At 46.2% G+C, this 143,057-nt stretch overlaps 1 protein-coding gene and 1 long non-coding RNA gene across 11 annotated transcripts; both read left to right on the top strand.

Annotated features, from left to right (window-relative positions):
• The first annotated feature begins 40,311 nt into the window (after nt 1-40,311).
• Nucleotides 40,312-55,298, top strand: LOC120750648 (uncharacterized). Of its 2 annotated transcripts, none has more exons than XR_005700090.2 (4): nt 40,312-40,397; nt 40,511-40,587; nt 43,016-43,156; nt 54,998-55,298. It is a non-coding gene; the product is annotated as an uncharacterized LOC120750648 (long non-coding RNA). The 2 variants fall into 2 exon arrangements; XR_005700089.2 differs by lacking the exon at nt 54,998-55,298 and adding an exon at nt 43,850-45,270.
• Nucleotides 55,299-57,015: 1,717 nt separating this feature from the next.
• On the top strand, nt 57,016-125,030 carry BMP2 (bone morphogenetic protein 2). Of its 9 annotated transcripts, none has more exons than XM_040060189.2 (5): nt 57,016-57,513; nt 60,056-60,483; nt 61,273-61,631; nt 63,989-64,226; nt 124,679-125,030. In XM_040060189.2, the coding sequence occupies exons 3-5, from the start codon at nt 61,280-61,282 to the stop codon at nt 124,755-124,757; spliced, it is 669 nt and encodes a 222-aa protein (XP_039916123.1). In that variant the 5' UTR covers nt 57,016-57,513; nt 60,056-60,483; nt 61,273-61,279; the 3' UTR covers nt 124,758-125,030. The 9 variants fall into 9 exon arrangements, with proteins under 9 accessions (XP_039916123.1, XP_039916124.1, XP_039916125.1 ...); XM_040060190.2 differs by lacking the exon at nt 124,679-125,030 and adding an exon at nt 77,572-77,769; XM_040060191.2 differs by lacking the exon at nt 124,679-125,030 and adding an exon at nt 68,128-68,462 and having other exon boundaries at nt 57,017-57,513.
• Nucleotides 125,031-143,057: the final 18,027 nt, after the last annotated feature.

Genomic DNA, 143,057 nt, shown 5'->3' with positions numbered 1-143,057 from the left:
CATGGAGAAGTCTGAAGCAGTGTGCTGGGTTGGGCGTCTCTTTTAAAAGATTTTGCATGTCTCTGGTGTTCAAGAACTTGCTTCCTACAATAAGATGTTTTAAACAGTTTTACCTGAGAAACAAATACTTTGCAGATCTAAAGCAAGAGTCACTTGACCTTAGAAACCTTAAACATAACCCTTCAGGAAGACCTTGTGTGTCGCTGCAGGAGTTGCTGTGGTTTCGATGCCCCAGCCTGTCACTGAGAATGCCCTTATCTCTTGGTAGTGATGCACCTCAGCAAGGCATCTTGTCCCAGGAAGTGTCTCTCTTCCTTTTTCAGTTGCAGCACCCTATTGTTTCTTGTTCTAGCAAGGAGTGTTTCATAGCCAATGTGTCTCCTTCCCATTCTTCCTCCCCTTTGTCATTCCCTGGGGCTTAACCAGCCCGGCTGATAAACGTTCATCAGCATGCTGTGGATTACCTCATCTGAAGATAAGAACTCAATACACAATTACAATTCTATTTCCAAATAACAGTTGGCCAGGCTGTAATGTCTTTCCTCTTCCTAGGAGAAGAATATTTGATCTGAGCTCCAGAGTGAAGTCCAATGGATTTTCATTCATTCTTATTTTTTTCAGTACTTCCCTTCTTTAATTTTCATCTAGTTTTTATGGATATATTCCAAAGATTGCTGTCCCACATCTGAAAATCTTTGAATAAAAAGTGTGTTCTCCAAGATCCCGAGATGAATGATATCCATTTCTCCCAAATGTTAGCAATGTTACTAAGGCTGCTTTGTCTCCGCATGTATTAACAGGACTGCCTTAGAGATGCCTTTACCATGTGGGAAAACACAATTCAAAAATCCCTTCCTCTTTTTTTTTGATGTATGTTTTATCCAAATTTCTTTTGTAAGGAGGTTGCAGTAAGAATCAAAAGCAAGAACTGTTACAAAGGGGAATTTCAACATCTGAAATAGTGTTTAATTTTTTAATTCAAAGACGCTTTTTGATCCACAATCACAGTGTTTAGTTTGGGATTTTCATTGAAACTGAGCTTTCAATGAAAAGTCCTGATTTTTGCTGACAGTTGAATTGTGTTGGTTGAAGACGCCAAATTCCTTCAACAGAAGTCTTGCCCGATTCTAATCAGCAGTGCTGGAAAAAACTGCCTGATCCTGCAGAAATCCCCTTCAATCATTGGAAAGACATAATGAGCTCTAGACTTACTTCCCTCCGTGTAATCCTGGCCCACACTGCTGCTGCTCTCCCAAATCATCCTGTTGACACCAAGCCCTCCTCAATGTGGGGCTGAAATTGCCAGTGCAAGATAATGTGTTTGTACCAGCAGTGTCTGCAGGCTTGGGGTTCATTTCCAGGGAAACATCTCAGGCCAACTGAGAAACATTTCACTAATCCTAAATCCAGTTCCTTGCAGGAGAGAGCTGTAGTGTGGTAGGACCCATTTTGAACCTGTTTGCCCACTGAAATGCTGCTCTCCACTCTACTGGATCCAGCTGACCCCTTTGGAGAAACACGTGTGATGGACGCTGGTCCTCTCCCTTGTTCTCAGCCCTGCATTTAGAAGGGTTGTCCATGTAAATAGCAACATGTTTCTAATGGGCTGTTAATTTTAGGGTTCCTGGCTAATTGCCAGGTAGACACTTGATTGACTTTACAGTGTAAAATACACCCCACTTCAGTCTCTATCATGGCCAACTACTCCTGCTAACCCAAAGCATTAAGAAGCCATGAGTCAACCTTCTCAAATCACACCACTGCTTGAAAATTATGAGATTTTGTAAACCTTTTGGGAGGTTTATTTGACTGGGAAACATGACTTTGTTCATGTTTCTATACTTCATTATCTGCAGCTGAGGGAATTAGAATTTGATTACTTTCTTTTTTTTTTCTAATAGCAGCTCTGATCATTGCCCCCAGTATTGTCACATGTATCAGTATTCAAGGGTCTTCACAAAAGGTCTTAAAAATAAGATTGGCAGAGAGCCTTCTGCCTCCTGGCCTATCAATTTTAAGTCCCAAACTTGAGCATAACTTACTGAAAATTTTAAAGACAAGCATTTGGGATAATTCGGAAGATACTTGATCCAGGCATTTCCAGGTTATGGGACTGACAATTCATTATAGGTTCATTCATTCTTAGGTTCATATGGCATGAGATGACATTTCCAAAAGGATGTCTGGTTAGTCCTGCTCTCATGTAATATTCCAAACTCTTGGAATTTGGATTTTGGTGGGCACTGGGTGAGGAATAGCATGTGGTGACATCCATAGGAGAGAGCACCCTGTGGTATAATAGGCACTACCATGTCCCTTCTTAAAGGGATTTTTGCTTTCCTCCCGGGGTCTTTTATCCATGTAGATATTCCTGAAGGGTTCTGCTTGAAAGGCAGTTTTTATAGTAGGGAGGTATAATGCAGGGTGGTATGGAAGGCCACGTCATTATTTTCCCTTTTTGTTGCTGGCTATTTAAATAAAAGGGATTTCCTTTTCAGAAATTATCATTGTTTGATAGTTATGAAAAGCTGAATAGTGCTGGGATGAGTCTCCTCTTCAGTCCCTGCTCTCTCCGTTGTGCACCTCTGCAGACACCAACCAAATAAGGCTGCAGGGTCTCTTTCCAGTTTGAAGAAGGTGAAGGAGAAAGTACTTTATTCCTGCTGTCTGTGACTTCTTGGTAAAATGCCAGTTTTTGAAGAGTCCCAGACCTGCTCTGGGAACTCCTCTGGTAACCAAAGATGTAGAAGTGGTTTCTCTTGTATTCCAGGACTCTCCGGGTGTGTGCAAAGTATAAAACAGGCAGTGATGCTGACAAGATATTCCTGCCAGCTCCTGTCCTTTCATCTGCAGCTGGTAAGGAACCTCCTTTGTTAAGTTTTTTTACTAGGAGAAAGTAAGTCTCTCCCAAGGATCAGTGCCACCACAGGGAAAGGAAATGGCTCATTAAATGGGACATCTCACATCTCCATCTCTTTCATCCCCTACCAGAAGCTCTGCTTCAGCACCCAAAGTATCCCCTAATGCAGCATGTACTGTCTTGTACAGGGCTTCCCTAGATACTGTAACATGCAAGAGAAGCTTCAAGGTCTGTAGACCGAAGTCAAGATTACATTTGGGGGTGGATTTCATACCCCAAACCCTCTGTGCTTGTGTGTAAAGAGTCCCTGACATTTTGGTATCAATGATTTCTGGTGGAAAGTACAGTAGGAATGCTTTTTTTCAAGCCAACCCTTGATAAAAACTCTGCAATTCTATCAACATTAATTGCATGTCTAAAGACAAAACAACAAATTGTTTCTTTGGTCTTTCTTATTTGGGTTTTACTTTTTCCTTTTGTAAAAAAAAAAAAAAAAAATTATCAGCAAGACATTACTGCATTTGAAAACACAGGAAATGTTTTTGTTTCTTTAAACCTTTTGGTAGAAAATATCTCTCACTTTCCTTCTAGTTGTGATCAGTGTCTCATCTGCACTTGTCAGATGTTACCAGATCTAATCTGAGCAGGCACAAGGAGATGCTTGAAGCTGTCACAACGGCAGATATATCTGAAAAGCATTCCCTGAACAAACTCCGTGCAAGTTGGTGATGGGGGAAGGGAAAGTAAAACTTAATTTTAAGCTGCTTGGGAGAGGCACTGTCATTATGTGCTGTATGCATTAAATGCAAACACAGAACAGGTTCAGGTCTGTGGCTGCTGCTCTTAGGTGTGACAGCAGTACAAATGAAATAATAAGATCAGGTAATCTCAGCTGGTCATTAACCTTGCAGTAAATGCCTGTTTCATTTGCCAGGTAGGAGCACTCAGGGACCTCAGCTAAAATTGGCACCTCATTGTGCTAAGCACACACAGACACCTAATTAAAGACAGTCCTTTTCAATGTTTTTGGTGTAGATGGGCAAGACAGACAAAGGATAGGAGCATAATCATCCCTGTTCCACAGACAGGGAGCTGAGGAACTTCGGTGTCCCAGTGACCCTGCCATGCGTTTGCTGTGCTATCCTGGAGAATTGCTGTGGCCAGCAGGGTCTTACAGCTCTGCTCTGTGCTTTAGCCACAAGCCCCTTCTTCCCCTGCAGAAGGATGCACCGAGTTTCTTCTTGTTTAAATAGAAACCTCCATTTACGTGTTCCTTGTTCCTCTTTTAAAAAAAGCTCCCTGACCGTTTTGGTTTCTCTCATCCTCTCGGTGTGTTAGTCATCATTTAAAATACACACAATGATTAAAATGAGTCTGATCATGTTCTAGTACAATATTTCAGGGTGGCTACTTGGTGTGACTTGCATGAGGACATGAAATGCCAGAAGGACCAGTGCAATCAACAGCAAACCTCTGTGCCAGAATGAGTGGGTGGGGTCATGTGCCATATACAAGGGATTCATAAATGTTTACTATAATTTGCTGCCTGATTATATTTGACCTCTGTGGGTTGGCACATGTACTGATTTATTGCATCCATGCTATCTTAATTTCTAAGGACACGGCTGACAGCTTTTTGAAATTAAAAGTGACTTATTTTCCTCAATTACTTAAGTGTGGAGGCTCAGGTACATAGGCAGCTGTATTTTTCTATCAAGAGAATATATGATTTGTACAGCCAGTTACACTTGTTTGTGGTTCCCTGGACTCTGGGTATGTGCAGAGGCAGGCATTCGGAGCTGGCTCATAGGGATATGTTTACCAAGACTTAGCAAACTTTTCCTTCTCCCACCGCTGGTCCTGCTTACAAAATACTGCTCTTCCGAGTCTCAGCTGGAATTGGAAGGCAAAATGAGGAAAGTCTCTCAAAGATTGCTCCCAGTGTTTTTCTAGCCCAGCTGGATGCAGGTATTATTGGAGACCTCATGAGAAGGATTATTCCAACAAAATTTTCACCCTGGCCCCATGGACTAAGGGATACAAACAACTTTTAAATAAGTATCCAAACTTACACTGGCTTAGCCAAAGTGAGACACTGAAGCTTTTGAGGCAGCCCTGCTGACACGTTCATTGTTGGACCATTTTGAATGTGTGACACCAAGCAGTTATGTAGCAGATCAGCAGGGATTCATTGGATTTAAGTTCTTCGTAGTTCTTATGTTGATAATGCCTCTGAATAACCAGGTCAGATATTAGGAAATCTGGTTTTCTGTCAGCTATAGCTCTGTCTTTTGCAAATTTGGGGAAAGATAATGAGAAGCTGTTTGTGATTTTAAGTTCTCTGTCTGGAACTTGAGACTTCATTAAAGCCTCCACCTTTCAGAGGCCCTCTCAGAGTAGCCTGTAAAACTGAAGAGTCCAAATTGTTCTTACTTTGCTCTTAGTTTCTGTTGCCCTTCTGTGTGCAGAAAAGGTACCTAACTGTATCTGTGGATCTGAATTTGCAGGTGCTCTAGCAGTGCTAGAGCACAGTTACAGACTTAGGGACTTACAGTGTTTAATTCTTATTTCACTTTAGTTGTGCTCATACGTGACTCAGCTGCTGCTGGTGGCATTTGTCTTCACATCAGGTAGCAGCACAATGCAGTGATTTTCAGCATCTGATCCCAAAAATCCTCTGCAGGATCCAAGACAAGTGAAATATTCACATCTCTTCTGAAAGTGGAAACAAGTTGTAAACTCTGAACTGGTATAAGAAAGGTGGTAATTAATTTTCTTTAAATCTCCATGATAGCTCCCTTCATGCTCATCCCAGGATTTGAAATACATATTGAGAACAGCAACTTCATACAGATGTATGTTTCTCCCTTTAATAGATCACTTGTTGAGAAAGCAGCTGAAATAAATCCAGGCTATTCCAGTCCTAAGTCTGCCTTCCTTTCCAGAGCATAAGGAGGAAAGGGATAGACTAAATTATCACTGTGTGTGGGAGCTGTTATCAAATCCACGCTGCTATAGGACAAACCAGGCTGGCTGTGGGCAGGCAGGACCCCTCAGTCCAGCCTTCCAGCCCCCCTTGCTGCTCAGGCCACTCATGCTACTCCTGAGAGTGCAGCACAGAGAGGGGAATGGTCCCCTGCTCACCCACTGTGCCCCTACAGTGCAACTGGAGGTGTGATTGCAGTGCAGATAACCAAATAACTCCCAGCTTTAATCTTCCCTGGGTTTGGGGCAGGCTGGACAAGCCTGCCTGGGATGCCACCTACATATTCAACAGCTGGTGCCTGAACTGGGTGTTCTCCACTGCTTAAGGTACCCAAAGGAGCGGGATTGAAGCTGGTCAGTGTGTTGCTGACGAGCCTTTGACTGCAAGGCTGCTGCAAATTAAGGTGTTGGAAGTACTCTGTCCCAAATTGCTATGGAGATGCTCCTACTTCTGTCCAAATCTCAAGTCCCATTGCTGTCAATGCTGTCAGCCCTGAAGGACTTGCAAGTTGGAATGTGCAGGACATCTCTCTGAACAGGCAGAGCTGGATCTGACAGGGGAATGACTGAAGAAGGCCAAAATGATCTGGAAACAGACCAAATTGCCAATCCAGATCCACAATAACAAGAAGAAGTCATTTTCCCTAGATCAGGATCTGCTTATAGATCTGTGTAACAAAAGGATATTAAATACATAAGACCTGATCATGGAGGAGAGAAAAGCAGGGGAGATGCACAAAAAGCACAGGAAACTTGAGACAACAAGGGAGAGAAAACTGAAGGTGTTAGGATGTAAACACGGATGATGCATACTCAGGTACGCCTGGCACAAGGAGCTGTGTCTGGGACTGTACAGTACCAGAGGAAGAAGGGAAGTATAAGGAGCACAAAGCTTTCAAACAAGCCCCTGCAACAAGTCAGAACTAACCTCTGGAGTGAGATTGGAGGGAAATCAGCTTTGTAGATACCCAGAGAGCCAGTTAGTCAAAAGTTGTGTAATTAAACCCCGAGTCCAATGGCAGCAGAGTCCTGCATGAAATCATGATTCTACTGAAATCAGTGGCAAAAATCCCAGTGATGTCAGTGCAGCAGCTCCTGGCATTTCCCCATAGCAATCTCTGCTGCTTCTGCTCATGGGCTCCAGGACTGTATGTGATGCCATGTCCGCGTGAAGAGCAAAGGGCAGTAATAGATGTGCACCAACAGCACTTTTCCAGAATGTGGCTCTTTGATTAAGTGTGTTTTTTGGAAAAGTTTTCTTTGGGAAGTGCCACTGTCACATCAAAATATGTGAAATCTTGGAGAACACTAACTTTTTAGCTGAAGAAGGTGTCCATCCTGGAAAATACCATTCATCCCACCAAGAACCTGATGGGACACCAAAGACACCATCTTGAGTCCCAGTATTCAGGGATTGGCTGGAATACTGCAGCGATGTCAAATTTCACAGCACAAACCCTCGTTCTGTTTTGTGAGCAAGGAAGAAGCTGAGCTTGGAGGCCTGCTTGGACGAAACCCTGTTTGTCCAGCCGCTGCATAGGAAAAACCAGCTTCATCCCAGGATAAGCCAGCATCTTGCCGCCTCTCAGAAGGTGTATTGTCACCTCTCCAAGGGTAACAGCACCTCGGGCTGAGTCCCTGGATGCAGGAATTGGACCGGGACCCACTGTGGCAGTCAGTAGAGGGGGGCAGAGAGCCGCACATAGAGCGGAGCCTGCGCTGGGCTTTGCAGCTTTGGGAGCAAATGCGTGAGAAGTGGCGTTTTGTGGTGCGCTTTTACAGTGCGCTGGAGTGCTGGTCAGCGAGCAGAGACCCTGCGGGCTTGGATGGATGGAGAATAATAGTTCAACAAAGGAGCATTGTTGGATAAATCTTACTTAAAATGCAAGCTGGTTTTGCAAACCAAATTCAAAGCCATGACAGGCGAGACTTCATTTTATCTGCTGCTAAAAGGAAGATGCTTAAGGGCCTGTCTCTAAAGGGAAAATAAATGCTCATTTAATTGCATCTTTTCTGGTGAAGGGAGAATTCATTATTATTACTATTTATTATTATTATTATTATTATTGTTAGACATATTAGAAAGAGCTGTGTGCTGTAATATCCTTCACTGCAACCACATTGATTAGCACTAACTGAGAATGCAGTGTAATAGCAACACGAGGCACACAGGACTCGTTTGGCCTGTCCTGGTTGTTCCTTAATTACGCATGTATAAAATAAGAGGTACAGCACCTGTGGAGATTCCCAGCACCTCCTGCTATGCTGAGGCAGGGGCTGCACTGCATGAGAGCAGTAACCAAATCCTGTGAGTGTGTTTACATTTTGAACTTACCAAATCTTCCCAAGTGGAATGCAGGGTCCGGTTTCAGCCAAGGAACTGTTAGCAGTGAGTGAGAGTTAATGGATCAATCTGCTGTCTCTTGTCAGTGCTTTTACTGTTGACTTCTGGAATGTGTTTGATGAAAAGAAAGCAACTTCTTGAGACAGAAGATACAGATGTAGCATGTTAAGGTTGAGACCTACACGAACAATAAAGCAATGTTATCAGCGCTTCGCTTCCCCCGTGCTGCTTGCCAAAACTGACAATAGAATAGCAGCAAAGCATTTCTTTTTTTAACTACCGTAACTGTTTGCTAACCATTTGCTCTGATTCTCTTTGCAGACACGGTCAGATGTTGTGCTGGTGTTATAAGTGAAAGGTGCCTGATATTTTATCTGGGACCATGTTCCACAGCCCCTTGCTGCCTTTCTGTAGCCAGTGGAAGCTGAACTAAAATGGAATTTGTAGGATTGTTCAAATGAACCAAAACTCTTGGCCTCCTGTGCTCTGTGTGCTGCCCACCAGAGAATGCCCATGCACCATGTGAACCTTATGGGATGACCCCTGTGTCCCAGCGAGGCAGGCTGTGACCCAAATTGCAGTGTGATTTTGGGGCATATGGGTTGCACCCACCCAGCAGAATGGAGTGTCGTGTGGAGGGACCCACACAGCTCCTGGGAATGCTGTGGTGGGAGCTGTCCACAATCAGATTACATTCCACTCTCCAACATCAGGATATCGCTCCTCTCCCGGAGCCAGGGTGTTCGGAGTCAGCTCTGATGTGCCTGCTCAGCACTATGGATACCCCCGTGCTGTGTAGACATAACCATAGAGGCTAAAGCCCAGATCCATGGAGGTATTTAGGCTTTTAACTCTCACTGAAATGAGCAGGAGTTAAAAGCCTAAATACCTTTGGGGATTTGGGCCTAAGTGGCTTACAGAAAGCCTGTGGCACAGCGGAGGCTCAGAGATTTTGACTCAGAGGCCAGTGCCTCCGATATGAAATCATTCTTCCTCTCTACATCTGGTAGCAGTTTGCATTTCACATTTCCCAGCTCAGGCCATCAAAAATATGCCCATGCTTAGGACAGGAGGTGAAGAATAATTTAGGTAATTGAAACTACAGCAGGAATGTGGTTCTGTCAGAGGGTTGTTGCCTGACCTGGAATTTAACCAGACAAGTAGGGATTGGGGAAACTGCATGCCAGCTCCCGCCTTTCAGGTGCATGGAAGGCAGTCAGTTTCTCTGGAAGAAGGGCTATAAATAATTGAGCTTATGTGTCTGTTGAAAAGGAAGCCATATTGCTGGGAATGAAAGCAGGAGACATGCCAAACACTTGCCTTGTTATCCACATGACTGTTTATCAGTTATAACTAGAGCTGAGCCAGTAATTCTTAATGGGTAATTCATATGATGAATATCTCCCCCTTACACTATGTGTGAATAGTGTATGAACCAGCCATTACTTTCAAATATTTATTTACTAGTCACAATTATTTGTTTAATACTGTGAATAATTCATGGTTTGTGTAATGTTTTCAGGCAGTTCTCTGAAAGTAGCCAATACCCAGGCTATTTTCATTGGACAGGGAAGTAAATGTCTCCTTTTTCTGATTACGCCAGTGTTAACTGAGGATAACTTGAAGTCAAAAGGCTGGATCCCTCACTGATGTAATTTGGCATAGCTCCATTTTTTTTTCCCATTGATTTCAAATGAGCAGTGTTAATTCACACCAACTTACTTGAAGGCCCTGAAAAGAAGAATTGTATGAAGGAAGAATGACTCCCACACCATATTGTCTGAGGACTGGCTAAATGTACTGCATTTCACAGTCACATCTTTTCATTAACATTCTCATATGTATAAATTCAAAATTCACATTTAAAAATATAATTTTGTATTAATATCTCAGTTGCCTAGTACTGAGTAGCTTTGCAGTGAATTATGCTTGTGTGATTGTACTCACAAAGTGATGATTTTTGCAGAAATAGTCCAAGTTGAGTTTTTATTTGCAGGGCAGGGGGAAAATTGTTTTGAGGACAAATCTGTGGCTTGTGTTGAGGTTAACCTGAAAAACTTCCTTGTTCAGTGTGCAGGACTTTTCAGTTCCAGTATTACTTTTACCATTACAAAATCTTCCCTTATATAAGTCTCACTGACGTCAGTGGAGCTTTGCCACTTGTATTTGCCTTATCAGATTTCCAATCCTTAAAGCTATTTTAGAAGACATTTTTAACCACCTTCTCAGTGGTACCCAGCTAATGATGGGAAAAGTAGAGCAAGGGATTGTGATTGTGTCTCTCTGATTCTTGCACCAGTTGCCGGTGGTCTCCAAGGGGTGTCTGCCACATATGGAATACTTTGTGCCTTGTTTGTCTCTTATATCTGTCCCTTTCTGTTCCACTTCCCTCCATTACAAAAGCAAATTATATGTAGTGATACCACAAGAGAACCAGGTTGGGAATTAAAGGCTTGGTCCCTAAAAGCTGATTTGTAGGTAGTTTCTGTTTCTAGATTTCCAGCACAGCAGACTTGCACTCAACGCTGCTGCAAATTACCCAGCTAAATCTCGAAATGCCTGTGTTTTTCTTTGGCATTTCTTATCTAGCTGTACGGAAATTGTAAATGCTGCCACTCAGATTGTCACCATGATGTGGCCCTGGTCTTGGCTGCAGGATCCTTGTGTTCACAGCAAAGGGATTGTTAACAGCACTTCACAGGGAGAAGTCCTGTGCTTTTCTTTCTTCTCTTTCATTCTTGCTCTTCACTATTTCCTCTCCACTGATGCTATGGCCCCTAGAAGTGCAAAAGCATAAAGAAAAAAAAACACATTTCAGAAAGATCTGTTGCTTTTCTTGCTGGAGTACTGCAACTTATTTGAGTGTTAAAGAATCTACTCAGACTAAATGTCCAGGTGCACATCATTGCTCACTACATGTAATTTACTAATGAGTGGATCCAGACTAACAAACTGAGGATCCAGCATGCCCTCTGGCTGACTATAAAAATGAGGAAAGATAATGAAGTGGTGTGAATCAGGGCCTTTCTTTAGCAGCGAGGCATGAAAAAACTGGAACAAAACAGCTTTTGCTGTTAGGTACCAAACAAAATCTCAGCATTTCTGTACCCAAGCAGAGGGGCAAATCCCTTTCACAAACCTTGAAAAACCTACATGGCCGGCTCTTTAATATTTTTCATGTCCCAGGTTTCACATTTCTGGATGTCTACATTGTGAAATTTGTCTACGTTTGGGTTTTGACCATAAAAAGGTAAGGGTGATTCTCAGGGAGGCACAGCTCCTGACCTTTCTTTAATTACAAGCAAATGCAGGGGTTGATGGATATTGCCGTACTGTTGGTCTCCTCTGTTGAGTGAACATTAGTGAATGGCCTTCTGAAAAACACTGGGGTCTTTGTACCGCAGCCTGCAGCTCACCAGGAACACACCTGACTACACCAAGCTCTTTTTAAGCAGAGCCCTGCACAGTGTCAAAGGAAAATGTTTTATTGTAAGTGTAGGGAAGAGCAGATGCATAGAAGAAAGGTCAAAGACTAAGAGAATCAATTGACCGGCTGAAACAGAGCATCTTTGGGGATTCTTAGCAGAAAACCTCTTTGTCTTCCAACCGCTGTGATGGTGCAACCTTCAGTCAGAAAGGACTGCTGTGACCTGAAAGATGTACTTTTTGTATCAAGTCCTTCCAGCCAGCTCAAAGACAGTAGTTCTTCTGCCCTGTGCTGTCATTGCAGCTGTGTCCTGGGCTGTGAGCCCTGCAAACACTTGGTTTTCCTTTTGTGTTTGCTCTTGTATGACTCCCTCTTCTGAGACACAGTCCTCAGAGCTGCAGGATTGTCAGATTGTCCCTGCTGGCACAGGCAGTGCCAGAGCCAGAGAGCTCACGCAGGCCACGCAGAGGAGCTGGCTGCCCACGTGGTGGTGCAGCCACACTGTGAGCCCCTGGCTGGGGACACTGTGTCCACCCCTGTAGAGCTGCAGCAGGGTCCTGTCACGTTGGGCTATTTCAGCAGGATAGACACTTGTCCATGCCCCATAGAGATGCCTCTAAGGGGGACGTTTGCATTAGAATTTCATTTGAGATAACTCTGTGCTTCTAAAATGTCTCCCAGAAACACCCCCTGAACTGCACATTTATGTCACAGAGCACTCATGGAGAACATCAACAGGATTCCTCTGGGATGGCTTCAGGGCTGCACCCAGCCTGGACCAGTTCGTGCTGGTTGCTGATGCCATTAGGCTGCAGCTCTGAAGGAAAGCAGGGAATGGAAATGCCTGGTGTGGTTGTTAGGTCCTTGGCACGGACCGTTTATCTCTGTGCATCCGTGTTCCTCTTGTTTTGCACTGCTTGCTGTTACAGATGTGGTCAGAGATGCTGCAAGTCCCGCCCAAGCACACTGACCTTCCTTCCCCTCCCCTGGGCTGTGCTGTTCATTACTGACATGTATGTAAGGCTCTGGGAAATCAGGTTTCCTTTGGTGAGCCTCTCCATGTGCTTGCAGTGATTTCTTTATGCCCACACCTTGGTGAATAGGGACCGGCAGGTCAGATAAGGCAGCTGCAAAGCTCTGGGGTGTGTAAAGGGCAAAGGGTGAATTTGCTTCTGTCCCCTTGTGTAGTATCAGATCACATCTCATGATACTCCCCTTCCCCTTACTTGCACTCACATAATTACCAGCCCTTGCTCTTTCGTGCTGCCTCTGGAGGCTGGCACTGTTGGAGCATGTAGTGCTTCCCTATGGACCCTCTGGCGCAAAGATAGGAAGAAACACTGAAATTAAATGTAGGTGGGGCAGCAATGATAATTATGTTGGATCATAACTTCCACTGATCTAATTAATGCCACCTAAGTTGTGGCTTGTGCAACTGCTTTGATTTATTGGTGATATCCACTGTTGGCAGAGTGATGTTTTTGCAGAGGGCCCATGGCTCTGATACGCAGAGTGATAGAAGTTGGATTTCATGAACATCGTGTGGTACAGTTACAGTTGGAAAGGTGCCTGTTTGTGATGCTCTTTAGAGGCACTGGAAATCTGGGATCCAGATAGGATTAATCAAATAGACTGTCTGGCCCAATTAATTTGCTTCCAGCCCAAATCCCTCACACCGCTCTTAAAGTGGCGTTTTCCTGCTGAATGTTGCAGAACAAGCTCTAGGTGTTTCCAGCATTAAGTGACAGTAAAAGATGACTCTCACCTAAGTTCCAGTTTATGTATTTGTTTTATTGCTCAGGATATGTCTGGATTTTACAGCTGAGTATGTCAGGAATTTAGTTACAAGTCAAAACCGCTTTATAATGCGTGGCTATAAAGATCAAAGGTTGCAAAACCAACCTTGGAGAGCCAGGTCCTGCTCTTCCAGGGCTCATCAATCATGACTTAGTTCTGGCCCATCTCACATGATCTTACACGGTGTACTGTCATTTGGACAGATGTTTATCCGTAGCACTAGACCAGAGACTCCAATGACTCTTAGGCTAAGCATTGCCATTGGTTCCTGACAGCACTTTCCTGCTTTTTATTTACCTTGTAGCTCTTTTTCCTCCTCTGATTTTTTTCTTTATCTCAAAGTTGATAATTTTCAGTATATGCTTCTGCTAGTGGCCCACTAGGAATTCTCAGTTCTTCCAGCTGGGAAAAAATCAAGACCAATATAAGATCAAGATAAAGATCTTGTCCCCTCTGGCTGTTTGCTGAAGACCATTACATTTGTACTTACTGAAGTTCAGTGACACTGTGCCAACCCTTGAAGCCAAAATAACGCAGGAGAAACCAAAATAAAGGTTTTATCAGTGAGTTTGACCATAGTCTCCTATCAGACAGGTCACTAAGGGAAGAGTGAACCAGACTTTTTCTGCACCACTGCTGTCAGCCTGTGTTGGGGCACTGGACAAGTCACATTAGTTTTGGTTTCCCATCTTCACTTTCCTTTCTGTTGTGAAGCCCTTGAGTAAGGGCCAGTCCTTTCTTTATATATTGAGGTGTCCACAGTCTTAGAAGGCTCCTTTCTCTGTAGTAGAGAAATTATCTTTGTGCAATTTATCATCCCAGTGTTGCCTGGGAAAACTGGAACGCTTATTCTAAGTTTTTCTATGAAAGATTCCTCGGTGGGAGATATAGAAAAAACTGGTAGGCACTGGGATCACTGGCCATTCTGGGTTTTAGATCTTCCTAAGTTAATTTATCCCCAAGATATGAATTCTGTCAAAAACTTCAAGAAAAATACTTTTGTCTCAAATAATACATATTGTGCTATCTGAACCAAAAAAAAAATTAATTTGTTATTTTTAAAAACAATTTAGCAGCTTCTTAGGTGAAAAAAATGAAGAATTTTTCCAGTGATAGCTCAATTAAATATTTCAATAAAAATTAGCATCTGTATATTAGTTCTAACATTCAGACATAACAGCTGTTAACTTTGGGTTTTAGTTCTGCCTGCTTAGGTGAGAGAATTTGAGAAAGTCAATGGGATAAAATGTACTTTAGTATTTTTGAGACCTTAAAGTTTTCCCTGCTTCTGCTCCTGAATGAACTTTTTTGTGGAACCCCAAAGAGTCTGTTGAGTATATAGTCAGTTGTCATTTAAGTCATAGGGTTAGAAATGAGAATCAATCCAAGTCTCAGTTCAAATACCTCGTTTGTTTCCTTTCTGAAGTGGCTGCTTCTACAGACCCAGCCCAGTTTTCTCACCCCATACTGCTTATTGCTCCCAACGATTGCTGGGAAGAATAATGAGGAATGTAATTTGCTTGTTATTGTGGCTGTCACTGTCATGGCTGGAGGGTCAGAGTCCCATTTGACAGTGAAAAGCCAGATTTTAAGAAGCGATTGTTGAATCTAGGGTGGTGTGGTTTTTTTTTTTTTTTTTTTTTTTTTTTTTTTTTTTTTTTTCTGTTTTGTTTTTGTTTGTTTGGGGGTTTTTTTGGTGGGTTTTTGTTTGTTTGTTTGTTTGTCTGTTTGTTTGGTTGGTTGGTTTTTTTACTGTTCTGTCTTGGGATATGTGAGAAAAGCTTACAGGATTGAGCCTTAATTTTTGAAGGTGCCTGAGAAAAGAGTCTCAGGCAGAACTGCTTCCTGTTCTTCTTTGTGCCTTTGACGGTGCAAAAAAGTTGCATCAAAAGGGAAAGCAGCAAAAAAAAAAAACAACAAAACAAAACCCAAAGCAAAACAGGGAGCCACAGTTGCATTATCATTCCGAACAGGCATTTTTATGTAAATGTATGTAACAGTGAAAATAAAGCTCATGTTCTGTTGCCTTTGACTTTTGTAACTGCTGGGGTGTGACAGGATTCAAACTTTTCATGGCATGCCAAAAATATTTCTTAACATAAAGGTACTTTGCCTAGCTAATGTAATTATGTCCATTACTCTCAGGGATTCCGTGTTGTCCTGGACTTTGTCTTATTCCCATATTTACTGCTAGGAGGAGACGGAGCCAGGGCTGATACCAGCGTTCTGGTGTTTCTGGCTGCTGCTCTTCACCCCTGGAGAGCCTGCCAGAGGTTTCCCGGGGAAGGAGTACAAGAATCTGTCTTGCTCGAGGATTGGGAATGACAGGAGGTCCTGGGGTGGGGTAGAGCTGGAGGTAGAGGGAGGACTTGGGTTGGTGGCTGCTGCAGACCTGAGGCAGAGGCTGGGCAAATCATGCTGGATGGATCCCCTATGGGCTCACGAGCTGTATTTCCAGCTGGAAGGATCCCTGGGGATGAACTGAGTCAGCACTGACTTAGGCTTGGGGTCTGGCTTGTGTAGGTTTGTGCACGTCCTCAGGAATAAAGTCATGGCAGGGTCTGGAATTGGTGAGGGGATAAACCTACATTTGGCAGCAGTGGGACCTTCTGCTTGGATATTCACCTAAGGCCGGTTGGGATTCCAGTCAGAATTTGCCTGCTTGGCTGCTTTTGTTGAGGATTAGGTTGTGTAGCATTGGATGGGAATTTCAAAGACATGCAGCAAAAAGTCCTTCAACCTCCAAGAGGGCAAAGTTTCTCCCCGTTGGTGCTCATCACTTCTGAGGGAGCCATTTTTCCATCCTCTCGAGGCAGAGCCCGGAAGTTTGGGTCACACATCCCCCGTGAGCACAGGACCACGTGGATGTACCGCTCCCTGCCCGCCTGGGCAGGGGTACGGGCAGCTGCAGAGACCCAGAGCCTTGAGTTGATTTGATCTGTACCTGCCTCTGTAACTACGCCTGGCTTCCTCTGACCCAAATTACCTAACTCAGCTGGAATTTCCTTCCTCATATTCCTGCCCTTACATCTCTGCACTCACCTGCTGTATTTAACAGGCTGCAGTAGGGGGGTGGGGAAAATGTGCTGAGCCCACCTCTGCCCTTCTCCCCGCCTGGCTTGGAGACACACTGTGTAAATGGAATTTTTAACATCAAAAGTTTCAATTACAGCAGGAAATGTCAGGCCGACAGAGTGCGACTGTTCCAGGTTTCCCATAAGGAATACTCCCGCCCCTACTATTTACCCATATGGAAAAAACAACCTCCGATGGTATTTTTTTAAGTTCTCAGGTAAACGGAGCTGAATGGTATCATCACATACACGGCAGGCTTTCTGCAGGAGATGAAAAAGTGTAAATCATAGCACAGGGTCCAGAGCCTTTACAGTGCCTTTTTCATGGAAGAAAATCCTGGGATACAGGCTAAATGGGATGGCGGCTGTTTGAGAGACAGCTTAACCCCCAGCAAGTCAACAGTCTCAGGGAAAGAGGAGCAGCATGGAAACATTGATCTTGCAGCAGGAGATCCTATGGAAGGCAGCAAACCTCATGCTGGAGAAGGTGGGTTATGGGAGAGCCTTCCAGGAGACATGGGGTCAGTGCGATGACCTGCAGAGCTGTGTACCTTCCAGAAGGGCCTGGCTCTGCCGCCTTGGTGCTGTCTCAGGAAAAAAGGTCTCCTATTCATCTTTTCTTCCAGAGGCTGAACAAATCTAATTTTCTCAGCCCCTCCTTTGTGAGCTCCAAGTCCTGATCATCTTGTTTGCTTTCTCCTTAAGAAAATGTATCTGCAACATGTTTTGTGGGTCACTAGACTCAGCTTTTATTGGAAGAAATGTGAGGCTTTTACTGTGGCCTCAGAGACCCCCACTGGTCTTGGCCTTGCTCTGTAACACAGAAAATGCACTGCTGAGATGCACTGAGGAGATCCTCCTCACTCCCTCACTCCTGCAGGAGCTCCATCATTTGCCTCCAGCAGGAACAGGTCATGCTTTTAATGACAGTGTTCGACCCGTGGGATCATCTTGGACATACTGGTTCCCGGAATCGCAACTAGGGCTTCCAAAAAAGCCTGGAGAGCTTCAGTGGTCAAATTAAATCAGTGAATGTAGTAAGGAGTTTGGCACTTAGGTCACCTGGCTCTTCAGGCTAATTCAGTTTATCCAAAAGCAGGCTCAGTCAGAGTATTGTCCAGCAGAAAAGTTGTTGCTGTTGAGTGCTCAGAAGGGTTTAGGATTTTCAAATGACTCAGCAAACTGTTTCCCCATGGGAAGTGTCTGTCTTCATGTGTGCTGAGGGCTCAGATTGCTGCTCATCCACAGGAGGGAGATTTTGTGCGAGGTGGGTTGGTAATGTCATGTGAAACCTCCTTGTGCTTCTCCACAGGACAGCACAAAATCAGCACAGTACAATGTGTTGTGTGGATGTGAGGCTACAGTGCTTCTGGTTGGGGCAAGTGGGAACACCAAGCATTTAATTTGGTAGAAAATGGTGAGGTTTCAAATGTGCTTTAATTTGATAGGAAGATGAAATGTTTCTTGAAATGAAAATTAAATGGATGGAGAACATTTTTAAAAAACAGCCTTTAGATTGTTGGTTAAGGAATTCACCCAGGCAGGGGGAACTGAGCACTGAACTTGCTGCCCTTGATCAAACAGAGCAGGAATTTTACCCTGCATCCTGTGAGTGAGCCTGGGTGGTAGTGAAGAGAGCTCTGTCCTCAGCAGGACTCAGGGGTTTTTGGGATGGGTTGCAGCGCTGCTTTGGGGGATGAAAAGAGAACAGAGCTATGTGTCAGATCCAGCCATGGGTTCCTCCATCCTTGGCAACTTAGCTCAGCTCTGGCCCACGTGGGAAGACCCTCTAATAAACAGAGGAGCAGGAAGAAGGACGTGGGATAGGGTGGGAGAAGGCATCCTCTGAAATCTTTATCTCCAAATAGAAGTTTAATAGATGTCAAGGGTGCTTGTTTGTCTTTTCTTTTTTGAAGAAGCTTATTAGCTATGGGGAAAAAATGTAGAGCTGTTCCCCATGGTGTAAATCTGTAGAGATTTAAACTGATGGAAGAAATTTGCAGCTTGTGTAAACAGGCATGGCTCTGTGGAGTCACAACAAATTATATCAGCTGAGGATAGAGCCCATCATTTTTAATAGTTTTGTTCTTCCACATAAGAGAAGGCAAAGAAATGGGGGATGTAAGGGAGAAAATGAAGGAAAAAACACAGCATGGGATTTACAAACTCTTGGCCATCACTTTTCTCAGCCTCTGCATGGAAAACATCTGCATGTCACAGAGCACTTTGATATCTGCCTTACAAATCTGGGCTCTCCTGCCCTCTGAATGGCACATTCACAGGGCACTGCTTCCCTGATGGCAGCTGCCCTCGCTGGGAACAGGTGAGCTGAGTACTGCTGAGAGCAGCTGAACATACACCACCTGCTGATCCCAGTGAGTTCATTCTGCTGGTCTGTAAATATAAAATATGGAAAGTGTCACAATCGTTGTTCCTTTGGAGATATTAATGTTTAGAAGCTGCCTCTAATGACTGATGTACAGTATAGAATGTGATCTTTCCATGGAAAGTTGATGGCTACTACAAGATAAGCCTTGTGTGGGTGAAATAAATAACATCTTTCTCTTAGAGCTAATGCAGGATGTTTGGTCGTGTATTGGAGCTGTGCAGCTTTCTAATCTCACAGATCTGCTGGGTGAAACACTGAGCAGGACTGCAGGAGACCAACAGAGATGTTTGCAAATATCCCAGTTGGGCTTTATGTCTCTCCCTGTAGGAACCTGGCTGACCAGTTCTGTGCCAAGTCTTTGTGCTGGAGCATCACCTGCTGTGCACATGGTGGTCTTCATGATCTTGTTGCTTTTGGAGGTGCAGGTTCCCTGTCCTAGGCTCAGTCATAAAATGCAGCTCAGAACAAGACAAAACAGGAGGGCAGGAACTAAAGGATGCACACAAGAACATTCACGTGTGCAAAACAACTGCGCTTTTCCTTTGTTGCAACCACACAGCATCTGAGCAACACACCTGGGATGGAATTCCTTGGGATGTAGGTGGACAGAGACAGCTGATGAGAAGCTAAATGGCCTTCGCAGCTGCCTGGGAGTGATACTGATCTCATCCTAAGGGCGGCATCTGCTGTGGGCCAGGTGATTTTCTGACCAGAAGTGCCTACTCACTCCATTAACTCTGGCAGGAGGTGAATGTGGCTGAGCAGGTGTAGATACCAGATTGTTGGGATTTGGGTTAGAAAAATACCCCATCCTTTGCTGTAAGGCAAGTGGTGGTGAGGCTGGCTCCTAGGGAACAACAGCAGGTCACTGAGCAAAGGGTCAGCCAGACAAACCTGCCTGAAGGCCTCTGACCTCGCTTCAGCCCAGCAAGAAACAGAGTGCTGCCTTTGGAAAACTGGCCCTGAAATAATCAGTTATCTTTCACCAGCTGCCAAGCCAGGCAAGGTGTGACTTTGTTTCTGGGTTGTCTTTGGAGACAGTCGTGTTGGAAAAAGCAAAGACAGCATTTTGTGTAGCAGGAAGTGGCCAGCACTGGACAGTTTGTGAAAAATCCTGTTTTCTGAGCCTGGCCAAACCCAGTCTCTCCAGTGGAGCAAACTCAGCGATGACATCAGTGATGATGTACATTAGATGTCAGTAAAACAACTGAGCACTTTGGATTGACTTGCCCTTGGAAAAAGAATGTTCCATTTTGATCTGACCCACAGATCCTTTGCCCTCAATGTGTGGGTCTGTGCACCTTGATTCTTCCACATGCAGACATCAGTGGAAACTCCACAGTGGGACACAAGCAATACACGTGGTGATGAGATGCATCATAGAGATAAGGGCTCTGGACACCTGGGGAGGAAAATTCTCCATCCTGTTCCTAGCCCACTGTTTAATTTTGTGTTACATAGCAGGAGAGGATGGTTCTGTGATTTATCCTCCTCTGAGATCACTGAGTCCTATGGTGATACTTGCCATACCAATATGAGTCATTTATGGAGTTCAATTAGTAATTTATGAAACAAATTAGCATGATATTAAAGCCCTAATACCGTAATGTACTTCTGAAGTGATCTGATGAAGGGCTTGCAATGCAAATTCTTGTATCTGATAATAATAAAGCGAACTGAATCATTCAAAAGAAAATATTCATTCTGGGATTACCATCCTCTGTCAGGAATGGGGCACTGGAGCAGGACTAGCACTGCACAGTGCCAGGGAGCAAAGGAGAAGGGTTTTTTTATGGGAATGGCAATAACTTGTAGGTTGCCTTAGGGATCTAGGAGTTGAGGACTCTTTCTGGGTACCTGTGAAATCCTGCAGAAGTCTTAAGGCTGCAGTTGGGCCAGAGGCCCCAGAGCTCATCACTGCAGCTGGGTTGGCTTTAAATTCCAGATTTTGGGTGCCAGGTGCACTTATATCATCACACAAAGGAATGCCCATGTTGTTCAGTGGACATACCCACTGCTCTTGGTGAACACTCCCACTACAAGCCCTCCTCAGACTGAGTTTGGAGAGGACAATGAATATATAGGAGAGGAAGAGAGAAGAGAGGCGCAGTTGATGCCCCAGTACATGTGGCCAAACTTTCCTTCCTCCAGGTTGCCTGACTTAGTTATGAGCCGGGTGTGCATTCCAGCTGGAGATAGACCACCAAAAAGGTCCCATGCTCATCTCTTTCTTCATGCAATGTTGAGACTTATGGCCCGAGCAGCAGCCAAGCTAGCAGCCAGAAATATGGACAAAAGGCAGGTAAATCACGGGGCTGGGCACACTTGAACTGTATCCCACTCGCTACACAGTGATGTGGAAATAGCCTTGGATTATATTTTAAAACTATTTAGCCCTGACCCACATGGCAGTGAAGTCAATGCGATGTTGTCAGTGACTAAAATGGGCTCTGGAACAGGCCTGCAATGTTACCAGTGCCTTCAAATGCTTCCTTCACCTGTAGGATGAAAGTCCTTCCCCCGAGTCAATGGGCCTCCTTACTTCTCCCTCCCCTCTCAGTTTCCATGGGCCCCTAGCATGGGAAACAGCCTTATTCATCTTTGTATTTCCATGTCTCTGAATCAGGCAGGTTCTGGGTATATTCCACATAGAAGCCTGTTATCTTTTCAAATGGCAAAAAAGAGGGGATTTTTCCATAGTCACATAGTTTTTCCACAGAAATGTATTCATGAGAGTTAAACTTGCCCAAACTATGTTAATGTATGTGGTTGGCTTCTGTGCCAATTTTCATTGTGAATAAGACGCAAAATAAAAGGGCTCTTGTGTCTCCCTTTCCTCCTCCTTGAATCCCTCCCATAATTTTTGAGTTCATAAGCCCATTTTGTATGTGAATCAGATCAGGAGAGGAAAGGCAGGGGGATTACTTTTCCTTTTAAACTGTGCCTTTGCTTTAAGCTACTGATAGACACATGGAAGTTATGACTGAAACAAGGGGTTGATACAATGGGGCTGGATCTTAGAGTTGGTGTAAATTGGGATAACTCCATTTATCCTTGAGCAAAACTTCCTGATTTACACCAAAGGAGGACACAGCCTTAGCTCCTTAGCTCTGGTCACTGCTGCCTTGTTATTCCATGGCATTTTCAACCTGACAAGAGAAATGGCGTCTGTTTTTAATACAGATGCTTGACTTGAGCTTGACAATCCCCGTCCAGAGCGTGCCTGGTGGGTCAGCACAGCACACACAGCACATGAGCTGAGTTCAGGCAGCTCTGTAGCCAGATGGCTATGAAACATTCATAATACAAGCTGTAGCTATTATGAGCCATTTCTCTTTGGTGCATGTCCTGACAAGCTGCTGTTATTAAGTTTCAGTGTATTTCTGTTAATGTTACCTACCTATTTTCATTCCTGTGTGCTGTCACACGGAGCTGGTTGGCGTGGTCTTGGGAACTGGGCTTCAAGGCTCCTCCCTGTGAAAGTTGCCAGCTCATTTATTTGTTTCTTTCCAGTGGTTCAAGCTGGTGCGTTATTCAGAAACTTCTGAAAGAGCGGGGTTGGGTAAACCTCTGATTCAGTTCGTTTGAAAGCACCCTTGAAGTACTCCTCCACATCTTGCCCTCCTGTGGCTCTAAAATAGTCTTGACGAGGTTAATTTGGAGCCTGTTCCTGAGAAATCATCAGTGCTGCTGTTGGAAAGGTCCCTCAGCTTGAAGGTCCCTGTCCTCACTTGCAGAGCTGGGATATTTCTAGTCTGGGCCTGGGCTCTCCCTAGTTTCCTTTTTTTTACATGGCAGTAGTCAAGTTGCATCCAAAAATATGTAATCTTGAGACTGGCTTCAGATTTTAGTACACAGAGCTGGGTGAATGTTGCCTTCTGGTTTTTGCATTAGAGGCACTCAGCTCTTATTCACAGAGGATAAAAACTGACTTTAAATCAGAGATGAGGTCCTTAGGTATGAAAATTATTTTAGTGGAAAGTTACTGTGTGTAGTACTACTTGCTGGAAAATTGCTGGAGTTGGCCATTCTGGAGAAATCAGGCAACATCTAGTATTTGAAGAAACTGTTCACAATGCAAGGAGAATCTTTTGTTCCTGTGCAGCTGAACGTGTAGCAGGCAGATCTAAATTATAATTTGCTAATGTTTTGCTACAGTGGTATGTGCAAGACCCTGACTGGGTAGATGAGGCAAAAATAAGTCCTCTGACAGATCTTGGTGTCTTTCATTTCTGCTGCTGCTTTCTGGGGAGCAAGAGAGAGGAGTGAATGCACGGCAGTTGTTTTGTAATGGGTAGCCTGAGAAATTTCCATCACAGGTCTGATCTGCTCAAGCAGACCCATGTTTTCTTTCCCAGCCTGTGAAGGGAGACAAAATGTCTGGTAGACAACAAATTCTTTCAGAGACTCTCTGCAAGTGCTTTTCACCATGGTGCTTGGCTGCCCAGTCCTGTAGACTTCCTTCCCTTGCCGTTGGCTCTAATCTCCAGTGTTCCCATCCTTTCCTGGGAGAGAACCTTCTTTCCCACCTCTCATGGTGATACCAAGGTCAGCCAGGTGTTCATCTAAAGAAATCAATGTCTCGGGCTCTGATGCAGACCCTGAGCTGCAGCCAGGGGGATGGCCCAGGATATTTGCTCACCCATCCACCTCTTCATGTTCAGGAACTGTGGCAAGGCTTTGTTTACACTGCATTTCCCAGCTGCAAAGGGATGAGGGTTTCCTTTGCAGTTGTATGTAAATTATTGTGGAAATGGAGAGTAATAATGCTCTCATTTTGAGAATTGTCAGGAATGCTTGGTTTTGATGCCAATCATTCAGCTCCTGTTATCTCTAGGAATCAAGATGTTTATCTGTCTAAATGATTGCAGTGTGTCTCAGGTATTTGAAGGTAGTTCTTCCTATTCGTGGGAAAAATAAAAAAAGAATTTAAAAGAATCAATCTTTGTTTCCCAAACAATCAAAAGCTTGTTAGCCTCCAGCAGATCTTTTTAAATGCAAGGAATAAAGCAGATATGTCCAGACCCTCAGCCGTATAAATCAGTTTAATATCCTTGACCCATTATTTTTTCTTATACAATATCTCTCAGGAGGGATTTAGGCAACATTTAAGCATCGTCTCGTCTTCATGTGTCCAGTGTAAGGCTTAACAGAACTACCATTAAGCCCTGGCTTTTGGAGGGCTTACATCAGATCCCAGCCAGGTCTCCAGGGCCTACGGATTGAAGGAGGAAGGAAGGATGCGACTCATTTGCCAAGAAAGACAATATCTTTGAAGGGTCGGTGGAGAGATGTGAGCTCAAAAGGTGAAGGGGAAGGTGGTGGAGCTGAGTTCAGGTGACCTCAGATGCCAACATCATGCATACATGTGCCCCTCAGGTCACTGCAAGGCTGGGACATCTTTATCTGATGTTCAGACAGAGCTCCACCTAAGGCAGTGGGTGCCCTGGAGGGCTGCTGGAGGTTTAGGTTTCCCAGCTGAATTGGCTGGTGCTCTGGCCCAGTGGAATATGTCACCAAAAAAAATCTGTTTGCCACATGAAATCAGAATTTTTATTCTTCCCAAAATAAAGCCCACAACTTCTACTTGCATTTGGTTGGGTTGACTGGGGGCCGTGGAGTTGAAAACTATATTGTTCATAAAGACAGAGACTCCTCTGCCCAGAGAGAAACCTGCCTGACTCAGTCCTGACCCCTCTGGCAGCTCCCAGCCCCACAGAGTACCCCTATGTTCCCCCCCTGCTTAAAAGCCAGGGCAAATCCTCACAAGCAGTTTCCTTGTGGATGGGGCTATCAAATCAAAGCATATTGACCCTTCTGGCCAAGGAGGTCAAATTGCCACAGTTCTCCCCCACACTTTTTTCTTTTTTTATTTTAAGGGTGTGGTATATTTTGTAAGTTTTGTGTTTATCAAGAAGTTGGTTGTGTAAATAAAATTGTGGCCTTGTGTGCCAAATAGCTGGGTTATGATTTCCTGGAGGAGAGCCAAGGCGGTGTGTGGGAGCATGCCAGTGTTAATATGTTCACTTTGCTAAGGAATACGGCATGTGTGGAGCATGGAGGGAGGACACTTCCAGCCTGCCGCTGCTTAACCCTTCCCTGCCCCCCCCCCAAGCCTGCCTTGGGCTTCCCCCGGCAGCTCTGCACAAACACTGGGAGCATTCACCACGGCTGAGGCTCTCTTGGAATTGCCTGGAGCCTGGCCAGGTCAACAGGGACTTTGCAAGGCTCGGGATCCCACCCTGATTCCCCTCCCGTGGCAGGAGCCCGGTGTTTCCTTCAGCAAAGGGGCCTCTGAGAGAGGCCAGGTCAGGCACGCGCCTGGAGATGCCAGGGCAGGGAGAAGGGCCTTGGGCTAAATGAGAATCAACTCCCTGACCGTAATGACTTTATTCCCTATTTACTACTAAGTGCTATCCAGAGTTTATCCTATTTCTATCCTGCAGGGGCAGCCAGAAGTTTTCTCCAGTGGCTGTTCAAACAGCAGCAGAATCACTGAACAGTTTGGGAGTATTTTCAGAAGGGGATGGTGCTTCCTGCCTCTGAAGGCAATGGGAAGATTGCTAGGAGTCTTTAAGAACAAAAGAATTATGCTCTGGTTGCTTCTTTTGTTACTTTTCCCCCACAAATCACGCAGTCTCCATCTCAGAGGAGCTCCTATCTCCTTCCTCTCACCCTTAGGTCATTACGTTCCGGAGTTACTTAAAAACAAATGAATGCAGAAAATGTAACCTCTTGTTTTCCACCAAAAAGGAGTTTGTGAATCTTTCGCAGGCAAAGCCGAAGTCCCAAGGATGCAGGAAAGGACTTCATTTTGCCAAGCAGCAGGGAGTGGAGTTAGCTGTGTTACAGTGGGGAGGGGGTGGGGAGCCTCTGTGAGCGGGGAATTCTTGCAACTCAGACAAAAATAGTGACTTCCATTATTTACCTACCTAAGCCGGAAACCTGCTTGCATTTCAGGCATTTATTGTAATTCCTCACATAGCTGGGGATGATAAGCCCTGCTAACTAGTCATTGCATGCTGCCTGAAAATGATAGTTAATCTGCACCGGCTACCCAAACAACCTTCTTTAACCCTTTCAAATTTGCTGGCTTTGGGGGTTTGTGTTTTTTCAGATAATATTGCTGCTGATCAGCCTGGCCTCAACCCTCTGTCTTCACAAAATTCTGTTTAATGGAAAACTTTGATTGCAGTCTAATCTATATGGGAGACTTCTCAGAGCAGTTCACACGTCTAAGATACAGTGACAGTTGTTTCAAATTTCAAAGGAATCAAAGGGAGCCATTTGGCCGACTTCCACTAAATGTCACCAAGATTTGGGTGCATAACTCCTTGAGTAGGCTGGATACTGTGCTTTAAGCCTATTAATGATCCTGAGCTGCAGCCTGTTGCAGAAAAGGAATCCTTTTCTTTGTGCACTCTTTGGTGGCATCTAGGCCCAGATGCCAAGGTGGAAGGTGTCTCCTCTCAGGGGAGCATAGAGGAGAGGAAGCATCCACCCAAGGCTTTGACTTTCAGCAAGGGGAGCTTACCTGTGTCCATCTGTGCCTGTGCATGTATCCACATGTTCCCACAGCCATCCCACCTCGCTGCAGCCAGGGTGGATGTCCCAGGTACAGGACAGTGCCTGGCTGTCCGCAGTGCCCCATCCCAGGGGTCTGTCCTGTTGGCAGTGTGCCTGGCTGTCCCCAGTGCCCCATCCCAGGGATCTGTCCGGTTGGCAGTGTGCCTGGCTGTCCCCAGTGCCCCATCCCAGGGGTCTGTCGTGTTGGCACTGTGCTCGGCTGTCCCCAGTGTCCCATCCCAGGGGTCTGTCCTGTTGGCAGCGTGCCTGGCTGTCCCCAGTGCCCCATCTCAGGGGTCTGTCCCGTCGGCAGCGAGCAGTGTGTGCAGCCCTGGCTCTGCACGGCACCAAGCTCTAGACCTGAGATCACCACTCAAGTACCCAATGGAAACATCTCCTCATCTCAGTGTGTGGGGGAGGGGAGAAGGAAGAGTTTGCAGCAGAGCTCCTGCCCAGAGTTGTTTGTGGCGGGATGGGGCACCACATGACTCCCAGCAGGCCATTGTTCCGGGGATTTGGCAGCCTCAGAGATACAAGGTGCACGTTGATGTTTGGTACCAATGTTATATAAAAGCTTCTTGCACAAGCCCAGCAGCCGATTTTACAAGATGTGGGGAAAGACGCCTCATTTTCCAAGGGCAGGATTTAGCCCTAACTGCAATATCTTCCCAGCCATGATACAATAACAATACTTAGCAGGCATGTAGTTCGTAACATCATCAAAGTGATGTACAAGCAGCAACTAATTAATCCTCACAACACCCCTGTGAGGCAAGTATTACCATCCCATTTCACAGGTGGGGATGATGTGACTTTGGAAGGTCAAGTGACTTGTCCAGAGCTAAACAGTCTGCGATGGAGCTCGTTAACTCCTGGCTGACAGCCACTGCTCAATGTACTCGCCCAGCCTATTATTGTATTTCATTATGCAAATCCCCATGGAAATTAGAAGCCCAAAGCAACCCATGGATCTAAACACGGTACCTTAGATTTAAATGCCGGGGTCCATTTTGTTTGAAATCGGTTTTGGAGGCCCTACAGTAATTTCACTGGATTTTGGATGGCAATGTCATAAACCAGAGGAGACTGTCATGCCTGGAATTCTCCAAATATAACAGAGGTTGTGAAGATGTGTGTTTGTGGCCATCCAGCTTTACCATTGCTTGCAAATATGCCAAGCTGAGAGCAGTAAAACAGCAAAGAAAGTCCAGCCTTGGTTCCTGCAGGTGTATTGCAAGCAGCGAATGGACACTGCTCTGCCTAGTCCCTGCAAGGCTCTTTGGCCACATGGTAAAAGCTGGCAGAAGAGACAGCCCAGGCAAGCCAGCCAGCTGCAGTCAACCGGGATCTCATTCAGACCTCAGGGCTTTTGCAGTGCTGGCAAGCTTTGCTCAAAGGCTGATGTTGTCCATTCAAACTGGCACAATTTGGATGATTCAGAACGTAAGCCAAGCCTGTTTGGCTTGCACAACTGCAGTTCTTCCGGAAATTGCCAGGGATTTTGTGTGTGCAAGGAAAGGAAAAGATATTCAGCGTGTAACATTGGATCGAGGCTGGTTCTTGGCTCCACGTTTCGTGGACCGGCCAGCGTGGTGCTAGATTTCAGGAGGGTGCCATCAAGCCACTGAAAGTTATTTACACCAAGTCACCCTCCAGGAACTGGGTCACAGCTTTTTCTTTTGTGAATCTTGGCAGGCATCTCAAGGTTTACTAGAAGCTGAAGAGAGGATGTCTATGTGCAACGCCAAAACCAACTGAGATGCAAAGGGAACTGGGCCCTGTGCCACTGATCAGTGCGTGGCATGTCAGGCTTTGAAGGTGATGGGATGAGACTTTGCTGCTTTGCAGCTCCAGTGGTTGCTGCTGGTTGCCTTTTGCACTCTGAACAGGTGTAAATGACTCCCCAGAGGCAAGGCACAGCAGAATCCAGGCCAGATCTTCAGCTGGTGTCAATCAGTGCCTCGGCTTCAATGGGGCTGCATCAATTCGCCTTAGGAAAGGGTGTAATGTGGGAAACAGAGATAAAGGAACTCATGTTCTAGCACCCTATATCCTATATAATTGCTTCAATGAGAGCACAGCCCAGAACGGGTTTGCCAGATGCCGGCGTGGTGCGGAGTCCAACCCGTGTTCCACGGGCAGGTTCAAGCACCCGAAGGGAGGCCGGCGCCGGTCAGGCCGGGCACGGCTGCCACTCGGTGATACCAGGGCTGGGCAGGACGTGGCTGTAGGACCTGGGCACAGAGCCCACGTAGGAGGCCTTACCCCCGGCTGCTGGGCTGTGCTCGGCCATGCCTCCGTGTCTCCTCTGACCCGTGGGAGCTGGAGTGAAGCCAGCGCAGGTCTGGGAGCTGAAGCAACAATCATACCTTTGTGTTGTGGGCAGATGAATAGAGAGATAACAGGGAGTTAATGGATGGCAGCCCCTTCCCCCTTCCAACGTCAGGCCTATCACTCACCTCCTCCCCAGCAAAACGAGGCCTCGGGGACAGAGAAAGAGCGCAAAGATTAAAACTAACCCGTTGCTTTGGAACTCCTCAGTGAAAGGGGCTGATAAGAGAGGGCTGAGATCAGGAATCAGATTTCAGGGGTAACAAATGAATAACCAGAAAACGGAAGGATGCCGAAAGGGTTATCAAAAGAGAGCGAGATGGTGAGCACGTCCCAACAGCTTCTCTTTCGGAAAAAAAAAAAAAACAAAAAGAAAGGAAAGGTGTTTCTCTTGCAGCAGCTACGGACACAAAGAGCTGTTCAGACCACTGTGCACCCACCAAGATCCTGGAAAGATGGAAGCCTGTCCCAGAACTCTAGTGGAGCTTTGCAAACCGTTAGTCAAGTACAGTTTCCATGCTGGCAGATTCCCGGGAGCTGTAAGCCCTCCTGTTTTGTGCTCTGGCCGGGAAGCAATCAGCACTGGAAAGACTTGGGGAGAGTAGACAGGGCTCCTGCAGCAGGCTCTGGCTCAGGCCAGGCAATGTGGTTTCAATTTAGGAGCTCTCCTCTCAAGGCCTCCATAAAAGCAGTCTGAATATAAAAGTCCATAGTCTTGCAGTGCAGAAGTCTTGGGAAGATTGTCTCCACCTATGGAGAGGAATATGATCCAGCAAAAGAAGCTTCACTGAAGCCCTGCAAAGGTAAAGGTCACAGCTCCGCAGATGTCACAAAGTTGCTGGAGTCACTGTGTGATCCAGATCATGTATTTCCCCTGCCAAGACATGGACTGTTCATATATTCAGAAATACAGTAGGAGAGAGGCATAAGGGAGCTTATCCTCTTTTCTTGGATGGTGAGGAACGGGATGTCACTTGCTGTCTTTCACCCCAGTGGAGATTGCAGAGGGATGTTTAACTTGGAGGAAAAAGGCAGAGAGCTATGGCTGTTCCAGAAAGTGCACAGTTAACATGCTTCTGCCCATCAGCTGGAAGATCTGTGTGGAGCTCTGGAAGAGACTGAAAACAGCCAAGGAGGATCCTGGTGCCTTTTCCCTCCTACCTGGAGTGGAGTGAGCTGAGCTGGTTTTAATTCTGTGTTTAAAAATAAAGGTAAGCCTGAGGAAAGGGAGGAGGAAAGCGCTGCCTTTGAGAGTTTGTTTTGCCATTCCCAGCCGATGAGCCTGTCTACTCACTCACTTGGGTGCATAGTAGTTAATACAAGATTCTTGATTATAATAGTTTGGAGGTCCCCTGGTTTTTCACCTTCAGTGTCTCTGGGCAGACCCCAAGGCTGGCTGGGGCCAGTGCATTGTCAGGAGTTTTAAAGCTTGGAATTGACATCACAACACTTGGAGAAGAGTTGGAATATTAGACAATTTTCCTGGAATCTAATCTGAAGGACTGTTTTTAGGCCTGGTTTACAGTAAAAATTACCTTGATACAGGTTTTTATTAGGAAAATGTTCTTTAAGGGCTTTTTGTTATTGGTTATACCAGGACAAGACCTCATGTGAATGCAGTTATTTTGGTGTCAAAGTGCTTTGTACTATACAACTCTTCTTTCCAAAAAGAGTTGCAGTGCTTTCCCTGTTCCAATATACTCTACAATGCTCTGCCTTTCTATGTAGATGAGATATTAATGGCAGAGACTTCATTGCAGCGTGGTGAGGGTGAGCAGGAAGGTAATTAGAGCCTTGCTTTTTATTGTCCTTATATAATGCTACTGTGGCTATTTTCCACCCCAGCTGCGGCTCCCAGCCTGCCCAGTCTTACCTTCCATTGTGTGGTGGATTTTGGATCCCACAGATTCAGGGATACAAGGCAAGATACCACAGAATATCTGTTTATTTTCTGCAGAGGCAGACTTGTGCCTTCAGATTTTGTGTGCACATGAAGCCAGGGACACTCCTCAGTCTTCTAATCATTTTTCTAGAGCCAAGACCCAAACACTGGATTCTTAGAAGTGTCAGATTTTCAAGGATACTTGAAATCTGAACTTTGATTTCTCCCCAAACCTTGTGAGCAGTGTTTGCACTTATGGTAAATTAGATCTGTGTTATAGCATCAGAAATCACTCAATAACTTTTAACTGTCCTGTAAAAGCCCCTGCCCCCTGCAGAACACAACCACTGTGAGCGTGACTCTCCTCTGGAAAAGCTGGGCCCAAGGTCAGTGTGCTTCTTTTGGGCTCTGGGGGTTTGCTGGCTGGGTGGCAGTGCTGGCTGAGCCTTGTGGGTGGGCTCAGCCATGTGGGGACCTTCCCTCAGCGTGATGGGAACTGTGTTCCTGGAAATCCCAAACTAACAGAGTCATTCCTCAACTCCTGTCAGGTGAGATTTCCAAGCACGGAAATCAAGGGTGGAAAAAGGAACCTACCGCAGCATTTCTTAGTCTGTGTGTTATTCCTCCCCAGCAGTTCTTGACAAATTCTGCAAAATTACTTCATAAAACCTTTCCCTGAGGTGAGAGTATTCTCACCTGGAGAAGCAGAAATCTCTGCAAGAGCTCAGTAGGCGTTTCACAGCTGATGGAGTACTAACAGAAATATTTAAGGAATATGAAAAAAAAAACCCCAAACACTCTAGGATTTCACCCCATGTCCAGCAAAGATACCATCAGAGATCTTACACCTGGACAATCCTTATGATTGCACATTTAGGTCTTCCATGATTCCTCAGGGAGATAAGGAGAGATAATAACCCACATCCCATGAAGTAACTGGTAGGGCTATCAAACCTCTCTCTCACCACCTTTGTGATGCTGAGTCACAAATCCTTTTGTTGAAGGCCTGTAGAAGACCTGGCATGCTGGGACCTGTTAGCACCACAATGACAGGATTATTAGTATTACTCCTATTAACACCGCTACTGCTACTAATATGTTAATGAGTCATATGTTAATAGATTAAGAATGAATTATGTACTGAGGTAATGTATGTTACACTTCGATTTTGAGTGAAGGTCATTTGCAAATGTCAAACTTGCCTTGCTGTGGGGATGTACTTCACTGCTTAGGACCTCCAGAGCTAGAGAAGCACTTGGCATTGCTCCTGTTTTCCTAGAAGTTTTCCACAGCGCTGCTGTTTGTAAAATGGTGCCGCTCATTTTGCTCTTGTTTTTGTTATTTTTGAGGTCCACGTTTCCCCATTAGTTTTGAAAGGAACTAGGAAGATATCGAGAAATATGGGGCCAGTCCTCAAATATGTTCTTTGAGATGATGGACGAGGGACAACAGATCGTTCTTCTTTCTGACTCCTGCAATTCCAGAGAAAATTCCCAGAGAAGCTCCTTAACACAGTAATATCTATAGTGTACCCCCTGTGGCCTGGACAATGCATGTGTTGTGCACAGGAATATTCCTCAGAGTCATCACAATGATACTAGATTTATACTGCTGATTTGAAATTTCATGCTGTGATTGGATCTTTGGAGGAACTGTGTTCCCTAACAGGGGAAATGGGAGGGAAGGGAAGGGAAGGGAAGGGAAGGGAAGGGAAGGGAAGGGAAGGGAAGGGAAGGAAGGAAGGGAAGTGGAAGGAGGTATTTCCTTGCTTTATTATTCTTTCCAAGGAAGGAATCTCCTTTTCTTCCTCCTTCCTTCTTAGCATTCCTTCCCTTGGAGGGCCTTCCTGCCGTCCTCCGTCTTCCTTCCTTCCGTCCGTCCTTCCTTCCTTCCTTCCTTCCCTTCCTTTTCCTTCTACCTTTCATCCGTTTCATCTTCCTTCTTCCTTCCTTCCTTCCTTGCCTTCCTTCCTTCCTTCCTTCCTTCCTTCCTCCTTCTTCCTTCTTCCTGTCCCCCCTCCTCCTCCCTCCCTCCCTCCCCCAGAAAGAGATGAGAAAGAAAGAAGAGAGAATGATAGAGGTTGCAATAGTATTATGTTACCAATTGGATAAACTGACAAAACAGCCTACTGTGACTGGGGGAGTTTAATTTTGTACGTTTTGGCAACTTCTTAAAGCAGAAAATGAGAGCAGTACTGTCAACAGGGCTTTTGATATTCCTTGGTGTTTATACTAGAGATGAAAGTGCATTCTGAATGAGGGTAGAAGGCAGCAGGCCAGATCCTGACGCTGGCGACAGAGGTGATAAACACTGCGGATCTGCCCCCCGTAACAGCGGGGAGGAAACGCTTCTCCTGTTGCTCAGGATGCTGTGAGATTTCCAGTATTTTCCATTCTGCCTGGAAGACACACAATCTGTAAAAGGATTTGGTTTTCCTGATTACTGCAATAAACCAGTGGATAGCCAAGTCACTGGTCTGGCACATGGAAACCCAGGGTTGTGTTCCTACTCTTTCTGGGGCACTGTTCTGCAGAACTGCTCTGGCTGTTACCAGCAAATATTGTACCACTTACATGCAGGAAAGCAACATTCAAGAATGGCCTCTTGCCTGGGGGGTTTAGATATCCCTCTTGGATTTAGGAGATTCAAGTTCAACTCCCTGATCTGTATCAGGCCTTCCAAAGTGCATCTTTTGGCTACCGAAATCATTGGCTGCTCTGGCCATGTTTGTTTTTCCCAGAAGATTCCTCCTGGACCAGAGAAACCTATTCCCAGTGGAAGTTTTGCTGAGCTAATGTGTGTAAGTAACCAGAAAAACATGTCAGGGGTGACAACAAGTTATCAAAACCAATTCTCTGAACAAATAAGGGTTCAGACATGTTTGCCAGAGAACCAAACCAAGTGTGCCATTGTGTTCTTTTGCTGAGATTTCATGGAAAGAGCTATAAATTGTGGTTCTGATTAGCCAGCAAGAAAGGTATCTGTCAGGCAAGTTCTGCCACCCTTACTCATGTGCAGGATTTCATTTCACTGGTTGTCTCAACAGTTTTGCTGGACCATCCCTGTCAGGCTGCTCTGCCCTGCTCCTCTCCGCCTCCAGCAGTGCTATTAGGGGAAGGAGGGAGTTGTGAATTCCCGCAGTCTTTGGTGAGGTACAACTTCCTTCCTTGCTCACAGCTAATGGGAAAGGCTTCACCTCTTCTCCAGACCTTCTGGCCTGTTTATTTATAGAGGCCAGTATCCAGACACTATGGGGAATGCTGCAAACCAGACTTGGACCTGGGATGTAACTGGTCCAGCTCAGCTGCACAGTAGAGTTTTTGTTGGGTAGAGGCATCTCAGTGTCCTGCTTGGGACATAATATCTCACCTCTAAATAAATGCTCTGCCCTGCAGGGAAAGGTGATTCTCAACAGGAGTGAGGCTGGTGGAACCAGGCTTATAAAAATATCTGAGCAGGGGAAGAAAATAACTGCTGTTTTCCAAGAAGATGCATTTTTCTATTTTAATTTTTTAAGGCTGCGATAAAATTAATGTTGTCTATGATGCAAAGCTGAAGGGTTGACCAGAACTTCCCTTGTGGTTAAGCTCTTTTTTTATTGATCGATTTTAAGTCCTCTAAATTTGTCAGGCTCACAAGTGCATGGTGACTTCAGTTATAAGAGAATGTTTGTGTCTTTAAGGAAAAATACAGAGACCCCTCCTCCCCCTTGCCCTTCTCAACCTTGCAAGGAAACCAACACTTGACTGGAATATTTTTCCTCCCTCAGTGGAAAACGTTGATTAAATACTCAGAAAAAAAGTAGCAATTAAAACCCCCAGACTCCTAAATCTCAAAAATCTTTAATGGGAAACTACTGATTATAGAATAGTTGCATCATTTTGGCTGAGAATGCACATTAGCATTTTTTTGGTGGAAGTTCAAAACTCTATGAGAAATGTCTTGAAAAAATCACTTTTCTATTGGTGAAGAGAGAACTTTTTTCAAACATTTCTATGCAAGTCGTTCTGCTGTTGAGCTGGCTGAGCAAACCATGGCTGTGTTGCTGAAAGGCACATGAGTGACTTTCCATACTAATTTTTTTCGTTCTGAGACAGGAATTGTTTTAGTTGAGCTTTTTGGTCATTCTTCACACCAGAGCAGACGCCAGGGTTTGGGCTGGGATCATCTGAGTGGTCAAGTCCAGTCTTGTCACACTGCACTGCTGCTGTCAGCCCCTCAGGGTCTGGCACTGAGAGCTCTCTGCATTTTTGGGGCCCATCTTTGCTTAGCTGGTTTTGCTGGGGTTAAAATTCCTGCTCTTATTAATCCCCACTGGCATACACTGCTTTCCTGCTGACTCGAGTTTGTTCCAAAAGCGATGTGCAAGTGTTGTCTGAGGAGGTACAAAACATGAAGTGACCAGGGCAGATGACCAGGCTATGGGAAGTTCTTGGTGACAAGAACAGCAGAGCTCAGCTGAGCTGTGTAGTGAGGTCACGAAGGACTCACTCCCTGAAGAACACAGAATTACTCATCTTCCTTCAAAATCCATGCCTGCTCGTGTAGATGGCTTTTGAATGGAGAAACGTATGGAATCTGGATACAAAGGAATTCAGAGAGGAGAAAACAAGCAATATGAACATGGAAGAGCTTTGCACATGCATGTAAATCCTGCACAGTTTCTCTTGTTCCTGGAAATGCTGGCTGCTTCTCTAGTGCATTCCATGGTCCCCAGGGTTTTCTGTGTTAAGGGTCTGATCCCTCTCTCCTCTGACTGGGTCTCGCTTCTGGCTGAAGATTGAGAGAATAGATGGATATTGGCAGTCTGCAAGTGAAGAGGTGGAGCCACGTTTTGATGTCATTTGGGTTCATTGACACCATTTAGGATGTGGACTTCTCTGCTTTGTTTTCCCTCAAGGAAAAGAGATACAGAGAAATTAGACGAGCTCCGGTGTGTGATTGCGCTGTCAGTCAGCAGCAGAATCAGCCGTGTAGGTTGCCTGTGGGGGTATTTCCTCATGTTGGCTCAGTTTGGCTGCTGTTGAAGTCAGTTGTTCCAGTGATCTCTGTTATGGGAGCTGAGGTTGGCCATTCCTCATCCACATCCATTTGGCGAGGAGCCCTTACGCTGGCCGGGAGTACAGCTCCAGAGTAAACCAAGATGGTCACTAGGTAGTTTCCAGTGGCATCGTGGAAAACAGGGAACAGGAGGGAATGACATTTCTTTCCACAGACCTTTGTTTCAAAGCATATTTTGGGGTGCGGATTTACCTCTCCTTGGGTCTCTTGCCAGCAGGTGGGAACTTTTTCAAGTTGTCCCTTTTCTGAGAAGGGCTGCATCGTCCGCCCTAAAGCATCCCTTCATGCAATTAAAACCAGCAGTACTGCTTCTCCAACACTGGGGCCTCCGATACTGGGAGGGGAAGCGGTGGCTCTTCTTTGAAGTCCCACCTACGTGAACATCAGTGGCAGGACTTCAAAGGGAAGCTGCTATTTCCTGTTGGAGCTCAGCCCTGGTGCTCAGCACTGCTAACAAAGCAGTCGGACTGGTTGCAAAGGCACTGATCCAGCAGAGAACTTAAGCACATGCTTAAGTCCCTCAGGACTTATCCACATGGTCTGCTGGGTTGGGACTCACCTCCACTGGAGACTGGACTGATGGTCAGGGTTGTGTCTCCCAGGCTGGATTTGCAAGGGAAGAGCAAGGTTAAGGAGCCTGTCACAAATAGGGATGGTGCCGGAGCACTGGGCTCACCATTGGTTACCTTGGGGCAGCTGGGCAGCAGCAGGAGGGAGAACACCACGGGCCATACTATGGAACTTAGCAAACAACCTGGAGACAGACAGCAGGCCACAGAGACTATCAGCAAATGCTTGTAATTCAGAGCACTAGCCTAAATCAGCATTGTTGAGCTCAGGTGAGAATCCGGCCCAATAAATAGAGATGTGAAGGTGGGAGACCGTTTGCAAGCAGGTAGGAAATGCTAAAGGCACAATCATTCAGCCCCATCTTTTACTGGGTAATATTTTATTTTTGTGTTAGTTCCTCTGCTGTCTTTGGAGCTGCTTGCAGGCTAATGGATGGCAGCATGGAGATGTAATTTTCTAACAATCATTATTTAGGTAATTCATGTAATTTGTACCAATTTATTATCTCAGTTTTTGTCCTGAGGCTACAGACAGCCCTTGTGGCCATGATCTGCAGCTGATACACAGGCAACCTCCTCTTGCCCTGTTCCCAGCATCACATAATCCCCACTTCAGCAGTGCAGCATAAGAGCTTTTCCCTCATCGCAACCTACATGGAGCCTCATGGTTGCCTCATGAGTAGAAATTAAAAGATGTCTGGGAGATGTTCCATGCTGGGAGCGTGAATAGAAGCTCACAATTGGAAAAGCTGCCCTTCTTTGTGGAACAGATGTACTGGATTGAACACAGTAGGCTGTGGGAATAAACAGGTCACGAAGCCTGAGAAACCCCAGTAGGTTCCAGGTCCTGCTCCCTTAGGTTGTCCTGTTCCTAGGGTAGCACAGCCTGCCAAACCCGATCGTAGGCTGCAGTTTTCCTCCCCCTTGCTCTTCTCCCTATAGGGGAACTCATTCCCTGGTTGTTAATCCCCCATTCCAAGTGAGTGAATTAAGAACACTGTGTTTCCTGGAAATTATCCTCTGAGACAAGCTAGAAACCTCTTCATTTGGCTTATGAAATATCTATGCCACCAGTTTGGGACGTCATCAGCGGACATCTGCCCATTCATCCATGTTCCCAGAAGAAACTTCCCATGTATCCTCATGGTGTGGATGTGCACCATGTAGTCAGTGCCGGCCGAAGCAGCAAGGCTCAGCTGTGTGCTGAGCTGCTCAGTGATGTGCCCACAGTCCTGTGGCACTGCCCAGACAAGGTAAGGCCCCCACGGCTCAGGTGCAGGATGCCACTGCAGTGCTGGTGTTACTGCGTGATACCTCCTTGGCATGCTCCCCATGGGATCTGGCTGGGCTCTCCGCTGTGATTTTGTGGGGAGGTCTGGTTTGGAAGTGCCCAAACACAGGGACCTGATGTGCTCTCCTTTGGACGGGAGGTTGGATGGGGCACTGGTTGATTCTGCTCACGCCTGAGCGCTCTACAAGGGGTTTTGTTCCTGAAACTGAGTCTGGTCACTTCACCTAAGAGTGAAGCTGGTGACCTCAGAGACTTATAAAAGTTAAACCCCAGCTTTCCTGCTCCTGGAAAATCCACAAGAAGCAGCTGATGTGATTTCTTGGGAAGGAAGCCTTGTGTTGTGACTGAGGCATGGGACTGGAGCAAAAAAAACTGTTTTGGAGTTGCCACAGGTGTCTCAGGTGGCCTTGCAAAGTTCACTTGGGCTCTTTATGTTTTGGTCTCCCACCTGTAAATTAGGCTAATAACCCCTTGCCTGTGTGGCTGCTAGCCAGGTAAGGGTGTATCTCATTGCGTGTTGTAGAGGTACCAGATTTGCTCTTGAGCAGGATTCTCCTCCAAAAAGAAGAAATAATAACCAATTGAGACAGGACGGCTTTTTGGAAAGGCTTCTTGCAAAGGCTCCTTGGATTCAAAGAAGGTGCATTTTTTAATCTTCTTCATTTGTGTGGTTTCTACTCATGAGTTAGTACTAAAAGGGTTTTATCCGATTGAGGGTGTACATGCAAATATTTCTATTTGAATAATACTGGAGAATAAATTTAGAAATGTTTGAAGAGGGTATGAATGCCTCAATCTGCTAGGTGGAAAAATTACTACTTCTTGTGGGTAACCCAACCTGTTTAAGTTGCTAAAAACATACCTGACTTAAAAAAAAAAAAAAAAAAAAAAAAAAAAAAAAAAAAAAAAGAGAGAGAGAGAAGAAGGAATCGCTGAAAAGAGAGCTTTTTTTTAAAAAAACAACTCTCTTCAGATTTCTAGTTTAATATTTCAGTATGCAACAGTATTTTCATAACTGCAGCTTTTTTGGGTAGAGGTGGGGAAATTAGAATAGATTAAAGAACTCTGGAAACCACTTTCTATTTGTAAAACATGTTGTGTGTGTATCATAACACCTACGGTACTTGTAGCTCTGCCAGATCCTGCATCGACTGCCAGAATTCTCCTCGCTAAATGACATTATACTACTTTGTGGGTATTGAAAACAAATATTTTGAGGGGCGGGAGCATTCTCATCCATAAAACGTTCGTTGCACTTGCAATATTCAGTCACAGCCATTTATTTGAAGGGTGCTGCGTTTTTCAGCTGCTTGCCATGAGTGGAAGGATAGGTTTGAGGAATGTTTTGCTCTCCAGCTGGTCTTTGGTGCGTATTTTTTGCAATCTAGCAGCCCCTAGGGGCTCTGGAGGAGATGAGGGCTTCGGGATGCTGGGCACCGTACGGACATGTAGTAAAGGACAATACAGGGAATGAAAAGTTTGGTGGTTCTTTTTCAGAAGTGCAGCCCCAGAGCAGCTCTTCTCACACGAGGTGGTTTTGGGAGGGATGGGAGATTGCCCAGATGGAGCAGGGAGTGGGGTCTGGCCCGGTGCAGCCGTGGGGCACTGCAAGGGTCACTGCTGGCACAGTGCCCATGCCTGTTGCTGGAAATGAGCTGCACTGCTGGCTGGCAGCTGTCACTGCTGCTGGATAGGTGATGCAGAGGCTGCAGGGAGATGCAGGGACACTGCTGATACCTGACTGAGGTTGCCAGTTAAGCCAGTTACCCACAGCTTGTGTGTTTTGAGGGTGGCACAAGGGTGCTTCCTTGCCAACATGAGATGAACCCTGACATGTCCCTCTTGTAAAAACCTGCAGAAGAGGAGCGACGACGTAGAAAACCAGGTTAGAGTCTCTGAGCTCTCCTTGGTTCAGCCACTGGAACAGCATCCACTGGGCTTTTGGTGCTGCTCATGAAGCCAAGCTGCCTTAGACTGCTTTCACTCCCTGCAGGGTTATGCCCCAGCCAGAGCCTGGTGCATTCCTTTGCCAGAGCCCAAGAGGAGCAGGGAGCATTGCCTAATGCCCTTCCGTGCCCTGGTGGCATCAGCACATTGCAAGCTGCACTTGCCAAGCTCTAAAGTGGAGACATTTGCTGACATTTTATATTATGTTTCAGTGGCACTCCTGCGTTTGTTTGGCATAAAAGCCGCGATTAAAATGCAAGCTAATTAGTAGCTACTTATTAATATCTCCTTGGTTTTTAATCATAATAGACAGATGCGATCAGTTTTCACAGGTATAAAGGAGTAGTGTCTTGCTAAAAACTGTAACGTGCTTTAATCCACAGCTGTGACTGGATAGACCTGTTGGTTTTTAGAATTTGTTATTAGAGATGGATGATTAAAATAGAAAGGAAATGGAAAGACGTTTTAGAGCCAGTTAGGAAAAAATCTTCAGGAATGGCCTTTTCTGGTTTGTTGTTTTTTTTTTTTTCCTGTCCTTCTAGAAATGTCACTATCTGGGAAGGACAGAGCTGCTCCAGAGGCTTCAGGGCACATTAAAGGGTAATAAGAAGGGCATGGGGTGAGAAAAAGGTTCCTGCTGGGTTAAAGAGAGACACCTGATAGCTCATCTGGGAGCAGAGAGTCAGGTTTAATAATGTCCTTGCTAAACGCAGTTAATTATTGAGGTCAGGGCCCAGGGTGAGGGCAATAAGGGGATAGTCTCCCATGTGTGGAGTGATGGGGTAAGGACAAACTGTTCAGAGCACACAAGCCATGCTGATTGCAGGCACACAGCAGACCCAGCCAGGGTCACCTGGGACCCTAATGGCAGCAGGTAGCTCACAAAGCACTGCTTTTTGTGTGCCTGTGGTTTTGTTTTTTTTTTTTTTTTTTTTAAAATGTCTGATTTGAAATTTTATTTTTTTCAAATGCCTGCATTGTTTGCAGAACAGGGGGGCAGCATGGAAGTGATCGTGCTGGCTTGGCAGAGCCAAAATGTTCACTGATCAGCTCGAGAGATCTGGGTAAGACAACAGACTTATCTTGCTCCGTCTTTCTGCTATGGTAATGTGTAGTGGAATTAGGAACTAAAGGGCTAGAAATGTTTCCACCAGCAGGATCAGGTTTAGGTATCTGAGAGTCATTATACATGCTGTACATCAGAGTCCCTCCCAGAACCCAGGGCAGTCTCCTCAGAGCGCTCTGCTGAAGGCAGAATTACCTTTTCCTTGTTGTACAGGTGAGGAATCAAACTATCAAACACCTGAGAGATTTGGCTACAGCTCTGCAGGGAGTCTCTGCCAAAGCAGTCAGTTCTCACCCTGAGCACTGGTGCTGGCCACTTCTCTTAGGGTACAACTTATTTAAAGTTCTGCTCACTTTTCCTGGCCTGTATTCGTGGCCCTGATCCTGCCACAAGGTGCAGATGGAAGGATGTCCATTGGTTTTGGTGGGGCCATGAGCTGCGTGCTACAATCCTGGGGCTTTTAGCAACAGGAGTTGAGCTGCAGCTCTCTGGGATGAGGCACGAGTCATTCCTGGCACAGCAGGGAAAAGCAAGCTCAACCCATCGCTGTTTCTTCCACCTCATGGCAAAGCTGGAGGGAGGATGGGAAAAAAGCCACTCTCTGATTACAGCTCATGTATGTGCTTTGGCAGTGAGAACACAGCATAATTGTGGGCCAGAATTTTGCCATTAAGTGGTAAATCCTTGAAAACCGTAATTCTGCAGACTTCAGGCGAGGGAAAAGCCTGTTTCCTAGGTTGGCTGTGGAGGGTTCAGCTCCAGACACTTCCCAGCACAGGCAGCACGGCCCCCCCGTGCACTTGGTCAGCCAGCTCTTTACTGCCATTCCCGTGCCATAGGAGGGGGACACTGCCTCTGCCTACTCAGAAGGGCTGGGAAAAGCCCTTTTCCTGGTCAATACATTGCCCAACACAGCATCCAGGCATTGCTTAGCACAGGCAGGGTCCTGTGACCTGCAGGGACTGCTGTGCCAGCAATTAATAATAAATCACAAGTATCATACGAGTTCTCTGACAGACCCTTCCTTCCTTCCAGGGGCTTGTACTCCAGGCATGGGGTAAGAAAAACAAAAAAGGAAAGGAATGGCTTACTAAATGGCCAGATTGCATTAGTTTGGCAGTTTTTGCTTGAAAAGGGCTTGGTAGCACATGAAAAATTAACCAGTATGTGAAGGATTGGAACATAAGCACAAGATCTAGTAGACCGATGAAGGACTGAAAATAGTGCATGAATAAGTCATTCATAGCTTATCATCCCAGTAATCATTTCCTCAATGATAACAACTTTTTAGAAAGCATTAAACTGAACATGGCACAGACTTAAAATTTAAGATAAATCCGGGTGACATTTTGGCTGTCTGTGAGGTTGAGTGGCAGAGCGGGGATGGCAGAAAACCAACCTTTTCTGTGAGCTCTTTGTGCAGGGACACGTGCTGGGCAAGTCCCCAGGGGCAGCAGCACCCAGAGGCATCTTTTAAGGGATGCAGCTTCATACAATTGCTCTCACATTTGAATGCTGCACTCATCCTGTGTCAGTAAAATCCTTGACATTCCTTCTCTGTCCCTGCTCCGGAGCATGGGCCCTAATTCCAAAAAAGAGTATGTGGTTGGCAGAAAAATATTATACTGGGAGGCATAAGTTAATCTTAATTGCTGCATTTCCTCACTTTTTAGTCTTGGCTTTGTCACTGCCATAATGTTCTTTTAATGTTGTTATTGTTTCTTACATACATGAAGTGTTTTTCAAATGATGGATGGCCAAGTCTCTCTGAAGTTTGGTTGCAACAGCTCAGTTCCGTGTGCTGCTCAAACGTCAGCCAAAGGAGACATTAGGGGTCTGTGTGTGCAGCTAAGATGGATTTGGGGCTTCTGATCCTCTGGCTGGATGTTGTCTGTCCTCACAGGCATTACTGGCCCAGATTGTGCTGCTGTACCCCGGCTGTGACTCCGGTATTACTCTGCTGTTCCCAGGGGAGAATCCATCCCTGCTAGTGGTGGCGGGTGCTCCCCAAATCACAGAGTCCCAATTGTCCTCAGTGTGCAATTCGTTTGCCACATGTTTAAAAATGAATGTGGCTATGTGAATAAGAGGAAAAGTTCAGGCAGAGGAATAATTTATAATTCCCAATAATATTGCTTCTAGCTACTGCTCTATAGTGCCAGTTCCTGCCCACTGTGGTTTGAGCAGCTAACAGCTATAAAAGTTTGTTGACCTGGGAGGCTTAGTATCAACCATAGGTACAGTCAAAGTCAATATGGAGGCTGAAAATCCAGCACTAATAGAAAAATAGAAGTCAATATTTAGGATGTGAGTCAGGTACTTAAAATAGGAAAGTGAAACAGATGAGGGCTGTAGCTGCAAGAGTGCTGGAGGTGAAATGTTTAGATCCAAGGACCACTGTTGATTACTATCTTCTCCTTTAACAGAGTTGCTTATTCTGCCTCCAAAATTCATTTCCAGTGGCCAGGCCACCTCCCTGACCTATATTCCTCAGACTGCCATTACGTCAGAGCCTGCCTATTTGGGGCTATAAGTGAAATCCTCTGTCTTCTAGGTGAAATCCACAGGTAATTATTTGTGGGGCAAATATGGGCTGGGGCACGGAGAGGCCAGGAGAAGAGTTTGGCTTAGCTCTGTTTATACTGGAAAATCCCCTTTCTAAGGCTGTACTGTTAAATCTTGGAGGGGAGGGGGCACAGGGAACTCCCCCCCTGCAAGGCGGTAGCTGCCGGGAACAGGGATTTCACAGTGCGGCTCTTCCAGCGAAGCATCAGGTGGAAAAGTAACCAGCCCTAAGTGGAGTTGTCACGTTGGAGAGGGGCAGGAGGAACTGAGAGCTCTCACCCACAGAGGAAAATGCTGTGGCCTTATTTACACGGTGAAGGATGAGGAGCAATGTCCGAGCACGCTGGTGATGAGTTTACGTGCCCTGCAGTGAGGTGGTACTTTAACTTCTACATCCTTTCCACAGTTTGGTCGCAGTGGACCAGATCTCCCACAGATGTGAATCTGTCCAACCCCATTAGAGTCAGCAGAGCCTCTATTCCAGCTAGGGACTGCATCCACATCTCCTGGTTTTTAAAGAAATTGTCACCTTCCAGATTGTCCCATTGCAGTTCCTTTTCAGAGAGAGCAGTGGCATCCCAGGACTCACAGTGACATTATTTTGCTACTGTAAGAGGACCCCACCATGTCTTCCTCTGACACACGCGATGACATTCCTTTGTTTTGGCTTTGATGTCACAACATTGTTTTCACAGACTTGCCCTGATCTTGTTGTGACAAGGCCAAGTCCCATTCAATTCAAGAGGAAAGTATCAATACGAGGGTGAAAACCCTGGTATTAATTAAGCTCTGAGCAGTAGTTTCAGGCCGGTGCTGCTGCCTTTATTTCTTGCATGTACAGTGCTCCAACCAACACCACTCGTTCGTGGGGCAATCCCAGTTTTGGTTTAAAAAAGGTACATATTCTAAAAAATGTTTGCTGGACAGCAAAGAACCGGGTTCCAGTTTTGAACTGTGCTCCAGTAATACCAGAAGTCACAGGGAGATCAGCCTGACAAATTGTGTCGTGGTACCACAGGGTGGACTGGCAAAATCTGCTATTGCAACTATTTTCTTGTGAAAAGTAAGGTATGTTTCTGCTGAACTATCTGAGGTACCTAAATAAATTTGAGCTTTTAATTTTTACATCCAAAATGTCCAAATATTTAAGCTGAAACAGTTTGATTGTAATAGAGTTCCTTTTTCATGCTGCCCCATCTGAGTATTGTGAGCCGCAGCAGGTTTTAATTTAATGTAATTGCAGACGTCTATAATTTGCAAGTATTATTGGAATATCAATAATGTTTGTTTGGGTTTTTTTTTTGACCAAGTGCTCAGGCAATATGTCATGTCAGCACATCCTAAAATGTATAAACTGGGTTATGAAATGCCTGGTAGCTATTTAACTGGGTATTTCAGGTGCAGAAACTGAGGCCCATTGCACAGAATTATTTGCCCATTGTTCTTAATGCAACATCTTGTGGACTCCATATGTAACTGGATCCCAGCCTGACGGGATGTTTCTGAAGTGGGACAAGTCCAACCACCTCACACTCCCCTTCACTGCAGCCTTACTTTTGCTAAGGAAGAAACAAACAGATTTCTGTTCATCTCACATTAAGGACCAATATTAAAGTGGATATGACACCTTTCAGCCCAGCTTTTTCAGCTGGAGAGTTCTCAGAGATAAGCTATCAGATAACTTGTCTGAACATAAGGGTGTTTCTCTCGAGGCTGACAGAAATCCAGGGTTTCTGATTCTTCAGAAACCTAAAGAAACTTTCTTTCCTTTTTAACTTCAGGTAAAGCAGCAGCTCTTGGATTTGGCAGCTGCTCAGTTTCCCTTCTGTAGCAATCCCACGAGGCTGCACTTCAGAGCCTTTCTGCCTCTGAGGGAAAGGTTAATGCACTCCTGGTGCCCTGACAGCCCTTGGCTCCTTGCTCCATCCCTGCACAGCAGTGGGACAGCCTTTCACCAGCGTTGTCCCTGGGGATTTTGTAGCTGCACTACGGGCTGGGTGATGGGAACTCGCTGCTGATCCCAGCACACCGTGGAGCTGCAGGGAACTTCCACTCCTTCCCTGCTGGGGCTCAGGATGCCCACTTTGGGGTCACACACATCATCTACTGCTTCCAGGTATTACAGCAATGGGCAGAGCTCTTTCCAAGTCTTTGCTTTGCCTTTGGTAGGGCATAAGTCAATCAGATGCAGGATATTTAAAATGAAACTTTTTCAAGGCTCCATGTCGGATGGAACTTTGTTTCCATGGAGAGCCTTTTGACTGGGAGCAGTTTTCATCATCAGACCTCTGGGGTAGGTTCCATGATTCAGAACAGACAAGCCATGAGCCAGTTATAAACAAAACAGCAAACAAGGTTTTGTTTGCAGACCATTGTATAAAGCCCTGGGTATGGGTCAAAGGCTTTGAAGATTTTGTTTTAAATATAGTTTAGTCAAGCGTTCTTGTTACAACATATAGACTTCCTATTATCTGGGCACAAGGTCAGCAGTACAGATTTTAGAGGGACAGAATGTCCTAAACTGACCTAAAATTGTTTCACTCTGCATAAACATGTCATGATTTTAAAAGAACTTAGGCTCTTTTATGGACAGAAACTTGAAATGTCTTCCCTCAGACAGTACAAAGATTTCCTTTGTGAGCTCTGATGAGTCAGGAAACATTGGATCTTAGACTTATCACTCTTGCAAGACTGAATATTGCATACTCTATTGCTCAGGAGGTTGTAATTTTGCAGAGGTGTTACCCATTGAGGAACAAAACTTGAATCACTGTCACCTGCACTTATATCTAAAGAGATGTCCCCGAGGAGGTCCCAAGAAGGAATAGTGACAAGTGTTTCCTTGCTTTGTTTGCCAAAAAGAGGATGTAAAATATCTTGACAAGTGAACATGAAGAACTTTGCAAGGCTGCTCTAAAAATAAGTTGCAAGACCAAGCAACAATCCCTGTACTGAACCCTGTTCAGAGCAGAAGAAGAAACCTTCTTCCTGTCATCCCTAGACAATTTCTGGGTTCCTGGACAGGTTAAAACACCAGCTCTATTTCCCAGATCTTCCTACAGAACTGGTCATGCACAGACAGGAGAGAAGAAGTTAGAAAGTAAAATAAAATATCTCTAAGAAGCTATTTGGCACACAGAAAAACAATATAAGTGAGAGGACAAGAGCCCTCACACCCTGGCAAGACCCCTGGGGAAAGCTGGAGCAAACAAACCGCTGGCTCCTGGGCCAGCCTGCTGCAGGTACATTTGACCCTCTTGCCCAAGCTGTATTTCATTAGTGTATCTCAAGGAGGATGGGCTGTTAAATGATTCAAGCTGGATAAGATTTGCTGCAATGGAAAACTTGTGTGCCTCCATGCCTCTCTGGTTGAAAAACCCTTTGCAAAAATAGATTAGCAAGCCGTCGTTGTGAACCGGACTGTTAACCTAAGAGTAGAAAATACAATGGGGTTTGAAACTGCGTTTTAATTTGTCACGCTGCTGAATAATTTATCCTACATCTCACCATATATTGAAATTAAAACCTGAAGTATGACGTACAGTAAATAATTCAGACTGGCTCTTTCATCGAGTGTGAGCTAGGTTATTGATACTTCATTTTAGTGAGATAGACGTCCATGTCAGCTCCTGCTGGGCTCTCTAATTTTGCTTGTGTTTGTACCAGTGAAAAATTTAGGGCTACAAAAGGCAGTCAGAGGGCTGGGCAGAGTTGGGGTTGTTCAGCCTGTTGCAGCCTTTCAATATTTAAAGTGGGCTTGTAAGGGAGATGGGGAGAGATTTTTTTAGTAGCACCCATTGTGATAAGGTAACAGCTTTAAACTAAAGGACAGTACATTTAGATTAGATATAAGGAAGAATTCTTTTTAGATGAGGGGGTGAAACACTGCCACAGGTTGCCCAGAGGGGTGGTAGATGCTCCATCTCTGGACATATTCAAGGTGAGGCTGATGAGGCTCTGATCAGCCTGATCCAATTGAAGATGTCCCTGCTTATTGCAGAGGGGCTGGAATAAATGGCCTTCAAAGGTCCCTTCCGACCCAAATTATGCTGTGATTCTGTGAAATCCTCCTTTAGGCCCTCCACAAACTCCCTATGTACTCCTTCAGTTCTCCTGATAAAATGACAGTAAGGAAAACTTCCTGCAGGACAAATGAGCTGATGTGAGGGTGCAGCCTCACAAATCCTTTAGGAGCATCCACACGACCTTGAGGAGAAGGCTGGAGGCACTGATCCAGACCCACTCCCCTCCAGCACCTGTCAGACGCGTGCATTGCATGGGGCAGCAGAAGCAGCGGTTCTGGGGTTGGCAGGTTGGTGGCACGTGCTTGCACCTTGGCAAACACAAACTGATGGTTACAGCACAACTGTTTGTGTTGTTTGAGATCGAAATCTTAACAGCTAATTAGTATCTCATTAGGGCTCTATTTACATAGCTAATGAAGGTAATTTATGAGGAAAGAAAACATTTGAGACTTCCCAGCACAGTCAATTGACTTGAAGTGTGGCGGAGCAGAAGCCAACTGCATTTAGAGCCTCCTTTTTTTCCTGGATAAAAGGGACAACAAAAAGACATTAATCCATGGGAAAGTGTGACTTAAACTCCCTGTGCCTCAATTCCCACTAATCACAGGCAATGAGTTCACCATTCTCCATCCACTATTTAGGGTACTGAGTTCTATGAAAACAAAGGCAAAAGGCATGGTTTGCCTTTGTTTGTTTGAATCTCAAAAAAAAGAAGAGGGCTCGTCAGACATGGTCAAAATAGGTGCATTGGTCCTGTTTAGCCCATTTCAGAGGAGGTCTCTGCATTATTGAAGGTAATCCAGGGTTTACTGCAGAGCAGTCTGAATTTGTCATTCCCAAGTGCAGGGAAATATTTGCTAAATGGGTTTCTCTAGTGAAAAATTAATTTCTCTACTTCTTTAAAGAAGTAGAATTATCCAGAGCAGTGCTTTGGGTGGCTGTGCTTACCTGCCTTGGTACTCCAGTGCTCCTCTCCTTTCTTGGCAGAACTGCTTATAAAAGACAATCTTTTATAAGTAAGAGAAAGGAGACACTTGCTTCTCATCAAAACCAAATATTGACATTTCCTGCCTGTTAAACCTTTTGTTCTTGAACCATTGTTAAGGAAAAATATTTGCAAAGTTGGGAGAAAGTCTAAAGCTAGAGCCCACATGGGGATCATGGGTGACTGTGTTTGAGGAAAAGATCCTGGTGTTTTGGCATGTTCAATCTGGGATGAGTCCCAGAAATACCAAGATAATGTAGCAACAGTTTTTAGGAATGGGTCTTCAGCTGGGTTGAGTACTCACAGTTTCAGCTGAGCTTTACGAGTTCACTGGATTTAGACTTCCTATTCCTCTCCAAGACTTTAAATGGGAACACTAAAAAGCTCCAAACCAAAGCTGAGCTAAACCAAAAACTGCTCTGTGTACGCTAGTACATATCCAGACCCAAAAGAAGCTATACAAAAACGTGAATCTGTAATTATTGAGCAAATTGCGCTTGAGAGATTAAACCACTGGTAGAAAACTTTTGTAGATCTCTGGGTGGACACGGGAGATTAAATATCTAATGATGACATTTGGGCAATAAAATCAGAAATAATCCATCTTCTCTTCCTCACTAATAACTCCTTGATCACTCGTGGTCTTCCTGAAAATCTCTGTGGTGAGATTCTCAAATTTGTGCTTAGTTTGCTTTTCCTCCCTTTGCCAATTCTGGTACGGTGGAAGCTCTGGATTCTCGTGCTGTTGCTGATCCAGCTGGTGCAGATCACATGGGCAGCATTCCCAGGGAGACCCAGGAAAGCAGCTTGGGAAAATCACTCCTCTTTTTTCATATGTCCTTGTCTCTCACACTAAAAAGAAAAAGAGGATGAAAAAAAGGCAAAAAAGCTTTGAAGGCCTAAATATCAGATATGAGCTTACTTGAGCTTTTATTGCCCCTTTTTTATCCAGAAAAGCTTATATTCACTCAAAATGGCAATTACTTGAATCTAATTGGAACCATTTTATGTAGCTCCAAACTCATTGCTTGATCTCAATTAAGAAATGAACTCACAAAATATTTTTGTTAGTAAAAGAATTGTAGTTGTGTAGGCCAGATCATCAATCATGATTTCCTTTTGTGGGCCTAGTGTGAACCTCATTTGATTTTGAACAAAATGTTAGCTGAAACATCAGCTACTGTACCTTCAACTGTGGCAGGGAAAAGAACATGGCTCCTATAGATTTTTAAATCCCGGTTTACAAGGTAAAGATTGGAACTGAGATTTACTTGTTAAATGAATTTACTTGCATTTAAATATAAAGGAAATTATGTATTTGTAATGTAGAAGTTCCAACCTTATTGGGACACCACCGAGCGAAGTGCTGTGCATGTGTTCCAAGAAGGTTTTACTTTTCAGACAAACGAGCTCTTTGAGCCTGTTTATGGCAGCAGTTTTGGTGGAAGAGGTGGAGCAGGGCTGGGAAGGGGGTACCTGCTCAGAGGGGTGGTGGCAGCCTGTGCTTTGACCAGCTGTGCTGTTTGGGACTCTGGTCATGGCAGCCAGGCCGGCTTCAGAAAGCTTCTGTGCTGAGCAGAGGGAGCAAGGAGGGAAGGGTCCTTCATCTCTGGAATAAATTAGGCATGGGAAATGCCAAGCCTGAATCCAAACAAGGAGTTAACAAACTGCAGGACAGATGGGAGAAGTGGCTTTGCTGTTGTTGTGCAGAAACCCTGATACCTTCTGCCCAATTTATGGCTCGATAGTGAAGGAGTAAAACTTGATTGAGGTTTGACTGAGTAATTGTCTCTAGGACGGATTGCTCTTGGGACAATATGTTCATCTAGTGTACTGAATAAAAACATCTTCACATCCATCATTGATATTTTCATAGAAAGAAAACAAAACTGGAATTTAAACCTGCCGAAAGAGGTATTGGTCACACATCCTCACCTGGCAGCAGCGCTTTCTGCCAAACATCCCTGCTCCTCTCCCTCTCCCTGGAACTTCTTCCCTCCTTCACCTGCCAGCAGAGCAGTGGGTACAATTGCTCCCTAACCCAGAGAAAAGAGTCAGTCAGCTTCAATGTCTGGAGAAGTTTCATCCTAACTTGGAGAGACCTGAGGTAAGGAATGGCTGGATGTGAGAAGTGGAGGAGGCCCTCAGTAAGGATCTGGGAGGAAAGGGTGATCCCTTTCCCTGCCCCCTCAAACCAACACAGGGTTTATGGCCATAGAATGACACCCTGATGAAGAGAATGTAAGTCACAAGCTGGGTGCCGGTTTGGACCAGCTTGTGGATCAAACACATTGCAGAACTCTGTTGTGGCTCTTGCCATAGGTGTGCCAGTACAGAGCTCCACCGATCCTGGCAAACCTGCGCACAGCTTGTAGCAAACACCCCTCAGCCCCTCTGGGGAATGGCTGAGCACTGGGTGTGCAGGAAGCCTCTCACCTCCCCATGGCCCTGGCTCCCTGGGATCCCGCTCCAGCCTGCCCCAGAGCTGCTCTCTGGATCACCGCAGCTCTGCTTTCAAGTGGTTTCCCCTCTGGGCACCTTTAAATGCTCTCTTATCAACAGCTCCTGTGCAGATAAAAGTGCGTTCAGCGCTGGGTGAAATCCCCACCAGCTGACTGAAGTGGTGACAACCTTGACCCGGGCCCTGCATCCTCTGGGCAGGCAGAGGTGGGCATGGCCTTGGGAACACCTGCACTGCTCCACACTGCAGTGTCTGGGAATGCATCCAAAGCCAGTGGCCGTGGTTCTGCTGGGTTTGTTCTGACAGCCCTGGGATCATCCCCAAGCAGCAGTTTGCATGCAGCCATCCCACTGAGGAAGGCAGCAGTGAAGCAGGCTTTTCTGTGCCAGCTGGCCTCCATGCCCAGGAATGTTCCCAGGCACACTGGATTTGCTAGTAGAGATGTAGCCTCAGAGGAAGAGAAACACAGAGCTGTGCATCTAGCCTGCTCCCATGGAATTTGGCCCTGGGCTTTGGAAGAAGAGGGTTTTGCTTCTCTGGAAATGCAGTGGGCTCACAAGGAACACGGAGCTGTGGGAAGAGAAAGAAGCAGGGAGTAAGGTACACTTCTGTCAGGGCTCTGAGGTTGGGCAGTGATATGACAGATCACTTTGGTACTGCTGCACCTGCATTTCTGTTTAACGCCCTAAGGTGGGTATTTGTGTTTTCCACACAAATGAAGGAAAAGTTGCAGTTTCAGTAATCTGGGAAGAAACTAGAGGCACTCTGCCCCCTGAAGCCCCCTTTCTGGCTGGAAATCCTTGCCCTCCTTCAGCACAGCAGGGTGGCTGAACTCCTCCAAGCTGTGGGTGCCAAGTTCCAATTGCCCACTCTACACTGGCTTAGCAAGGGTGAGACAGAGATTCCCTTCAGAGATCATAGAGTTGGCCTGGAAAAGACCTTAAAGATCATCCAGCTCCAAACCCTGCCATGGACAGGGGCACAAAACCAGGCTGATCCAAGTCCCACCCAGCCTGGCCTTGCACACTTCCCCACAGTTAACTTGGGGTTTTCTTTTTCTCCTTAAGATGGGATTTGTTGCTGTGGTTTCTTCTACTTTTAGGATGGGAAATATTACAATAAGAGAAAAACTCTAAAGACTCCTCATTCAGGGGAGTTATGGATCTTTTTCTGGTTTTATTACATTGTTTATATTGAAGTAGTGGTGTTAGAAATGCTTTTATCAGTAGCAGGACTAATGAAAAGGTTGCCAGGAGCAGTTATTCCCCTCTTGAAGAGCATTGGAAAATACTATTTATCTGAACACAATGGTGATAGTCCTTCTGGTAACCCGCTGCTCTGCTTAAAAATGTCAAAAGTTTAAAAGCTTAAAAATTTAAACAATGTTTGTGTGGCAGCTCAGGAGCCTCCTTTCCACATGGGGTTTTGGGAAAGCCACAGAGGAAATGGCATTCAGTTGGGATAGCAGTGATTTCACTTCATCTTAAGAGGAAAAAATCTTTGTTTTATCATATAAGTAGTTATTCCTTTGGAGAGTTCATAGAAAAGCTTTTTCATAATTTCAGACCTGGAAAATTTAGCTAGTTTTATCAGAATGAGTCCAATATTGTAAATGAATGAGGGGAAGAAAGGAAATAATAATATTGACATATTATTTCAGTGGTGTATTTTTTTAATCTATCACAGTTCCTCAAAATTAATGCCTGACATTTTAGAAGTTTCTTAGGAAAAAAAAAAAAAAGAAAAAAGAAAAAAAAAAGATATACAAAACAGTCTACTTTTTATTAAGTTTATTTTGTAAGGAAACTATTTTCCCGCCAGCTGCAGAAATGAATGTCCCATTCGATTGCACAACTTGGATTTTCAATTTTCCACTGGTATGGAGAGAGCAGCCCTGATTTTCCAAGGATTTATTCACAAACATGAGTTTCAGGTCCTCAGGATCCTTGCTAGGCTGTGTGAGCATCTGAACCAGGACTTATACTTTGTTTAAAATTATTTACGCTATTAATCTGGGGCTTGTGGTGATCTTAGTTCTTCCCTGATTCAAGTGCTGGCTGCCTTTTCTGGCAAAGAGGGACAGGAGGAATTTTAGGGCAGTTCCTTTTTTGAAACCCATTGGCTGTCAGGGCTTATGCAGAGGTTTGGGATGTACAAAGGGAAGCAGAAAGCAAGGGAGACAGTCAGAGGTACAAAATAAGTGAAGTTTATTCCATGCTTCCCCAGCTCGTTTGTTTGTTTAGTATTATGATTTATTTGAAAGGAGTTTATTCCACGGCTGACTGAAGGAATGTATGCAATGTTTAGTACACCCACCTCAAGTGGATGTGAACGTTTACTGAGCCTCTACACCCGAATACTGGAGAGGAAACAGAAAATGTAAGGAAGGGCACATCTCCTAACAGTAACACAACACCAAGGCTGCCTAAGTCCAGGTGGAGAAAGCAGAATTGATGGGAATAATGGAATTAGTAACTGGACAATGCTGCACATCATGGATGTTTTATGGCACCGCTTTTCCAGGCTAATCCTGGACAGGCTGATGGATGTGCTTACTTTAATGAGCACACAAAGTGAGGGTAGATAGGTCACTGCAAATATCAGAAAAAAGCAGGAAGCCAAGGTGTGGTGAGGGAAGGCTGTTAAAGGTATTAAGTAGTATAAAGGTTGGCCCAAGCTTTCCCAAAGTGCTGAGCAGGTTGGCTGCACAACGCCCATCCTGCAGTGGGACCTGGAAAAGAGCAAAGGGAGGAGGTGATGGCACGGCAAATGAGGGAATTCAGTGTGTCCCTCTCCTATGGAGACTGACCCAGCTTGGGAACAAATCTGTATGTGGATACCCTGGCTGGTACCTTTATTATCCTGACCTTTATTATAGACTCCTACCACATCAGAGGTTTTCTCTGTAGTTATGAATGGGATTATCATATTCCTGCTGGATTTATGGGTTGAAGTAAGAACTGTAGACAAGGCACTGCAGGAATTTGTCAAGAAACTATTGGGTAATAGGTTTGGTATCAGGCTTTTAAAAAATGTCTCCACAAGCTGAGTACCGAACATCTCACTTGAAGTTTTGGGATTTTAACCCAAAGACTGTGTCTAACCTGCTTATGCATTGTTGAAAATCTGAGTGTGACCTCCACAGGTCTTTGCGCCCGTGTACCTCCCAGTAAAAACAGCCCTTCTCTGGTCTCTGCCCCCTCTTTCCTTCTGTAAAATGGAGACAGTGGATATTCCTCCCCTTGGAGAGAAATGTGGAGGCTGGATACAGGGAGATGACTTTGACTAGGACTCTATGACTTTAAGGTTACAGATGTTGTGAGGATAAACAGTACCTTGAAGCAGTTGAATGTGTGCTGCTAATAATTAGTCCCTGCAATCTAGAATGTGCTTTCTGGAACGCCGCAGAGGGAGTGCTGGAGCGGACGAGAGCCAGGGAACAGTCAAAGGATGCTGTTCTCCTAAGACCCCTCCCAGATTTTGTAGCATACAAGCACCCAGGCTCCCAAATAAGAGTTGCGTGGTGATGTTTGAATGGGGATGATGTCCCTCTGGGAGCTGGGAACAAGGGATGGGATTGAAAGCAACTCACAAATGGCTTTGCTGCGAAGCAGGTGCAGCAGCTGATCACTTTGTGCCGAGCACATGCCGTGGAGCAGGCACGAATCTTCACTACTGCTCTCTATAGTTCTGCCTAGTCTTAAGAGGGTATTTTAAAATTGGAATGATAATGACTTGAGCAAACATGACTTTACAGCAGAAAATAAAATTGCAAGCATTCACTATTAAAGGCAAAGAAGTGTTAGAGAACAAGAATGCCCAATGATGCAATGTTTTTCATCCTGCAACTGAGCACAGAAAACCTTTTCATATGCCCTAAATCTGCAGCTACAATGAAGCCTTCATACAGACAATCTGCTTAAGCAGAACGTCACGCTTGCCTTTATTTTATTTTAATTGCAAAACATTATCCAGTTTCAGTGCTAAAATATGCACTTCTTAAGGCAATATGCGTAACTTTATTTTATCCTCCATTTTGCTTGACGTCATCTCTGCAGTGATGAAATTATAAGCTCTTGAAGTGGACCATCTATGACGCAGCCATTTCCCTTTCTTGTGGGAGAACATCCTCACCTCATTGTCTTCCTAATAAGACTTATATAATTAAAAAATCCCACTTTGCTCCAAATCTTCTGACCAGAAGAGTTGGCATCCCCGTCTCTTCATTGCTTAAACATGTAAACTTGTACCACTAAAACAAGTAGGAACTTTGCCACTGTCTTTGAGGCAAGATTGAGATTATTATTGGTATTTACCTAATATTTAATCCCAAACAATAGCAGTGACTAACTCTCAGTGCTTTTACTTGAAGGTCTTGCAGGAACTTAGAAGTGAGGGTCAGCATGATCATCCCATTTCCATGGTGGGAAAACCAAGGCACTGTGGAAAGTAAAAGGACATTCCTATTGCTGGGAAGAGAACTGGGATCTTCTAAATCAACCCACGGCCTACTGAATTGCCCTAGTCTGTGACTATTCCTACTGCATGGAATTAAATGTGCTTCAATGGTGGCAGTGCCTCAGAATCTGTTCGGTGATAGCTTGGTTGTTCTCCAGGATGTATGGAGGTGTTGTGGCGTTTTCACCTTTTCATTATAAAAGCCACAGGTCAAATGCTGGATTTTTAAATCTGGAACTTTGCAGCATCAAAGGAAAAAAACATAAAAAAAAAAAAAAAAAAAAAAAAAAAAAAAAAAAAAAAAAACCATTAAAAAAAAAAAAAAAAAAGGTTATCATATCAGCCTCCCTTTTTCCTCTTTCCCCAGTAATTTCATTACAAATTGTAGGACTTTTTCTTGCAGTTTCAAAGCTGCACAGCCATGTGAACTGATTGCTGCAGCCTGCATTTGCAGACATAACTGAGCTAGGAGCAACTGCTATGGAGACATTCTGGAAATGGAGAAAATCCTGGGTCTGCATTGTATTTCCTGATAAATTCCAATTTCCCTGCCACCATGATGGAAAGCAAGGTGAGATTTGATGAATGAAATTGAGACTCACTGTGAAACAGAGCAACAGCTTTGAAGAGCTGCCAGATTTCAGCAGAGGTGAATAAAAAAGAAATAGACATTTCAGAATAAGCTGCCTTTCCTCTCTTCAGAAACAAATCACCTTCTTGTAACTTATCTTCTCAGGTGAGAATCCATCCTTCACAGAACAGGAGACAGGCTGTGCAGCAGAGCCAGTTGATAGATGTTAAAAGACAAACCACCAAAAAGGCGAATATGTCTTTGGAAAACAGTATTAAGTAATATTTTAAAGAATGGCCACACATCATATTCACACAGATGCCAACAGGAAGCACAGCTCAGGAAAAGAAAAGCTTTCAGATAATCTCTACCCATTAGGAAGGCAAAACCTCAACATCACTAACACATCTTAACTCATTTTCAGCCGTCACCCTGCTCACATTTGATGCTGTACCGTGTATATGTTTCATACTTCAGCACAGACTTTTATCAAGAGGTTATTCACTGAAATGTGCAAAATCCATAGGAAAAAAGCTCACTACTATTAATATTTCATGTCTCGCATACCTGTCATATCCAGGGGGCAGTGGTCTAAAGTGGGAATTTTCAAAAATGCTCTGCATTGGTGACACAGGGCTGCTGGAGTCAGTAGTAAAATACTGAGTATCACTGGGCACAAAGTGATGTGTTTCTGCAGGCTTATGTCTCTAACTAGAGCAGAATTTGGGCCATTTTGTTAAGGATGCAAGTTGTGGTCACAGACCCCAGGGAGCCTTTCTCATCTAGGTCCTCCAGCTGAAGTCTTCTGCTCAGAGCCACCAGGAATGCTGTTTGCAGTGTAACCAGCTTGGAAAAAAAAAAAAAAAGACACTATTTTGTGGCAGTGTATAAATGTGATTTTCTACAGGATTTGTAAGGAAAAAATCTGAGGGAAGAAAAGATTTTCTTCTTTCCCATCTACACTGGAAAAAGGATCCTCACCTTGTTGTAAAACATATCCTTACTTGGATGCTTTTCCACCCTTTTACTAAGAAAACCCAACAACACCTGAACACCTGATATCTATCAGCTGTGTTTGTGTCCTAGCAAGAAACACCTGGATCTGAAACATAAGCAGCAGGTGCCACTAATTGAATACTTATTGGCTAAGCACCTGCCAAAAAAAAAAAAAAAAAAAAAAAAGGAGTGCATGTGGTAAAGAAGAAAGAAATTAAATCAGTGTAGTCAGCTATGCAAAGTTCTGGGGGGAAAAGTGAAATTTCACAAAGGAGGTTACCAAATATGCACAGCCAGGTTTACTAAAATGGAGCTTTTCATCATAAGTGGTAGTTTCTTGCTCTGGCAGGACTTGAGCTGAAGAGCAGGATTGCTCCTTGAGTAACTCTGTAAAATGCAATGCCATTGTGGGAGCCCACCTCGATGGGGCTGGATATTTAGCTGATGTACCACTCAACCCCTCATTTTCACAGAACTTGTGAGGAATTTCAGCTGCAGGAAATGCACTGGTTGAGCTTTGGTTTCTTCGTCTCAAATGTGCTACTGCACAGCTCTAGGAGTGGGAAGGGGACAAGAGCTCATTTGTGGAGCTGGAAGTCTGAGCTGGGCACATTCAGGAGTGTTTGCCCTCCAATTCATTAGACCCAAATACACCTGTCTCGAATTCTCTCTGTAATCATGAAGATGCTTCTCAGCTGGTGAGGTCAGGTGTGCTGGTGCTGGGGGTGCTGTGGAGCAGGCCTGAACACAAGGCAGAATTTAGTCAGTTTTTGTGCTGAGGAGACATGGACCACAACCAAACCTTTGGGGATGGCACTTTGAAGGCCTTCTCCCCCATATTCCACAGAGCTGGATCTGCCCTGGTGAGAAATCTTTCTGTGGGGAAGGTGGGGGGCCGTGGCTGAGGTTCTAGTGTGGGTGGGCGCACTCAGGGAGTGTTATTGGTGCTTCAGTGTTGTTTTTTGGGGCCTCAAGGAAATGGATGGGAATGTAGAGTTGCTTCCCCAGCAGCTCCAGATCAAAACAGACTGAGACGTGACAAAGCAAGGTGTTTTACGGCCAAGAGAAGACTCTGCAAGCTTATTTATCCTTAAAATCAGAGAGGGGCAAACCTACAAGACCCTGCTGATATCAGATCAGAGTGTATGCAGGCCTTCAGAGCAGCCACAAACACGTTTCTCCCTTCTAAGGCTGGTTATCCTAATATAGAAAGCTCCTGGAGATAACGCTGTGCTGGGCATACAGTAGAGCCTATGCTCCAGGCACAGGGAGTAAGTGTTGAGGCAAGAAATGACTTTTTCCTGGCATGACCCACTAAGATTGAGCTGGAATGGCAATTAGAAGTTGAAGTGCTCATTTAATGTCAGTGATGTGTAAACTACGTTGCCATTGTTATTTTAGTGCTGATTTACATAATTGGCATACCCTGAAGTCACACTGCACGAACTTTCAGTTCATGCTGAAGACTTGCAGGAAGTCATAAAATTAAACATTATCTGCGCTGGAATGCAACTGAAAAATAGCTCAACTCTTGAGGATTTCAGCTTGCTGGGTGTCCCCTCTCCCACCGTGCGCAGGGCAGCGAGTGAAAATCAGGTTAGCGAGTGTTGGGAGCTGCTGGCATGAAGGAGCTTTAGCAGCTCTTTAATTACGCTGGTGCAGTTCTGGGGTGGTTTGTTTTGCTGGTATGCACCTCCCTGGGTGAGCTCCTCATCCTGCAGGGACGTTTCACGAGAATTGCCGGAGTCGCGACAGGGAAGCCAAGGGAAGAAGGCCCACAGGAGGAGTCATTCCAGCCCAAATGTACCGAATTCCTGTCTCAAAACGGTGTTCTTCCTACACTAAAATGTCGTAAGATGGAGGGGAAAGGCCGCTCCCAAAGGAGGAGCTGGTAATGGAGCTGTCTCAGTTGTTATTGCTTTAAGTCCTCCTCCGCAGTAATTCAAGGTGTCACAGGCTGGCCGTGCCTTTTGCAAATGAAGCCCCTGAGAGATATTGGGAAGAGGAGGTGGAGCACAGAGCACTTGCCTTGCCGGGAAGGCACCAGGACCCCGGCTAATGATGGTGTGCCGATGGCTTTGGCTTTGATGAGGACCCTAAATTGCTAGGTATCGCATACCTATGCAAGGGCCTGGCCCTACCGCAGGGCCCAGGCAGACAAACAAAGACGTGGGGCAAAGGACACAGCCCTGCTCGCCAGTTACTCGTTGTATCAGGAGATTTGCCAGCGTCGGGAAAGGGACCGAGGGATGCCCTTGGGATTGGGCGTCCAATCGCGCTGGGCACGGCCCTGCATTCTCCACCCGTGCCACCGCTGTCCTACTCTACGGGCGATGATGCCACGAGCTGTCGAGGCCTCAGCCCGGGGAGCACCGGCGTGGGCACGGGTGGGCCCCGGCCCCGCGGGGAGCGCGGCTCAGCGCCGGGGCAGGTGCGGGGCCGCGGGCGGGCGGTTCGTGCCGGGGTTACCGCCGCTCCGGGCCGGCGATCCGCCGCCGTTCCACCACTGGAGGGCAGCCACATCTTAAAAAAAAAAAGAAACACCCAGCCCAACCCCTCCGCCGCCCGCGCGGGGCTGAGCCCGCATCGGATGCGCTGCGGGAGGAGACTTCTCCCGAGTCCGGGCGCTTCTCTTTCGGAGAGGAGAGCGAGGAAACCCCCAGATTTCCAGCTCTCGCCCCTGGCTCGGGCAGCGGGCTCCACACTCTGGTAGGGGGAGAAAAATACCTAAGCGCATATACGTATTTTAAAAGCAGTTCTAAAGCACCGGGATTCTCCCGGTACCTTACGTGACCTTCGCACCTTACCACCCCGGCAGTCCGGGGCACGGCGCTAATCCGATTTGCGGCGGCGGAGCGCTCGGGCTGTACAATGGGTCATTGTTCCACCCGGCCCGGTCCCGCTCCGCCACCGCCGCCCGGAGCGGGACTCGGGACCGGGCGGGCCGGGGGCCTTTTCTCATCGGATCAGCCGCCGGTACCACAGTTTAACGGGACGCCCGCCCGCCCCATCCCTCGCCCCGGCGGCACCGCGACCCGGGCGCGGGCGGCAGCGGCGGCGAGGGAGGGAGCGGGCGAGGGAGGAGGGAGGGAAGGAGCGAGGGAGGGAGGCGGCGTCTCCTTTAAAAGCCGTGCGGGGCCGCAGCCCGCTCCCACAGGGCGGCTGTGATTGGCGCGGGCCCCCGAGCCTCCGGGGTCGTGACATCGCCGCGCAACAAAAAGCCCCGGCGGCGGCGGCGGGCGGCCACCCCCGGCCATGGTGCGGTGCGGGGTCGGCGGGGAGCCCGGCGCGGTGCCCTAGCGCGGCCGCTCCACGCGGGACGGCGGCGGGCGGCTCCCCACCCCTTTCCCCCCCCCCCTCCTCTTTTATTTACCCTCCTCCCTCCTTTTTCCTTTCTTTTTTAAGGGAGCGGAGACAAGTCAAGCTTCATCTTGACGTTGCTGCGGGAGTCTCGGTAAATGTCCATCTGTCTGATGAGCGTGATGCAAAGGACATTTTTGAAAAGGAGCCTTTTAACTCCGTAGACACGTAGGGACCCATTCACGGGCAGGCACACACACGCGAGGAGGAGGAAGAAGAAAAAGAAGCAACTTCACGATCGCTGCTTTTAAAAGGGAGAAGCTTTTTCCCTGGCTGGGACTTGCCTTCTGCCTCCTCAACCAGCTGCTAAAAGTATGTTTCCGAGGCGGACTGCACTTCAGGGAACTTCTATTTTCTGCTCGGCAGCTGTAGAGGAGCAGCAGCGAAGTTTGGAGTAACACCAAGTGATGCGGGAAAAACACCCCGAGAGCAGAACACCCTCCTGCAGACACAACCCCTGCTGCTGCACACAGGTATAGCTCCGGCGGTCGCAGATCCGCTGAAAGCCTTCTCCGCAGGATGATTCCGTGGGCCACGGTGGAGGTGCTAGCGCTCTGGAAGAGAGAGGGGGGACGGGACACTAATCATAACTATTATTACTATGATAATAATCCAGCCCAAAGTTTCACGGGGGAGAATGTCATCCTGTGGGTTTGGCTAAGGACGTAGCAGGATATGTATTTTCCTCCTTCCCCTTCTCGCACTCCGCCGAGGGAAAACAGCTCTCATTTTCCCTCCGCTGAGGGAAGCCGCTGCCCCGCCGCGGGGGAAGCGGAGCCGGCCCCGAGCCCCCGCGGCTCGGCTCAGGGGTGTGTGGGGGGAAGCCCGGGGGTCGGGACGGGAGGACAGCGGGGACTTGGCTTTGCCGGGCAGCCTCCCCTTCCTTTCCCTTCCCGGTGAGCGGTGCCTGCCGCGGCGGCGGGAGGCCCGGCCCGGCGCACACCTGCGCCCCGGTCCCGGCGGTGCCCCCGGCCGCGTCCCCCTCCTCCCCTTCACCTCCGCGCTCCTTTGTTGCGGAGCGCCCGGCTCCGCTCCCCCGTCCCGCCTCGCTCCCTTTGATCTCCTGCCACGGGGATTTCGGTGCCGCCGCGCACCTGAAGCGGCCCCTCGGGGGGCTCCGCCGGCCGGTCCGCGGCGGGGGCTCCGCCGGCCGTGGCCCGGTGCCGGGGTGGGTCCCACCTGCGGACCGTCCCCGCCCGTCCCCCCCTCCCCCGGCGCGGTGTCCGCGCTGACTGGCTCCCATCGCCTCCTCCTCCGCGCAGGTTGATCATGGTTGCCGCGACCCGCTCGCTCCTGGCGCTGCTGCTCTGCCAGGCGCTGCTGGGCGGCGCGGCCGGGCTCATGCCGGAGGTGGATCGGCGGCGCTTCAGCGAGCCGGGCCGCGCCGCCTCGGCCGCGCAGCGCCCCGAGGACCTGCTCAGCGAGTTCGAGCTGCGCCTGCTCCACATGTTCGGGCTGAAGCGGCGGCCCAGCCCCGGCAAGGACGTCGTCATCCCGCCCTACATGCTGGACCTCTACCGCCTGCACGCGGGGCAGCAGCTGGGGCAGCCGGCGGCGCTGGGCTTCCCCCTGGAGCGGGCGGCCAGCCGCGCCAACACCGTCCGCAGCTTCCACCACGAAGGTACGGGCGGGCGGGGGCTCCGCGGGCTGCGGGAGCGGAGGGGAGGGGGAGGGCAGGGCCGGAGGAGGAGCGGGGGGCGGATTCCTCCTCCCGGGACCGCGGGGTTCGCGCAGCGCTTCTCCCGGCCGGCTGCGCTGCCCGACGGGCTCTGCTGAGGAGCCCTTGCTGCGCCAACTCCCTTCTCCCCGCTCCCCGTCCGTCGGGGCGCTGCCGGTTTATTGACTTTTCTCGTTAAACCCGCCCGACTCCGCCTTAAGCGCTCCGGCAGATCGCCGCTCTCCTGCGAGGCTAGAAAGCAGGGAAGGCTCCCTAACGTGAGGCTGAGCCGGGCCGCTGCGGTTTCTAATCTTTATCTAATCCCCGTGAGGGATCAATGAAACGATCCATCGCGACGTCCTCGGGGGCTGCCGTCGAGGAGCGCTGCCGGCAGACCCACCGGGGCTGGCCGTGCCCAGGCTGCCAAAGCCCCGCGGCCGCGCTCGGCTCTCACCTGCGAGGCCTCCAGCGGCACCTCCCCGCCTGCAGCCCCCCGAGGCAGCGATTCTCTGGGGCAGACCCCCACTCAGCAGCCGGGGGCGTTTCTCGACTGCCATAACCAAAGCGGCGGCTGTGGCATGAACCAGGCCCGTGGAGCCGGTGGGGCGCGTGTCGCTCACGTGTTTTTTGGGAAGCGTTTCCCCAGGTTGTAATTGCTCCTGGCTGCGGCTCTCCGGTGCTGCCGTGCAGTGGCCCCGCTGCAAAAGTAATGAAAACGTAGCTTCCCCCTCCTTTTAGAGCGAAACAGTGTCAAGAAAATATATTAATTAGCTTTTTAGTTTCTAAAAGGGGGGGGGGAGGGGGGCTCTGAGAAGTGGATGTGCTGTTCAGTGGAAAGCCTTATCGTGAGGAAGATGAATGGTGAAATCTAACCTGTCCTCAGCCACGTTTCCCTACACGGGAAGTGAAAACCTGGGAGTTAATGGGGGAAAGCCAGCACGGGAGTCATTCGTGTTAAACCCAAGGGCTGGGGACAAGGGGCTGAGTGAGAGAGGAGTTGAAGGGCAAAGTTGGCAAGGTTTAGGCAAATGCCAAAATCTGCCGTTTGAAGTAGTCATACGATAACAGCAAAAGCAGATTTTGTCAGAAAATCAGTGTTATGACTTTTACAAAATTTAGAAGAAAATCACTGTGATTCGGTTTTTTGTTTTTTTTTTTTTCCACTGGGTTCTCCCTGCACTAGTGACTTCTTGAGAGCAGAAGTTTGTCTTGTGACCATTCAAAATATTTGCATATTAGCCCAATACTGGTCTGCTCCTGAAATGCCATAAGGCTGAGCCTTGCCTTACGCAAAAAGTTGTACTGGATTTGAAGGGGAATGGCTACACAACTAAGAATTGCTAACAGCAGTTATGGCTTCTGCTTAGAAAGTGATTTTTTTTTTTTCCTCTTCAGTGTGTTTAACACCAAAATTAAAAACCATGAGAGAAGGTTTTTTTGGGAAATACATCTAACTTCTTAATGTCTGTAGCAACAATGTATTTAGCAGCCCTAGGTATACTGTACCCCTTCTGAAGCTCTGTTCAGTTATTAGTCAAAGGTGGGAATGGCCTGAAGTTTAGTGACTCCTTGAATGTTTGGTTTTGGTGGTTTTATAAACTTCTTGTTTGGAGGTGACTCGGTTTCATTATCTCTTTTCCATCCACCCCTATTTCAGCAGTTGAAGTGTCCTGCTGTTCATTATGGCCCTTTTGGGTAAATACTGGGGCGTGCTTTGTAAGGTACCGTTATGGGTGCTGAGTTCACCGTCTCTAATTGCAGACACAAAAATTCATACATTAAGATTTCCAGGTCACCTAAATTGCAGAGTAATGTTTTTCAGAGTGGAGTTTTAGGGATTGATGCTAGAGCTGTATTCTCAAAAACATCAGAAATGCAGCAGTTGCCCAAAGTCCTCCACCAGTTTTAATGATTCCCCGGTAGCTGTAGTGCTTGAGTTTTTCATTCATATCCTTGAAGTCCAAATTAAGGCTGTATATTTCTTGCTTCTAATGATAACTACCTGGAAGGCAAAGGCCACCAGGAGCCAATCCAAAGGTGTAACAATGAATGAAGCATTTTTTAACCTCATGCTATACATGCTTGCATAAACAAGCTGACAAGGGAGACAGTATTTTCTTCCTGAAAGTCTTTCAGGTCTTGTGTGTCACGTGTGGTAGCTGTCATTCGAAAGCTGCCATCAGCAGACAATCTTAAGGGGTTTGATATATATATATTTTTTTTTTTTTTAATTTTTTTTTTTTTGTCTCAGTTTCTGATTTTTTCCTTTTTTTCCTCTCTCTTTTTTTTTATTTTCTATTTTTCCTGTTTAATCAAATTAGAAGTTTTGGAAGAACTGCCAGAAACGAGTGGGAAAACAGCACGGCGTTTCTTCTTTAATTTAACTTCCATCCCTAATGAGGAGTCTATCACCTCAGCTGAACTCCAGATTTTTCGGAAACAGGTGCACGGAGCCTTTGAGAACAACAGCAGCTACCATCACCGTATTAATATTTATGAAATTATAAAGCCAGCCACAGCCACCTCTAAGGACCCTGTCACAAGACTTTTGGACACCAGGTTGGTGCATCATAATGCAAGTAAATGGGAAAGTTTTGATGTAACGCCAGCTGTTTTGAGGTGGATTGCACATGGACAACCTAATCATGGGTTTGTGGTAGAGGTGGTTCACTTGGACAAAGAGAACAGTGCCTCCAAGAGGCACGTTAGGATTAGCAGGTCTTTACATCAGGATGAAGATAGCTGGTCTCAGCTGAGGCCGTTGTTAGTGACGTTTGGGCATGATGGCAAGGGACACCCGCTCCATAAAAGAGAAAAGCGTCAAGCGAAACACAAACAGCGTAAACGCCACAAATACAGTTGCAAAAGGCATCCGTTATATGTGGACTTCAATGATGTGGGGTGGAATGACTGGATTGTTGCCCCGCCAGGGTATAGTGCCTTTTACTGCCATGGGGAATGTCCTTTTCCGCTGGCAGATCATCTAAACTCAACAAACCATGCCATTGTTCAGACTTTGGTCAATTCAGTGAATTCCAAAATCCCCAAGGCCTGCTGTGTGCCGACAGAACTGAGTGCTATTTCCATGCTCTACCTTGATGAAAATGAAAAAGTTGTATTAAAGAACTATCAAGATATGGTTGTGGAGGGTTGTGGGTGCCGCTAACACAGCAAATATATTAGACAAATGCAAAAAAAAAAAAAAAAAAAGAATAGCTGACACTTTAATATTTCCCAATGAAGACTTTATTTATGTAATGAAATGGAAAGAAAAAAAAACACAACTATTTTGAAAATATATTTATGTCTACGAAAAAGTTGGGAAAACAAATATTTTAATCAGAGAAATATTCCTTTAAAGATTTTAAATGTATTTTAGTTGTACATTTTATATGGGTTTAACCCCAGCACATGAAGTATAATGGTCAGATTCTTATTTTGTATTTATTTACTATTATAACCACTTTTTAGAAGAATAGCTAATTTGTATTTATATGTAATCAAAAAAGAAAAAAATATAGGGTTTGTACATAATTTTCCAAAATTGTAGCTGTTTCAATTGTGTGTATTTAAGTTGAAAAGAATACATGGAAGGTTACTATGGCAAAGTGCATAGCACATTTGCTTTCTGCTGTGCTACTGTTAAGGTCACAAGTTCAAGTCCAGAAAAAAGTGGATAATCCACTCTGCTGACTTTCAAGATTATATTGTACAATTCTCAGGAATGCTGCAGGGTGGGCTGTCCAATCCATGAGAACTGGCATCCTCTTTAGGTGGAACATTTGGATAAGAACCAGACGTTGCTGATCTAGTATAAATACTGCTATTCCCAACTAATTTGCAGTGCGAATATAAGGGCCAATAGAAATCCGATGGGAGGTGGGGGTGGGGGAAGACTGAATCCTTTCGAGACCTACAGAAAAGTGAATGTTTGATGTTTCCTTTCAAAGTCCTTCCTTTAAAAGTCCTGGCCAAAAATAATAAAAACTAAAATGTCATCCTTTTTTTTTTTTTTTTGTGATTATCTATGCTAAAGAGGAATACGTACCTAATTTGTACCGGCCCTTGTCTTTAACAGTTGGAAAAGCCTTGCATACTTCCTCACCTCAGATGAGAGCTCACTTCTGTGGAGTGTTACAGTGAAATTAATCTGCAATTTTTGCTCTACCTACAGCAAGCTGTTGTCATGTGCAGCCTCTTCTCTAACCTCAGCTGATGGTTTTGCTGTTTGGCAGATTAGTCTCTCTTCATTTCCAGGGTTTTGTGTTGGAAACCTTTTTTTTTTTTTTTTTTATTTTTCCTTCCCAAATGTTTAAATCTATTTCGGATAATAAACCATAGAGTACTGATCTTTCTTTCTGAGAAGTCCAGTCTGTAAGAAAAAACGGTTCACTTACGCAGTCATCACAAGAGCAACTTGTGCTTGCATCATCTTACTGGTTTTTAAATCCTTCCTGTGAGGGGCAAAGCGTGATTTGCAGTGGGCAAACAGAGCATTAAAGCTGACGCTGATTGTGCCTGTTGCGTGTTCCACGCCTGGTGCGGCAGGCAGAGCCTGGGGGTGTTGTGTGGAAGTTGTGCTGAAAGAGGAGAGCAGGAAAGGAGCTTAAATGGGCTTCTTGGTCATCCCCTCGAGCTCTGTTGTGGGTCCAGTTCTGGATTTGGTGAACTAGGCTACACTTCCTGAAGCCACGTGTGCAGTGGGCCCTGCAGGGACCTCTCTAAATCAGCGGTGGGAATCTCTGATTTGGGCCTCCTGTTGTTTTGTTAATGAACCCCTCTTTTTTTTTTTTCCTGGCACTTCCCAAGCTCCTCCTTTTTTTAGCAAAATCGTCTGGGTTGCAGTAATGGTACTGGCTAGGTGGGTTGATCAGAAAGGCTGACTTGATGATGTCTTACGGGTCCTCTTGTAAACCAATCCTTTACTGCTGCTCATCACAAAAAGCAGAGGGTACAGAGGATTGGGAGAGAAAAACGAATTACCTGTTGGCTGCTTCCATTTTTTTCTTGTGAGCTTAAAAGTCTCTTGGGCTGTAAGGTTTTGTGGTGAGATAAAATGGATGTATTTCTTTGTAGCAGTAGTATTTTTAACAGCTGACAGAACAATCCACCACTCTGCAGTTGGGCTCTGCTTAGTTTTGAGAGGTAGCTGATGTTGGTCATGCTGATACTACAGAGCAGCCTGTGGGCTGGCTGAGTGGACAACCTCCAGGTGCTTTTTCAAGCACTAGTGCTGTTTTGGTGGCTGATGTTTTTAGGGATGAAACATCACATGTACAAGAGTTTGTTTTGCGTTTTGTTTCTTGCCAGCTTTCCTGGTGCCGGACGAGTTTGTGGCTGTTGCCTTGGCAAGGTTGTCGGTGCTGCAGTGGAGGTTCAGCAAGGATTCCGTGTTTGTGATGTGTGGTTGTGCAGTCACGTCAGAGCTGGGTTACTGTACTGTAAAACCTAAGCTTGATAAAGCTGAAAATTTAATGATGAGCAGGAAAGGTGTGATCCCAACCCTGTGAAATTGGTAAAGAACCCACAGCACTTCTAACCAGACCCTCCAGTGTTGCAAAGCTGGAGTCTCATGGCTCCTTCCTGTGTAATGAGACTGAGGGAGGCTCTTTACAGAGTGGTGACTGCCTTACTTCTCCTGTAAGGCATGAGAACACACTGATGCTTATTTTGTTGCCAAAAAATTGGCTACAGCACTTGTCTATGCATGAGCAGGAGCTGGCTTGTGGCGTGGTTCCTTGCACAGGCAAACCTCCTGGTGCTTGACAAGGAATTGCATCCTTAGTAAAATATACTGGGAGGCCAACGTATCATTGCAAGCTTATTAAGACCCACTCTTGTAAGCATTTCTGTAACTGCTTAGTGTCAGCCACAGAATCATCAGTTCCACACTGATTTTTGAGGAGGAAATATGCAGGTGTCAAGCTCAGCACGTCACTAAATTTCTGCAGAACTGGTTTTGTAATGTACCTTTAAATCCTTAACCTCACTCTCTGAGTTGGAGACCTGAGAGTGCTACACTAAAGACTTTGTTTAGGACTTGAAGTAAAAGAAACAGAGCCAACTTTCACAGATGAGTGGTAGGAAGTTCTAGAGATCAGCTGGGTTCCTGAATTCTTCTAGATAGGACTGATGATCAGACAGCCTTTCTGAAAGGTTTGGGCTTTCTGGCATCTTTCGAAAGTCTGGTAATGACTGCTAAATAATGCTAAATACTAAAGGTAGGCTGTTACCACAGCACACTAGTACTTACTTTAGTTCTTTAGTACTTATTAGTATTATAGTGCTCTACAAGGAGAAAAGAGCTCTTTTTTCCTCTTAAGAGGAGAAAAAGCAAAACATTCTGAAGGCAAAACTGCCTTTGTTACCCTATAGCTCCTAAACATTTTGCTTCTAGGCACTTATATAATCTATATAGGCAGAGATTGTGATAGATAATGTCACCCTTTGTGCATTTCAGATAAGCATCTCTCTAAACACAAATGTGATCAGCATGTCTCCTTGTCCTTTTGAGACTCAGTAGCAGCTTTGTCGAGTGACTTGATAATTTTTGCGCAAAATTCAGTTCGACTTCTGAGGTGAGCAGCATGTAGAGGAGGATCTTCAGTTGAGGTAAGCTCTCCCAAGAGCATTGGCCATTCCCAGCGAGCAGGGGCTGCTCTGCTGGGCTCCCCTGGGCTCACCACAGCCAGGTGTGGACCCCTTCCCTGCCCATCCAGGCTTTGGGTGGCCACATCCCTGCTCCCCCTGCCAGGCAGGTGAGGCTCAGAGAGGAACGTGATTTGTTGTACTCTCAGCTCATCCACACTGCGTTTGTATCAGACCTGCTTCGCTAAGCTGCTAGAAGAGGATAATTATTGAGTTATTTTATAGTATGGTTATTCCTAAATTGTTGATTTTTGGGGTGTTTTTTTATTGATTTCAGGAGGCAGCTAATTGCCATATGGCAGCTTGATGTTAATGTTTTATGAAGATCAGGAAACAAAAGTTTATGAAACAAAAGCTTTTGTATAGTAGCTGCAGAATTTCAAGAACTGTTTTATACTTCCTGACAGTGCAGGTCTGGCTTAATGGTTTGTTTTTATTGCTTAAGAGTGTAAACCTTTCTTTAGCCGATGTGTGGAAATTATATCCTCATCCCGCATTACGCATTTCTCATTGCTCATTACTCATTCCTGCTTTCATTGCTGCCATCTGTAATCAGAGCTTTACTGTTTCAACTGCATGCAAAATGCTCCTGTCCTTTGCACAGTAGGATACTTTTCCTTAGCATTCACCCACCTTTTCAAAAAGAGAAATATGTGGAGGGCAAAGGGGGGAAAAAGAAAAAGAGGAGGGAAAAACCTACTCTGTCTATATTGTTTTTCTCTGTTTTGGGTGGAGTCTGTGTTAGACTTTGGTTGCTAGATGGTTTCTGTAGTAACAAGCAGGGTAAAATCCAAGCCTGAAAAGGCTCTTTTAAAGGTGCCATATCTTGCCTGAAGTATTATTTATCTAATTATGGATATGGAATGTTTAGTTTCTCCTTTATATGAAGGCAACCCCTTTTGGGAGGGCAGAGTGCTGCTATTAGAACTCGATACATTGTGATCTTAAAACAGGAGAACCACAAATCTTGTTCCCAGTTGCCTTAAGCGGCTGAAAATAATAACAAAAAAGCCGAAGGCATTACATGCGTTTTTAAAAATTGCTACAGGCACAGACCACTTTGTTCCTTAGTTACGTAGGAAAGGAACAAGAGGCTAGGTTCAGAAGGACACTTGGGTTGTACGTGTCAGTGCAGTAAGGAGGGTGTTGGATACAGTCAACAGTGGTTTGTTTTGTCAGACTACTGTGTACAAGGAAGAAAATCCCAGCTCCTTCAGAATATGACTTTGTTGTACTCCTTTTTTTTTTTTTAAATTTATTCTCCAAGGACGTTTTGCAGGTGTGTGAGAAAGTAGCACACACATGGTAGCTGCTTTTACCTCGCTCAGGCACAAGAAGAATTCTAAAAGTATTTTAAGATTACTACTTTCCTGTCTCTCCAGCACTAATCCTTAATTACCTGTGTTCTTGACAGCCTTGCCTGAAACAAACAGTAATGGTTTCCTAAGGTGGAGTTTCCTTTTTTTTGGAATCTCTTCACCTGTCAGTGCTCTCCAGGATTTAGCAACCTTCTGTGCATGAGCCCTGGGAAATGGTAACTTGGAAAAGCAGGTACACTGGGTTTGTCCTGGCTCTGTGTCCTTTGCAGAGACAACCCTGTCTCAGCCTTCAGCAGGAATCTTAGTTTGGTCTGGGGGTATGCACCCACTGGGCACAGCAGGGACTGTGGGTGGAACTTGCCAGAAATATGAGGGCCAGAGCTCATTTCCATGTGTATTTCCATAGTGCTGTGAAGGCACTTGGCTGGAATACCTGCCTGGGCTTGTGTGGCCCTCCATAGAGCAACAGAGGCTGAGAGCTCTTGTACCTCTCTGTACCTCTCCAGGGGCAGGGAATTTGCAGTAGGCAGCCTGGATCTTGGCTCAGGAGAGGTGGCTTTGCTCTTCACTTCTTTGCAAAGTTCCTTCTTGCAAAATATGCTCGACTGCCTCCGCAGAAATTAGACCAGAGCTACTGGGCAAGGTGTGCAGTGGAATGGAGCCAGTGAGGGCTTCGTTTGAAAAAAAGTAGGGATTTTCATTGGGGCAGTAGGGAAGGACCCTGCTGGATTTTTTCGGCTTTTGAAGCTGAAAGCATTAAAGTTTTCGAAGGGGACTTCAGGTAGCAAATTCATAACATTATGAAAGTTCAGGTTCCCACAACAGTTGGACTGAGGAAGATTTACGTTTTAATGAGGCTGATAATCCCATTAGAGATTAAATTAAGAAGGTTTTTCTGGGAGATCACCAAGAAAATGATGAGTATTGTACTGTAGCTTGGCTCATAATGCCAAGGCTGACATGTACTTCTTGCACTGCAGGATGCTGTTTCATTCAGTGTGTCTCATTAAAAAAAAAGCCTTCAACTCCAGCAGCGTTTCACTACAAACAGAAGCAAATTATTATTTTTTATTACTATTACTACTGCTATCATTATCATCATCATCTTACTGGAAACAATATGCAGATCAAAAGATGGAAATATCAGCCAAATCTGCAAATCAGCACAGCTCTACTGGGTTGGTTCTCAGACAATCCAGTTGTTTTTATTAGAGCAAATCCTCAGGAGGCAGGGTGACCACGTATAAGAGTAATGTATTTAAGGTAACGATTGACACAACTCCTGTAGCTTGGAACTTGCACAAACCACTTTTTATGGCATCCTGCACACCCTAGTGATGGGAAAGTGTTGTATGGAATAATGACTCTGTAACCACAGACTTCAAAAGTGTAGAATGTCTGCGGCGTGATGGAAATAGCTGTTTCCACATCAGTAATAGACTCACAGGCATATTGAAGCTTAATTGCAAGGCCAGTGGTGATGGGAGGAGGAAGGGTGAAGGGCTATCTGCCTGTGGCTGCCCCTGCTTTACAGCCAGAAACAACGATTCAGTTAATGATAAACTTGAATTCTGCATTATTTTCTCGGGATTTATTGATAACTTCATATGGGACTTCATGCACCAAGGGAGTTATTGACTCCTTAGGAGTTAGGAAGAGAGACGGGGTTTGTATTATTTCTTATAAGCATCACTCTGCCTTATTGTGTTAAATGATTGTATTTTAAGGGTGGTTTTAACACAACTTTTTCTCCTGCTTGTATTTCCTCTCTTCCTTTGAATGAAAAGCCTTTTACATAAAAGCAGTCTCTCACTTTGAGTCTAGCTTTTTTGGGCCATTTTCATGAAGAATCCTGATTTTTCTAGTTGACATCATGATGGTAGAATGAAGGCTGTTTTGATGTCACTGTCTGCTATTGGACCAAGTCCTAAAGCACATGAAATATGTTTTCTTAGCCCTGGCACTGTAAAGGAATGATGGGCCTAATAGCTATAAGTGAAAAAAGGAGTGGTTTTGTTCTGCAAAACACTGGTAGTATCGTTACTCTTTCATTCCTCTTGTTCAAATGACAAGTATGTTGTCATTTTACTGCTTTCAGTGTCTGGACTTACTGCAGGATCACTTTAAATCTTCCCTTGCTAGAATCTCGTGAGGACACCAATGGAGCCTGAGATTCTTAAAAAGGAAATTTCCCCACATTCTCTGGGGAGAGGCCTCAGAATGGCACCCTGAGACTCAAAGATCAGAAGGAAAAGGAATTGAAATTCTCCTTTGCTTAACCACTAGTACTTTTAAAATCCATCAACATTTTTAGTTGCTTAGGATTAGCAGTAACCCATGTTCTCTAGATGTTATTACTGAGGGGAGGATCAAAGACTAATTGATTCATATTTCCTGGTCTGGTGATTTTTTTTTTCCCCCGTTTTGTGTTATTTTTTGTTTTAGAAATAGGTAATGGTTAACTGCTTCTTGACGTGTTGGGCAAAGAAGTCTCCCAGGTTTGTAGATGAAAAGATTTTCATCTTTGAAAATGTAACTCAAATGTACCCTAGAGGGCAGAGTCATTTAGAGAGAGCTGCTGCACACCTGCCGGGTTACTGGTGCGTGCCCACTGCCAGTGCCTTGGAGAGAGGCACCAAGCCCTGGGAAAATGGTGTTGGGAGCATGGGTGGAGCCTTCTGGCTTTTGTGAGCAGCAAAAAGTGGAGAAAATGGCCTGTGACTCTCCTGTGTGCAGGTTCTGAGGAAAACAACCCAACCCACCCAACAAAAATACATTAAAAAACAATAATCAGTGTTTTGCAAAGAGCTCCCTATAACCCAGCAGGCAGCGCTGCTGGCAGGTGGCTGTTGCAGCTCAGGCCTGCTGGAGGATCTGAGCCTTTCTTGAGGGTTGCATTTGATTTTCAAATAGAAGCAGTTTAATTTTTGTTTCATAACAAAGAATATAATCACTGTGTTGCCCTTTTCAAGAGCTTTCTCTTCTCGAGACCTGAGCCAGGGGCTTAGTGCCTGCTTTTCCATCTAAGTGGTGAGCAAAGTTTGTTGTCAGGCCTTTCTCCATGAGCCTGAGTGTCTGGGAAGGATCTGGGAAGGTCTTTGCATCTCCTCTCAATGGGAGTACTTCCTTCAGGGTTTCAGGCTCCATCCCTCTCTTCTTTACCTCCTGCATCTGGGTGGGAGGGGAGGGGGAAAAAAGAAGGTCAAGTACTGGGACACTTTGAAGAGTGTGCCTTTACCAAGCTTTGGTTTTTCTCTCTTCCTGGAACTCTCATTACATGATCCTGGTTTTCTGAGCCAATTGTTAGCCCAAGGACAAATCCTTAACCTTGGGCCAGATAACAGAAGCACAGCTGAGGTGATCTTGACTCCTTTAGAAAGGCTGTCTGCTCTTTGATGCACTCAGAATGAGACGCATAATTCATTTTAGTTCCAAAGGTTGTTCTTAGCATGGGAAATTAGCAACCTCCATGATAAAAAGTCAGCGTGTTAGGGATGTGTGTGTGTTTTATGTTGATGTCTGTCTCCCACTGCATTCCCTGTCCTGAAGGGTGTTGGTGTGTTTAGGGAGAAGCTGAGACCGAATCATATCTGGGAAGTTTTGCTTCGTGTCTGCATCTGTTCATACCAAGGCCTGAGGACTTTGTGCCAATGACAGGAAGCTGCTTTTGGAAAATGTAGCTTTCTGACTTGCAGCTCTAAATGTAATTGGAGTGTATGCTCAGGAGAAATTGGGATCAAGGTTTATAATGGATGTCAAAACTGGTTTGTGAACCCTCACCAAGGACCCCAGAGGCAAGAGTGTGGTGTCATGAAGTGCAATGTCTGGCAGTGCTGCACAGAAACTCTTCTTTATGGTGTGGAGCTCTCTCCAACTGGTCTTTCATCAGTTGTTCCTTTGGGACAAGACTCCTCCACCATTATCTGGTTTTGCTGAAGTCTCTGTGCTGCTCTGAACAGCTCTGTGGGTTTATTTTGTGCTGTAGTCTAGCAAGCCTGATGGCAAGAGACAGCATCATCACTGGTGCTGTAGTGTCAAGTGGGCCAGGTCACGAAAAGTAGTGGAATTTAGAGGCAGGCTGACAGCAATGGGGAAGGGCTTTTGTGGGTAAACCTTCACAGGAAATGCTGCTAGTCAAATCCAACATCAGGAAAAAGAGGAGTGCAGCAGTGGGTCCTCCAGACCAAGGGCAGGAGAGACAGCAAACTACTCAGCTGTGGAGCTGGACTTGGAAAAGTCCCTTGTTGTCCCTGTGTGCTAATTCTCAAATAGCTCTTCCTGCCTCCTAAGTGTTTTGTAGTGATATGTACCTTAAAGAATTCGAAGATGCCTAAGTGCACTGCTGTTTATCCTGTAGGGTAGAGATAGATAGCTCCATTATATGGCATAATGACAGGTTTCATCCCTTGGTAACCAGTTTGCATGAGGACCAGGTCTGTCCAGTATTAAACTGGAAAGCAAAGATGGCTTTGTGATTAAGGTGCTGGAGTGGGACGCTGGAAATCTGGGTTCAAGTTGTGGGTCAGCCATAAACTCCCTGTGTGACCTTGAGCAATATCATTATTCCGAGACTTCAAAGGTATCTAAACAATTTGGACACCCATTTTCCAGTCATTTTAATTAACTGGGATGCTTTGAAATGCTCAGCTTTAATCTCTCTGTGCCTAGGATTCTCATTTGTAAAGCCAGGATAATAATATTTCCATGCGCATAAGGAGGATGTGTGCATTAGGGATTGGGAAGTGTGCAGCCGCTCGGAATGCGGCAGCTACGGAGCTTGCAAGCCTGCTGAGGGGGGGAACATGTTGAGGGGTTTAAATCCAGGTAGGGGTGCTTTGTGCAGGACAAACAGCCCATTCCACGTGGGCAGGATCTGGGAGACAGCTCCTTACTGGGATACATTACCCTCATTTTGGTTCGCGGGGGATAAATACCACCGCAAGTAAACTGCAAACCAGAGTATTCACGGAGGGCAACAGCTCTTTTCTTCAGGATTTCATTTCACTCTGTAACGACATCTTGCTGTTTCTTTAGTATCCTGTCATTCTTTAATACTGAACGTTAAACTTTTACAAGACAAAATGAGTAGTTATTAACATTTCCATTTCTAGACTTCTTAACAAGCTGTGCTCCATGTTTAACGTCACCTGTGGTTCTGTCCCTTTGCCCACTGTTAAGTGACTGTGTAATGAAAAGCCTGCAATCCACACAGGCAGAGGGAAGGGTTAAAAGAGCCAAGGGAGTCTTTAATTCCTTCGTTTTCTGACTTTTGTGGGTTTAATACACAATCTTAACATTCCATTAGTAAGTGGTTGCATTTTTTTTTTTCTTTTTAACTGAAGAGATTAAAGGTTCCTTCAGATTTTGCATTTTTTCGCTACTCTTTAGTCATGTCAGTTTTGTGTGCTAGGCAGGCAGGAGGTGAAAATCTGTCCTCGGTGACCATTGGTGCTGCTCCCAGAGCTCAGTGATGGATGTCTGAGAGTCCCTAGGGGACTGGTGTTCCCTAAAGAATGGCTGCCACAGTAGGGAAATATTTTCATGCTCCTGGATCTTGGGTTCCTCACTGACCAATACCCAGGGAGTAAAGGGCTTTGTAAACTGCTTGCAAAACCTTGAAGTGTTACATGCTGTCAGAACATCTGATCCTGCTCATTAGGAAATTAATCAATATGTCGGTGGTAAATAAATGTTGAAATTAGGTTTCCTATTTAAACATGAAGGAAAGAGATGGCTGCTGCTCTCAATAGCTTCCCCTGAATCAGTTGCATGGGTGACTTTGGTATGAATCAAATCAGAGACCTTTTCACTCCTCTGTCAACTGGCTCCTTACCACTGCTCTGTGGGCAAGAAAATCTGACTCTCCCACTTTGTGTGAGAACTGGGCTAGGCTGGCAAGGGAGAAACTTGTTATTTATCATAACTAGCTCTCAAATCTCCCTGTCAAGGTACGTTTTTCCCCTTGAAATTTGGAGTTCAAAGCTACCATGAACCAGAGTTTCTTTAATATGGCTGTGGGGTAGGTGAGCAACTATTTCTCAGTTTTATGCTAAATCCTGTATTCTGAGCATCCTGGACATCGAATGGCAACTTTTGCTCTAAAACTTCCCTGAAATAAGATGGTGAAAATTCTGGTTGTAATTGTCACTGAAAACTGACAAGCAAGAGTTGTAAAGGGTTTGGGGTGGTAACTGCTCTTTCCAAAGATTTTCCTATTACTTGGATTTAGTTTTTTACTGAAAGTGAGCTGGTGAGAAATACTGTCAAATTATTACTGCATATATGTGTGAGCAAATATCATCTCTAAATATTTTGCAGAATAACAACTGCTTTAGGATTAGTCAACTAAACATTTTCAGATAGCCTCACCTCCTAGAACGTGGTTATTTATCTCTGTTTGGTAGGTGCACAATTTAGAAACAAGAATTAACAAAACAGGAAAAGATCAGGTCTAGATATGTACTAAAAGTTAAAATTATCTTAGATAAAGAAAACTGCCTTTCTTTTTCCAGGGAAAAATAATGCAATGAATTGACTGAAAAAGGTAAAGAACTAAATATGGCAATGATTTTTCTTTTAGTAGTCTGATTCAGCAAAACTTTCACGTTCTTATTACCTATTTTGTACTCTCGGCCCATGAAAAACTTTTGGACAGAACTTAATGTACTGCGTTGTTACAAACTCTGATATCTGCCTGATTTTATCAAAGTTCATGAACCTTTCGAGCGGCGACCCCCCTCATGCCCCTGGGGTTCTGGAGAGGGATTTATGGTTTCATGTGCAAAACAGTGTGAAACTTGGCGCTTTCACATGGCCTGAACCCTGACAGCTCCAGGAGCTCTAAGTGAGCTCAAACTGGCTTAAGAGCAAAGTAGAGCTTTATTGAAACTCGCTGGAACTTGGACCAAATTCCACTTGACAAAATCTGGCTCTTCGTGTCCTGTCATTGCCTTATCATTGACATGGAGGAAATCCATCCTGTGTGGCTGTTGTGAAGATAAATTCAGGAACGTTTATCAGGTGCTCCAGTGAGGATGGTGACAGTGGTGGGCTTGGAGCAGGAGTGCTTGGTGATCCAGAGATGTGAATGTCTTAAGAGTCGGTGTGCGGATAGGACGAGTCCTGAGCTCCTTCCTGCTGAGGAGCCAGGGCAGGCCAGTCATTGGGGCTGTCTGACAGGGTGAGTGAGTCACAGTCAAATCAGACACTCCTTTACATCACCAGGCTTTTTCAGGGCCTGTGCTAACTGCAAGCTCCAGCTCATACTGAAGGCCAGGTTTGCCTCATGCTAACTCTCCTTTCATTGTGGCTGGGTGATTGTGGGGGGAAATTCAGCTAAAGGTCAAAGAACCTACTTGTCCCCTGATTTGTAAACCACAAAGGTGCAGCCAGTATCCAGGTTCATTAAAATACAGCATCAGGTTCCTAAAGTTATTCATCTGAAGTTTGGCAGATCCTGTAATTTTTAAAAGAATTTAAATCCCTGGCAGTCTTTGGAACTGAGTGATGCTGGGGATTGGACCCACAAGGTACAGAAATGTTTTTTCCTTTACTCATTTCCTGGCCTTGCCCTCTGGACTGTCTGGCTTTGGAGCTTTCATCACTCAGGTAGGTCATGTTATGCCTCTTCTTACCAGGTCCTGAAATGAGCCAGTGTTGCTCACCTGAATTGGCCATCAGTGAACATTTCTGTGTTGCATTGCTAGTATTTCTGCATTGTTCAAAGTACTCCAGGGATCCTCGACAGGTGGATTTGTCAAAATGGACCTTTTTCAAAGGGGCTTGTGATTGTTGCATTTACATGGTGTGGATTCCAGCTGTGATCCTACTGCGTGCTTCTGGTGACAGGCACCTATAAAGTCCCAACAGGAATATTCTGCTGTTAACTCATGCAGAAGGCTGGTTATCAAGACATGGGTTTGTTTTTCTGACCATAGGCTAAACCCTTTCAGGAGAACATGGAACTCCCCCCATCTGCTGGAAGGGGCAGTGTGATGGGGATAAGCAATGTGGGAGATGTACGGAATACATGAGGGACAACATTTTGGTGCTGGACAAAGGTGACTGGTGGAAGCTGAACCTGCTGCCCCTGAATAAGGAAGAACTGTTTTGGGAATACTTGGCTGCAGTGTCATGGGATGGCTGGTTAAGAACCCGAGGGTAGTGAGAAAAGCAAGTAATACAATAATCACTCGAAATTTCAAGCATGTGGACCTTGGCTTCTTCAAGGAACTGGTAAGCAGAATCTCCTGGGAGTCTGCCCTGGAGGGCAGAGAGACCCATGAAAGTTGCTTGATCTTCAAGGACAGCTTCCTCAAAGCAGCAGAACAGTCCATCCTGATGTTCAGGATGCTGAGCAGGTATAGCAGGAGGCCAGCGTGACTGAACGGGGAACTCCTGATTTCAAATGCAAAAAGGAGCAGTATGGAGGCGAAAGCAGAGACAAGGAACCAAAGAGGAACACAGAAATGTTGCCTGGGCATGTAGGAACAGAGTTAGGAAAGCTGAAGTTCAGCTGGAGCTGGAACTGATGAGGCTTTTGGAGTGTAAGCTGGTTATTTACACACACAATGCAAAGGAGACCCAGGAAGATGTGGACCCTCTGCTGGATGAGGCAGTTGATGAAAATCATGGGAAAAGGCTCAAGTGTTCAATGTTTTGTCTTGGCTTTTATGAGCAAGGCCTATTTCAGCTCTCTAAGCGTAGTGACAGAGCTTGAGGGTGGAGGATGCATGAAAGAATTAAAGATCTTATAGACAAATGAGGTACTATGAGCTCATAGGGTCAGTCAGGATGATCAGAGGCTGCTGAGGGGCTGAGGCTGTTCAACATCTTCTTTGGTTTGCCCTGATGAGGCACAGAGCATCCTCAGGCAGTCTGCAGGACGAGTGGTTGGTGAGCTGGCCAGAGGAAACATCAGGAAAGTGAGCTGGGAAATGAATGCCAGGTCCTACACCTGGCACAGAAACGCCCTGTGCAGGTGTAGGGGTAACATTTCTTCACCTGGGGAGCTGGGAGTCCTGATGGACCCCACATCCAATGTGTCATCGACCTGGCTCCTGCAGGAATAGAAGCCAATTCTTGCTGGATTGCCCGGCCTGACTGTTCCCCTCTGCTCTTGCCCATTAGGATGCCATAGGAGCACTGAATGCAGTTTGGGGCTCAGGTGGAAGTGCAGGCAAGCTGGGGAGATCTCAGGGAGCTCTGGTGGGTCAGCAGCTGGGCTGGTGACAGCAGGAGAGGTGAGGGAATCCTGACTGATTCAGCACTCCGCCGTGACCCGGGGGCTGTACAGGAGATGAAGCCAGACTCTTCTCAGATGTGCACAGCAGGAGGGGAGGCAGCTGCCATGGATTATAGCAAAGAGAAATCTGACTGAATATAAGGACACAGTTCTCCACAGCACTGATGTTTTAGCACTTGAACCATTAGAAATTGTAGGATTTCCACTTTGGGAGAGTTCCTGAACTTGGTCCTGACCAACCTGATCTGACCCAAAGCTGGACCGGCTCAATGAGCAGGAGGTTGAAAGAGAGGAGCTCCAGAGGCTCGTTAGTATTTCTGATTTTGTGACAGAGAGAAAAATCACTGATCAAGAGCAATAGATGAAGCAATGTGAATATGCTGAGTCCTCGCTTCTGTGCACACCACATTATTTTTACTTTGTGCTCTATTTAACAAGCAGAGAACGAGAAAACATTGTTTTGTTCTTTTCGTTCTTTTTCTTCTCCCCAAAAGCATCAAAAATGTGTAGGCAGATGTGCTCAAGTATGCAGATCTGGGTGTCACATACTTGTTGAATCTGTCTAATATCAATGAAATAACGTAAGTAGTAACTAATCATTTATTTTTGGCAGGTATTTTCCTCATAAATAGCAATTTTGAATGAATCCTAGTGATGGGTTAAAAAGGATCTCTGCATGTACCTGCGAGATCTCAAAGCTAGATTTGACCTGAACTTTCACAACAAAAATTATTCAGTGCAGATAGGAAATAATTTCTGTGGGAAAATAAAATATTTAAAATCTTTTCTCGCAAAATTATTGTAACATGGACAGGAAGAAATCTCTTGATCAGGACATATCTGACCAGTTAAAATATTTTAGAGAGCTAAGTACTTGGCAGCCACTGGCACCTGCTGAAGTACAAGCCCATGCTGGAATATCAGGCTTCTGCTGAAATATGTACTGAGCGTATTTTTATGTTTTAAATACGACTTCCCATCCTGGTATTTGCAGGTGCATTGTACTAAAGCGAACACAATCATTTTGTTAATTGCAGTTCAAGCTCATTAGGGAACTATAAAGGCAGAAGAATGAATGTAACCGTGCATTAAATGGTAAATGATTTTGGGGTGGGAAGCAGTCAGGTGTGTTGCCCTAGGCTATGATTTTCCCCGAATTAACATACATAGCAAAGGAAGAAAGAATGAGGCGGGTGGGAAGAAAGAAAGGCCACAGGTCACCAAAGAAACCTCCCAAACCCCAGTGGTGCTGAAGGGAAACATCAGCTGCACAAGTGCTCAGTCTGCCTGGGACTGGCTTGCACCAGCACAGGTTTGGTATTGGTTTTCAGTTCATTCCAACCCAAAATGGTAAAATCCAAACCACCTCAGCGTTGTTCACGTAGCGAACGTGTAACTGAGCTCTGGAAGGTCACACCACAGCCTGTGAGCCTTCTGGGACGGGCAGCGTTCGTGGCTTGTATTGCAAGCCCGTCTAGAAGCAGTGTGTGCTCGAGCAAACAGCCAAACATCTCCCTCAGAGCGTTCACGGAAGGTTTGTAAACTTGAAAATGTGTTTATTGCAAAGCTTGGTTGCTTCCATCTCCCTGCCAGACTCTTGAGCCAGCAGGGATCCATGGAATTCCAGATGGTTGGACAAACACGTTTTGCTGCCTCAGAACGTTAATGACTGAGCGAAATGAAAACCTTGGCCAGCACTTCAGATCTGAGCAGCAACCCTGAGTGGCTCAGTGGTTGGGTTTCTAGATGGACACGGCTCCAAGGGTAGTTTCTTTGGCTGGCCGTAATTGGGATCTTCTGGAAAATCAGGCTCGTTTCTGTTGCCTCTTCTCTTCTGTTTTACCTTTGCTTGAAGTGGAAATACTTGTTTTGAGGAAGGTGCTGGGAGAACCACATGCAGAACTGAGTGAGAATTTTCCCCTGGAATGATTTCAACTGATACTGATAGGGATTTTATGCAGTAACCCCTGGTTTTTATTTTTTTTCCTTTGCTCTGGTCCGTTTCCCCAAAGCATTTCCATTTTATGCTGCTCTAGTTATCTGTTTACGTAGACTCCAAAAGCAAAAGTTTTGTGACTTTTAGAATATATCTGTAATAGTTGAATGGCGGTTGAGGTGCAAATGACCTGAGGTTTTTCCTTAGAGCTTTCAGAGAAAGAGCTGTTTTCTGCCTAGTCCTAAAAAATTCTTTTGACAGAAAAGAGAGAGAAATACCACGATTTATTAATGCTTCTTTCTGGTAGAAAAAATATACTCCTTAGCCAGTGTTTAATCATATTTGTTCAAATTCTTGGTTCTTTAGTTGTTTCCCAAAGAGAAAACAGACTTCTGTGGACAGTCTTTGCTCCAAGCTTAAACATAGCAATGAAAAGCAATTAGTCCAAATTAGCAAAAGTGTGTATAATAGTCACTAATTTTATAATTATTCACAAAAATAATAGCACTCTAAAGCCCAAAAAGTGTACATAATACACAGGAGGATTAGGGAGTTTTTTTCTCCTCTTTCTCTTGTAGCTGGTGCTGTGTAGGGTCAGGAAGAGCTTCTGGAATGGACTTGGTTGAATCTTTTCCAGCAAATCCTCTGTTCTTTGAAGTCCCAGCTTTGGCAGCTGCAGCCAACTTGACTGTCCAAGATGAGACCAGTAAAACCAGATTTTGCTGGTAGACCCGGTCTCCATGGTGGCTTCCTTTTGAAGAACCAAATATGGACAGTTAATTTGCCTTTGGAGGTACATCGTCTGTAACGAGATGGATATTTGTTCCTAACAGCTTAAACACAGAGACGTGTTCTCTTGTCTGCTGTGTCTATTCCCGGTTAATTCACTTGCAGCTGTTCTTAGCACATTTGTTATTTACCTGTTGTGTGGAGTAGGTCTGCAAAGACAATGTGGGCAACTTTGTGAGTCTAAAATGAAAGTTCTCAGCTTGAGGTAGACGGAGGGTGAGCTGCTCCACCCACTGAGGGAAAAGTAAGAATAAAAAACCTTCTTGCCTGAGAGCTGGTCAAAAGTCATAGCATTAAAAAATCAACCATGCCCACGGCTAGATTGGTACAAAAGTCACCTTTATTAGTGGCATACAGACAAATATAGTAGAAATACTTTGTAAATATCATAGGAAGGGATTTCAGCCATAATGGGGTTTTCTGTTACTGTGATGGGTGGATCTGAAATCTAAAACTTCCCAGGCATTAGCTGTAAATCGAGACAAACCCTTCTCTTCACAATGTGCAAGTTTCAGTGGCAGAGCTTCTCTGTGTGTGTGGCATGTGGCTGATGTGGGACTGGCACCACCAGCTTTTTGGGAAAAGGAGAAAAGAAGTTTTTCTTGCCGTGAAACAGTGAGATATCCGCCAATTCGAGCAGCTCTAGCACCACCGTGCTGCTGAGATTTGGCAGCGGAGTGACTTTCACTTTGCTGCGCTGCCAAACCCGGCCACTTAATGAACATCTCAAAGCTCTCCCCTTGCACGTGCTCGGCTGCTGTTGGAGGGGAAAGCCTGGAAACCCCGGTCCTTGCGGAGCCGGCTGGGGCTTCTCCCAGCTGTGGGGCGGCTGCTGTCCCGCAGCCCCCAGCCAGGATGGGTCTGTCCCTGGGGGAGATGGAGGGGGGCACGGCCGGGACGGAATTGCTCCGTAATTGCGGCTGTGTTTCCAGGAGGGGAGGAGTAATCCCGGGAACGCCTGCACGATCTCCCTCTGCGCTCCAGGAGGGGGGTGGGTGTTCGCAGAGCTTCTCCTGTCCCTCGATGCGTAGATACACGCAGAACAGAGGAGAAACGAGAGCGCAAGGCTCGTGTATTTTGGGGAGGCAGTGTAGAAAAGTTTGTGTCCAGCATGTTTCCTTCCAGAATCCTGAAGTGGAGCTGGCATTTTTCCCTCCGGTAAAGGCCCCAGACAAAGCTCCTCAGCTCCCTCTTGTCTGCACAGCAAAAGGCACCATGCTGTCCTTCACACGGGTCCTGTGCTTGCTTCAACTCCTGGAGTCTCTTCAGCAACTCCAAGGGTCCCAGCCCTGCTAGAATTTGCTTCCAGCTGTTTGGTGGATTTTTTTTTTTTTTTTTTTTTTTTTTTTTTTTTTTTTTTTAATTTGAAGTCAAGGACATCACACACATGTGTGCAAACTGTATTTAAAAACATTTAGGATATACCAAAATTATCTTGCAACTTTAATTCTCTTCCCAGCTCTAGTCCCATTTTCTGTGCTATGATACAGCCTTTAATTAGACCACTACAATTACAGACCTGCTTGGGGAATGAATCAGGGTTGTGTGGTAAAAGACACCATTGTCCAAGGATCTCTACCCCATCTCTGGCAGGAGTGGAAAGATGAATGGTGACTGAGGTGGGGGTTTGTGGAAAGAGGAAGAAGTATTAAAGGCTGTTCAGATGTTCACTAGGGAATTAGCACTTTCAGTGCTTCTGCCAGAGTGATTCCAGGCAAGTTACTAAAACCAAGCTCTTCATGGGTGGTCACTAATTTAAGTGTTCCTCATATTCTGGGTGTCTGACTTGAGACCCAAGGTACCCGCCTGAAAACCTGGGCAGTTGCAGGAGGAGCTCAGGAGAACTGCAGCGTAGAAAATACCATTGTGAAGCTCTGAAAAATTAAAAATCTTCAGCATGCCTGATTTCACTGTCCCCATAGCCATGGATGCTTCAGCTTCCCTTTTCCTTCTCTGCTTCCCCGGCCTGTGAAACTGAGGAAAGCTCATCCTTTCTCCATGCTGGCAAACAGCAAAGATAAATTCGTATCTCTGCCATGTCCAGAGGGCCATGGTGCTCTGCCTCGAGGCTGAGCCCCGGGTGCCCAAGGGGGGCTGGAGCACAAGGGGTGCGCTGGGGCTCATCACTCATTGCACCTCACACCAGGACCAAAGGGCTTTGGGGGGTCACAGCAGCCCCTTTCTCTCCCCTGCCGGGAAAACCCGAGTGTTCTGTGTCATGCACATGCATGAGGAGAGGGAAAATGGCTCCATTTACCGTAACTCCGCCTTTTCCTCACTTTTGAGGGCTTGGCTTCGCAGGACCATTAAGTCGTCTTTATCTGTCTGAGTAGCAAACATCCCCATACACCCCCCAGCAAAAAAAATACTTTCCTAATGGTCCTTTGAGGCAGAACGAGGTGCCTTACTGGCTTGTTATTAGGAAGAAAACTTGGAGGCACAAATGTTGATCTTTTGCTGCACAGCAGTTTATGGCTGGATAAAAGGTTTCTGAAAATAGGTTTGATTTAAATAAAACAAACTCTCTCCACTTTAATTTTTCATGTGTGAACGCTTCAGAGAGCGCTTCTGTAAACGTCATTACAGCACATGCCATTGCGTGCCAAATTAGAAGTTTCAGGGTCTTTGAAATTAGGCATCTGTTATCTCTTGCCTGGGGTTTACTTAATGAAAACAAGAATTCAAAACATGAATGCATGCAATCTTTACAAAAATACCGATGTTTACAGTTTGACCTTTACTTTCTAGTGTGTAACTAAGGGCTAAGTATTTGAAATTATGCTCTGGCTTATAAATGTTTATCATCTAATAGGGATGACACCAGAGTCCTTGCAAAAATAAGAGTTCCTTGGAATAATGTGACTGCGAAAAAAGTTCCACAGTAAGGGGAAGAAAGGGAAATGATTGGGATTTTCTGTGCAGGTGTCCTTGTCATGCCAGCAGCCCTCCTTTTCTGGTTCCCCACTGCCTGGCCCCGTGCTGTTCCTGGCTCCAGGTAAAATCCCCGAAGGCCATCCTGCAAAGCTGCTGGCGGTGCCGGGCAGGGTAAGAGCTGCAGTGGTGTGAGCCAAGGAGCAAGTTCATCCCACAGGATGAGCCTGGTGAAAGCTGTCTCGCCATGGTGGGGCTGCTCCTGCAGCTGTGCAGGAAGACCTGCTGGGCTTTGTCCTGGATTGCTACAGAATTATGTAGGAGGCTGTCACAGGTGGAATTTCTGATCAGTGTTTTTGAGAAGCTGGAAGGAGGAAAGGGAATGATGGGGTCAGAGATGGTGCAGGAAGGGCCACAAGGAGCTATCATGTAGCTCCATGTTTGCACTTTTTCTCTCTTACCACACAGTATCCTGCTTTTTCAGTCTCCTGAGCACCTGAAGCTATGGTCGTTCCCTGTAGGGAATGCTGGGATGTTCCTTAGCTAGAAAGTGGCTTTTTTCACTGTGCCTTTTCCACAGGTGCAGGAAGTCAGTGGGAATTTAGTGAAGGAAAGGGGGCTCAAGGAGCCATTCCTGGGTCTCCTTTTCTCTGCTGATGTAAACATACAGGGATGATGTTTGGATTCCTCTGCTGTCGGTGAGGACTGAGCTCTGGTTCAGTCTTTCATGAGTTTCTTTTATCAGTTCTGTTTCTTGGTGAGCTTCTTGCTTGATTTCATTCCCTTCTTGTACCATTTTTTCACCTGGATGAAGAACAAACTCCTCTTCCCTTTCTCTTTGTGTGTACTACTCCATTTCTTTTCCCCCAAATTTGGCAAGTGTCTAAAACAGGTGAAGCAGGTTGACAAACTTTCTGCCAATGTCTCCAGCATTAGATATGATTCATTAACCCTGAGGAGATGTAGAAGTCCAATAAAACTTATTCAAGATCTTGTTTTGGAAGGTGTGCAGGAATAGGGAGCGAGAGGTCCTTCACCATGTCACCCCTTCCCTTGCTCTCCAGGAACAGGGTTGATAAGTTTTGTTTCCTGCCTGCCTTTGAAGATATTTTTTAGCGTATTAAGTAGCGCAGATATTCTCATGTTGATGGTTTTGCAGGCCTGGTGGTAAGGAAAACAGTCCCACCTCTGTCCTGTCCTCCTCCCTGTGTAAGTGGAACACCCCCTTTTCAATCCACGGGGCGTTCTTCACCTGTAGAAGAGGCAGAGGTGCAAGCACATTTTGTTAGGTTGCACATTAGTCCAATTTCCTGACCGAGGCAAAGCTGCTCCTTAGCTCATATGAACGGGAGAGCCACACAAAAAAAAAAAAAAAATCCTCAGTGGTATCACTTTAGATTCTAATCTCAGTTACAAGAGATGTGTGACTCCAGTGGTTTGGGAAAGCTATTCCTAATGGCTAATGGGTCACTGAGAGCAGGATGTAGCCCACCTTGGTCTATAAGTCTTTAATCTTGGTTCACTCATTAGCAGATAATGGCAGTGCTGTTTGGTCTGAGCGCTGGAGGTGCCCTGTGGATGTCCCAGCTGGAATCATCTGGCCACAGGAAAAGCAGAGATTCTCAGATTTAGGACAGGCTTGCAGGCTGTTAAGCTGGACATACATATTTATCTAAATTATTTACTCTTGGTTAGAACAGAACTTTTTTTTTTTTTTTTCCCCTTGGTTTGGAACAATTTGTCTCCCAGGCTGGGTGGTCAGAATTTGGATTCAGGTTTTGCTGAAAGAACTGCTTGACATGATCCACCTTGCTCTGTGTCTGGTGTTTTGGGGTGCTTCAGTTATTTCCGCTCTGTTTTCAACATTATGGGTTCTAAATGCTTCTTCCTTTCAATGATTAATTCCTTTTTCTCTCTTATGAACTAAGAGATGGAGCAAAGGGAAAGCGCAGCCACTAGAATATCAGTGTTTCCATCAAAGTTATGCACCCTGTTAGGACAGCTTTCAAACTCCAATGAGTGGTTATGTGGAACAGTTGAATTTAGTAGCTTAATGTCTGAATAGTGCCATTATTATGTTTTGGTGTTTTTTTTTCATGCAACTTTCCAGTACTTCTTTCCACTTTGCCCACTTTTCCAAACAGGCCATTGTGCAGTGTTATCTCTGAAAGCACTGTCAGATAACACTGGACAATCACTGGTACAGTACAGACGCTGGGTGGTTAATTATCCACTCCTCTATCAGTATAGTTGTGACAAGGGAACTTGTCCTAATGGGGTGACTGGTAGGAAGCTGGCTGCTTTCCTCGGTCTGCAAATGCAGCGTTTATGTTGTCATCTGCACCTTTTGGTTCAGATTTTGGTACATGCACGCTGGTTTCACTGCCATTCTCACGTGTCTCATGTGTGTCTCTCAGGTTTGTAGGTATTGCCCAGTGACCTGGATGGCACCATGCAGTAGTAAAACAAAAATAATAAAAGAAAGGAAAAAAAAAAAAATCCTTAACACACTGAAACACCCTGAAACACACACAACCGCCCCCTATTCCATTAGAACATTTGGATTAAATGCCAGCGGCGGGTCCAAAGCAGAGCAAACATTTCCTCTCAAGTTTCTGAGCTGTGTGCTGGGTGAAGCAAACATCCCCAGGGCAGAGAGCAGGCACTGCCATCCCAGGTCAGGGCTGTGCGGCCGGGGCCAGGCTGGGTGCTGAAGATCCCACCGGTGACAGGAACAACACACAGTTTTACTGAAATGCGGTTTTTCTGGGCTTTTGTCATACCTGCATTGTATTTGCATCTCTGCTGGGAGAGAGGATCAGGTCTCTTGAAAGAGGGATCTGCCCTGTGAGGATGCTCCATGTGTTTTCTGTCCTTCTGGAAGCTTTCCTTAGGTTTCGGGTGAAAGACAAACCCGTGTGGTTCCTATTTCCAGTATTGATTGGGGAACAACCTTCATCAAACACACTTTTACCCCCAAGCTTTCAGTTTTCAACCTGAGCTATATTAAACAGAATTACGAACACTTTAAACTGTCGTCATTAACACAGAGAAAATCACGTTTAAACCCGAGGGTCTGCTGTTAAGTTTTACCCTCAAAACTTTTGTGAGGAGTCCGTGCCTAACATCACTTTGTTCGCTGGGCCCCTACATCCGTCACGCCCCTCTTTTTTTCACATTTCTGGTTTGCTGTTGAACTCCCCTGGTTCTGTGTCGGGACTGTGAGAGTGTGAACCCCGTAGCTCCGCTGGCAGGTGAGTGCTGCTCTCTCCCAGCTCTGCCGGGCTGCCAGGCTGTTCCTGGGAGCCGGGAGATGCTGGCTCCGCCGCTGGAGAGGCTGCGCTGTGTCTCAGCGCCTTTCCTGTGGCTGGGGATTGCAAAAGCCGCTTGCCCTGGGAGCAGATGGCCACCTCTCCACCCATCCTCTCAGGTACGGGGAGGCAGCCAAAACCCAGCCTAAAAGAGCAAAGCGTAACCTGTTCAAAGGAGAACAGAAAGGAACATTTTTTCAAACGGCTTAATGAAGCGCTTGTTAAGGACTGCCAGGGACAGATTTCCATTCCACGCAGGATATTCATTAGGAAAGTAAACACCCTCCAGCACTATTTGCAGGAACAAAGCAGGTCGCATTTTCTAACGAGGTGTTAATTTAATGAAGGAGGGACTGGCAGAGGAGCAGGAGGCAGCGACGAGCGACAGCCACCTTTCCCTGGGAGGAGGGGGCAGCTCCTGCTTTGCCGGGCGGTGGAGGAAGGTGGGAGCCGTGCGCGGCGCACAGGCAGGGGCGGCCCCGGGCGAGGAGCTGCGAGGATGCGGAGCCCAGAGCGGGGCTCCCGGAGCCAGGAGTCTCAGCTGAACAAGCAGATCCCCTCGAGGCGGTGCTTTCGGGGTAACCTTGTGGGCACTTTTTTTCCCAGGCACCAGGATTGATGGGATGTATCTGCAGGGACAGCTTCCGCTTTGCTGCCCCTGGGCAGGAACCCAGAAACCCATTTGAGTGGGAGCCTTGCTCCTGCTCTGTGCCCTGCTCCAGGGCCTGGAGTCCTGAGACTTCCGAAATCTTCTCTCAGGGTCCCTGATGCTTCTTGTGACCACAGGGCAGGGTAAAGTAGCAGGTACTCCGGTGTCAAAAGAGACAGATATTAATTTGTTTCACAAGGAGACAAATCCTGTGGAAGGGTTTCACATTTTTTCCCTTTAAAATGAAACAAAACCTTCTGACTAATTTCCTTTCTGTGGGAAATTGTCCTTCTGAAACTGATCTCACGCACAGACACTCACGAAATGTCACAGCTTCTTGCAAAATAGATGCACGGCAGATCAGCCACCTCTGCTGCGGTGAAGATATCCGTGGATTTGTGACTCCCTGTCCAGAAGGAGCTGGTGCAGGGCTAAGGTGTGTTCAGCAGCGGGTCATCCCGAGTGAGGCACAGCTCCGGGGTCACTCACAGGAGAGGGGGATGAAGAGTCCCAGCTGGCTTTTCTGGAGAGGTGAGAAACACCCGGCACGCTCTGCCCTGCTGCAGCTGGGGGATGAAGGTAACGTGTGTGCTCCCAGGATGAGCCAGGTGTCACCGAGGGAGGGCTGGGGGCTGAGGGCGAGTTATTCTGCATCTCATGCCAGGACTTTAGCCTCAAGTTTATCCCTTATTTTCATACATGTGTGTAATTCCCGCCAGGGAATTTCTACCAGAGCATCCAAGCAGCACAGTTGCTCCCCGTGGCGACAGGGCCAAGGCAACCTGCCCTCCCAGCTCTGGGAGAATGGGAGTGCCTGTGGAGCTTGGCTGGGGATGAGGTTTAGGAGTTGGAGGGAAAGCACATGACGTGAGGCCAAATCTCATTTAAGATCCTCTCCTGGTTTTTGGTCAGAGCATAGAGCACACGGGAGAGGAGAGCAGAAATAAGGCCACGTGAGAAATTCTGGTCGTGAACCCATAGAGTCATTGGGAACGCTGGCGCAAGTGAGGTCATTTCTCATGTTTATATTTCTGCATGCATTGTGCGATCCCCGTTCCTCCTCCTTGTGTCCCTGAGACGTGAAGGGAATTTCCTGCACACGCAAGGCATTGTTGTTGCAGGGCTTTTGTGAGCATAAACCACTTCAAGCGGCGAGGAGGAACAATACTCTGTTCTGCCGGCAAAAACACCAAGTTGGGAAAACTCCCACTCCCTCAAATCATTTTCCTTCTGGCTGCTTGGGGAATATTTTATTGGAAGATTAGGAGAAGTGGCCGTGTTCCGCAGCTGCTGACTGGTTCCAGCACTCTCAGGACGATGAGGTCGGCTCTCCAGCGCCGTAAATCAGCCCGGCTTCGCTGCGCTCCGGCCGAGCTGTGGCAGCTGGGGAGGGGTCTTGTGGAGAGCCCCCGTCCTGTCCCAATGCATTGTAGGTGTTCTGTCAGACCTAACAGCAAAAAGCACATTGCAAGGGGGAGTGTTCACCTTGCAGACTCTCACCTTCAGGTGAGGTTCACTCACCGCAGTGGGACAAGTTGGAAATAAGTGTCCCCTTGGGCTTTGGGATCCTGTGAAATAGGAATAGATGTGTTTCTTTGGTGACTGAATAAAAAATGCTGGTTTGCACTGGGAGTGAAAGGTGGTGGGACATGTTCAGTCACGGGGTCCTTGTCAGTGGGCCAGGTTTGGAGTGATGCAAAATGACTCAATATTCCACCGGAGTCCAATTAAAAGCAGATGTGCAAATGAAGATCATCTCCTGCCCACCCCTCCGTCCTGCCCCCGGCCTCAGCTCCGGCGCTGTGGCTTAGGGCAGCAGAGCTTTCCCGAGGGCGGGCAATAAAGCCATTCCAGAGCTGTCTCCCAAGCCCCAGGCTGGAGGGGAGCTGCGGAAGTGCCGGCCTGAGGCTTGGGGAGAGAGCCAGCTCTGAGAGCAGCCCCGAGGCTGCTGTGACAGGCACAGCTCCCCTTGCCCTCCACTCCCATGCAGCACATCCCGACCTGAGGGAAATGATGGTGTCCCAGACACTGCAGTAACACCCCTCTTCCAAAATTACACTTGGAAGAGGCTTCAGAGTGCAAAAAAAAAAAAAAAAAAACCAAACAAAACACCAACAGAGAAAGAAAGAAAAAAACCCAAAAACCTGAACAAAAAGTCAACCCTTGTGTAAACCCCAGGGCTGGAGGAATAAAAGTGCCAGAAAACATTTATATTGGGCTCCCTTGATATCAGCACAGATGAAATGGATCCCCATGCTTCCCTCCAAACCACAGGCTCTAAAGTGGATTCCAAATCCCATCCCCACTTTAATTTAAGGGCCTCCCAATTAGACCGTTGGATGCCTTTCAAAGCTTTGTATAAATTGGAGATTATGCATCCAGCAGCAGAGGCTTGTCTCCTCTCGGAGCAGCCACCGGCCGGAGTGCGCTGCCCAGGCTGCCCCAGATTCTGGCAGGGAAATTCGGGGGCCAAACCTGGTGTCCATGTGGCCTGGAGACCTTGGGACAGGTTTCTGCTCCAGCCATTTGGTGTCAGAAATCCCTCAGTGCTGCTGCCAGGGCTGCAAGTGACAGGGCTGTGGGAGTGAGATGTTCGCCGGTGCACTGACTGAAGTGGAAAAAATCTCAGCACTGACTGAAGTGGAAAAAATCTCAGGAGAGGGGAAAAAAAAAATCCTTTTAGGTTGATTTGAAATGTTTTTGCTGTTCTTCCTCTTCCCTCCTCCCCTAGACCACCAACCAAAAAAACAAAAAAACCAAACCAAACCAAACCAAACCAAAACAAAAAAAAACCAACACAAAAAACCCAACCGAAAAAACCCTCATTACAGAACATGGCACAGATTCAAATAGTTTTGGTCATGCTGTATTTTTTCCCGGTTGATCTTAAAGACTTTGTTGTTGTTGTTTTTGTTGTTGTTGTTGCCCAGAACAAGGATCCTCCTGTGTTTTCGTAAGAAATAATACAGTCCTAGGTGGTGGAATCTTTCAGTGGGAGAAGGAAGATCCAGAGTTTTTGCATTCCTGTGTGAACCCCAAATGTTTCCTCCTGTCCCGCTGGCATCCCCTCTCCCATCTGCCTCTGCTCCAAGGGCTGCTCCTTCTCCTGGATCTTGTGGGTGATTGTTATCTCCAGGACTGAGCTGTCCATGCGTGAAGGGGACACAGGGAGATGTCCCTGTGGGATGTGGAGGAAGGGAGCTGTGGGCACAGCCGCCGTCCTGCAACTGCTGGATGGGGGACCAGTGAAGGACTCCTTTTTCCAAGGCCCCCACAGGATGGCTGGAAAAGGTCTCCTTAGGGTGGCAGGGGATGTTGGGTGGCTGCTGTGGTCTCGCATTTCCCCTGTCGCTCCCCAGTTCTGTCATTTCCCACCTGCATTCCCCATCCTGTGCAGGTGCTGGACTGTCGGCTCTGAGCAGACCCTGGGTCCTGTCCCAGTCTGCTTGGAGATCAGGAGCTGCCACTCAGAGCACTCTGATTTCCAAAGGAATGAACCAAACCAGCTGGAGACAGATCATTTTGTTAATCTGCATATTGATGGAAGTGTGACTGTTGTCCCAGCTTTATATATCTGCCATCAGGCTGCTGAGCCCAAACTCAATTTTACGGGGCCAGCTCACTGCACTGGCACTAACCGGCTTCAATGAGTGGATTAATTTAATAATTGATGATTAAATGACCAAGGGGTAGGCAAGTCATTTACTTGGTCTTTTCCACATCGGTTTAGGTCTGGACTTCCTGAGGAGCTGGAGCTGCAGGGAGTCCTGAGCCTGGGTCTGTCACTCAGCAGATTCCTCACTTTTTGGACCAGCTGATGGGAGCCAAATACAGGATTTTTTAAATTATTATTTTATTTTAATTTTTTTTCATCTCTTTAAAGTCATTTTTCATGGTCAAATGCCCTATTTGGCACAGTTCAAATTAGGACAGTCTTTGTTTTTGGCAGAGGAGTGGAGCACTTGCAGGATGGCTAATTTGCTGCTACCGCTAATGCCAACTGCTTCTAACTATGGAGCCTCGAGTGAGGCACCAAGGGCCTGACTTAACTTTAAGTTATTTTTTTCTTATGCACAGGAATGTCCCATTTTTATCAGTCTTCCCTTGAAACATGAGAATTCTTAAAAAAAAAAAAAAGAAAAAAAGAAAAAAAAAAGAAAAAAACAGCAGGCAGGGGAAAAAAAAATTGCAAAACCCAAAGGATAAATTTGTGTCTCTTTTAATGCAAAAACCACAACGTCACCATTAAACTGTCAAATTATCCTGTGTTTAATTTCTGTATAAAATTTTAAAACTTTCTGCAGACAGCCAATAAACCTCAAGGTGATAGGACTTTTTTCTGCTTCCATTGAAGTTGGTGGCAAACCTCCCATTTATTTTAGTGTGTAGGATCAAACCCCCAGCACATAAATAATCCAGCACTGAAGGTGCTCTATGATTCTTCTGTCCATATCTCTCCCTTCCTCTCTGAAAACTTCTGAGGCTGGGCCCAACATTGATCTCATGCACAGGCTGGGAGCATCTTTACTTCTTTCTTTCCTTTTTTTTTTCCTTCTCTTCTTTGTGGGTTTTGATCTCTCCCTTTGAAATGGAAGCAGATTCGCTGCAGGGTGCTCTGTGATCATTCGCTGGGTGTAGTCGCATGCTTTCACTTCTTGCTGTAGGTGAAATGGCTCATGTGCAAGGATATTAACTCTCTGCTAGGCAGGAGCAACGCGCTGCATTCCTTCTCTTTTCCTGGATGCTCAACAGAGGAGGCAGCTTCCCCCAGCCCCAGGAAGCCTCGCTGTGTGCCGGGAGTCGTGCAGAGCTGTGGGAGTGCAAGATGTGTGAGAGGAGACGTTTTGGGGAGAGCCAGGTCCTGGACAGACCCATGTGTACTGTTAGCCTGGGGTAGCTGTGCTAAATAGAAGAGATCACCTCTTCCAGTAAATTCATGCCCCATCTAATGCTTGCTGTCAATTGTGATCTGCTGCTGCAGGAGAAAATGTCATTTCCCCTCGGTTTCACTGGAATGAAGCAGTTGGAGAGGGAAGCTGAGGAGGGAAATACCAGTGATGTGATAAGTGTCGGGAGAAAAAAAAGAGAAAAAAGGTCTGTTTTAACAGGAGAGCTCTGGTTAGGCCCAGCCCAGAGAAGTATGTAAGAATGTGCTTGTGATTTGCTTCCAACAACATTTTTAAGCCTATACTTAACTGTAAGCATGAGAATCTCATTGCTTAAGGTTAAGCACGTGCTGAAATACTCATCTGGAGGTAAGCCCTGGCTGGCAGAGCTGGAAGAAACAGAGATCACATAATCAACCTCCGAAGCAAGAGCCTAATCCTACCCAGTCAGCTCTTCTGGGGGAGTTTCCAGGAAGGCAAAGAGGTTGCAGGAGGTGGATCTGCATCTCTGATCTTACAAATTTCCTGGCAGGTGCAAAAGCAACTGCTCTGAACATTACCAAAGGTGTTTGCAGGATTGGCCTAAGGCTTTGTCTGCAGTAGCAGATGAGGTTAACAGGCTATTTAAAACAAACAAACAGCCCCACCTCCCTCCAAAAATTTCAGGAAGATGGCCCCTGTGGTTGTGGTTGATTTTAAAAAAGATTTAAGCTCTGAAACTGTTCCTATAGTTCTAGAAAAAAAAAATCACTCTTTTCTCTTTTGCCCCAATCAGTTTTGTAAATTCTGAAGTCACATCTGTATTACGGGATCAGTCTGGGCATCTCCTCTTACACCCTCATATCTTGTATTTTCCTGTTATTAAAAAAAACAACACAACAGAAAACCAAACCAGGTGATGTTAAGCAGTTCTTCTTTAAATGATGTTTACTTATTAAAGCGGGAATTTTAACAGGAAATTTTCCAAATAATTGCGCTTAAAGAATGCGTGTGTGTACGTGTAATGGGGTAAACTATGCTCTTGACTCCTGAAAAAATACATGTGCACACACACGCACAAAATAACAAGGAAGAAAGGGAAAGGAAAAGCATTTGCTTAGGGATATGGAACGCAAAGCTGGTTTTATTTTACACCCTTGGAGAACGTTACAACCTCCATGAATGTGGTGCCATCTCTTACCATCTGTGAAACACAGGATCGTGTTTATAGCAAGCAGAGAGAGAGGCAAACACAAAAGGAGAGAACACAAGGCCAGGGTGGGCGTGCTGCTGCAGGGGGCACGGGGAGGGGCTTTGGGCACTCCAGGCTCCGTCCAAACTGGGCTGAAGGTCCTGTTGTCACTGCTTCTGGCAAAGGCACTGTTGATGAAGCCCCTGGATTTCTTCTGTCTAGCGGAGATGTGAGGGAGGTGATTGAAGTGATTCCAGGTGTTCCCAGCTCCAGAGAACGCTCAGGAGGGGTTTTGGTGTGCCCGTGGTTTGTGCTCTGCACTCGGGCTCTGGCATCAGCCCCTGGTCTGTCCCGCAGCACCACACCCCTGGGACAGCTGGGACGGCCTGGCCACCCCACAGGGACAGCAGGATCACTGCCATCACCCGAGGCTTTGCTGCCAAAGCGCCTGGTGGCTCTAGGAGTGCCCTCTGCAGCCTCTGCTTCAGCCTCTGCTCTAGCTGGATTCACTGGAGAACAGGTCTGGTTCTCAAACCCCAGGACATGTTTGGAGGCCAGGCTGGGTTTGTCCCGGGATGAAACAATGAGGTGGAAGAACATGGATGACCATCGTATGGCATGGGTACATTGGTAAGGCACTGGGTGGTAGGTGGGTCCTAGACAGTGTTCCAGCAAAGACCTAGCCCTTGGATTTTCATGGAGCTGATGATCCACAGAAAAAGGTAACAACGTGCTGGAAACAATAGAAGTTATCTGCAAGCATGTTCAGGAAGGCCTGGGGCTTTCAGATGCAAATACAGAAATATATTTAACATCTTGACTTCTATTCTTTTGTCATAATACAAAGTAGAAAGACAATGTTTAGTAAATGTTTACATCTTACAAAGGGGAGTTTTGCAAATTGCATTGTAGCTCTTTGGGAGGAACCAGGAAAGAGGGCAGGATGTTAACAACATAAAAAAGAATGGCAATAAAACCCACCCCTAATATTAATTGTCTAAGAGGAAATGCATCTATCTCTCATCAGGACATTGCAGACTCTGCTTTGCATTGCTGGAAGCCTGAGAACACTAATCGTTTTTTGGCATGGAGAAGCAAGTTCTTGCATACTTGAAACATAACTCATTTACAGTTGTTTTGATGGATGCTTAAAGCAGCATGGAGAACCCCCGGGTCCCTTCTGCTTGTGAGCAGCAGAGCTCAGATGTAGATCTGGCTCAGCTCCCTGACGTGGGAACTGGAGGGGACTGCTCTGATTAAACACCTTCATTCTGTTTTGGTCCTGAGGTTGGCCGTGTTATGCAATGAAAATCTACCAGCAGTTTTCCCTGTGAATTAATAACACGCCTGCAAGGATTCTCGAAGGACTGTTTGCACCAGCAGGAGCCACCACAGCAGTTCTGCAGCGAGGTGGCCACAGCTCCCACCCCCTGAGGGTCTGTGCCCCGGGCAGGGCGAAGGCAGACCCAGCGCTGGCAGGTTAAATGAGCAGGGATGCCTCAACGCTTCAAGGCAAGCTTGGGAGCTGCATCCTCGCTCTCTTCCTCCTTGAAGCAGCAGCTGAGGGTCACCAAGCACTGGGGCCAGTGCAGCGATGCCACCCCTGCCACGGGTGATGGGGGAAAGCAAGGGCTGACCCCTGAGAATGGGCCCCCAAACTCTGTGTGTGCATTTGTGCACGGGTCTGGGTATGGAGAGAGGTGGAACAACAGGTTTGTGGCTGCAGTGAAATCCTTCATCGCTGGCCAATGCCAGACAGGGTGTAAAAGCCTCAGCTGTTGATGTTGTTTACTCAGATGTGAGTCTTTGCCCCGCGTTTCAGTTCCTCCCACACTGCTGTCCAAAGATGATTTGGAAGATGAAGATTAGCACCATCACACAAACTCCTGTGGAAAGTGACTTGTGCCCAGCCCCCAGCCCATTTCTCATGGTGCCTAGAATGCAAAACCCTGAAGCAAAGTGGTCTCCATGGGCAGTTTCTCTGAGTGCTGAAAACTGTTACATTTACGTTGAATTATTTTCATTCCATTCTGATTCAAGTCCTGTGAGGCTGCAATGAATGACATTTCGTTTGTTGGCAGGAAAAGGAATGAATGGGGCTATGAAATGTGAATGTCAAGGATTCCTGCATGTAACTCAGGTGTGGCTTTGTCTGGGAAGGATGCAAACTTTTCTGCATGAAGACTGGAAATCCACTTGTGGAGATACAGAGGAGCTGATGCCAAACACTCCAGTGGTTTTTTTTTTTTTTTTTTTTTTTTTTTTTTTCACATAGGCTATGTAAATTCCTATGCACCTCCCTCCTTCCAGGTGAACCAGAGACTTGCTCTTCTGCTGCTGTTTTTTCACAGCACATTCTCTCTGGTTCTACACGTACCATCCCTAGGAAACGGGGCAGAAGCACATTCCAGTAGCTAAATAACACCTAATTTTTTTAGCCCAGTTTTCCTGCAACTCTTTCTATTCCTTCCATTCCTTTCCCCCCCTTCCTTCTCACCTCTGAGCATCCATTCTCCCTATCGGTTCATGGCTGCGCGACTCTGCCGCTCCTGGTGCTGCACATCCCTCCTGATGGCTGGGAACTGCAGGAGCCTCTTCCTGCTCCACCCTCGCAGGAGGTTTTGGAGCCCTGCAGGGAGCTGCAGGCTCACTGCTGGCTGACTCGTAAAGGCAGGAGAACTGCTCCAAACTCCACCTGGTAATGAGCAAGGTGCAGGATCTGCCTGACCAAGAGGCTTTGCAGAAGATATTTCTGGAGGGAAAGAAACCTCTGAGCAGTCAGGGCTGTGCAGGAGGTTTGGGCTGAAAGCAGGACTTTTAGGTTTTTACATGCAGGAGATTTTGTTTCCTTGAGGATCCTTTTCACAGATACTGACCATGACTGGTCTTAGACTTGTGCACGTTGAGCTGTGATAATGTTGCAGCTGGGATAAATAAAAGAAAGAGGACATTTAGGATATCTGACTTCCAATGTGATTAGTACTGGGAATTTTTATTTGTTTTTATTGCAACAGGACAAAATTTGCAAAATCTCCCAAATTGGCTTAAAGGCTTAAAGTAGCATTTTTAAAAGCAATTGAATGTTTCGTCTTTGGCCTCCCTCTCATTTTCTGTGGGATAATATCAAGTCAAATGTTCAGAAGCATCACAGTTCTTTAGCCAAACTCCTCGTGGGTACTTGGTAGGTTTCCCTTCCCTCTTTCTAATTTGGTTTATACCCCAAAGCCAACTGGTTTTTGCTTTTCGTTCTGTGGGTGGGAAAGCTTGTGAGAAGGTACTCACAGCTACGCATCCCAGGCGAGCGATTTCTTCTCTGAACTTTCCTGGGTGCGTGGAGGAAATTCTTCTCCAAATCAACAGCATGTTTTCAGGCCTTTGTTGTTGTTGTTGTTGTTTTGTCAGGCAGATCTACATCAGGAAACCTGAGCACCTGGAGAAGGTTCAAGCGCAGACTGAGCTTCAGGTCTCAGCTTGGACTCGACAGAAATTAATAACAACTACAAATCTTTCATCAGCAGAGTTCTCCTGCGTGTTCGTAATGCCTGAAATATTGTTTATTGCTCAGGGTCTGGTGTTCTGGTTGCTCCTCTCTGTGGCACACGTTCAGGATCAGTGATTCCTGCCATTTCAGCAGCTTTCACCTCTGGTTGGTCTCTGTTTCCCAGCTGGCGTTGGTGCCCTGCGTGCTGTGGCCACCACGCTGTCAGGTGTGGCCCCCAAACCCCTCCCTTGTGGTGGGGCATCAGCTGGGAGCTGCTCCTGTCAGCAGCAGGTAAGTGAGGCACAAAATGGGGTGGTCACGGGCAAGCTGCAGGGTCCTGGGGGAAGCCACACTCTGCTGAGGGCTCCTGACCTCCTCCAAGCCATGCCACTTTCCCGGCTGTAATAACTCGCTGCTCACAGGCACTTACTGTGATCCCACCTCTTCCCGCTCGATCCAAGAGGGAGAGTTGCACTTCAAACCCTTCTGTCTCCTTCTTTGCTGTTGACTGTGTTTTGGAAAAGGTTTTTGTTTCTCCTGCAGCTATTAGAGGTGAGCCAGGCCCTGGGCTCTGAGCCTCTCTTCTTACTCCTTCACCTACCAGGAGTGACAGCCACCTCCTATGGAACATCTTTCCAGAGGCAGTGGACAGCTGAGCCTCTATCTGGAGAAAAGGCTGACTTAAAAAGAGGGGCAAAAAGTGTGAGGATATGATTTTCTCCTGGGGTGGAAGGGCACCGAGGAATCTCCTATGTCCAGGTTTACCCAAGCTTCCTTTCCCAAAGCCAGCTGGTTTCTGTCACCCTCAGAAGCCCCCCGAGATGTCCCCTGAGAGCTTAACAGGTCACAGGTTTGGGTCAGTGTAGTAATTCCTGGAGCAGTTGCCTAGCTGGGGGAAAATGTGTGCTGCAAACACAGCAGAGACCACATAAAACAGATCATTGTTCTTTAATCAAATTGTACTTTGTGCTAATACCACAGTTTCTTCCTCCAAGTAAAGATTGGTGATCAAAACTTTAACTACATTTCCAAATTAAATTTGTTAAAATGCTGCCTCCAGTGTGTGTGGGGGAAAGCCCACACCAACATTCATTTTAAAGTTCAATTCAGTGCTGAGGGTTTAGGGCTAATAATGAATTTAGCATGGTACTAGTTAGGCTTTGATGCTAATTATTTTAAGTATCGTAGGTTCTGATTCACAAGACAGTAATCACAGGTAGTTATTACTAACATTATTAGGTTAAGTTAAAAATTAGCTTTTAGGCTTAGAGCCTCATGTACTAATGCACTCTGAAACAAAACACCTGTGTGATGCCCTAACAGACAATTGAGGGAAATTAGGCTCCTTAATTAAATGAGCTACAAGCCTGTGTGTTGTTACACTGATGAAAAATGGTATTTGAACCTTTCTGCAGTGATTTTCCATTGCTGAAATGGGACAATGGTTGGAAAAAAAATGATCACAAATATTGCTTTGTGATATAAAAGAGCTGTGACTTTGCTTTGAGACATTGGGGTCAGTGCCCCACACACTTCCAGGAATAAGTTGAACCAAAAGTAATTTCGTTGGCTGGGCTCTTAAATGGGCTAAAATAAGATCAGCACGTAGGGGCTTTGTGACTTTAGGAAAACACACACACAAACCCAATTTTCTGACACAGCTTTGATGGCAGGAGACAGTGCAGCAAATTCTTTTCTTTCTGAGACTTTCCTGTTTGGGTGCCTCTGCCACCAGCAGCAGCCCCGGCGTTCACAGAGGGATGAAGCAGTTCCAGGAGGATTGGCTTTTACCTCTGAGAGAGCTGGGATGGATCCCCTCACCTGTGGTGCTCAGGACCCCCATCTCCTCTGCCAGCTCAGGGCAGGTGATGGCCCTGCTGCTGTCTCTCCAGCGCTCCCAAGACCTTGGGACAGCACAGAGAGGTGGCTCCAAGAGGCCCTTCCCTCTGGCTTTGTGCTCCACTGGTGCTTTGCCATCAACAATTCCTTTCCAGGTGCACTGAAAGGTGCTCGTTTTAATAATGTCTTAAATGGGATGGTTATTTCCATATGGACTATTCTACTTCCTTTAGTTTAGGTTATCTGTGGTACAGAAACTTGTTTCATTTGGAGGGCCCAATATTTGCATTTCAATGGGACCTTGTAGGTATAAAATCCATTGGAAAGTATCTGCAGGCGTGTTTGTGTGGGATTTTGGTCCCTTTGCATCTCACAAAGCATTGACAGATATTTAATTCAGAGAGGGAAGGAAGTAAGATAATGTCCTCATCTCCAAGTGTAAAGTTTCTTTACAAGGAACTATGGAAAGCATAGATAATTCAATTTGCCCAAGAGCATAGCCCAAAATAGGGCACAGATTCCAACCTCTAACCCTTCCCTGCAGCTGTAGGATCATCTTTCTCCTCTTGATCATAAGGAAAACCCAGGAGCTGGTTGCAGGAAGGCACGACAGGGCACTGTACCACGGGGATGGCTTAGGATTATGAGGGGCAGCACCTGGAGTGCGGGGGCCAGGGAAAAGCAAATGCAGCAGTCACCAAACCAGTCTGGCTGCCACAGCCCAAGGGAACACGCTCCTCCCAGCCAGCAGCAGCCCACGGGGAGTTCAGCACAGAGCGGGACAGGCCAGCAGGGCTCCAATTCACCTCTTGCCCTTCACACTGGTGTTTGGGTTTTCCTGCCTTTGTTCTTGCTGGGGCTGGGGGTCTTTCCTTCTGTTTTTTCAGGCACATCAGGGCCTCCTGCCAGACAAAATGAGCCTGGTTCTGCAGCATGTGTTTTGGTACATGTCCATTACATCCATTTTTCTCCTCCACCTGTCCAAAGCAGGGCAGGGGTTGGCTTTCTTTCTTGGAATGAGCCTAAAAAAAATACATGAAAATGGATTCTCTTCCTTCCAAAAATTGTGTCCAGCTGAAAAGCTATCTGCATCACCAATATGCACTCAAATTTACAAAACCAGTCTGGATTGTTGTGATAAATCTCTCAAAGATAACCAGGACAAAAAAGGGGGACAATCCCATTGGAGCTGTTACGAGGAAATGCACAAGAACTGCACCTACAGAATATGGAACCTCAGGAGCTAAAGACTCCCTGTTGCATTCTGTGTCTTCAATTACTGGCAGATCCTGGTTTACTGAGTTCTGAAAAGAAAAATAATGAGTGGATTACTCGGTTGAGTCTCAAAGCACTTCAAAGTGCTGAGCATGCCATCTCTTTTTGTTTTTCTTTTTCTGGAAAGAGAGGGAGGGAGATGGAGGAAGAGTTGGGGAACTTGGCTCTGGGGAATGGCTCTTTGACTCTCATTCCACGCTTTTGCTGCCGGGTAATGAGTTGGTTGCCAGCCGTGTATCTGGCTATAAACAGAATTCACTGCATCACCCAGGAATTGCGGGTGGTGGGAAGTTCTGCCCATGGGGCTGTGGATTCAGTGTGTTGGTGCTGGAGGATAGGGTGTTCCTGTGAAGAGAGAGCCCTCGACTTAGGAATGTGCTCCTCACAAAGGTATGCCAAAGCCCTGGGGCTCCTGCATCAGGGTGTGATGTAAGATACAGCTCTTTGTTGAGAGCTTTTCTCTGACATCCTTGCAAGCCAGGCAGATGTGTGGATATCTCCCAGCACTTACTCCTGGAAGGAAACATTACTGGATATCCTAAGGGGTAAACAGTGCTCAGAGCTGAGTTCAGAAGTGTTGTCTCTGTTTTCTCCAGCTCTGAATGCACTGCTAACTATTTTTAGGGCGAAGCACTCATGTCTTACAAGCAGTGGTCAGTTTCCAGTATAGATCCCAGACCTGCAGAGGTGTCCTCTTTGAAACCCAGAGGCATGAGGAATCTGCCAAGGCTTAGAGTGTCACTGCAGACCCAAAGCTCAGATGGCACTCGATGAAGGAGCTGCCACAGGGAGATGGGAATGGATGGCTTGGAAGAGCACAAGGCATGCACTGAGGCTGATGCTGGCCTCCATGCACAGCCCTGCTCCAAAGGCCAGCTCCCAGCCCTTCAGCTTCTTTAGCCAGAAGAGACAAAAGCAGGTCAAGGCGATGGCCTCTCCTGAGGATGGCAAGCTGTTGTGACCTGCCAGGGCAAGGTGAGCACACCCTGCACCTGCCTGGGCTGCCACTTGCCTTTCCTGGAGTCCCTCACCCTGCTCTGCACAGGGATCTTCTGTTACTTGTTAATCAGGCTGGAGAGGCTTTCTTCTGTAGCTTCCTAGGGCTGCCTGTGAGCTCCCTCTCTGTGATGAGGGAGATACCAAAGCCACCAGCCAAAGTGGAGCACAACTCCATGATTCCCTGTGCTCCCTCCTTCGGCTCATTGCATTGCAGGACAACTGCTGCTTATTCATCTGTGAATTTATTTTCCATCCTGCAATTTTCATTCAAGCTTAGGATGAAAGCAGCTGCTGTTGTGTACATAATAAGGATTTTCAAATCATAATAAGGATCTTCCTAGACTTTTTGAGAGTCTTTCTCATAATTCATGCTGAAATTTTATCCTGAAGTTGTCTAGTTTCTGACAGGTTGTTTGCAGGGGTAATGTCTTTAGTCCTAGATGGAATTGAGGGAGGAGAAGAAGAGAAGGGATAGAGACAGAGAGACCAACACTAGCAGATGGATTCTCCCTTTCTCATCCTTATATTTCTGTGCCCCAGCCTAGTGTCTGACTATTTCTATGACATTCCTGGTCATGTGGGAATCCAAGATCCAAGCAATGACTGTGCTTGGTTGAGATCAGTTGCTTGCCCTTGGGTTTCCACCTCTTCCAGGCAAATGTCCTGTTTTGAAGGATGAGGAGCTCCTCGTGGCCTTCAAAATTCACAGCACAACTAATGTTGAACGCTCAGAAACCCTCCTAGCTGGAGTTTCCTAGCTAATGCTATTTATATCAACTTTTCCCTTCTACTTTAACTGAGAGAGGATCAAAGCACCGGGAGCAGAGAGCTGTCATTACACAGGCTAGGAATTCTGTATTCCCACCTCAGATTTTGATTCAGTTTGGGGCTCATGTGGAATTCCTCTGAGGCCAGGTGGGTTTGGATGTCAAATCCAGAAAACAATGTTCCTGTGTCATGCGATGTGGGTGTGTCACAATCTCTTTGACTTTGCCCCTCTTTTACCTGACCAGGCTGTGCTCCAGCTCAGCTGCACTTCCACTGGACTTGAGCTCAGCCTCAGTTCCTGTAAGGAATACAAAGTCCAGCCAATGCTTCTGCCTTTCAGGTTCCACTAAGAGCATTTCCAGTAGCTCTGCTAGTGAATATTAAAATCTCCTTACTGCCAATAAAACCCTAATGATCTGTGCTTCAAGGGTACCTTTGGTGCGATGATCTCAAAGCAAATCACATCAATTCAGGGTTATGCCACACCCATGCTGTGGAAGGAAACACTGAATGCATGGAGAAATGAATCCTACCTTCACTGGCAAACGGTGCCATAATGGATGGTGCCTTATTCTGAGGGCCCAGAGCCTGGCACTGATGGAGGTGTGAGAGATCCAAACTAAAACAGGTGTTACGGCATCTTCAGCAAGCCACCTTTGTTACTCTGGTGAGTCCAAATCAAACACTTCATTTGAAAGTTCCCATGGAGAAGAGACCCGAAGCAAACTTTTCCTGAAACTTGCCCCAGAACAAAGTCAGCTGCACTTGCAGGCTGCGAGCAGCAGGTTCCATGTGCACTGCTGCAAACCTGACATAAATCAGAAGGTGTTTGCAGCACTCAGCTGGAACTGGGGTAAAGAAAAGGGCTGTGCATCCCCCACTTTATTTGGGCGGGATCCCATGGTTTATCAGGCCGTGTACAGCCCCTGCACACGGGGTTCCCTCTACGGGAAGCTGTGGCTGCTCCCACCAGCAGGCAGAGGTGGAAATCCAGCCCAGAGGCACCACCCTGCCCCAGCCTAGTGCTGAGGGCTTGGCCCATAGGTCTTTGGGAGAAGAAAGGTCACAGACAACTTTGGTTCTGGGGTCTCCACTCTGCAGTGGGTTTTGGCTGAGAAGGCACTTCAGCCATTTATGACTAGCTTGAGTGCTCTTGTCCTGTCCTGCATCCCTGAGTGGTGGCATGCACAGGGGCACAGAAGGGTGAGAGGCAGGGCTGGGAATATGTCAGGTCAGCATCTGACTTTCAGTGCAGTACATGCAAACTCTGCAGGGTTACGCTAGAAAAGCCTTCCCTCCCATGCCATGCTTTGTCCTGAGCACTGGTGGCAGTGGGACTTACACCTTGGAGTATCTTTGGAAGTATTTAAATGGACAGTTGTGACAGAGGAAGGAGAAAATGGCTTCTCTCCAACCACTCCAGGTGAGGAATATTTTCTGCAAACTGCCATAAGATGTGATGCTTCTTTAAGGCTCACACCTCCTTGAACATGGGTCTCTACGGGATGGATTTCTCTCCCTGTTGACTGAGTTCCTTGCAGTACAAGTGATGGACAAAGCAGGCAGTTCAATGGAAAAAGTTGTCCACTTGGGCAAACATCTGCATGTGACCAGAGGCTTCTGTGTTAATCTCACCCTCTCGCAGTTCTGGGTTATCCTTTCATGTGAGTCATAGTTTGTATCTATACAAAGAGAAGCTTTAAACTGCCTCAAGTGAGGTATTTTTCCAGTACTTTAGCACTAATTAATCATTAAAGTGCCAAGATCAAAGAGTGGGGAACTACAATGTTGGTATGTTCTTACGATCACATTGTGGCCAGTCCCTCTCACAAATCCTGGTACTTCGTGAGTTTCAAATCAAATCTCCCATGGAGAATGATTTGTCAACAAGATGGTGGGCTGCTTTTCTTTGCACCTTTCAGAAATGAGGGGAGCTTTGACTCCATGAGGAATGCAGGGTCAGCCCACAATAAAAAGACCAACCATCATTTTGGACATCTTGGCACCCAAACAAGCCAATGATTTAGGCATGGTTATTAAAACCCAGCCTTAGGGAGTGAGACTCCCTGTCCTGAAGATCTGGTAGCTCAGTCAGAGAAGCAGTGAAATGGTGGGAGCCTGGAGTTTGTTCCAGAGGTAAGGGTGTAAACCTCACTGTGAGCCAGCAAGACTTACTATTGAAGTGCTTAAGTTACTTCTGAAAGTGAAGCTTTTAAAATAATGCTGCTGCTTTTGAGAAAAACGTAGCCTAAGGCCGCGACTTCAGCGAAGCGTGAACCTCAGTGCTCCGTGGCTGTTGTCTCCTCACTGGGCCAGTCCTGGCACCCAGGGATGCTCCAACTGCAGGCAGAGGCGTGGGCACGGCCGGGGCTGTGCCTCGGCTTGCTCTGATCCCTGCTCCTTCCCAGAGCCGGCACGGGGTCCTGCCTCCTGCAGTAGCCACAGGGCTCACTTTCCCTCTCCGGTGGGGTTAACTGCCGTGAAATCTGCAGCACCCAAATGCTCGGGATCTGGGGAAAACCGGCTCTCATGCCCGTGGCTTATCAAAGACGGAGAGGGCAGCACAGGGAATGCAAACTGGTCCTGCTGCTGGTGCCCACCCGTGCATGGGAACACCCGAGTCTGGCTGCTCTGGAGGAAAGGCAGGGGGTTGTTTTGCTTTTGTGGGGACTGAGCACACCAAAAGGCTCGGTGTTTTGTGTCTGGAGCAGGAGAGACTGGGGAACAGCAAGCCAGAGGTGAGGCTGGGATTGAGGGAAGGGCAGGGCAAGACAAGCACGAGCCAGCAGCACAAGTAACAAAGCATCTGCAATATTAATGGCCAGTAATAGTTGTCCTAGAAGCAGATGGAATGGAGCAATAGCATTTCTGAAATGGCTATTTTTTTCCCTATAATATGGGAAGTTTGCAAAGGCCACTATTCCTCCTTTAAAAAAAAAAAAAAAAAAAAAAAAAACCAACAAAAAACCCCCACCTCCTTTCTGCTCTCTTTCATTCTTTCTCTTGTGGGATGCCTGGGACTTGACAGAGTGGGCTCTTGTCCAACATTTGTTCTGACCTAGATTTTAATCTCTGCTTTTTTCCCCTTACCTTCTGCTTAGCTGGCTACTACCTCTAGAACACATGCATATAATCTATAAAACATTCGTGTTTTCCAATCGTTTTAATTTCTATTTTCAGGAGATACTCAAGACTGCAAGAAAAGGTTTTAAACTGCAGTGACCATAAATGTTTTGGGCTGCCAGGGCCACCTAAATAAATAGAACAGCTAAGGGATGTGCAGAGTTTTATTTTGTAACCCTGTGGTTGTGACTGATCAAAAGCAAAGACAAAAGAAGGGAACAAACTTACACCCTGGGAACACCGGTACCTGTCAGTGACTGCAGGGCACATTTTGGAAGAGCAAAGGTGTTGTGAAAAGTCAGGTGTGGAGGGTCCTGATAACCTGTGCAGTTTATTGAAAAAAATACTTGGTGGGAAGAGTGTCTGTCTGGTGGGAAGCTGGAAACACTGTTTTTCCTAAGGAAAGGCAGAGCAGGCCATTCCCTGCCGGGGGTTAGAATCGCCTGGCTGTCACATCTTTGTGCTGCCAAGGACCACAGCCTTCCCCAGCAAGGAGGTGAAGGCTCGGGGAGAGCTGAGCTTTCCCAAGGCAAGGAGCTCTGCCCTGCTGGCTCACCTGGCCCTTCTGCACGGGGGACAGGTGTTGGGGAGGATTTCCCAGTGCGTGCCAGGCTCATGGCAGCACTGGTCAAGCACAGAGCAACCCCAGCCCTCGGGCAGCCCTGAGCAGCAGCACCCTGGGGGTTTATCCCTCTCCCTCCCCTCCAAACCCACCGAGCCACGTGTGTGCACACCCCACATTCTATGGCCACTGCCTGAAGAGGAGGAGGTGACAGTGCAGCCCTACCGCCCCTCTCCTTTAGGTGTGCACCACCCAGCCTAATTCATCCGCTAATCCTGTTTGATGAGCCAGAAAGAATGTTTCAATGATGTTTCATCCCTCGGTAATTTTGTTAACCTCTCCTGGCAACAACAACAAAAAAAGGGCAGGTAATGAAGTTGGTTGAAGGAGTGTAAAACCTAGAGAGCGTTTGGGAAGAGTTCAGAGGCGTTCGCAGGATTTCTCCACATGGCTCCTCACTTCATCTGGGACATGGGAAAAAACCCAACCAAGCTTGTGGGATACTAATTCAGTCCTTGGTTTCTTTCCTGTATCGATTCCGCTAACTGTGCCTTAAATTTGGGACAGATGCACAATGGTTTTATGATGTGGTACTTTGAGGAAGCCTGGGCTAGATCTAACAGATGCTCTGCTCCTTGGTGGAGCTTGGGATGCTCCAGCTATTCCCTATGCTTCTGTGGGAATGCCTTTGGCAGGAATGAATGGTTGGGGGTACCAAGTGGGTGAGAGGAGCAGAACACTTTCTGACACACCAGGTTTTGCAGGGCACCTTCCCTTGTTTGGGCAGAAAACATCAGGTTTTCCTGAGTCAGTTGTGTACTGCTGCAGGAACCACATTCATACATTTCCAGGGCACATCCTGCTCCTTGTCCAACTGGACAAAACAGGCAAAGAGAGTTTGTGCTCATCCCAGGGTCTCATTCCTCCCCACAACTCATGAGTCCAGTTTAGCGCTCAGCACTATCTTCCAATCAAAACCCAATCACGAGACTGTCCTGTTCCTTTCTGATCATGTCACATCCCAAAAGATTTGTGGAGGATCAAACAAATCTCCTGTGTTTTCATTTGCTAAGCTCAGTCAAGTGATACAAAGCCCAGAGTGCTTTTTCTGCCAATCTGAATTTGCAGTGATTAAATTGAACTCTTGTGAGGGTTAATTTTCATGGATAGATATGAATAATTATCAGTTAATATGCTTAAGAATCATAAGGAATATTTGGTAGTCTTTACAGCTACTTAGCTAACTGAAATTGGCATAATTCTTTTGAATTTAGGCTCTGCAATTCAGTGTTGTCTCTCTCTTTTTTTTTTTGTTCTCTCCTAATAATCTGATTCCTGTCTTCACATCTTTTCTCCTCTTTACCCAGCATTTTTTTCTCAGCTCAAATTGTTTTGTCATCACCTGTTCTTTAATCTGCCAGCTGATCCAGAGATTGAGAATGTTGAGAAGACTAAAACCAAGGACTCTGTGCATTTGTTTGTATGTATAATTTAAAAACAGAATTCAAAAATACCCTCCTAAGGCAGTGAGTTTATCACAGTATTAAACTTCCTACCCTCATTGCTACTGTGCAGGAGTGTGGGGCTGAGTGAGCAAACACTCAACACCAGCCTGTTGAGCTACATGCACTTTATGTAATAAATAAATGTACAATCTATTTATTATATATTTAAAAGACAAATTATTGGGGTTTGTACAGGACTAAATGACTACAGCTAGTGCAATGCAGCGTGGCAAATTGGGATGCAACAGTTTGTGTGCTGAAGACAAACCATTCCAGTGGAACACAGAGTTTGCCCATTTTTTTCTGTGCTTTTGATAAATGCAAATAGCTTGAAAAGTTCTCTGTATAGGACAGAACCACAGCGATTTCACTAAATTCACTAAAAATTAAGGGAAATACAGTCAAATATTCTCAAAGAGTAGCATAAACCCAGCAACTTGTGACTCAGGACAGTTAAATTTCAAGTGAGACACAAGATACCTATTAGACAAATACATTTCTGCCTAGGATTCATCCAGGGAAAAACTTCTTTTACAGCAGAAACATTCTAAAATACAATTTACCCCCTATTTGTATCTGTCTTGTTAGCTGAGCAGCCGTGGTGCTGACAAACTCAAATTTGTGCGCTCGCAGGGGCGTCAGCCGTCGCTGTGTTCATGTGCCTGAGGTGCTACCAGGAGAGACCATTACCGACAGCTCATTTTTTCCTTCCCAACTGCTTGGTCCCTGAATCCCTCAAGGGAGCCAGCAGTAACTCCTCTCCAAGAGGCTGACAGGCACACTTCCCTTTGGGATGTGATCATACCAGCAGGGTCTCCCCTGAAGCCCTGCCCGCACAGCTCTCTGTGCTGCGGCAGATGGGAGATGCTCCCTGGCTGCTTTCCAAAGCCGGGCATAGGAAGATGTGCAGAGGGCGTGTTATCATTTTCCTGGCCATTGCAGGTGCAAAGAATTCAGTAACAATATTTGTTCTGGAGCCAAATTGCTCTCAGACTGCCTCTGATGTTTATTCAGTTGAGGAGAATTACCCAGCTCTTGGGCTGTGCAAGTCACCGGGTAAGAATTCCCAGACAGGGTATTTTTCTTCCTTCTCTTTTATTCCCCTTTGAAACGTGTGTCTAGACAAGTGACAGGCAAACGTCAAATGGCTTGGCTGCATAGGTGAATGGTACCTGAATATTTCCTCCCTCAGTCCAGCCCCCTGAATGCACTCCACCTGCCCCAGTTCCTGGAAACTGGGCTGAGAGCCTCAGGAGAACAGCCCGTCTTGGGAGCTTTTCATCTCCTCCTGCTGTTGGGGAGTTCCAAGACTTTGAAGCCACAGAGCTTTTGCAAATACTTTGCTCTTTGGATTTCAGATTCTGTTGCAAACCAAGAAACAACCAGGAAGCACAAAATGGTAAAAAAAATTTAAATACATATGTATATTACTGGCCAGCCCTCCAAACCTTAACATAAGAGAAAGCTGTTCTTAGTTCAAATTAAATTAAAATTAAAATTAAAATTAAAAATGCAGTTTGATGACAGAAGAAGTGTTTGAATCCCCTTTAAGCTCATTTAGGCTTGGAGCTTACTGCCAGTAGCAGGCTGCCCTGATGCCTGTGGCACAGAGCACTGCAAACATTGCATATTCCCATGGAATGGACCATGCAGGACATCTTACTGGAAAAGCTCACGGTTGTGGTTACAGGCTCTTTTTGCTGAGCTGGGCAGTTGAACAAATCCATTTGATTCCAGTAGGATTTCACATGGGTTAAGTCGGTGGCTGGGCCAATGGCAACATTTGCAGAACTGGATCAATACATTCCTGCTCTAAATAAAAACAGAGCCAGGGCTATTTACTGGAAACAGTTAATTAAGGGTGAGTGAAGGCAGTCAGGAGTCTGTTAAATTGTCTGTCCATCCATTTGGTTACTTTTTTGTCCAACCAGTGCTGCAGCTGCTCCTACCCTCTGGGCAATGGATAACCAAGTGCTTTGGTAGAGTCTGTCCCATTTATAATATGTCATAATTTTAAAGATTATTTTGGATGTGGGTTTTGTTTTAGCAAGTCCTCCTAGGAACATGCTCCTCCTCAGCTGGGACACTTCCCTCAAGTTTTATTCTGACATGGAGGTAGGAAGGGGGTGGGAGAGGCCTGGTTCAAAAGGCAGAGCTTTGGTGTGGCTCTGGTCTCTCCAGCACAAAGCCAAAGTGTCGAACTCAGGGTGGAAGCAGAGGTTCACTGCCATAAATTAGGTAGGAATAGGGAAAACCACTGATTTCTGCCATCCAGCAGTTCATTCCTGTTCTTATTCTTCAATTAGCAATCTATAAAAGAACTATTACAAGACTTGACTCTTCTCTCCAGAGCCAATAACATCCCCTGTGCCAGGCGGAGCAATAATTCAAAATAGGACAGACCTAGGAGAGAGTTAGATGGGGTTAAGAAGCAAATTCCAGAATTCCAGCTCCACTGTACCTGGTTTCTTACTGCCAAAGGCTGAGTAAGGAGAAACTCAATATTGCTGCTCTGCAGCAACACTGGAAGATTGTAATTTCCATTCCATTCAAATTTTAACATGAAAAAAAAAGTATTTATGTGGCTTGATAAGTTCCACGCGTCCTTCCCACCTGTTTCCATTTTAATGCAAAAATAGAAACTCTTTAGTTTGTATCTTGTTTCCAAGTTGGCAGAAGTCCCCAGGTCGCTCAGTACTGCTGTAACTTAAGAGTATGATGTAGCTCTGTGTCTCTGCCTAGAGAATGAAAGAAGAACTCTTAAGGCAAATGGGTGTAGTGGTGCAAGACTGGTTATAGATGCCACAGATGGGCTTAAGCTGGAATTAGAGCCAGGTTCCCAACTACTGTTTGGAAAGGACATCAGAAAATCTGTTTATAAGGGAAAAGAAGATTATATAAAAAATATGTTTCTGCCTAAGAAATGAATACTTAGCCCAAAAGAATGTAGGTAACCAAAGACCACCCTAAAAACCCTGTCCTTTGTTCAGTGTTACCAATCCAAGGGGAGCCTCTGAGCTGCCCAAGCCTGAGGGGCTGCTTCACATACGGCTTGACAACATGGAGAAAGGCTCTTTTAAAAACTGTGGGTGATGGCAAGAATAAAAGACTTTAGTGAATAATCCTGAATGAGGAGCAAGCATTTAAACAAAGAGGCACTGTGGAATTTACAGACAAATGCATGAATTGGTCTGTTGTAAAATGGACGGCATTTTACTCAAGGGTGCGGTAGACACTTTCAGCCTTTCAAATTTCCACCAAGCGTTAGAGGCTAAGTGCTAAAGAAGATAAAATAAGAGAGATGCTAATCAGTGATGGGATTGGATCCATCCTGAGAGTTTTGACAGGTTCAGGCTGGACATCAGCAGGAATTTCATCAGTGGCAAGGCTGGTAAACATTGCAGTGGGCTGCCCAGGGAGATGGGCCAGTGTCCTTAGAGACATTCAAGAAATGTGGCACTCAGTGCCACTGTCTGGTTGACAAGGCAGTGATCAAGGTTGGATCAATGATCTCAGAAGTATTTTTGAACCTCAGTGATTCTGCAGTAGGATGTGTGATAATTGATGCATTATCCCATCTCCAGCACACCAGGATTGGCTTCAGTGCTGAGATCATTGTCCTGCAGCTGGTCAAAGGCACAGCAGCAGAACAGGAAAATTCAGGAGGACAGTCTGGAAGTCCCTGCACCTCCATCACCTCCCACCCAGCCACATCAGACCTCCCTTTCTGTGCACAGAAATGACAGCACCAGCACGGCAGGGCGCTGATGTCACATGTGCAGGTTCTATTGCACTGCAGGAGCACTGATTGCTTTTATGTGCTTTGGAGTCAATGAGAAGAAAAAGAAAAAGTAAAAAAGAAATGTTCTGCCTCAGCTCTTTGGCAGAAGAGCAATAATTTCAGTGCACATTTCCCCCCACCGATGCTCTGCTGGGTTACAGCAGTGGTGTTGCCTGCAATGAAACACTGCAGCTGTGCTCTGCTCCGCCTGAGATGGGAATGAAATGTTCTCTCCTCCTCTTGTTTGCAACACGGGCAACAGAATTTTGGATTACATTACCTGAGTGGTCAACATCCAAATTATTTGTCCAGATGTAGTGCAGCAGGGTAAAGAATACCACCCCAAAAACATGTGCTGTTACTTCAAATATGTATCTGAGTATTTCCACGCTTGCAGCTCTCCTGTGTGTCTAGTGATTCCCACTGATTATATAACCGTGTGTTTTATTCTGCTCTTTAAAAAAAAAGATTCAACACATTTTTATGACATGCTAGATCAGCTAAAATAACACATCCTGCCCTGATTGAACTTAATGCCACCACCCCTGATTCAGGATTAGGCCCCAGTGAGGAAAAGTGGAAGTGTGTGGAGGTGGTTGGGACTGTAAATGCAGTCCTTCTACACTGGGGACACACTGATCTCATTTAGTACAGAAATAATATTTTTCCATGACCTGGATGTACACAGATGGTCCAATCCTGCATAGTAGAGGAAAAGCTCCTGCTGAATGAAGTAGAGGAAAATCAGGTTGAAGATTTGGGATTGCAATTGAGATCACTACAGCAAGATCACTGTGGCTGCAAATACACAGATGTTGCAGTTTTTCTTTGGAAAAAGTTGTGGTCCAAACATGGTGCTCAACTCACAGCAAGAATTGTACAATTCCTGCAGTACATCTCAGCTCCCCTCCCACTGAGGCTCTCTGCAAGCACCAGGGTCATATCTGGGATACAGCTCTGCAGTGGCTGATCTGCATGTCCAGCAAACAGGTTCTCCAGGTGCAAGGTGGTGCACGGAGCAACACCCAGAGGGGCAACACTCAGAAACTCCTGATAACTCCGTGTGGCACCACAACAGAGCCAGGGCAGACCTGAGTCACAGTGCTCAGGGATGCTTCCCAAACACACAGCTTTCAAGGATGAGGCACGAGTTGAGTCTCAGGTGAAGTTTATCGCAAGTTTGGCCCTTCCTGCCACACCCTGCAACAGCCGACTGACGGAGAGGTGAGAACGACGTGGGGTAACAGAGCAGAGGCGACATTTTGTGACACAAGGAAATGACCTGGCAATGCTAACTGCCAGGTGGGGTTTCACACTGCCATGAGGGCTAAGCCTCCAGGAGAACTGGATCTGTACCATGGTGCAGCAATGGGAAAAATCTCTTCAGCCAGAGTGTGCAAGCAGGGCACCTTCGGGTGAACTTGCTTCCAGTGTAGCTGAGAATTTTCATTCTGGAAAATGGGTATTTTCCAGACACCCCAAGCCAAGCGCACTTCTCAGCTCTCCTGCAATAGGGCATTCGGGACAGATTCTGTGGGTGTGGTTGGTGAACTTTAGGAATTCAGCGCCAAAGGCGTGCAGTTCACCTGTAAACAGAAGTGAATCTGTATCTGGTAATAAAAGGCGCTGCTGTAGCCGAGTCTTTCTGTGTTCCACGATCTGCACAACCAACAGGGACGGACCGTGAGTCATTAAAAATAATAAGCCGAAGAATGACATACCCCTGCCTGGGGAATGAAATCCTTGACACACCAGATGTGCCTTCTTATTGCTGATTTCTCCTGCTTACCCACTCAATATTGATAACAAGCTCAGAGGAGTTCAGAGAGTCGTGCCAATAAACACAAATGCCTAGAAACCGTCTGCAACAAGGCTTCATGATAAGAGATGCGAAACGAAAGTTCTTTCCAGCAGTTATAAGGAGTTAAAAGCTGTCTCTTTGGAGGATGGGTATAAATCTCTGAACATTCAGTCACTGGAGGTCACTGGTGGGTCCCCTCAAGGCCTTGGCTGGTGTCTGCCACACGTCTTTGTGTGAGAGAGGTTTCACACATTACTTAGAACTAAGTTCTTGTTGAAATACTAATTTGACAGTGTTCAGACATATTCATAAATAGTCTGGTAAAAAGATGAACAGAAAGAAGAGAAAATTTGCAGATGATGCAAATCTGGCCACAAAGCACTGCTGAAAGGGTTCATGATCCCGAGTGGCTGGGCAGTGAAATGGCTGATGCAGGGCAGCGTCAACAAAGGCACAGCACGTGCAGAACACTCACCCTCACTGTACATCCACACAGATGAGCCCTAAAAATAGCATTGAGCAAAGAGAGCTGGGAGGCCTCTGCAAATGTCATTTAAAGTCCATCAGAAGAGACAACAATCGTGTTAGGAATGAGCTGGCAAAGAGGCAGGAACAAATCAGAAGACATCATCACAGCACTCCTCGGTGAAACAGCATCTCCATGGTAGCATGTTTTCTGGCCATGGAACTCCAGAAGAGCTGGGCTGAACTGGAAAGCACAGGAAGGAAAGCATTCAGGATGAGGAGAGGCGGGCAACAGCTTCCACAAAGATGGAAAAAGAAGCAGATGAGAAGCCTTCAGGGTGGAAAGGAGTGACCAAAGCAGGAGGTTTGGTAAAAGTCTGTCAGATCATGACTGACACAGAAAAGAGCAAATAGGAACTGGTTGTTTACTGGTTCTCCTAGGAATTAGAGGGACCTGGTGGCACTGTGAAACAAGAAGGTTTAAACCAACAGAAGGAAGTACTTTTTCATACAAAGCATAATTAAATTGTGGAACTCATTGTTACAGGATGTTGTGGAGGCCAAAAGTTATAAATGGCTTGAGAAAGGGATCAAAAACATTTGAAGAGGATGGATCCATGGGTGGCTGTTAAAACACGCTGGTTTGGAGGCAGCCTCTGCTTTGGGAAGTCCATAAACCACGGATTACCTGGAGCAAGGAGGGTACAGCAGGGGAGGGATTGATTCTGCATTGTCTGCATCACCTCCTGGGAGATGGGACACTGGGAGGTGGGACACTGGCCCATGTGGCCTTTTGCTGTGACACTGGCCAGGTCTCAGCTCTGCTGTCGCTTCGTACCTTAATTAAAAAAAAAAAAAAAAAAAAAAGCCCAAAAGCAACAAAAACACAACCTAAAACAGAAGAGGGGGAAGAGGCAGCCTCAGCCCTCCAAACACTGTTAGTAGGCAGCCTGGTAGTTGTTTTATTTTCTTTAGAGTGGACTTTGTGTTGGAAGTGGCAGGAAGCCATGAACCACAAAAATAAAATCATTCTAACCCTAGTGCTAAGTAAGGAAAACAAAGATGGCTCAGCAATTAGCAGCATTATATATGTTAGTACTAAGTAACAACAGATGTCAGGACTTGAGCCCTTTGCATTCCTTGCAATCCTTTGGAAACCAAAGCCTTTTGACGTCGCTATACATTATTGCAGTTATTTTGGGGCTGGGAGAACAGCAAAGACTCTTTGAAAGCTGCAATATGTAGGTTGCTAGGACTGGTTGGGTCTTACCTGCATCTCCCTCCCCATCCTGTATCCCTGTGCTGCCTTCCCGGGCTGGTGTGTGCTGTAAACCCTGCTCTGTAAAGACATGCGCTGGCCATGAGTCATTAGCAAGCATGCGAAGCTAATTGGCAAAATACTCATAAAAGATTTTGAAGGTGGGTTAATTACAATTCATTACACTGTGAACTGTCCCCAGGCTATTGTTAAAAAATGCAGGAGTTTCAAGGTCCAGTATTTTATGATTCATTTTGCCATGCAGTGAAAAACAGACTCTATATCAAACTACATTCATTATAGTTAAGACCACAAAATCTTTATTGGTTTTCCCAACATTCCCTCCTTGTTATATGCATTCATATGGACTGCACATTTCTAGCAATTGGCAAGAAGGCATGAAATAAAATTTATTATATTTTCTTACCTTCTACTTGATGCAACCTTAAAAACTGCCTGTTCTCATTGCTTTCCCTCTTCCCAACTCAATTTGAGCTGATAGGATGGGACATTGAAAATAAACACAGCAATGACTGGAACAACTTTGCCACACCGACGATTTAGTGTGATGAACCCGGATGCTGCATGTGCACACAGGAATTTCAGCTCCAAAAGGATACCATTAATGAAACAGGAATATTATAATAGTCCTTCTAGTATAATAGATAATTAAAAAAAAAAATCAGAATAGACACAATTTTACCAGTCACTGGTATTTCCAGATGGAGGCTCTTGTAGCTAAGCCCAGGATGCACCTTCAGAGAGACAAAGGAATCACTTTACTCACATGAGTGATACTCCCCACATGCTCTGCTGGACCTTTGTCTCCTCAGAGCCAAATTCTCCAGCTTATAAAAGAAGATAACAGAGCCTTTGACTGTCTTTGCTGATGCCAGGACTGTCAAATACTAGTGAGTAACTTGGTGTAATTCTCAATACTGCTGTGTTGAGAAAAATTTAATAGAGGACACAGCTGTGACCCCTGTGGGAGCAAAGCCAAGTGCTGCTCATCAGTGCCACCTTTGTGCCCTTCTCTGGGGTGCTCCCTATCCCCTTGTGCTGGCTGGCACTTGGGCTCTCCTTTGAGGCTTAAATGGTGCCATTCAGCCAGGCTTTGCTGAGCTCTGCTTCTGCAAATCCAGGGGACTCTCCTGGGCTGGTCCTGCCTGCGTGTGACTGCACCCAGTCCTGCTCTGCAGGTACAAATATGTCCCTCAGAGAGTCATTCCTGGCTTGGCTGAGCTAATTTTGGGGTTAGCACATAAACATATCATTATTGCAAAGTAAATGATGGAGGTAGCCAGGGACTACGGCTCTCCCCCATGAAAAATGTTGATGACATGGATGGATTTGGTTCTTTCAGTTAATATTTTACTTTTTGACTTTTTTGAGGTGATGGGGAGAGGGGGAATACTGAAGAAATCTCTCACTCAGGCAATCATTTAATTGCTGGTCTTTGTTTTTTCTTGTTGAAACCTCTAAATCTTTCGGTGAAACTGGACATTTTTGGAGGCAAAGTTTTTCATTCAATTGAAAAATGCCTTCTCCGTTACGAAAGAATATTAATAGTAAAAACCAACCCAAACCCTTCCAGCTCGAAACTGGCCACCTGGGAATATCAGTTTGTTCTGGTAAGACTCCGTAATGGATTTATTGCAGCAAGCAATGTTTTTGTTTGCATTAACGTAGTGTGAAGTGATAAATATCTTGGGTTGGTTCTTTTGTCTGAGGTTTCTCTGGGAAACTGAATTTTCTTAAATGACAGTGTCAGAACTGCCATATTTATTAGGGCCAGGACTCTGGTTCCCAGCAGAGATGTGCAGAGAAGAGAGAAAACTGACCTGAGCACTTCTGATACTCGCCCTAGGTGTTTTGCCAGGCCCCACATCTGCTCTGTCACCCTGGGGCCGATCCCTTTCCGAATGATGCCAGTGGAAGCTGAGGCATTGGGAACGGAGCTCGAGGGATCACCTGTGCCACAGGATTTACAATGGGGGCATTTTCCTACCAGGAGATGCACCACACAGATGTGCCTCCTGCTTCCCCTCCTGAAATGGTCTGGTGGGGACCAAGAACTGGGCAAATCCCAGGTGGTTTTTCCAGCTCAGCAGCCAGAGTTCAGCTGGGTTTCCAAAGCCGGTCGGCGTTGGGAGCAAAGAACTTGGAAATCAGAGTTCAGTGACATGTACTCTGACTAATCTCTGTGCCTGGGACCTAACAACTATATCCAAAAACATTAGCAAATATTCTTTTGCCTTGTTTTGTTTTCGTAAGAGTTATAGCTGTCCCTGTTGCCATCTCACCTGGAAGCAGCACACGGAGCAACTCCGGCAGCTTCGCTTGGTGACATTTAGCAATGTCAGCGCTATCATTGGACAGATGGACCAGTGACTGAAATGGAAACAAAGGAGCAACAAATGAGTGACCAAACTTTTCCAAACTCTCCCAGATATTTGTTTCTAGTGGTGGAGATATTTTGCAAGTGGCAGGTGTCAGCATCAAGTACTGAATTCTTCATTCTCCCTTTGGTCTCATTATAAGCGTGGTATTTGTTTTTAAACTAGGCTGACCTTTTTCATCACTCCTCTTTAGGGTCATTCCTCTGTAAGGCTCACAGATGCTGAATTTGGGCAGGACCTTTTAGCCACAATATAATCTACAGTATATAATATATAATACGTGAGCTCCAAAATTTCAGAGGCTCCATTAAGAATATTGTGCAGAAATTGGGATTTTTGCCACTGGCTTGATTGGCTCTAAAATTATACCCTTGCTGCTCCTTGGAAGTCATCTTTGATTTGGAAATCATCTTGACAAGTGCTGTGATCCATTGCTCTCCAAGGAGATTCCTACTACTTCATTGTTTCAACGAGGCTGTAAATAAGAGAAGAGCTTTACTCATCCAGTGCTCCTCTGGTCCCAGCTCAACTCAGAGTACTCAGGAATGAGCAACAGCAAAACGTTAATCAAATTCCTTTGAATCTCAAAACAAATGTTGAGTAGAGTTTCTCCAAGGCTGCAGAAAACTCTCCATGGGAAACTGACAACATTTCTATTTAACATATTGTCTCAACATTTGGCATCTGTGAATCAACTGGTGAAGTGTTCAGGAAAAGAAAAATATTTTAGACATTAGGAATATATATATCTATGTGAGTTTATACACGTAAAATGTAAACATCCTTCTCTCTCAAACAGACGTACCACCTTATATAAGGTTTTACCTTGCCAACCCTGTGTGTGTATATGTGATATTTATATGTGACAAGAGGAAGGTTTTCAGCCAGTCACCTTCAAGGCAGAGTTGTTTCTCCCTCGTTTGTTTAACAAAGTCCATTTTGACAAATGGGCTCTCCTCACCAGGAGATGGACACCCCAAAATCTTCTCTGGCGTGTTTTGCCTTTGGGATTGGCCATCCCTGTTGGTGCTTCAGTCACTGCCATCACTTAAAGTCTCTGGACTTTTCCATGCAGGTGTTTAGGGAGAGAGCTGGGCCCGCCTGGCCATCTGTGGCAGAAATCCCGTTGACCTCAGCAAACCTGGATTTCGCTCCCAGTCCCTGGCAGATTTTTACAGATATGCAAATAACACACTATCTATCTCCCTTAATTAAAGCCCCCCCCCCCCCCCACTTTTGCACTGTCCATAGTATTAAGCTCCATTTATTTCAATCCCTGCTCTCATTCCAGGCCCAGTGGAAGGACTCCCCTCCTCTGCTTCCATTGAAATTCATCCAGGCTGGTGGAAGTACCTCACTGAAGGTCCCTCATGTAAAGTGCTTCCTCCAGTAAATTCAAAGGGATAAGACATCTCACAACTGGCTTTTAATAACCTTACAAAGAGAAAAGTCTGGCTCAAAGCTGTCGACTTTTTCTCTAGCAGAGAGCGCTGCTCAGAGGTGTGCAGCACTTCCCCTCAGTGAGCCAAACCCTGTGACTCAGAGGAGGGAAAAGTGTCAGAAATGGTTGCACCCACGAGGCACCACTGTCCAACTGTGTGTGACAGTACAGCCACCACCTTTGGAGCCAACAGCTTGCCAGCAGAGATGCCATCTTTGTCACTTCTGACAGCCTTGATGGGATCGCTGCCATGAGGGCACCTGGAGCCCCTCAGTGAATTCAGGTGCCCTGTGTGACCCTTCCCACCGAGAAGATGGAGCAGCAACGCTGGATTTGCTGAGCATGTTTATGTCATGATGAGCACCTCCAGGCAGGGCACTCTTACAGCATTTCTGTACAATGTCTGATAGAAGGCCCTTGCCTCGGCTCAGCCAGTGCTACATGGAGGCAAATAGCAGTGCTTGGCAGGCTGCAGATTTCCAGCTAGAAATCTAACACCAAATAGTTCTCATTCTCTCCTGCTCTTGGCACTTGGCCTTATTCAGGATGATTTTGTTTTGGTTTGTTTTTTTAAAGAAGGTACAAGACCAGGTCCTGAGGGGCCTCTATCTCCGATTCCCATTATGGTTTACATTTCACTCACTGGCAGACTGTCTCAAAAGTGTCCCAGAGTTTCCCCTTCAGATTTTCAACCAGCAGAAAGCAAGACAGCATGACCTCGCTCTGGTCCTGGAGCTGCAGCCGTAATCAGAAGCTTTATGATGAGGTTCAGCTGGAAGAGCAAAGGAGAGCAGAAAAAAAAACCAAAAAAACCCCCAAAAAACCCAAAAAGCAAACCAAAAGAATGCCATCAAAGTCTTTCAAAGTCAGAAATTCATTTTACCTTTGTCAATGGCTGTGGTTTTCAAGGATAAAGATCAAAGTGCTGACCGTGGGCAGAGCTCTGATGAACGCCGAGCTCAGCCTGTGGAAGCCTGGCATTAGTGCCACACTTAGACTGTGTCTAGACGAGCATGGGCTGCTCGTGCCAGCTTTGGCAAACTTGGTACCCGAGCGCTTGCGTCAGAGATGAAGCACAAAGAATGGGGCAGGCACCCAAATTGCAGAGGGGAGAGAGCAGTCAGACTCCAGCAGAGTGGAACTGGACAAAGGAAGTCTAGGGGGAAAAAAAAGGGACAACCAAGCAAAAAAAAACCAACAAAAAACAAAAAACAACCCATAAAAAAGCCACCCCCAGAAAGACAGCTGAGAGGCATCCCATCTTCCAGGTTTTTGCATTGTGATTAATGTACACAGAAAGCTTAGATAATTGGGGGAAGGTAATGCCAAATTTTTATCAATACAGATGAGCTGGCTTCATATTCCTCCAGCCCTTTCATGTGGAAATGAGACTGCATTTGATGGGGCCAAGCCCACGTTTGAAATAGCTCAGCCGGGACGTGCTTGTGGTGAGGGTTCAGGTGCCTGTGCAGAGAATCCTACAGCTGGACCCTTCCTGGGGACAGAGAGTGCCTCCAGCTTCCCGCCTCTTCCTCCTGGGGAGGGCAGAAAGCTCTTGCTCCATGGGATAAACATGCAGCAAGCCTGATGGATTGTGCATGGGACAAGGTGAGTTTAGCTGCTGAGGGGCCCCACGTTCCTCCACATTCTTTTGCACGGACTCTTTAAGGATACCTCGCTGCCACGTGCCAAAGGAGGAGGTGGGTAAATGGGGCAGGACACACACACGGCTCAGCAGCTCGGGTTATTACACCTGGGGCCCTGCACGTGCTTGCTCGGGGGCTGCCGGACACAGGGCTCGGGACACAGGAGAGAGGAGCGATGGCACCATCCCCTGCGTGTGGCACCCTGTGCCCAGCCGAGCCTGAGGCTGCGCTGGCCCCAGGACGCCACACAGGCCGGGCACAGGGATGAGCTCTAGAACCACTGCTGGACAGCCCCAACACCAGAGCATCTCAAAGCTCCCCAGGGCCTTTAAAACAAACATTTCTCCTCGCAGTTACTGCGGCTTCCACCAGCCACAACAAGTTCAAAAGCGACTGCAGATTGATGTGGGCAAACATGATCTCCAGTGGATGAAGACAGAGCAGAGGAAATATTTTCATAAAGCAGCTGGTTTCAGCTGTGCTGCACACCGGGGAGTGTGCTGCCCATTGTCAGGAATATGTTGCAGGACTTGCTGGAAACAGTGAGCTCAGAGACCGCTCACAGCTATTCTCAGTCCTGCTCCTGACTCACCTGCATGGCCTCAGGTGAGTTACTCGCAGATTTGTGCCTTAGTTTACCCACTGGTAGTGGCAGAGATAGTAACAGTCTCACAGAGCGGTGAGAGAATTAGTTAATTAATATTTGGAAAACAGTTTGTGCCTTGACGTCTTTGTGCCTTTGCTTACCCATCAGTAACATCAGAGATAATAACTGTCTCATGGGGAGGTACAAGGATTAATTCATTATTTGAAAAGCAGTTTGAGATTCTTGGATGAAAGGTCCTGTGTGAGTAAAACATATCATTAAAAACATCTCCCGGTCTTCTGTGAAGTTAAAATAAAGCTGTAGCTTCTTAGTCATTCAAATAATTAAACCATAAATACTGTTTATTTTAATCTTCCCTTTAAAAAAATAATCTAATCTACGCAGCGATACCAGCCAAATAATGAAAAATGTTTCAAATTCAGTAGACCTATCAATTTGAAGAGCTTGATTCTTAATTGCTTTTTGATGTCTATCAATGGAAAGTGAGAGCAATTGTATTTATTGATGCTGGGGCAGCTGGGAGGATGCCCACAGCTCCTCTGCCTGCACTCTCTCCTGGGCACAGCAGCTGCAGCCACTCAGGGTTTCTCACACTCTCCTGTTTGACTTGCTAACCAACAGGGAGGTGCAGAACAGCCCATCTTACCATGTGCCAAAGGCAGCTTCCCCCAAAATCGGGGTGCACTGAAGCAGGGCTGCAGGAGCAACTTCTCCTCCAAGGAATTGTGGCAAGGGGACAACTGGAGCAGGAAAAGGCACCGTCAGCCCTCGACTCAGTCAGCCCTTTGCACCCTGGGCAGCTCACAGTGCTCGTCTTTCCTGAAACTCAGCACTGAGTGGGTCCTGCACAGGTCCCCCGGGAGAGAGACCCCACAGCAGAACTGACCAACACTGTACAGGAGCAGCAGGAGGAGGGATGGGGTCTATATTTAAAATCATCTTTTATTTAGAGAAGTACATGCTAAATGTGGAATCCCCTCTGGGGACTTACTGTAAATTGGGGCATAAAATACGTGCATTTGGCCCACAGATCTCTCTTTGTCTCTGTTTCTTGTGCGTGTTTTTGTTTTACAAAGTACATGACTGAAGCAGAGGCTTGCAGGATCAAGTTTTTAATTGAAAGGAGCCTCTTTTAAGGTGTAACTACTGCTGGGAACCTGCTGTGCTGGTCACCCCAACCACCACCCCACAGAGCCTCCCCCAAGCTCAGAGGGCTTTGTCTCACCCTTTCCACAGCCTCCCACTCCTCTCTGCCTGTAGAAGATTTTGCAGTAATCACCAGTAGCCTGTGTGGGAATGTGGGGAGGGAGAAAGGATGTAATTGCCTTCCTGAGCCCCAGTGCTTTCATTAGTTAAATGTCCTCCCATCTTTCCATGCCAGTCCAGCTTCTACTGAATTTCCATCAGGCCAGAAGAGGCCTTTAAGGCTATTTGAAAGCAGCCATCAGATAAAAGCGATTGTCGTCCTCCTTATGCGGCAGGCAGGGAAGCAGACACGGGCAGACTGGTCACACAGGAAGGAGAGAGAGGAGGGACCCGGTGACTCAGAGCTTTTGACTCCCAGCTGTCAGTTTGAGACGCTGCTCCAGCCAAGCATAAAAGCACACGGTTATCTCTCAACTCATGAATAATCCCATTGATTTAAGCCATAAACTCCGGCATCCAGGCCTTCACCGTCTGACTACGTTTACCAAGAGTGGGTAAACAGGAGTACAGGTCTGGATGTTCCTCTTGACTAGAGGAATGGCAGCAAACAGAAGTTTTCCTGGTTCAGGTTTCTAAGAGAACCAGTAATGGAGATCAACAAGTGGCTTGGTCCTCAGGATGAGGAGTCCCTCGGAGGTGATGGTTCATGAGTGAGCTCAGCACCTCCCTGACAATCGTGTTGAGTGTGTGTGTGTGTGATGCTGCTTGGTTACATTGACCTCAGCGATGATTTCCCAAGCACAATGCCCAGGTGATGTGTTCCCAGTCCCCAGGCTTTGCTGGAGGTGAAAGGGGCGTTTGCACACAGGATGATACCCAGTGTCTTTTCCCAACTGGGGTTACTGAGTTCTTAATCCCTGTGCTCACACAGAATTGGGAAATGTCCTAGCTGTGAAGGAATCTCACTCACAACCAGAGACGTCTTTCAAAATTCAAAAACCCAGTTCGGGGTTCAGTTCACTCCCCCATGGCTCCTTCTGGCTTTGGCTTTCTAGGGCTGAGAGATCAAGGGAAAGAAGAAGGAAGCTTTGTTCCTGCAGCTGATGGGAGAGTGAGTGAGGGAAACAACCTAAATTTATGGTGGTGTTGCTACCAGATGGTCGAGCATTGTTCCCTTCTATTATGTAAAGTAATAGTTTCACAGACAAAGTGGAGAGCACCAGAGATACCAGAGCTTTTGGGAAACATATCCCATAGCTGACTGAAAAATGTGTTTTACCTTTACAGGATTTTAGCTTGATGTCTGCTCTTCAGCCCTTCCCCAGAAGGGAAAGGTGTCAACTCTGAGAAAGACTCTGAACCCAATGAAAATGGGGTCATTCTGTTTGCAATTTAAAGGGCAGGCTGTGGGGTCTTGCAGATTGGGACAGGAGCTGGTGGTTTAAGTAAAATATTCAGTAAACCTGAGCAAAGCCCATTTTGCTTCTATTTATGAGAAGCTTTCAGTTTGGTCCTTTGCAGCCTCGTGATCTCTCAGCTGGAGATGTGTGAGCTGAATGGACCAATCCCCATTGCCTAATATGTCCAAATATTCTTCCTGGTCTGCATCCATCTGCTGCCTCATGTCATCATGGCATGTCGACATGAAAACAGAAGGTGTGAATGGAAAGCTACTGCTGCTGGCTTTAGCTCACGACAGCTCAGATACAGGTGCAATGCTCTCCCGGACATTGTGTGAGGCTCAGCGTGTGCTGAAGCAGTGCTGCAACACATTTCTGGGGCTGAGGCTTCCAGGGGGGGTCCAAGATATAAAAACAGGCCAAGCTTCCCTTATGGCTTCCCAATAACTGCAATTCAACTGATTAAGTCTCAGTTAGGAAGGGTGGCCCTTGTCCTCACTCAGAGCTGTGGGGTCTCAGCTCTTGGCTGCTTTTTGAACCACTTCCCTCTGAGACAAGAAGTTCTTTAAGAATCAGTGGCCAATACTGGGTCAAACTCATCCACTTGCATTTGGTTGCAGATTCCCCTAGTGCAGATGCTGGAGTTTATAATCTGCATTTAATTTCCCCCTCTTTCATTTCCCCCCCCTAGGAATACAAGGGGAAACAAAACCAGGAAAGGACAGAAAGGATGGAGGAGCCCCACTTGTGCCTGGCTGCTGGGGACTTGACAGTCTGACTCCTGCTCCAAGCCCTTCCTTCAGACTTCTGCCTGACCTCAGGTAAACTGCACCACAGCTTCCCCATTGCTCAGAAACAGTTAAATACACCACTCATTCCATAGCATTTACAAACCAACAGGTGGGAAGCATCACCTTGGAGTCAGGCACCTGTAAAATTGCTTGCTAAGGTATTTGCTCCCAAATTCAAGGCATGGAAAACCCAAGGGTTTCGTAACAAAATGCGGAAAACCCCCTACAAATATTCCAACCCTCCCTTTCAGACCACACCCCAAAAGCAAGTGAGACTATAATGGCCAAACCCTCCTCTGGCAGGGGGCCAGGGCCAGAGCACCCTTTGCCCAGTCTCAGCCTACTTCAGCCCATGCAAAATCCCCGTGGGAAGAGGCTGGCACAGCCCAGACACTCCATAGCACTGTCCCTTTGCTCATGGCAGCAATGCCAGCTCATTGTGTCTCGGTGTCTGGCCAAAGCGCATGGCAGACGGCTGTCTGAACCTGGGACCTGGGAAAATGGGGATAACATCAGGAAAAAACAAAAACATCTTACGTACCTGCTGCTCCCACCTCATCCCGCTCCGGGAGATGCCTCCTCGCCGTGGACTGAGTCAGCGCCCGGTCTTACGGTCCCTCAGCTCTCCACGGAGCTGCTGCCTGCTCCAGGCTTGGGGCTCTCGGCATGTGGCATCCCGGGTGGTGTGTCCCATCCGTTGCTTCAGGCAGCACTGGGAGCAGTGGCTTGGCTATTGGCACCCTCTTTGGGCTGGTTTGGCCCCCCCGTGTGTGTGACTGCAGCTCCCCAGCGGGTCAGAATGGAACAGCAGCCCCTACCCAGGAGCATTCGCCGGCTCCTTTGAAAAATCTCCCCAGATGTTCATGGGATCTTAGGTTACCACAAAGTATCTGCCTGGATCTGGGCTTTGATTCTCCACTCTGTAGCTTTATTCCAGGCTGGCTGGGGCAGTGCCTTTCCCTCAGAGACCACAACTGACAGTTCTCCTCTCAGGGAGAGGGAGGAATGGGGCAGTGGTTGCATTTTGAGGGTGGGGAGAGGGAGAGGCTGTTTGAGGCCATGGGGCAGCTGCAGGGCTGGTAAGGATGATCAGGAATCACCTTTTTCCTTCTCTGGGTGGGATGGTGAGGTGGATGTCTCACCTCTGCCAGCTGTAACAAACACAGGGGGCTGAACTCCAGCAGTAGATGTGTCACCTCCTCCACCTGGTGAGAATGGCTTCATTCTGCAAAATAAGCACAGACAGAGAAGCTGAAATTGCCAAGTGGGAATTCAGTTTGTATTAACTCTGAGAGCTGGCCAAAGAAGGAGAAAACATCCATCTCAGGAGGGTTTTCAAGATTTGGACACTTGGCTTTACATTTTGGTACGTTCAAATATGATCTGTCAACTCGCATCAAGGGAAACACGGGGAAGAACAAACAACTCAGTCTGCTGAAGTCAGGGCTGCCATGGTGAGAAAGCTCATGAAGCTCATGGCTAAAAACAGGTTAGTCTGAACCCATGATGTGAACACAACTCCACACTCCACAACTGAATATTACGGGGTTCCTTCCTCTCTTGTGCTAAACCCTGGAATATTAGGAAGTGAAATGCAAAACCAGCTCTTAAAAGTAATAATAACATTCCTACCAAAATTAAAGCTCAGCTGTGCAACTTCCACATTTCTCAGCCACGTATTTGTGTTTGAGAAAATTCATGGTAAAGATTTTACTTACCTGAGCTTTGGGTGTCTCCATTATTAGTATGCCACAAACGAATTGAGTGGATGATGTAAAAATGAGTGCCAATAAAATATTTACACCAATTCTTCATCCTGTGTGAAACTTCTTTTATATATATGCATATAAGTAATACTATAAATAATAGGAATTATGCTCATATTTTGTACTAGGGATGTAAACACTGGTCCCAACAGCAGTGGCAAATGAACCACTCACATTTTCTGATTGCATAATTTGCCTAGAGGATGGATACATAATTACACTATAATTAAGTATAATAAACAGAGAAAATGATTTGAGAAGGAAAAATTATCACAGCCTCAACCACATCAGCCAGAAGCTCTCTTCTAATTAAGTTATTTTATTAAACAAAATGTTTTTAAGGTGGGTCTGCTTTGAAATTGTACATTATAGCTCATGTAATGCAATTTACTTTATAAGTAAAACACAGCTTGTGTATGGACAGATGACACCTGATAGGACTCATGAAACACAGAGCCATTGGGTCCAGCCCCGGTGCAGGGAGCAGACCCTGAGTGCTGCTCTGGAAAATTGCAGCCTTTCATGTGCGCTCACTCATGGACTCTTGGTATCTTACTTGTTTGTTTGGGTTTCGTTCTGATTTAAGGGAGAGATGAGAGCACCAGGTAATTCTGATGCTGTCATCCTGTAATGATACAGGGGAGGCAAAGGACAAGAAAAGAGGCAGCTCAAGCTGGCCCAGGTAACCGATGGTGTTTGGAGTTGAGTTTTGAAGCGCTATTCCCTCTCAAAAGCTTTACCCTCACTGGTGGGGCTCGGCGCTTGATGAGACGAGAAAATGATGTTGGCTTTAATGTTGCTGTGGCAGAAGAAATCCAAATCACTGGATCCTGAACTACAGGACTCAGGAGGATGCCCTAATCTCTCCTGTACATGGCAAAGGCCACCACACACCTCCATCTCATTCCTCTTAAAACTACAGCTTGTTTTTTCAAACACTTGTCCCTAGCCACTCAAGGATCACAGGAGCCTTGGGGCATTACTCTTTGGGAAGCTTCTGCTCCTGTTCCCCACCACCACAAAAAGCAAAAAACGTTCAGCTACAAGTTTTAGTCAGAAGATGTCTGGATACATCTGCCTCATTTCCCTTCCTCTTGTAAGTACTTGGAGATTGTAATCAAGCCTAACTTCAAGCCTCTCTCCTGTAAGCTCATTGCCACCTGATACTGATCTCTGCTGGTTTCCTGGCTCTTCAAGGCTCCTCCAGCCTTGCAGTGTTCTTTGGGAAGATCTTTGTATCAGCAACCTGATTTCTTAACTATTCACTCCCTTCTTCAAGGTTTACTTGCAATCGTTTTTAGGCTTCCTTTCATATCATTGTAAGAAACAGCATAACTTCAGTAGCACATCCTGTACAGACAGGTACATGTTGGTGCCTGCTTGGGATGAGATTTAAGAATGGATTTGCATCTCAGCATAGGAGAAAATGCCTGGACAAGGCCAGGTTGGATGGAGTCCTGAGCAACCTGATCTAGTGGGAGACATCCCTGCTCACGGCAAGGGTGTTGGAACCAGATGATTTTTAAGGTCCCTTCCAACCCAACCCATTCTATTCTATGATTCCAAGGACAATGAGGGAAAGAAGTAACTGTGTCCTAAAATATGAGTAGTACACAACAGCACAAGGTCCTTGAATTCAAACTGTTGAACATGATGTTATGAGAATGTCTCCAAATGCCCAACGAAGATCTTTCTCCAGCTCTGCCTGCTGCTCACCAGGGTAACAGAGAGAAGTGTGGTGGTCAAAAGGAATCTTCTTTTGTTTGGAGTTTTGCACTCTTAAGTATACACAGAGCTTTGAACGACAAAGTGCTGTGGGTCAGTGATGGATTGCTGACGTGTGTGGCTACAGGATGCCCCAGGGTCTGTATCTTCCTCGTGCCCACTTCAGCTCCTCTCCCCATCTCAAGCACTCTCAGGTGAGTGGTGACCTGGTTTCAATGAGGAGCTGCCATGACAAGTCACGTGGCAGTCACAGACGTTGCAAACCAAAGAGTCATTCTGAGGTGCTTGGCAAACGCCAGACCACAGAAACTCAATGTGTCGTAAGATTCCACTTGGTCCCATAATGATGGGTGGGAAAAAGGAGGAGGATTATCCATAGACCTCAGAGTGTTTTACAAAGGGAGACAAATGCTGCTATTCCCATTTATTGGACAGGGCAATGGCAAGCTGAGACTTGCACAAAGTCACCCAATTAATCAGCTAGAAAACTGCCACTGAAACCCATGCTCTGGTCTAAACAGGTTCTCAGACTGCCCTCATCACTGGAATATCTGAGTACCCTCCCGTTGCACATGAGGAGAATTTGGGCATGTCCACGCTGGCTGAGGCAAACAGCTACCTGTCCATCCAGGCCCCTTCCCAGCCAGCTGGACACCAGCCATCTCCAGGTGGAATGTAGCCACATTCACACCATCCTGAGCCGGATGTATGAACCCCACCACAAGCTGGGCTGAAAGCTTAACCCACCCCCACCCTAACTCAGCTCTGTGGCTTCCAGGGTGCAGCTTGGTTATGGGGCATGGACAAAGCAGATGTGAGACTATCTCTGAGAGCAGACAGACATTCCCTTATCCTAAATCCAGTTTCATCATCTGTAGTGCCCTTCAGAATATTTCCTCATGCTTTAGTTCCCACCGAGACATAGAGACAGAGCACAAATGTGTTGGTTATCTGCTCATGGCTCCTTGGAGGAGAGATTTGGAAGATGACACTTAAACAGGGATATTTGGATATACCACCATAAAAAATAAACAGAAAACATCCCAAATATATTCAGCAAGTGAGGAAAAAGGAAAGAGAAGGAGGGCATCTCTAAACTCAAGATCTATTTGTCACGAGCAAGAGTACTAAAAAATAGGTAACTTAATGACCTGAAGGAAGACTAGCTGTTATTACAGGGCATTATACTGGCAAAGTTCCTGTACACCACAACAATAACTCTCTCCAGACCTCTCTTCCCTTCCAAAGCATGAGGAAACAGCAGTGCATTTAGCCTCAATTCCCTGGCAGGCAGCATCACTTCCTTATGAGAGCTGACACAGCCATGGGAAGGCTGCTCTTTGCAGCAGCTACAAAAGCCCAGCAGGTCAGACTTACAGCTGAAGAAATGAGTCCTGCTCCAAGGAAGCTGAAAATCCCAAGGTGCCCTGAGAGCTCATCCTGGACTAGTCATGCTCCCAGGCTTAGAAATCCTTTGAGCATTTCTGAGTTCACACGAACCACTCCCATCTCCGGAAGTCCAGCTCTGCACACCCTGACTTTGTTTTCCTCCTGGGGCACCATCTGCCAGCAGCGGGCCATTGGGCAAGGTGGGCTTTGCTCTGATGCTCTCCCCTGTTCCTGCATCCAGATCCCTGCTCTCAGGGATCCAGTGGCTTCACTAACTCATCCCCCTTCTCGTGGGTAATGTAGGGCAGCTCTGCATTTGCTGGACTTGTGTGCAAAGCCCTGAGTGAACGTGCAACTCGTGCCTGTGCGGAGAGCGCACGGGGGCTGCTGGAACGACGGACCTGGTTCGCTTGGCCACAATCATCCAGGAAGTTCGTGGCAGAGCTGCAAATCAAACCCAGACATTTTGCCTTTTGGGGCTGTGTCTTCACAACAACACTGCTCTTCCTCTGGGCACCTGGGCTTGTTGTCTTGTTGGGATGAGCTGCTCAGCAAGTCTCCTTAGAGGGAAAGAGCCACACTTTCATTCTTTAGAGAAAATGACATCACCTACATAGGAAAACCCCGTAGATTCTTGCAATTATTGCCATGCATGAACAGATTCCCCCTCCCTCTGTGATCTTTACCACTTCCTCTCCATATGGAAAAGGCCTGATCCCGATGAAAATAGTCATGGTTCCAGAAACGCCACCCAGACAATGTTGATTTACCTCCACAAAGGATGTGGCCCAGTGCTTTTGGCCAGGCTTTCCTGCAGGCAGCCAGTCCCATCCCTGCCTCCTCCAGGCCTGGGGAAGTCAAGGGACAATAACTGTGCTCAGCTTCACCTGGCCCACCCAGGGAACAGCTATTTCTGTACAGACACAGAAAACCCAAGCCTTGTCCCTTTAATCTAACATCTCACGCATGTTGCTAAACCTTATTTGAAAAAAAAAAAAAAAAACCAAAAAAACCAAAACCCAAAAAAACCCAACCTGAAAATAGCATTAAAGGAAGCAGAGGATTTGAACTGCACTGTATTTTTAAGATAGTCTTTCTGGAAAGCACCGTATTTAAAAAGTAACCCTTTTACCATGAAGTTTCTGAACTATAGAGCCATCCCGAGCTCCTGTGAGATAAAGTTTGGGATTTGGAATTGATAATGGAATAAACACAGTTAGCTCTGCATTAAGAGGCAATATGTCTCTCTCATATTGCCCCCACTCCAGAGAGGTTTAGGGCTATTTGTGCTGGAAATTAAAGTTAAGAGCAGTGAGGATGGTGGCAGCTCATCCTCCATGTCTGATAGAGGGATGTATCTCAGGATACAAATCTCCCTGGGGCTGTGGAGGAAAATCTGCTTTGGAGGAAAAAACCACTTTTGAGAATTGAAGGCCCCATCTCCCACACCTGCAGGACTGTTGATCTAAGGTGTGAGCCTGCAGCCTGACATGTTTGAGAGGGCAGCTGTTGAGCTGGGGTGGGCAGAGGCTGAACACTGCACCCTCCTCTTAAGGGAAGTTACATCAACTCAAGACTATTCTAACAACAAGATCTCATTCCATCATATTCACTTGACATATTCCTATTAAAGGGATGGCAAAACCAGTGAAACACAGACGTTTCTGTGGTGGTTTTATGCCAGGCACAAATATCTATGTAGGAGCCTTTCAGGCCTCTTTGCATTCTCAGAGCAAGGACCAGATCTGACTTTGGATTTTTTAATTTTCTTCCAATTTGCTGACCTGAAATCTGTCAGCCAGGCAGATGTATCTGCCTTGATCTTCAGTGTGGATCTCTTTGTCTACCCAAGCCTCAGTAGGGGAAAGTAAAATTGCTGTCCAGAACCATTATCACAGCACCTCAGGTCTGTAAATTCTCAGGAGTTTCCTCCTGGAGCTCTGGAATACTTTGATCCAATTTCAAAACTGGGTATAAAGCATATATCCATAAGGGTAGCACACACGCTTGGAGCATCTGCAAAAACATATGGCAGCTTCCCATCCCACTCAGCAGTTTCCTGGGCTGAACACACAGAAGTGCAGGCTTTGGGAGAGCCAGCAGTTTCTGAGCCCTGGGTTTCTGCCTCTCATCCCTAAACCACAGTCTTTCCTTGGCTCTCTGAGAGATACCACAGCCCTCCTAATCTGGCAGTTTTTGCACAGTCTTTCTCGACCTTTACTCATCCATGGCCTTTTTCACAGATGAAGCTGCTCTCTGGCTGCCCTGAAAATCTCCTTCCTCACCTTCCCATTGCAAACTGAGGTGTTGTGTTATATCTGCTTAATTCCAAATGGTGAAAAGGACCATTTCTAGGATCAGTAACTACACTTCAGATGTCTTGGGATTGTGCTCAGCTGCTAATCTGCAGAGCTCATTGCAAATTTTTCCAGCTAAATCTTTTGTTTAATGAAAGATGTTTTGACACAGAAGCTGTTTTCCTTAAATATACTTCTTTGAAGCAGAACTTCTGAAACTTTTGGCTGTTGTTTCTGACAACGATATCATTTTTCCTGTCTTATCAACATTTTCTGTGCAAACATACCCACTTATCAGCATGTTTTCCATGTCAGCAACCAAACTTGAGTCCAACATTCCTTCTACTACTGCCAAGAAAACAACAAACCCCACAGAATGGATTTAAACAAATCATGTAGGTGTGGAGAAACACTTCTGTGTCATTCTGTGCCTGTGCCTATGCCACTCATGGGACATTACTTTAAACTCTTAGAAACTCCCAGAGATGGAGATCTCTGTTCATCATCAGTTCCAGCATCTCCCACTCTTTATAGAAACAGCTTTCCTAAACTCTCACCTCCTCTTGTCCTTCCCCATGCAAATAAATCCACGACCACTGCACTCTTTTACCAGACCCCTTCCAGCTACTGTTTTCACAAGTGAAACCTCTCACAGCTGTCCTCAGTCTTTTCTAGACTAAACAAATCCAATTTAAAAAAGAATTCCTTACAGATCGTGTTTTGTGAAACCTCTTATCAGTCCTGACGCCCTTCTCCGGACTTCCTCCGGACTTTACATCTTTATTTGAAGTCTGAAGCGTGGATCTGAGGCCTGGGCCTCTCCAGCACCACGAGGACCTCCATACAGAGGGTGCTCTCAATATCCCTTCCAATATCAAGCATCTTTCTGGCCACAGCAGCACACGGTAGACTTAGACTGGAGCTTGTCCTCTACCAGCTCCCCTGGCATAGTGCCAGGACCCTGACCTGATTCCTTATGTGTATTTTTATTATGCACTTCCTTTTTTTCACCTAGGGTTATTTCTAAAGTGTATTCATGAACATTTAAGAACATTTAAGGTCAATCCCTCTCCCAAAGTCAGGGTCTCCCAGCCTATTTTGTTGGTTTAACCTACTACTCCACCATCCAGACAGTTACGAGGGGTTTAAATGAACTGCGAGCCGCACAGGCTTCTGTGGATGGTTCTCTCATTTTAATAGTGAATCATGCCTGCCTAATCCTCATGGTATTATTCCAACTGATGGCCAAAAAATAGCAATTATGCTGATAGGTATCAAGAGCAGTCCAAAGAAGACTGAAGCCAAGAGTGATACCAGTGAATTAACAGGTGAATGAATCCCTGTTCATCCCTTGTACCGAGAAACAGGCTTGAGCACCAAGCCGTGAAACTACACTCTCTCTTTCTTTTTTACAAGAAGACAGCAGCAAAGCTGGATTATTCATGGCTCTGAAAGCAGGATGGGCACCTCAGTATGCCCCTAAAGCCAAGATGATGAGCTAACCAAGTTTGCATTGTTAGACGAGTCCCCACCTACACTTTCACACAAAGGGCCGATTAGCTCATGCAAAACTCTGGGAGGATGCCATCTTTCATCACTACCAGAAGACATTTAATAAATGTTAAGTTGCCAACAATTAAGTGTTTGTGTGTATGTACACATGGCCCAGGAGCTGCACCCTGTGCCAGGGCAGAGCCATGTGCTGGGCACAGAGTCCACAGTGCTTGGAGTCCCTCCACCACTCCTGCATCGTCCTGCTGCAAGGGAGCCATGAACGCTCCATGGTCCGAGACACTGGTGGAAATACTGAGTGTCTGACTGCACTAAAATACACAGGAATAAGGATATGAAGCATCACTGCCCCATGGCATGGAACATCTCTCAAAACCACTGGGTTTACATTGCTGCCAGCATCACCTCTATGGGAAGTGCTGCCTGGCCCAAAAGGGAAGTGAGCAGGTGGGAGGAAAGGAAAAAAAAAAAAAAAATCCCTTGAGGTAACACATTCCCCTGTTCTTGCAGTGGTGAGCCGTGCTGTTCAGAGGAACAGGCTCAGTGAGGCTGCACACAGCCTGTCGCTCATGAAACACCAGAAATGCACTGACCACTTTCAATGGCCACCAGGAGTTCTCACAGTGTAACCAGCTAGAATGATCTCTTGATGTCACGGATTTTATGTCACAGAAGGACACAAACGAGAATCAAAGGAAGAAATCCTCTCCAGCATAAGATAACAAGGAAGTCAGTGATACATTTGCTCTGTTCCAATGGCATACCTTAGCCTCAGCTAAGGTAGGAAGCAATGTCTTCTCACTGTTTTATTCTGCACTGTTCTTCCATGGTCCTTGCTGAAGATTTGCAGGATGTCAGGAATGCCCTATGCTTCCCATTAGCTTAACAGTTACCTGGAAAACAAAGTGACCAAAAAAGTCATGCATAGAAATGTGCTTTTGACAAACATATAACATTGGATATCTTCCTGACATATTTTCTGATTACAGCCTGAAAGTAGTAGCAGACACAGGAGTGCATCACAAAAATGTTTGCTTGCAAATAGGAGAGCTTTCTTACCTCTTGCTCAAACAGGGAGACAGCAATTATTGTATATAGAGGATCTTTCCACCTGGACCACCTGTATTTTAAGGAGTGGATGCTCAGGGTATGTCACCTGCATCTCCTCTTCCCAGGGATGTTGGGCAAATCAAGTCCCTAGGGAACTGCCTGTAAACTCCTCTGCCCTACAGCTTGTGGGGATGAATTATCCCAGAATAACTTTGGTCTGTTTATGACAAAGAGCACCTGGCTGGATCCCAAATGGTTACACCCCAGTAGAACCTCGCAGCAGTTACGGTTCTGGCAGCTGGGCTCCAGCACAGCCCATGCACCATTGGGATCTCCCAGTTCTGAGCCCAACACGATTCCCCTTTCAGACTGACCAGGACCTCTCCATCACTGTGTGTTCACAGCAGATGCACAAAGTGAGGCAAAGAGGGAATTTGTGGAAGCATGCAGCTCCCTCTGCTTCCTCAGGCTAGTGCTTGCACTTAACACAGAGCGTTTTTACTCCATGTTAGAGTCTTTGCACCAAATGACTTTGTCCTAATCACCGCTCTGCCTCCGTTATCGGCCCCACAAACATTCCCTTCGGATCAACATACCGGCTGGGCCAGGAATCGCACAATTGATGTTTTGCTTTCCGCTGTCTTATCTAAATCCAGTTACTGCTCCAAATGAGACTAAGTCAACAGACCTAATTGAATGAAAAGGCTGTGAGACAACCTGAAGATTTGTGGCTGTGTGTGTCCGTGCAGGAGTTAATCACTGCACAAACACTTTGCCACAAATGGAGCCGGGCTGAACGGGATTGGTTTCTCCTTGGCCTGGAAGCTCCCGACACACTGGGGTTGTGTGAGGTATTGTTGGGGCTGCAGGAGGATTTAGACAGCACCACAAACAATGTAGCACCGTGGAGAAAAGCTGGGGATGGACAATGGAGCAGCCCCTCAGCAAACACTTCTGCTTGCTGCCTAGATTAGAAGATAGCAGACATCCTAGAGTAATGGCCAAAAAGAATTGCTCCCCTGTAATTGCTGCTGTCCAGATATGTGAAATAACCCTGGGATACCTGCTGGGAGCAGCAGGTTGCCGATGTCTTGAGCTCTTTCTGGGGAGGCAGCTGCCAGACTCGGGATGGCCCCAGTGGTCAGCTCTTGCAGGCATCACAGGATTTTCCAGGCTGTACAGCCATGGAATTCCTTCTGCAGATCAGAAAAGGTCTAATGAAACATGTGGGAACAGCCACACTGGGACAAATCCTCGCTCCACCCTGCCTCTCCTCCTGTCTTTAATAGAGACCATGAACAGACTTTATGGAAAGAACATTAAACCCGCAGAGGGCCACAGCCAGGATCTGGTCCCCATTGTGACAGTGCTTCACAAAGCTTCTCCAGGGCTGCAAGAGGAAAAGGACACAGCCTTACCCTGCAGTTACAGCCTGCCCTGGCAAGATCTGTGCCTCTGCTTTTCCTGCCACCTGCTTGGCTCAGAGGCTCGTGTTGGCATCCAGTGCTGCTGCTGTTCAGGGAGGCTGCAGTGGGAATGTTCATGTTCACGCCGATGGTTCATCTTGGCCGCTGCCTGCAGGGAGGCTGAGGCTGCAAACCTCCTAAAATAGACATTAAATATCTCCTAATACAACATGACTCACTACTTTCCTGGCCGGGAGGACTCTCTCGGCTGATGGAGAACCTGAATCAGGTCCTTCAGTAGGCACTGACAGCCTAATGGACATCTCAAGGTGACTTTGCCAGGAGCCATGTAGAGACAGAGCCATTTTAGCTGGGGGGCTGAACATGGATTTTGGCTGGAAAAGCTCATCCCCTGCTACAGAGAGACCCCATGCCTTGCACAGCCCACCCACTTGTCACCACACGCTGGCTTGGGGCCAGGACATTTGGCTGCAAAACTGAAGCTGTGTTGGTGTCCCTCAAAAACAAAGAGGGCACTGACCCAGCCAGATTCTTCCTCCCAACAGGAGTTCTTGCCCTTTGGCACACCACATGAGCAGACAGTGCAATCTTCCCAAAGTCAGGAAGGATGGGAAAGCTGATGAGCTTTGTGCTCAGGTGCATGTGGCTAGAGTGCTATGCAATGTCAAAAGAAACTGCTGCTGAACGCCCAGTATTTGGGATACAACAATAACACACAGCACTATATTTCACTTTTTTAACAAGTGCTGAATATGCAAAGGCTCCTTTCCCAGCTTCTGTCTTCATCTTGGAAGCTGGGGAAGAGCTGTGTGTATAATTATTTTCAGATGCCCTCCACTTTTGTTGATTATCTTAGTAGGATGCACAAACAATGGCAGCTAATGCCAGAGCAGAGGTCGAGTGAAGCTCACTCTCTTTTGGGCAAAGCTGAAAGAAACCCACCACACGAACGGGTCACTGAAAACAGCCTGGGATATATTCCCTATAGTCATTCCCAAAGTTCAAGGGCAGGGGAAAAAAGAGGAAAAACGAAAAAAACCAGCTGTCTCTGTGTTCACTAAATTTCTAATATCTGAAAGTGCTTAAAAAAACACTCACACTTTTTTTCATACACTCATGGAAAAACACACTAAGCTTTTGACTCGATGGTTTTGTTTTTCCAGCGAGTCCCTTCCAGGCTCCACGCGCCCTCTGACAGTCACGTCTGCTGGGTGAGCTGGGAGCTGACAAACTCGAGAGGAGCTCTCTGTGATTTTGCCACATCGGGTTTCAAGTATCAGCTTGCTGGAAGTGCTGCAGAGAGGGAGGAGGGAGGGAAGTGGTGCGAGCTTTGCCAGCACACCTGCACAAGCTTTGGGCTCTCCTGGACACTCTGTGTGCTAATGATGTATAACCTGCAGAGCCTGGCAGCTCGCTCGCTGAAGACTCTACCAGACAGGCTGTGCATGCCTCTGATTCCTAATTTCTTAAAACAAATAAGAAACTACCCCCCACTCCCAGCCCCGTGCTGTAGGTAAATGCCCAGGATGGAAACTGAGATGTGCTCAGCTGGGCCGAGTTTCTACCAAGGCAAGGAACAAATGACCATTTAATTATGGTGCTTTAGGTCTGTGTAATTCCTCTTACAAAGCAAAAAGGAGGAAAAACGCTGAAAGAGAGACAAAGTTCATTTCAGCTCCAACGTTCTGCTAATTTTTCTTTTCACTACTAGAGATGCATCTGGATCCTATTTCTAATCCACTCTCAAATTTGCTTGAATTAAAATCCCAGATCACTGCTGTGTTTTCAAGTTGAAGTGTGCATAGTAGCCAAGGTTCATATTGCAATTTCTGGAGTTAAGGAATGATGAGCTCCAAAAGCGGAAAGTGCGTTGTATGCCTGAGTCCTGGGGAGAAAAAACCTGGTTGGCATCAGTGTTACTTGGAATTGGAGACCATCTGCAGAATAAATAGCCCTGAAGTTCAAACGCGGCTACATTTTACATGTAGTTCTGCCCACCGGAGCTGGTTGGTGTGGAAGAGCAAAGGCTGCCACGCTGGAGATGAAGGAATGGGAAGTGCTATTTAATTAGAAAGCCTGGATATTTTTCAACTTTCCCCTGACATTTAAAAGTTCCCCCACTACTTTGGGGCTTATTTTAATGAGACATTAACTTTCTGACTAAAAGAGCGCTTGCTTTGAAATACCTGCACTTTCTCTATTGCTCCCCAGATCCCAGTCCAGCATCCTGCTAATGTCTAAATCCAATAGTCTGGTTAGACTGGAAGACACCAGAGCTTTCATGGAGTTATGAATCCCCATATTCTCTGGCCTTTCATCTCTGCCATGACAATTCCCAGCCTCTGCCAGGTGAAGCCAGCCGGCCAACGTTTATGGAACATGAACAGACTAATCATTTCCAATAGCAGGCCACGATTATTAATTGCATCAGTTTACATTGACATCCAAATGGACAGATTCGAGCCAAAAAATTGGAGTAATGGCTCCACCCATCTACCACCCACATGTAAACAAGCCAGCATGGTTAAAAAGAGGACTGGAAGTCAGGGCTGGGGCGTTCTCCTTCTGCTGTGTTACGGTGGGATAGCCAAACTTTCACACAACCTTCCTGCCTGGCAATTCATCCAGCCCTAAACTGACCTTACCTCACCCAGAAAGTTCAGTCGCTTCTCTCAGTATCCGCTTCTTTTTAAACAGGGCTAGAAGTGCACTACTGTCAATAAGAGCAAGAGATTCTGTTTTGGAGACTGGGTTTTGCAAGGTCATGATTTAAACTGGTTAAGTACCTAAAATGCAGCTCAGCCCAAGCCATGGTTGGCCCGGGTATTGTGTGTACATGTGTGGGCAGAGACATAGCTGCAGAGGGGAAGGGAGTCCTGAGAAGAGCCCTGAACTTGGGCCTAAAACTTTCTTTCTTGCCCCTCTCCAAGTTGGCCTAAATTCAACTAAATTAAAGTATTCCCCAAATTACATTTCCAGTAAATTCACAATCCTCAACAAAACAGCATCTGCTGTTTGTTGAGGCATCTTCGCATACCGTGGTTGATCCATTCCTCCTGGTACCATCACCTGGAGAAAAAGGATTCTGCTCAGCTTCCAGTTCCCACTCCTAACCATGAGACCGGCTTGGCCTCAGCATGGCCTGTGTCTGCATCTCTGGATACTGCAAGCCTGCTCAGATGGGCTGGTTTAGGGGAGGGAGCTCTCATGGAGCCTGGGGCAGTTCATACCAGTGAGGGTCTGGCCTGCGAACACTCGCACCTGCAGGCTGACGACAAATAAAGGCCCGTGCTCCAAAGCGTGGAGAGCTCCAGCCTCCTAAGCCGTATGAAATCCCACTTCCTCTCCACTCGTGCTAAATGTAAAAACAGAAACAAAGACACGCACCTAAATAAACAGAAAAGCAGAGAGCAGGAGGGAAGGGAGGCCCTGGTGCACGCCAACTAGTACAGAGAGATGTTTTCTATTTGCGGTCCTCCGCGTCAGACCTTGCCACGTCACGTGGACCAGAATTTGAGTGCAAGACTTGTTGGACACATTGGCTTTAAAAATGTCTCACAATTGCAGAAACACCTGCTTTACATTATTTCTTTTGCTGGTCCACAACAAAATTCCTCCCTGGTCAACAGCTCTCATCAAACCTTTCCTCTTTCTCTTTGGATGGCTCAAATCACTGATTTCTAAATCCTGGGCCACCACAAGATCACACTGGAACCTCCTTCAGCAGGAGGGTGCATCAGAAGGCAGAAAGGCCAGTTCTGCTCAGAATTATGCCCAAGTGTTGGCCAGAGGACCAAACCCTCATGAGGCTGCCCATGAGGCTGGGGGGAGTGGGCAGAGGGGTTACCCAGCCCAAAGGGACAGGTCTGTCAGACCCATCTGTTTTCAGCAGGAACCCCCCTGGCCACACCTCTGCAACTCACACCACTCCAGCCACCACGAGTTATTGCTCTTGGTCTCCACTGCTTCCTGTGAAGCTGGAATGGGTCTGAGGCAGCGTCCAATGAAACCAAAGGGAGCCTTTCCATTAACTCAATGGGCTCTGGATCAGGCCTGACATCTGTTTGGCCCTCTCTGTACACAGCACAGCCAATTTATTCTTTATCCATTTCTGGGCCTCTTTCTCCAATAGCATCCATATTTTTCCTACTTATGGTTGTCATTAGCCCCACTGAGCACCACTCCAAGAAGGAGCCTGCCTGTGCCCCTCTGGCAGCCAATCCCCTGGTGTGGCAAGCGATGAGTGCTGCTCCAGCCCCTTATCATTTCAGCAAGGCTCTCCTCTCTCCTTGTTTGGATTTCCAGCACATCCCTTTGAGCTGCCAAGCTCTTCTTACCCCCTCCCCTTCCCACCCAAGTAATGGGCTTGTTGTGCCTTCTCTTCTGTTGAAAACCTGATGAAGAATCAGTGCTGAAACCAAACAACAAGGTCCAAAAGCCTGTAAGACACCTGAAGAGCATTGCCAGAGCAGGGACAGGATCTCTGAACAGACATTTCCACCTTGGTTGATGACATCCCAGGCAATGGCTTCCCTAGAGACCTGGAATCTGAGAGAGAACAGCCAACACTCAGCTCCTTTGTCTTGTATTGGAGTCCAGGGCTACAGTAAGAGACCAAGCAATGATTATTCAAGCTGGCTGTATCAGACCACAGAATATCTTATGTTGGGCAGGGCCCATAAATTTCATTGAGTCCAACTCCCCACCTCCTCACAGAATTTTAAAATTAAACCGTACAACTACAAGCATCATCCAGACACCCCTTGAACTCTGACAGGCTTGGTGTTGTTACAACTTCCCTGGGGTTCTCTCCCCACCATCCCCATGTCTCCTCAAGTGTGAATTTATGTGTTGTGCCAGTTCACAGCACTTCAGTTTCCATCCGTTCCCACCAAGTTTGTGACTCACACCGCAGAGACAGTTATGGGACTGGGCACAGGTCTCCTCTTGGTCCCACAGTGACAATGACAGCAACGGTCCATGAGACACCGTCCGTTCACTGAGCAATATACAGGATTCATTTTTTTATGACTTTGCCGAGCCCTTGGATTGCAGGATCTTGTTTTCAACCGGCACACATGGATTCCCATGCTGTGACACGCATGTCATTGCTAAGCAGAGCAACAGCCTTCACTCAAAAGCCAAGCTGCTTCTTACAGCAGAAAAATGAGTCCCCAGAGCTAAGTCTAGAGAGTCTTCCAGGCATGGATTCATTTTGGGCACTGCTGTTGCCTAAGTGAGAACCCCATGCAAAAATACCTCCCCAACATACCCCTGAAATCACATGGGTTTGGAAATGGGAGCGTGTTGCCTGAGGCCAGATGTGGGGACTGGCAGGCTGCTGGCACTGTGCAGAGGCACATCTGCATGTCAGGCAGTTAGTCATTCCTGCATACTTCCCTGATAAAATCTGGATTGCCTAAAGCTGGTATTTTCACTCCAGTTTCCTTATCAAGGTATTTACCACCTCCTGTCTGTGTCTTGCAGACTGAGGGTGTTAAATGCTCCCTTATTCTCTCCCTGCACGGGGAGCTGGGGCTGCTGTCCAGGATGGGAATTCTAACCCCACTAGAGCAGGCAGTGTGTGTCTGCTGGTCCGGGCTCCGTGGGATCTCAACCCTCTTTGTACCTGTGGCGTTGCTCTGCTGATCCTCATTCTGTTTTCCTGCAGCTGGTGAGGGGTCCTTCCTGTGTTTTGGGGTATTTGTTGTGGTGTTTTCTGGTAGTCCTCAATCACATTTTAGAAGCTGATTTGTCCTGTGCAGGGTCCTCTCCTGGTGTAGCTGTTGTACAGCCCTAGGAAGAGAAGGAGAGTTTGGGATAAAGCTGTCTCAGGAACAGCAGAAGTGTATGTGGCACCTCAATAATGCACATAACATCTTTTTCTCTCTAAAGCAAAAAGCAGGTCTCTGTCTCTTAAACATCAATGCTGAGATAGGCCCATGATCACAAAAGTAAAGTGTACTTGGAATTTGAGCAGTCCCTTTCCAAGAGCACCCCACACCTTTCCCACCCACTGCTGATATCAATCACCTATTTTAGCCAGTGGCTCTCACAACCCCCTCTTCCTTTGGGAGAGGACCAGCCTGAACCTTCACAAGGTGTCCTTGAGGGCTCTGCTGTTCCCCTCCAAGCTTTATAAAAGGGGAAAAAGAGAGACGTGTTCTGAAACACAGTAACCTGAAAAAATATTCATTTCCTTGAGGAAAAATACTACTGGATTACTCATTGGGGAAACCTAAGCAACAGATCTGTTTCAGTTTGGTTTCATAAACATGGGAAACATTTCATCTGTTTAAGAACAACATTGGTGGAGATTGATCAGCTGGGTTTGCACTGCCTTGAGGAGGATGTAGTTTATTTTGGGATGCCGATTCTACAGACAAGGCTGTCCTCAGCCCCTCCCATGAGCATTATGCTATAGGCATAGAGCTTGTGTCAATTAGACTTAAAAGAATGCTTTTTAGCTAAATTCAAAAAGAATGAAACTTGATTTCAGAAATGCCACCAAGTAATTATAGCTCAAGAAAAGCCCCAAGCTTTACAGACTTCATATGGAAAGATTTTCTTCTGGCATTTTTGCTCCATTTTTGAATTGCTGTTTGGGATGCAGAAAAAAAAAAAAAAAATCAGAAATATCACAGGGGACAGATTTCTAATTTGAAATTTCTGTCTTGAAACAGCTTGGCTGAAGAAAGTGATGTCTCTTTAGGGGTTACTACCCAGCCATTACCAGCTTGAGCAAACACGTTTAAATCTCACAACTACACCTCCCCACACATGAAGTGCTCTTGGGATGCTGGACAATGCTTAATGAGAGCCAGGGAAAAGATCTCTGCTTTAGTGTAGAGCCCCTCTGCTGGCAGATGTCAGACTTGGATCTGAGGTTGTCTCACTCGGCAGTGCCCATCCTGGTGAGAGCCCTCTGAACCGGATGGGCAAAGCGAGCCCTGTCGCTGGCAGCAGTCCAGAGGAGCCAGACAGGGTTCACAACCTGGTTTTCCCCCTCTCTCTGGTGTTTGGACAAGCCAACATTGAAATCAGAAACACGGCTGCTATCAGTAGTGGTGTTAATTGGGTGCCAACTGCAAGGAAGCCAGGATGACAATGACA

This window comes from Hirundo rustica, chromosome 3, assembly GCF_015227805.2.
Source record: "Hirundo rustica isolate bHirRus1 chromosome 3, bHirRus1.pri.v3, whole genome shotgun sequence".
Lineage (NCBI taxonomy): Eukaryota > Metazoa > Chordata > Aves > Passeriformes > Hirundinidae > Hirundo > Hirundo rustica.
The sequence above is the reverse complement of the archived record's forward strand: the minus strand, read 5'-3'. Positions and strand labels throughout refer to the sequence as shown.

Coding starts and splice junctions, on each gene's coding strand:
- BMP2 (XM_040060180.2), top strand. CDS start 61,280: ATGGTTGCCGCGACCCGCTCGCTCCTGGCGCTGCTGCTCTGCCAGGCG. Junction 61,632..63,988: donor CCGCAGCTTCCACCACGAAG/GTACGGGCGGGC, acceptor TAATCAAATTAG/AAGTTTTGGAAGAACTGCCA.